The sequence below is a fragment of the Malurus melanocephalus genome, unplaced genomic scaffold (assembly GCF_030028575.1).
Source record: "Malurus melanocephalus ecotype Western Australia unplaced genomic scaffold, MMel_1.1 scaffold_20, whole genome shotgun sequence".
NCBI lineage: Eukaryota > Metazoa > Chordata > Aves > Passeriformes > Maluridae > Malurus > Malurus melanocephalus.
Window position 1 is genome coordinate 3,561,193 of NW_026623252.1, and position 119,089 is coordinate 3,680,281.

General features: G+C 45.7%; 5 protein-coding genes across 8 annotated transcripts; 3 read left to right on the forward strand and 2 right to left on the reverse strand.

Annotated features, from left to right (window-relative positions):
- Nucleotides 1-6,358: 6,358 nt before the first annotated feature.
- Nucleotides 6,359-21,753, reverse strand: MREG (melanoregulin). The gene is made up of 5 exons (XM_057389887.1): nucleotides 21,627-21,753; nucleotides 18,271-18,430; nucleotides 10,614-10,704; nucleotides 8,869-9,032; nucleotides 6,359-8,522 (listed from the first exon to the last, which is right to left on the reverse strand). The coding sequence occupies exons 1-5, from the start codon at nucleotides 21,716-21,718 to the stop codon at nucleotides 8,388-8,390; spliced, it is 642 nt and encodes a 213-aa protein (XP_057245870.1). The 5' UTR covers nucleotides 21,719-21,753; the 3' UTR covers nucleotides 6,359-8,387.
- LOC130588888 (putative methyltransferase DDB_G0268948) lies at nucleotides 21,166-29,533 on the forward strand. 4 transcript variants are annotated; one of them, XM_057389883.1, is made up of 11 exons: nucleotides 21,166-21,239; nucleotides 22,986-23,065; nucleotides 23,826-23,899; nucleotides 24,584-24,683; nucleotides 24,839-24,957; nucleotides 26,685-26,813; nucleotides 27,067-27,227; nucleotides 27,477-27,690; nucleotides 28,283-28,383; nucleotides 28,509-28,646; nucleotides 29,117-29,533. In XM_057389883.1, the coding sequence occupies exons 6-11, from the start codon at nucleotides 26,703-26,705 to the stop codon at nucleotides 29,205-29,207; spliced, it is 816 nt and encodes a 271-aa protein (XP_057245866.1). In that variant the 5' UTR covers nucleotides 21,166-21,239; nucleotides 22,986-23,065; nucleotides 23,826-23,899; nucleotides 24,584-24,683; nucleotides 24,839-24,957; nucleotides 26,685-26,702; the 3' UTR covers nucleotides 29,208-29,533. The 4 variants fall into 4 exon arrangements, with proteins under 4 accessions (XP_057245866.1, XP_057245867.1, XP_057245868.1 ...); XM_057389884.1 differs by lacking the exons at nucleotides 21,166-21,239; nucleotides 22,986-23,065; nucleotides 23,826-23,899; nucleotides 24,584-24,683; nucleotides 24,839-24,957 and adding an exon at nucleotides 25,010-25,280; XM_057389885.1 differs by lacking the exons at nucleotides 21,166-21,239; nucleotides 22,986-23,065; nucleotides 23,826-23,899; nucleotides 24,584-24,683; nucleotides 24,839-24,957 and adding an exon at nucleotides 25,533-25,693.
- Nucleotides 29,534-33,524: 3,991 nt separating this feature from the next.
- Nucleotides 33,525-34,668, forward strand: LOC130588848 (interferon lambda-3-like). Its single transcript, XM_057389802.1, has 5 exons — nucleotides 33,525-33,662; nucleotides 33,953-34,015; nucleotides 34,162-34,311; nucleotides 34,396-34,467; nucleotides 34,570-34,668. The coding sequence occupies exons 1-5, from the start codon at nucleotides 33,525-33,527 to the stop codon at nucleotides 34,666-34,668; spliced, it is 522 nt and encodes a 173-aa protein (XP_057245785.1).
- A 2,609-nt stretch (nucleotides 34,669-37,277) lies between these two features.
- UBE2F (ubiquitin conjugating enzyme E2 F (putative)) lies at nucleotides 37,278-91,664 on the forward strand. Its single transcript, XM_057389888.1, has 10 exons — nucleotides 37,278-37,421; nucleotides 39,183-39,316; nucleotides 47,447-47,476; nucleotides 48,718-48,783; nucleotides 53,889-53,956; nucleotides 57,488-57,558; nucleotides 61,415-61,472; nucleotides 70,025-70,057; nucleotides 72,187-72,249; nucleotides 89,594-91,664. The coding sequence occupies exons 2-10, from the start codon at nucleotides 39,199-39,201 to the stop codon at nucleotides 89,642-89,644; spliced, it is 558 nt and encodes a 185-aa protein (XP_057245871.1). The 5' UTR covers nucleotides 37,278-37,421; nucleotides 39,183-39,198; the 3' UTR covers nucleotides 89,645-91,664.
- A 128-nt stretch (nucleotides 91,665-91,792) lies between these two features.
- LOC130588849 (RNA-binding protein 44-like) lies at nucleotides 91,793-117,644 on the reverse strand. Its single transcript, XM_057389803.1, has 14 exons — nucleotides 116,809-117,644; nucleotides 116,643-116,698; nucleotides 115,932-116,108; nucleotides 115,393-115,567; nucleotides 115,282-115,307; nucleotides 114,362-114,434; nucleotides 113,968-114,058; nucleotides 113,480-113,611; nucleotides 112,733-112,806; nucleotides 111,787-111,929; nucleotides 111,528-111,665; nucleotides 109,427-109,713; nucleotides 99,107-99,245; nucleotides 91,793-93,070 (listed from the first exon to the last, which is right to left on the reverse strand). Exons 1-14 carry the CDS (start codon nucleotides 117,577-117,579, stop codon nucleotides 92,815-92,817), a joined length of 2,538 nt encoding a protein of 845 aa, XP_057245786.1. The 5' UTR covers nucleotides 117,580-117,644; the 3' UTR covers nucleotides 91,793-92,814.
- Between the last annotated feature and the right edge of the window lie 1,445 nt (nucleotides 117,645-119,089).

Here is a 119,089-nt window from a genome sequence, read left to right on the forward strand (position 1 = left end):
GTTTCCCCAAGCCACTGGGGGCTGTCCTGAGCAATGTCCATCTTCACTGCAGGCTAGGAAGGAGCTGGATGGGATGGCACCCTGGGAGCCCTGGCACACTAAGTGYCCTTACAGCTGCTGCTGCTCACCTACCTTTGGACCACAGGAACATCTCAAGGGTGCACTTCCCATGAGTGACAGTGCTCTGTTGGCCTGGGGGAGATGGGTTCACATCCTGCTGAACCAGAGAYGTGTTGGACAAAGGAATCCAAGTGAAAAATAGTGTTTGGGGCACTTAAAGCAAGAAGATAAACTGCCTCAATCAGGTTTGTTTACAGCTCAGTCACATCATCCATGCTGACCTCTTCCTTACCCACAATTATCCTCCCTGCATGTAAAACCCCTTTTGTGTAAGGTTGTAAAATTAAATGGGTGCATTATGGCCTTTTGTGTATTGGAGGGATTGCCCTGCAGCTCTGATTCTCCAAGTTTYAGATTAGCAAGGGAAAAACCAATGTCAAAATGTTCAGGACTTCAGGATCACGGCCATCCCTCTCATTGTTCATCTTCATTTTCCCCCTACCTTTGTATCCAATGCTAGTTCACCAAGTTCAGCTGCTCTCTAATCTAAAAGAAATGGAAAAAAACAAAGAATAGCATCTCCAAAAGAAGCTGCAGACACAGGAATGGAAAGCTGGATGGAGTGGGCCACTCACCTCTTCTGGAAGATCCTTCTTCTGTGTTGAGAAATGTGTTTATTTTTATCTAGAAACTGCACAGTGACTACCAGCCCTCCCAGATTTAAGCCTCGAGCTCTCTCCCCCCGAAGTCAGTGGTATTTGCATGAATCATTAAAAAAGGGAAGAGTTTTGCTGTCTCCAGCAAGTCCTCCTGATCAGGGCRGTGGGTGGGAGACTCAGTCACGGGCTGGTGTTTACGTCTGTGCCACATATTTCACAGAGAGCTGTAGGTTTGCTGACTGCCACCTCACATAGTTCCATGGTTACATCCTTTCCTAAATATAGGAAAAGCCTGGTAATCGCTGACATCAGGAGGTCCTGTTCCCATTCAGCCCCTACCACCTCATCAGCTTTTAAAAAGCACAGGTTTTAAACTAGGAAAGAGCTGGGGAAGAGAAGGCTCAAAAGTAGAAAACACAGAAACTGAATGTGTAATGAGAGTAATAAAGGTAAGGAAAGAACCTGGGTTGCAAAATGAGAAAACTAAAGATGTAAATTGTCATTGTTAAGAAAAGTTAAGGCTGGGGAGGACAGAAAGCAGTACTCTGGTCCTGCAGATGCTCTGCAGGGGTATGAAGCAAGGGCGTTGCTGTGAGACTCCTTGAAAATCCTGATAACACGTAACTCACAGAGAAATGAGCATTAGCAAGAGGCATTTATGAGCACAGGAGCAAAAACTGCACAGAGCGTACCTTGACACATCCTGCTTGTCTGGCAGCTCTGCCTGGAGGGGTTTGTGTTGGCTCACATCCAGGGGGCCAGATCCATGGGCTGGCTATTTGCCTCTGGAAATGGAGCTTTCTGTGCACTGCTGCTGCACCAGGAGCAAGGAATAGCGAGAGGAGTTGCATTTGTGACRGTGTTTGACCTCTGATGTGGGTTGGGGTCCAATTGGGTTTGTGGGTGACACCAGGGCTGCCAGGGAGTWGTTGGTGTGTTGCTGTCCCCAGGGACACCCATTCCATCCAAGCCACCGCCAGGGCAGCTTCACCAGGCACCTGACATGGGAATTGTGGTGTTCAGCTCCAGTGCAACTCCTTGGATGTTTGAGCAAGATTTCAGTACCTGCTGGGCTTTCTGAGCCATTCACCGGCATTCCCAGTGCGTTTCCACGTAGTCCAGGGAAGCTCCTTCTCATCTGCAAAGCAAAATTGGAGTATCATCCACTCTGTGCATCCTGTAATTCCCCTCTGGGAAGAAGTGACACAAACTGCAAACTGCGTGATTACCCTAACTTGGGTGATTTCTGCACCACATCTTGTCTGAGGAGATAGGAAGGAAAACTGAAAATACTCGTGCAGTTGGGCATGTTGGAGCCAAAGAGTGCTGTAAGAATGTGTGTGATTATATCAGGACCAGTTGCTGTGCGTTAGCACATCTGCCAGTTCATAAATGTCCATGGAAGCAAAAGCTGCATCTGCCTCTAATTGGGACAGATAAACTGCAGGCAAGCCAAATTCCTCGGCATGCCTGCACATGTCTGTGCAGAGCTATAGCCTCTCTTGGTGATCTCATTTAAACATAGTCAAAATTATTAAAAGATGCCCTTCCCTTTGGTTTTGAGATGTAATTTTCACTGGAAAAATAATTGGGATGCTCCTGACAGCTGCGCAGCACACTGTGTTAGTGCATCCCCAAGCAGATCACAAAAAGAATTATGTACTGGGCAGGGTTAGCACTTAAAACTAAACTTAAAACTAAACGAACTGATATCCTGTCTGGAAATTCTGATTTATCAGAATTGAAACTATTTGGGGGAATAGGTATTCCCCTGAATTTAGAAAGAACCCAACTGGTTCAGCACTGCTGTGAWCTAAATTTGAAATGTTATTTTCTGGATAGAAACAATGCTTTATTTGGCTTATATTAAAAAGCTGGAGAGCATTATAAAAAAAAAAAAAAGTCAAAGTTGAAGCAAAACATCTTGAAATTGTTATAGCAGAGTCTTTTGGATAATAGCATTGTGAACATTTTAGAGATACAAAGCTTTGCTTGAAGACACATGCAGGAATATCAAGACCTTGACAATACCTCCAGCACAGGGAGAGCATTTTACCAGTTCTAGGAGGCACCATGTCCCCATCCTGCTCTTGGGTGACCCGAGGGGTAGAGGCAGATGGGGAATGTCTGTGAATGGCAGCTGAGTTTCCAAATTCCAGGCCAATTCCCCATCACTGCAGTAACACCAATCCCTTCCCTTCCTCCCCCTTCATCCCCAAAAGCTCACGGAGCTCATGACCCTGTGKGTGCTGCTGTCTCCCTGCTGAGCAGATCACCCCTCTGGCCAGTGAATCCCATCCCAGGCTCCCTCACTCYTCCCTCCAGCTCCTTCACCTAAAGAGGATTGGGAAATGCATGTTCAAAGCAAACCTCATTTGAGCTAGAAATATCAAAGCAGTGTTTCGTGGAGGGATCAATTCATTCCAAACCTGCCCTCCAGATGGGTTTGACAGATCTTCTATTTCTCTTTTCTKAATTCAAACAAAATATAATTTTATTCTCTTTGTACCAACCAGCACTGCTTTGGACACATGAAACACTGCAGATGCCAACAATGTTTTCTATAGAAGTTGCTCCTGCCACTTTCAAAAGGGGAGAAAAGATGATTTCAARCAAGAAGGAGGTTGGCTGAGAGAACCTCCTGAGGTCTTCTCTGACCTGAATTTTCCTTGTGATCTCTTGGCTGTGAGAAATGGTTTGGGCTTTATCTTTGCTCTTTAGGGAAGTACAGGTAGATCCTCTCTCACTTATAAAATGCCTTCTCAGGAACCATATTTGTTATTTTTGCGACTTTGATGCAGAAGGGGAGTAGATGGGCAGCTGGCAGGAGGTTTGTTTATGACTCCACTGGTGTCTGGACTTGCTCTGGTGTTTGTGTCTCCAAAGTCTGACTCAAACCCAGTTCAAGCCAGTGGAAAGAATCCCAGCAGCTTTACAGATATAAAGCTGCCACTCTGGCAGGGATAAAGTTTTGGTAACACATCCTTTCATAAATCTCTCTTCTTCCTGACGTGCTGGTGGCTCTCCTCAGGCAGGGCTTTTGTAATGATTATTGGGGCACAGCCTCCATGGTGTCTCCCTTTCCTCATCTAAATATGACAAAATACTCAAATTTATTATCCCTTCAAAAAACTGCTGCTTTCCTTAGGTGTAAGGACAAGGCTTATGAAGAGAGGAGACACATTTAATTAGAACCAAACAAGACAGGCAAAACAGGCAAACTTTTGGCTATGCCAGTCTTTCATTAGGGCCTTTATTAAAAGAGAATTCTCCATTGTCTCCTCTGAGCAAGGACTGCTTCCCTATGGATCTGTCCGCAAGGTCTGCGATTTGTAAGGCAAAGAAACGGTTTTGATAATCCAGAATTTGCTTAACAAGGACTCCCCGCACAAAAAAAAATGGTTGCTTGTCTTCAAAGGAATGCTGGTGGAGAGCTATTTTGTGGCCAGTCACTCAACGTTACTGATCCTCATTAGACCAGAAAAGTACATGCTTTCCCTGCAGGAAGAGTATGTAAGTGTTGGAATTTCTAAAGTTGGAAATTATTGAAACCAAGCAGTTTGAAATGGTAATTTTTCCTACAGCTGAAATTTAAAAGATGACAGTTTTCTTTCCCGTGTCCGTTCTCATTATTTATCAGAACTTAGGCTGTGATTTACATCCATAACGAGTAAAASGGATAAGCCAGACTTCTTCCAGGCCACTGCATTCCGTCTCCTGTGCCTGCTGCTCCAGCCTTTACYAAACACCTGCACTGCCACCTTCTGCCTGTCTTGCATCTCACAGCTGACTTTGCACCACGATTYTTTTGCTCATCCTGCCAAATTCAGGATGTATGTCCTAGGAAAACTCGGAATGCAAAGAAGAAACCACATGTGCACATGCACAATTAACACGGTCTGTAAAACGATTTTTTTTTTCCAACTGATCTCTATTAATTGCACTATGCTTAATTGCTTAATTCTTTAATTTAGAGGAAGGGAACTCTCCATGCTGCTCTCCATGACTCAAAAATGTTAAAATACTTTGCCCAGAGAAGCTGTGGCTGCCCCATCCCTGGAAGTGTCCAAGGCCAGGTTGGACAGGGCTTGGAGCAACCTGGGATAGTGGAAGGTGTCTGTGCCCATGGCAGGGAGTGAAAAAACTTTGCCCTTAAGGTCTCTTCTAAACCAAACCATCCTGTGGTTCTATGAAAATAAACCCCAGCAGAGCATATCTATGGCTTATAAATGAGAAGAAAAAAAAGTCCCTTTTTTCTTTCTTTCTTTTCTGATGAAATATTGGCTAAATGCAATGTCAATTCGAGAGGGGAAAAGCTATCTGAAAGCCAAGTGAACCCAGATAGTTCATTTTAAAGAATTCTCGGTATTTTTCCTTTCCTGATTGAAAGAAGGGATACCAAAATCACCCTCTACTTAGAAAAATAAATGCTCTTAGCAAACATGCTAATCCCTGCAGCAGCCAGCCTCAGGCCAAGTGGCACTTCCAAGCAGGAGCAGAGACCCTGAAAGAGAGATGGGCTCMCCACTGTCTCCTGGAAAGCGCCAGAGTCATTATTGAATGTCTAAAGCCCAACCTTTAACAGAAAGCCAGTTCTTGCAGGCTTGAGAGACTCGATGCATGCAGGAAAAGGTTGGGAATATTTCCCCTGCATTGTAAACAGGGTTTTTCGCACACTGAGGGAACAGTGGCATCTGGTGTTCGCTGGGCTCTCCTACAGGCGTGGGCAGGRTTTGGCTCTCCGGCGGCACCCGGGACATACAGGATGCCCAGACATCTCCCCAAAAATCGTGGGGAGGCTCAAGCACATCTGAATGCCAGCAGGAGGCCCGGGTGGTGCATTAAACCCCGACTTACTCCTAGAGGAGAAGGGAATTGCTCTGTCGAGGCAGGAATTCCAGGAGCGCTGAGCATCTCCCTGGTATTTTCTGTGTAATTTAGAAAAGGTGAATTACCCTCTGCATTTTGCTAAGCGAAATCTGGTTTATTGGTCTGTCTTTAGTGCATGAAAGGACATTTCCTATGGAGTGACCAACTTGAACTTGGATCTATATGGAAACTATTTCTGCTCTTTCTGTAATTTTTCAAGTTGCAGATTTTCAAAAGCTCTGGGTGATTCTACTTCACCAAAGGCTGTTCTGCAATATTTTCAGGATACCCGTGATCAGTTTTACCCTGTGCTGAGACTGACAGACGTTTTTCTGTTCCTATCGTTATCGATCTATACACACGAGTTCCTGAGCCTGGTAACTCCTCMGTGAGTGTGGAAAGAAGCGGCTCTGCTCTGATCCGATGCTCCCGCAAATTTCTGCTCCTCCTTGTGGTTGCTCTCAGAAACTCAGAGCTTTCCCTGCACGGCACCTTATTTCCTTAGCTAAACTCATTCAGAGATACTGATTATTGCCCCTTTTGGGCAGTTTGCCCTATTAAATTACAACAAAATACACTTTGGTGAYATCAGAATGGTTTCTCAGCTGTGACAGCGAGGGGTGGCTCTGCTGCACGCCRATCTCTGTGGTCAAAACAAGCAGGACAGATGAAAGGATCTCTTCTTCTTGCCCCTGAGGTTTCCAAACTCATCAGGTGGTTTTAAATAACACACAGCACTGTCACAATGTGCCAAGGACTGGCTTCTGGGTGGTATCACCTTGGCACGGCGCTCCTCATTCTGTCGGATCTCCCTGTTCCGCAACAATTTGTTCAAATCAAACCCTGGATTTGTTGTGCACCACAGTTTATTTTCTATAAAAACAYGGGAGGTTTTCCAAGGGGCAGCTGAACTCCTGCTAGAAAAAAAATCAATCAGTAGGAAATGGGCACCTAATGCCAAATCCCACTGAAATTAAATTTGATCCCCATCATCTCCTACAAAGACTTTGGTCTCAGGCTGGCAAACGACCCAACTCTCGTAAGTCAACAGGCAATTTAAAGTGTGTGGACAACATGCTGCAGAGGCTCTACAAATATCYCAGCCCCTTTCCTAGCAGCAGTCAACACAAACGTTATTACCTGAACAGGTTTACAGAGAGAATAAGAAAGGCTGGTCTTGCAATGTTTTCTTTATTAAACTCAGCTTTCACTGCTGTTCTGAGTCGACAAAAATGTTTCCTAGGAAGACTGACAAACAGAAACAATTCATAAATATAATTTTTTATCAAACACTGTAGGTATCAACAAATAAAAGCTCTGATTTGCTACTTTGGGAGGTCCTTTGTAACCAGTATTTTCAACTGGCCAATTAGCAGCATGTGTGTTAATCAGTGAAGAACTTCCACTTTTTTTTTAAATTGTCAAATCCAGTGTTTTAAAAATTATTGCTCATTATCAGACAAAGCCCCAAGATAAATGGGATGTTCATTATATCATCCCTCCTGGTAATGAGGATTTTTATATTGACAGTATATGCAGCTTTGTGGTGGGTTTTCTTCAGGCAATTAAGACCAAAAYGTTTCAAAATTGATTGAGACACTGGCCAATCAATCTGAGCATGTTCCAGGAGCCAAATTCTCAGCAGCTCCAACCTTGGCACCTTCCTAAACTCCACATTCTTTTAAGATGTCCAGCTGAGCACCCCTGACAAAAACACCCCGAGCACTCATGGCTTGGGATGGAGCACCCAGCTGTGATATTGTTCCAAGGCTTTGCTGCCTGGAATTAAATCCTGTCCTGGCACTGCTCCTGCCTCTTTCCCAAATCCTCTGGGACCTGCCTGGAGGGCTGGGAATGAGGAAGAGCACCAGTGTGCAGAATCACGGAGTTGTAGATGCTGGAGGTGTTTTTCCTCTCTCGCTGCTCCTCCTGGCTGGCAGGCTCGAGGGAGGGGACAGTGGCAGGTACCAGTGGAAGGTGGAAACACGGATCTCCCTGCAGCCCTTGGAGCTGGAGGCACCTCAAGCTTTGSGGTTCTTGTGTGGCAGATCCTCCCTCCCCATGCCTGTGGCACATACTATTGGCCAGTGGTGGCCCACTGGGCTACTCTAGGGCAGTTCTCGCTGGGCATGGCTCGCTGGCCTCTCCGCCCTTTTCTGGCCGCCCGCTCGCTTCTCCACGGGGAAACAAGGAGGGTGCTGGGTGCTGACCCCCGGGCAGAGGAGCCTGTCCCAGGCACCGTCCGTGTCACCCTGGGCAGAGCAGCCTGTCCCGGGCACTGTCCATTGTCACCCCCGGGCAGAGCAGCCTGTCCCAGGCACCGTCCGTGTCACCCTGGGCAGAGCAGCCTGTCCCGGGCACTGTCCATTGTCACCCCCGGGCAGAGCAGCCTGTCCCAGGGCGCTGTCCATGTCACCCCCGGGCAGAGCAGCCTGTCCCAGGCGCTGTCCATGTCACCCCAGGCAGAGCAGCCTGTCCCAGGGCGCTGTCCATGTCACCCTGGGCAGAGCAGCCTGTCCCAGGCACTGTCCGTGTCACCCTGGGCAGAGCAGCCTGTCCCAGGCACTGTCCGTGTCACCCCGGGCAGAGCAGCCTGTCCCGGGTGCTGTCCGTGTCACCTCGGGCAGAGCAGCCTGTCCCAGGCGCTGTCCATGTCACCCCCGGGCAGAGCAGCCTGTCCCGGGCGCTGTCCATTGTCACCCAGGGCAGAGGAGCCTGTCCCGGGCACTGTCCGTGTCACCCCTGGGCAGAGGAGCCTGTCCTGGATACTGTCCGTGTCACACCGGCGAGGCAAGTTCCTCAGGGCACCGTGGCAGGGACACTGTGCAGAGCCCTGGGGCCCTCGTCCCCTCTGTCCCCGCCGGGCCGCTTGGGATACGCCGCGCTGGCCATCTTGAAGAACTCATCCGCGGCGTCCAGGGCGATGAGCCGGTCCTGCCAAACAACGGGAATTATGGTCACTGTGGATGTTCCAGGCACRTCCCTGCCCGGGCCCTCCCTCCACAGCTGCTCTCAGGCCAAGCAAGGCRTTACATCTCATCTTTTCCCGCTTTGTGTACGGGGTGCCAGAGCATCCAGTGGCACAGAACTTGCAGAGAGGTGTGGAATTCRTGGCACTGCAACACTGGCATTTCCACGGAAAATGAACAGCCAAGCTGCAACTGCAACATCTGACAGGATCAGCCCAGGTGTATCCGAGCATCCTGTGGTCACCTCCTCTCTCCCGGAGTTCCCTGCAGGGCTGGGATAACAGGAGGGGAGCTGTGCTCCGAGTACTCACCACCACRAAGAGGTAGCGCTCGGAAAGCTCCCAGCTGGTCGGGAAGATGTTTGTCTCTTCCGAGAGCTTTAACAGGATGTCTCGAGCTTTGCTCATGTTCTGAGAGTCACTGATGATGCTGAGTTTGGTCACTGACAAGAGGGAATCTGCTTCCTTCTGGAAACCTGGGAAAGAGATGTGTTACAGGAATAAGCCAAACGTGAGGGAAGGGTCATCCCTGAGCCCTTCAGGCCCTTGCAAGGTTCCTTATTCTCCCACTACCATGGGTAGCTGCATCCCTACTTCCTAAAGCAAACCAGCACTCCCTCAGGCAGCCTGTGGGACAGGTGTAGACTTGCTGGTGTGGAAAATAAATCACAAAAGTATTTACAGTGAGTTCGCTGTTGGTTTTCCTGAGAAAAGGTGTGTGAGCACGCACAACCCAGGGTGTTGATTCAGCTCTTCYATGTTCCTGATGCTGCCAGAGCTTTCAGGGCTGGTGGGGCTTCCTAAGCACCCCAGTGACTACCACTGTATGTTGTTGGGGAGTAATAGGGATAAAACCTGTRGCAGTAATGAATGCCAGGCTAATGGTTCCTATAGCAGTACACATCCATTACAAGAAGGGTATCCAGGGAAAGAAAGGGGGAGTAGAATTAAAGCAGGGGCCTTTATATTCAATGGCTACCATTAACTCTTGTTCAGCTCCAGGGGGCTGGTGGTGATGCATCTCACATGAAAACACTTGTGGGGTAAGAGCAGTGGGCTTCTGATTGAAGCAGAGGCTTGGATAACAGAAGATAGYAGGTTTCACATCTGGTTACTCATTTAACTTTGCTAAGGCCAAATGATCCCCGGCCTTGAGCTTCCCCTGCCTTTGCAAAACATCTCCAGAGTCATGGCTGATGTGAGGGGGATGTGGGAGAGCCTTTGTGAGCCGGCAGTAACAAATGGAAGGATGCCAAGTGATCCCTCCCATGCTTGGCCTGCACAGGCTGGGTGGAGATGAGGGCTGACACCTCATTATGGATTTATGTGTTCYTCCCACCCAGATACGAGAATAGCAGGTAGGGCAGGAGTGGCTGAGATACCATCTCTGGCTCCCAGCGAGGATAGCCTGGAATAGACTCACTCATCCTCCTCTACTGAGCCACCAACCACYTCCAGAGCACGATGGAAGTCACCCAGCTGATGTGCTGGCACATCCAGAGTGTCACAGGCTGTGTGCCAGGCAATTGGGAAAACCCCATCACACCCACCCACCACCACTTGGAAACAGCAGCAGGAACATTTCTGTAGAGCAATTGCACTCAGTGAAAGAATATTTCAAATCCACTTGGGAGCAAACAAGGTGAGTGGCTTAGTTCTGAACAGCTGCCATGGGCTAAGGAAGCAAAATAGATCTATCTGTGCTTCCATCTGAAAAGAATATTCATTCTTTCCTGCTTATCTTGTTTAGAAAAACCCAGGGTGAACTCCCACTGCAAGGTTTCCCCAAGGAAGYTCGAAATGAGTGGCTGTGCATGTTATTATGGGCTTGGAAAGTGATCGTGGCTCATGGGACTCTGACGTGCCTGCAAACACGGTGTCCCTGTCCCCWCCCCTCCATACCTGTCCCATGTGGAACACCCCAGGGCATCACTCAGTAACCTCCTTTTCCTTCCCTCCTCTCCAGCTTGGTTTTGTGGAGCCATTCCCACCCTCAGCCATGGTGGGATCTGTCACTCAGTATCRCTGCAATTGCATCCTTTTGGTCTCCAGCTTACCTAAATCCTCCAAAATGTGTTTCCACCTGCTCCTCACTTCTTTCCGGGTCTGCCGTAAGGTATAAATGTCATAGTTGAGCTTCTGCCACTCCTGCAAAGGGATAAGAGACACTCAGTSACTGAAATCTGCTGCTTTTCAAGGAATTTCAGTGGTGAGGATGGGAGCCAGAGGTGCAGAGCTGGTGCAGGCACTGAGCTATAGGGTGGTGGGTAGGAAGMTCCATGACCAGGCTGCTGTTTCCCCTGAAGAAATCACAATAACACAGAATATTCAGTTTGACACTTGGTTCAGCATCTCTGTATCTTCTCCATTCAAAACAACTTCCAGGTTCCCTGAAATTACAGAATTTAATTCAAGTATTGCTGACAACTGCTTTTCAGTCACACATGGAGCCCTCTGTTTGGCACTGAACTGGAGCTGGCAGGTGTTCAAAAGTACTGGAAAACAAGAAAAATAGACTATTTTGAAAATCAGGGTACTCTTTTTTGAAAGGACAGAGGTATCTGTGGGTGGATGAGGGCTGAACTGGAGTCATCTGACAAAATAACCCTCGGTGGCTGCCAGTGGCTGCAGTCAATGCCTCACTTCCCTGCACAGCTGAAATCCTTGCACTGGATCTCCAGCTTTAGGGCTGGATAATGGGATGCTGTGTATGAGGGAAAGGTTTGGGGTTATTTATTAAAGTCACACCACTGCATTTAAACCCAACTGCACAAGTGTTGTGGTGGGCTTGGCAGTGCTGGGTTAATGGCTGGACTTGATGATCTTAGATGACTTTTCCGACCCAAATGATTCCACGACTCACAAGCATAAATTCCCATGGAAATGTAYGTGCTCTGCAACACAACCACTTTTCCCAGCTGTTCCTAGCTGTGTTTAATCAATGCACATACTACAAAGGGTTCATTTTTAGAAGCAGCCCAACAGAAAGGTCACAACATCACCTAATAACTTCCTTGAAGTAATAACCTTAATTAATCTCATTTCTCAGCAAGAGATTACCTAGATGGGCTCCTGTAGAATAAACAGGTGTTAATCTGTGCCATCACCCTGAGATTTTCCTACAGGCCACGCTGGGTTCAGTCCAGACAAACAATACCCACAGAGGTCGGCTGCATGTTAGAAATCCCACTGTTCTCTGCTACTTGGTCAAAGAGCTGACTTGATCCCATAAAGATTTGAAGGTTCCTCAGTGTTTTTTTTCCTGAATGTGACTGACACACCATGACTGAAGAGATTTAAAGCCAAGCCTGTTTTCCTGCCGCTCAGCACTAGGAAGCCCTGGGAGATTACACTTTGGAAAAAGCAGCCAGCGGGGTTAAGGCAGTGGTGACTTCAGGTCAGGAGAGCAGCGGAACCGGCTCTGCCATGGCCGCTCACTCCCAGCAAACAAAATCCCCTTCCAGAGGCACATTTCCCTCTCTCCTCAAGTGGCACTTGAGAACAGCTTTGCTGTTTGCTTTGCACAGGAGGGCACCTGCCTGCCAGCACGGGGCAGCAGCTGAAAAAAGCCAGGGGCAAGACTCTCCCGTGACAGCGGCTCGGAGCWGGGAACTGAGCTCCTCTGGGTGGAAAGGGAAAGGGGGGTTATTGTGTTAAAGCTTTGTGGGAAGTTTATTGAAAACTTGAGCGGTTTTAGAAAGAGATTGAAAAAGTGCATGATGCCTTGGTCCCCTGTGGCAGGGATTCCTTGGAAACGCCCCAGGCCTTTCATGACCCCCTGGTACAGGCAGAAAAGAGAGGGAGCCAGTCTGGGCATGCTGGGGTGGGGGATTCTGCATGTCTCTGCCCTCCCACGGAGATAAACACGGCCTTCACTGCACACAATCGATCCAGACAGCCACTGCGATCCCGGGCGTGCTTCCCACTGCGGAGCCAGGGAGCTGGGACACTGGGAAAGATGCTCTTCTCCACAAAACATGGCATGCTGGCACYCAGCAACAGCTCTCAGGGCTGTGGGGATTTACCCCATGGCAGGAGCCAGACTCCCTGCTAAGCACGGTCAGCAGTGCTTAGCATGCAGAGAAGCTGCTCCTGATTTTCTCTGGATTAACAGCAGCGTGTTTTCCCTTGTCTATTTTTGTTTTAAGGGAATCTAGGTTATGGCTTTCTTGTACATTGTGGGGTCTGAGCTGTGTTATGGAAGTGAATATGGTGAATATTCAGTGCCAGGGGAGCTCTGACAGTGTCCTGTTGATGGAGAATTTGGGGACTGTGCAAAGGAACGGATTTRGTACAGAAAATTTGGTGCCTGGGTGGGGCCTCTTGTTCTGGTGGGATTTCTTTTGCCTGAGCCTGAAGCTGAACGTGTTTATATTTCTGTAGAAAGCTGGAAGGATGATGCTCTCAGCCATGGAAAAGCAGCCAGGGAAGCAGAGATTATCAGGATGAGATTGGGCTGAGCTCCCAAAGGAACTCGTGCCCTGCTCTCCATCAGTTCTCTCATCAGAAACCACTGGGTTTTCCCAGGAGATCCCTTGCAGCAGAGACATCCTAAATGCMGTGGGCTGTCCTCCCTGCAGCTTTAATGAGGGAATAAACTCAAGAGCATCTCTCCACACCCGAAATTATTCTAAAAAGCATCTCCTTTGAGCTACACAGCACAGGAAGAGCAAAGCTTGCCCTGCCCGTGCCCAGGCAAGGGCACATCAGAGGCTTTGGGCAGGGTGCTCCCATCACGCCCCTGAGTCACCAGCGAGCCTTTGGAGGGGCAGGCAGCATCACGAGGCTGCTCAGCCCCGCAGGGCAGGCGGCTCCACCCCAAACCCCTCTCCCTCGGCCTTCTGGGGGAGCCAGAGGGAACTGCTGGGGCTGGGACCKGGAAAGCACAGGGGGAGACTGAAACTCCAAACCTGCGGTGTTCCTGGGACATCCCAGCCACGCACTCAAACGCAGCCCTTTCAGAAATACTCCTCTGCCAAAATCTGAGTTAACCACAGGAAACCAAGGCAGGTTGCAGTTCCCAGCCCTGTTTTTTGCGCCAGTTTTGCCCTTTCACCCCACAGAGCAGGGCACAACAAACACCAGTGAGAGCTTGAGAAAACCCTGAGTGTGTGAGTCGAGAMCACCCCCAGAGCAGCAGGGAAACCCCCTGCCTCCCTTCTCTACATGCTCAGCCCTTCAAATATTTACCTGGGAAACTTCYCCAGACTCTCTAGTGAGAAACTAAATCTGCAAATGCCAAATGACATGGAATAAGCCAGGCTGGTGCATAACTCAGAGCTCTGGAAAAAAAAAACGTGCCAAGAGAACAGGCAACACTGTCCAACTTCTCATCCCCCATCATATGRAAGTTTCCTAATTACTCTGGAGCTTTCTTCAAGTTGCCAGATCAATCCTCTACCAAATCCATTGCCTTTATTCTCTTAAAAGCAATTGAGGTCACCATTCTGTTCAAGAATTGTTTTAGAAATGAGGTCAAAACAGAGTTATCAGGGAAAGAATGCAAAATATCAGTCCAGGCAGGTACCAGGGATGTTCTTGCTCTGGCTCCACTGGAAATAGTTGAGCAAATACAAACTGCAGATGCATTAACCAACATCTCATCGTAGAATAAGCTTAAATTGGATTCAATTTAAGAGAGACATGCAGACAGTAAGAGGGTTGTGTCTGGGCTCCCCAGCCCTGGATAAATCCCATCACCTCTCTATGGCCCAGCAACAGCTGGTCCAATACTGACCTTCTCTGTAACTTGTTTAAAAAAGAATAATCCGGCAGGAGAGCAGGAGGACGAAAAAAAAAAAAAATAGGCCTTGCCAGCTGATTAATGGGCTTTTCAGGAGGATCATGCCAGAGATGCTCTGCCAGCAGGGATGGAGGCTGAGGAACTGTCTTTGCTAGTGGGGTTTGTGATCCCACCTTTCCCTTTGCTAGTGGGGTTTGTGATCCCACCTTTCCCTAGGGAATCAGCCAAAAGGAGAGAAACTCTGCATTTACAGCAAGCCACAAAAACAGGGGGCTTTCCTCACTCATCATGCAAAATGTCACCTTTAGTTTCTGTTCCAGATCCGTGGCACAGCTGCCTCAGCCCTGGCTCCCTCTCTGAAGCCAGAACTGGTGCACAGCTCCCTGCCCATGGCTGGGAAACTCCACACACCCCACCACAGGACGTGGGCAAACCAGGACCAGCCCAGACTGGACCCTGKGGAGGGGACCTCTGCCACCTCACACTCATTAGCCCAAAAATGTGCAGCCCTTGCTGCTCATTTCACCACCAGATCTGACTTTACACCACAACAGGTTCAACGATGCTGCACAGCAGGAGTCAGAGAAAAAAACCCAAACATTTTTCCCATATTTGAGACATGACCCCAGCCTTCAAAAGCCTTGGTGACAGCTCTGATCTTCAAAGGCTGCATCTGCTTCACCAGCCCCTCAAGYCAGAATGGTTTTCCTGGTTTTCTCTATGCAAGCTGAGGACACACTRAGTTCGGGCTGGAGCTGTCAAATTTCCCAGAGCAGGGCAGCCAGCAGGGCCAGGGCAAAGACATCGCTCCACATGGATCCACTGTTGGGTCCAGCCCCATGGTGGGGGCCAGGAACTGACCCCAAGGAAGGACACCAACCCTGCCAAGAAGGTGCCACACAAAGAACACACGATGGAGAGTGGTCTGCACTTCGGGATCCTTCCAAAGACCTGTGCTGGGAAATCCCTGAGATAAAGGTGGAGAATGGCAAAACACACAGTGAGTGAGTGAACTGCACAYCAGAATTTCTTTGTTAAATGAAGGAGCAGAAATACAGCAAGTTCTCCTTTCAGTCAATTTTAACCACAGGAAGAAAAGTACCTATGATTTCACAACACTTGTGCATTGCACAAGGAAACCATTCCTCCATTCCCAGTCCTGYAGTACCCACAGGCTCTCCCTGGGGATTTCGGGAGCAGAGCAGCCCCCAAAGCAGATTATGGCTTTTGCAGTCCAGTGCTGTTCTGCAATTAGACTTTTTTCTCTCTCCGAGCTGAAGTCTTGTTAGGAGGGGAGGGCACTGCAGCCTGGCCTAGTTTTAAAATGCCTGCCAGAGTAAGGAGAGATTTTGGCACCCAGGGCCAAGCACAGGAATGTTGGCTTGGCCGTCCAAACCCCTCCCTGTCCTGCCACGCAGCAAGAGCTGCAGCTGGAGACTGCAGCAGCCTGCTGGGCCTCCCTGTGCTGCCTCAGTTTCCCAGCTGCAAGAGGKGACAGCAGAGCTGCTGCCAGTCCCGGGCTGCAAAGGGCATGGGGCTGCTTTCAAAGGCAGGGTAAAGTGCGTTGGCTTTCCTCAAAACTTTCCTCAAAACGTTCCTCACTGCTGTCCTGGTGTTGTGCCCCTAAGGCTTTCATCGATTGCATGGCATGAAAAAGCAGGGGGTGTGACCCCACCTTTGGTGTGGAGAGGAAGCCCCAGGAGCTTCAGGCTTTCCTAGCAAGCACAGGGGCTGCTCAGACCCCCTAAAAACCCCACAGATACATTGAAGGCAACAAAAAGGGCAGGATTTAGGGGAGGCAGGCACACTGGGTTTAGGGGCAGGAGCASTCTCCTGCTCACCCAGAACTGATGGTCTCCTCTCTCCCTGAACAAGGCTGACACACAACGCTCCTGTGCCCAATAAATGGAGCTCTCCTTGCTTCCTTCAGCCACTTTGGGATGGATGAAGCTCCCTGGCTTCTGTCAGACAAGCAATTGTAAGGTAGAGAGAGCAGCAGTGGGGAGGGAAGAGGAGATCTCTTAGAGCTGTAAAGATCACATGCCACMATGAAAATGTTGTTACAAAACCATCTATTGTAAATACCATGATGAAATCAAACTCACCCAAAAAAAAATCACATGAAATGGGGATTCTGGCCAACTGTATGCAAGGATTCCATTGCCTCATTTAGCTTATTACTAATTGTAAGTTTGATCTCTCTAGAGTTTAGGGCTCCTTGTAAAGCTGAGCTGGCTTTTGCTTTACYGAGGCTGTCACAGGAGGAACAGTTACCTTCTTGCACACTCTTAGATGAAGCAGGATCATGTTGAAGTTAAACACAAAGCCTCCAGGCTTTCCTGCAAACGTTCTGGAGTCATGAAAGCAATCAGAGAGGGGGAAAATGTGTCACTGTTTGCTACAGCCTGCTCCTAATCAGGGCACTGCAATCTCCTTTGCGCTGAAGTGCCTTAGGAAAGGAAATCAGGGCTGCAAAACAGCCTTTATGTAACAGCCATGGTTTCCCTTCCCACTAAGAGCTGTGCCAGTTCCCTGCTTCCCGATAATTGCCGTGCATCCCACTGGAGAAGGATTGAACTTGACACGTCCCTGGAGCGGCAGCAGAGCTCTGGGCACTGCCAGGGACAGGCAAATGTCAGCCTGGCCATGGAAAGGACAAACCACGGGAATATCGAAGCAGAACAGCAGCCTGGGAAGCCAGGACGTGGGGCTGAAGGCCCCAGTGCTCCCAGTACACATCTTTGGGTTGTGGTGGTTGCAGGGCATCATTGCCATGCATGCTCCAGCTGCAGTGAATGCCCAGGAAACCTCCCTGGAATCTCTCTGCTTCCTGATACTCATCGAACAAATCTGTAAAGCGTCTTCCTCATGTTCTTCCTACTCCCTATCACTTTCTTTTCCTTTTTGCCTCTTCTATTACTCCTCTCAGTTCCCTTCCACAAGAATTCCATCTCAAGCCTGCCTTAAGTCTTTTCCCACACCCCTGGATGTAGGTAGCTCATTTCTGACCTCCCRCCTTCCTTGGTTTTTATGTTTCAGCTGCTGTGTTCCCTCAACTCCTCCACAGCCCTTGGTTTTGGTACTGTGTACAAAGGTGTGCGGAAACAGAGATTTCTGCAGGGGATCTSGAATGGGGGCACAAAATATTCTGGAGGCAATTAATGCCCAGGGAGGGCATTGAAAGTATCCAAAGGAGAACACAGAGATTCTCCAGAGTGAGGGAGGTGAAGCCAAGGGTACGACAGAGATGAGGACACCTCAGGGAAGATCCTCCTGGCTCAGATGCTTCAGATGCCCCCAAGTTTCCCAGGGATGAGGCGGCCACAGAGACAATCACACAAGATACAGGATAAAATCTGGAGAGTGACAGAACAGGTGGGAGGAGCTGATGCCTACATGAGCCACACTGAAGGACTTTGAATCTTTACAGCAGCTCAGGTGAAGGGAGGACATGGAGCTGAGGAGGCCACTGAGATGATCAGGGGGATGGAATAGCTCTGCTGTGAGGGAAAGCTGAGAGAATTGGGATTGCTCAGCCTGGAGAAGGCTCCAGCGTGACCCAACTGCAGCCTTGCAGGGCCTGAAGGGAACCTAAGGGAAAGATAGGGCAAGACTATGTACAAGASCCTGGAGTAACAGGAAAAGGGGAAATGGGTTCAAATTGAAATAGAGTAAATTTAGATTGGATATTGGAGAGAAATTCTTCCCTGTGAGGGTGAGAAGGCCCTGGCACAGGCTGCCCAGATGGAGCTGTGGCTGCYCCTGGATCCCTGGAAGTGTCCAAGACTGGGTTGGAGAGGGCTTGGAGCAACCTGGGACAGTGAAAGGTGGTCCCTGGCAGGGGGTGGAACGGGATGAGCTTGAAGGTCTCTTCCATCCCAAACCATCCTGGGATTCTGTGATTAACCAGGCACTGCCAAAGCCTGTGGAGTGCCCAGAGCCCCAAGCCCCAGCCCTGGGCGCTGCCTCACCTCCGAGTCCTTGTCCAGCTGGTTCCTGACCACGATCATGTTGTAGAGCACGCGGTCGTCRTCGGCCTCGGTGTGGGTCACGTCGTGGGGGGTGCTCCACAGGTTCTGCTCCTCATCCCGCGCCAGCGTGGCTCCGAAGGACGCGTAGGGGTTGTTGTTACTGCAGGACAGAGGGGCAGGCAGAGTCAGCACCGAGCTGATTCCTGGTGCCTTTCYAGTGCCAGAGGGGAGGGGCAGGAGCAGCAGGGCATGGGGACACAGATGTTTTACCTTAGCAAACATCCTGAGCAGGCAGGCTCAAACCAAATCACACAGGCAGAGCCCACAGGGAACCCCAGCCCTCAGCTCCTACGTCAGAGCTGCAGGGATGGGCTGAGCTGTGCAACAACAGACAAGGCATGGAAAGGACATTGAGCCCCATCTTTTCTGGAAAAGAAAATGTCCTCAGCCTTCTAATGAACTCCAGGCTTCATTTGCTTAGCAAAGCTGAGCATCAGCTGCTGGGAAGGTTGTCCTCACGGAGGTGGGGAGCTTTTCTCTGCACTGGGGCAGTTGTGTGTTTCATGCCTTCATGTTGCTATTGGGATATGCACTTTTTTAACAGGGGCATTTCTGCATGGAGAACTTTTAGCAGGGGATTCCATAAAGTGTCCAATCAAGATGTCCAGGCACTTGGGCAGAACAATACAAGTGGAGAACTATTTTTGGCCTTACCACCCTGTGGCAACTCTTGCTAGAACAACCCACTGCTTATTGTGTTTGCTACCCAAACCCCATTCCTTTCCTRAGGAGCCCATCCAGAGAAACTTCAGATAAAACTGTGGGTGCCATGACACCAAGCCATAAAAAGATGCTAAGAGGAGCTCCAGCATATAGATGAAATGGAATGAAACTAATTTCCATCAGCATTCCAGCAGGAAGGTTAATTAGACTTTCAACAAACCRAAAACCTGAGCAACAGGTAATAAGGGGAAAGATAATCTCTTATAATCTCTCATTAAAGACAAGCAAAGGAAAGTAACTTGGAGGGTGTGGAGGGCACAGCCGTTTTTCCCTTGTGGAGTAGACAGAGGAGCCAGCWGTGCCACCAGCAGGAGATCACTCCCATCCCACCTTCCACAGGCTTCTTCCCACCCAGGCATTTACAGAACCCTTAACCTTTGAATTACTTAAAACAGCCRCATTTGGCAATATCACTGCCACACCTGAGCTTTTCTGAGCCGCTCCCTCCCTCCCAGCTCGCAAGACACTTCCCAGCGCATTCCCATTTCCAAATCACAGCACGGAGCATCCTGCAAGGCATGTGGGCACTGCCCAGGAGTCAGCAAATCCATACCAACATGGAGAGCTGCCAACAACTCCTCCAAGCAACATTGAGAAAAGGGAGAAATTGGAGGGGAAAAAAGGAGCACATGAACAGCAGTGGCTTTGCAGGTTAAGGAATCTCCGTGGGACCAGAAGGGACTCAGAGTATTTCACACCCTGGACTTCATCCAGGAAATGGTGAGCACCAGTGCTTCATCAACAGATTTCTGCTCCAGAGCGCTTTCARTTCACATTAAATTTTGGGATTTGGAGCCCAGATATTTAGTTTATTTTCATCCTGAGTACACCRTCCAAGCCAGAACCCACCATCACACATCAAAAGATAACCAGACAGTCTGGATGCTTTGCAACACCAGCTCCTACACCCAAAACTCAACTAAAAGATCTGAAATCTCAAACAATCCATTAATTTTAAACAACACTGCAGTAAAAACAGAAATATAGCCATCAAGCTCTTGCAAAATCCCCACAGCCCCCCGAGGAGGGGCAAGCCAGCGATTAGGCTGTTAGATTAATTATGCTGGCACAGTTGCACAAGAGCAGGTGCTTTTCGAATTCCCAGAATTTAGAGAAGCTTTCCTACTTAGGGCCAGCATTAACTGGATCGCCGGYGGAAGGCGTGTCACTAAAGCGAGGTGCCAGGTGAGGGACAACCACCGTGGCCACGGGGCAGCAGGAAGGRGCCTCTCCGCACGTGTGCTCGGCTCCCGGGAGGTTAATGCCAGGTTCCTGGGCTGGAGGCCCCGTGCCTGGGATTAACTGGTYATTATTTAGGTAACTGCTTTACCAGCTCGAGATCAGGACGTTTCAAGCCGCACGGCACCGGCTCTGCAGTCACCTGAAGCCGATGTAGGGCAGCATCCCACCCTCCTTCCCAAAACGGCTCTGTCGCAGGGAGAGCATGGTCCCTGCCCCAGCCAGGAGCTGGGACGCCCTCTGAGGTGCCAGGACCGCGGCTGGCACTGGCCAAGGAGGGAGAGCTGCCGCAACCCCCCGCACGGATGTTTTGCTGCATGCAAAACCCTCTCCACGAGCCAGGGAGAATCTGCTCGCACAACAGCCCCAGCCTCTCGTTCTGTGCACAAAGCAGATGTGACCGACAGCAGGAGAGCAGGAGCTGCTCCCCGGWGAGCAGCACACGCAGAAAGCCGGCTCTGGCTGCGCATCATCATCTCTGTTCCGGCATCCCTGAATGGAGCAGGGCTGCGAGAGACRGGGGTGTTCACCTGAGAAGAGAAGGCTCCAGGGACACCTCAGAGCCCCTTCCAGTGCCYGAAGGGGAGAGAGACTTTTTACAGGGGCAGATAGCAACAGAACAAAGGGGAATGGTTTCAAACCAGAAGAGAAGAGACCCAGATTAGATGTTAGGTAGAAATTCTTCCCTGTGAGGGTGGTGAGGCCCTGGCACAGGTTACCCAAAGAGGCTGTGGCTGTCCCATCCCTGGAAGAGTCCAAGGCCAGATTGGACAGGGCTTGGAGCAACCCGGGATAACAGAAGGTGTCCCTGCCCCTGGCAAGGGGTGGAACTTCATGGGGTTTAAGGTCTCTTCCAACCTAAACCATTCTGGGATTCTGTGATGCCAGCCTGAGAACAGAGCTCTGCTCAGCCCAGAGCTGCCCGACRGTGGGACCCGACTCCCTGGGTAGGAATGCAGGGCGCCCCGATTTGTTGAGTGCCTCAAYTGAAATCGCACCGTGGAGAGACAAGCGCTGGACCGTCCCTATGGACGCGAGCACGGGGAACACCGAGGGGATGCTKCGGGCATCGCGCCCGGCGCTGCCAGAAGGAACCCAGCCCCGGCAGCAGCCGACCCGGGCGGAAAGAGAACGGGAAGCGGCGCGTTCCCGCCGGGGAAAGATCCCTCCGGAGCTTCGAGCGCTCCGGCAGGGGATGCCGAGACAGCGCGGGAGCGGGGCTGGAGACAGCGGGGCTGGGGACAGCAGGGCTGGGGACAGCGGGGCGCAGAGGGGCTCGCACCTGGCCGGGGCCCGGGAGGGCGCATCCGCCGCGGAGGCCGGGCCGGTCTCACCTGAGCAGGGGCTCCTTCTCGGGCGCCGCCGCCTCCCCGCCGCAGCAGCCGCAGCAGCCGCCGAGCGATCGCAGCCAAGCCCGCAGCCCCATCGGCGCCGCCGGAGAGCCGGGCAGGGCAGGGCGGGCAGGGCCGGCCCCACGGCCGTCCCCTACCCCGCCCCAGCGGGGCCGGGCCGGGTTCTGCACCGCCCCCGCCGCCCTGCCCGGTTCTGCCCTGCCCGGCACGGCCCCGCAGGAGCGGCGGCTCAGGGATGTGGGCTGCTGCGTCCTCCTTGAAAGGCCCTCCTGCACCATCTTCCTGCGCTCTCCGACATCCTGCATCATTCCTCTGCATCCTCCCGCTTTCCTTTGCAACCCCCTGCACCTCTTCCTCCCTCCTGCATCCTCCTGCACCCGCTGCACTCTCCCACAACCTGATGTACATCTCWGCATCCTCCTGAACCCTTTTGTACCCTCCTTTTTTCTCCTGCATCTTCCCCTACCCTCTTGCATGCTCATGCACCCTCCTCCATCCCACTGCATCCTCCTGCACATCCTGCATTCTCCTGCAGCCTCCCACAACTTCTAAGAGGGTGATGAGGATCCTCATGCACTCTCTTGCATCCTCCTGCAGCCTTCTGCATGATCCCTCAGCCTCCTGCATCTTCCCACACCCTGCTGCATCCTCTTGCACCCCTCTGTAGTTCTCTCGATGCCACATTGTACAGCATCTGCTGTGCATTCTCCAGGTCTCGTGCCCCCACTGAAACAGACCATCACCGGCCATCATGGCATGGCTAGAATCAAAAATCCTCCCATTCCAACCCTCTGCACCACTACACTTCCAGGCCTGTTCCCACTTGGCTTTGGGGACACAGGGCTGTGATCCTGGGAACTCCAGTGGGAAATGGGCAGGGGGAGATGGACTCGGCTGTCTCCTRATGCAGGGGCTTTTGAGGAAGAAGAGCCTAAAATATTACTCCCTTCTCATTTCTTCCTCCCTGTCTTACATGCCTGGCTGGGACCCCAAGAAGGAAAAGCTTAAACTTTTGAATTAAGATTATTAAGATGATTTAACTAAGAATTGAGATGGTCCTAGGATCTCGTTTAATYGCCACAGATTTGTTTGCATTTCAGAACAGCCCGTCAGGTATCAGCCAATCCCAGAGCAATTGCTCTGAGTCTGGTTCRGCCACGCACATCCCCAAGCATTATTTAATTTTAGTGCAGCAGCTTCCTGATGCCACTGGACTTTCTGCTTATRCCAGCAGATGTAATCATATCAGCTACTACATCCTCGTGCCCAGCATGTGCGTGCAAGGGAAGGTTAAATGAGATCAGTCTGAGCTCACATTTCTCTCCCTCTTTTTAATTCCAGAATTGTTAATTCATCAGCAGTGGATCGAGCCCCCGTGTGGGGAATGGGACATCTCAGGTTGCTCTGGCACGGATTCTCAGGTGGCTTCTAAATTTCATTTAATGGACTGTCCCCGCAATCAGATTTCCCATCTCCCTTAATTAAAAGGTGAAACAATGGGAGAAGGACTTGCTGTCATTGTTTCTGGAAGCCCCCAGCGCTGGGCTTTGCTCTCAGCCSGCGCTGCTCATCAATCATTCCGTCAGGAAGGATTTATGGCCGGATGAGCCGAGGGGCGAGGGGCGAGGCAGGATTGCAAAGTCAAGGGCGCTCTCCTCTGCAGGCTTCGTCCTCTGCCCTTGAGCGTGTCCCTGCCTGCCTTTGTTCCCCTCCAGCCTTTTGTGTGCTGGAGCACGACAATCACCAGCGACTGCAAGGATCCGGCAATTGCACGGGCATGGACTCGATCCTCCAAAAGAGTCGCTGCTGCAGGGATTCCTTCCTCCCTCCCCTCTCTGGTTGATCTTCTATGTCTGTGTTTATCTGGGTTCTCTTTTGACACAAACACTGATTTTTCCTGGGTTGYAAATGCCAGGGAGCAGGCAGGGATAGCCCTGATTCCAGCTGAGATCTTGAGGCACAGCTSTAACACATCAACTGAGACATCCTTGATTTGTGGATAGCTCCCTTCCCTACACTGAGATTTACCCATACCCCACTGCTTTTAAGCCAGGAGAATTATGTTCTTCATTAATTTAGTCTGAGCCCTGTAGGTTTAAAAAGATCCTTGTAGAAATACCAACTATTTTCCAATCCGTTTATTCCTAGTTGTGGTGGTAAATCTTGCTCTTTTTCCATCAGAGGAATAAACGGGAGAATCTCCTGAGAGCCAAAGCCTTACACGGATCTTAAAATCAAATCAGGTTTTCCACAAGGTAAGAGAAATAGCACCGGCTCTTCAGGGGATCCTGGGGATGGGGAGGTGGCCCCCAGCCCACGCAGCCCTTTGGGTATCCTCCCTCCACTGTGGTCCCTCAAAGGGCTTCTGAGTCCATCAAAGCTGAAATGAAATTTAAAACAATTTGTAAATTAAGTGCAGCAGCATAGGGAAACCTGTTGGTGAAAAATACCAACAACTGACATARAAGGATTGACTGGAGTCCCCTTTGGGCTTTTTTTCCCTAAAATAGATTGATTCAGTTTTCATAAATTTTAGAGTGAGATGCATTGCCAGTGAAGGTCTATTAATCTAGGAGCCTGCTGTATTATTGAAAYCCACAGGGCCTGCAGGTTTGGCAAACAAACTGGGCAGACCCCAGGGCACTTTGGCCTATGGATTTAATGAGAGGGCCTGGCAGGGRTGATGGACAGTGTCTGATTCTCTGTGCCTGGTGTTCAAACCCACATTTGGCCCAAGGCTCAGCAACCCAAAGGTGGAGACCAATTTATTGCTGCGTGGTGCCGGGCCAGCAGAGAGTAGCTGTTYCTTGGGGAGCACAATGGAGTTGGAGTGGGGAGTCAAAGGCAGCTCAATCCGGTGTGCCAGAGGTTGGGAGAATTTAGGAGAGGCCCGGTGCCATCTGCAGCCTGTGCCTGGCTGGTGTTTTGTTTTCCTGCAGGTGTTTGGTGTCCGCTGAGGCTGGAAGATCCCCAGTTAAACATCAGCTCATGCATGGCCCATGGGAGCAGCCGGGGACCTCAGAGCTTGGAACAGGGCAGGTGACTGAAGCCTGGGACATCAGCCCTGTCTGCAGCCACACTCTCAGCAAAATACAGACAAAATGGGGGTGTCTAAAGCCCCCAGAGCCGGGTYATGAAAACACAGGAGGCTTTGGTAATTGTGCCCTCTTGTAAACTGCCCTCTCTTGATGCAGGTACCATCCCTACACAACGAAGCCACAGGGGGCCCAAACAAAACACTCAGGACACAAGCCCAGGAACTCCAACCCATGCTTTGATTTAGCAAACTGCTTCAAGCTGTCCTCCACCTTCAGTGATTAAGTTCACTGCTTTCTCTTAAAATTAGGAGTGGCATAAAGGCTGTGCTAATTAGCATGGACCCATGACTGCTGTGCAAAGTACAAACTGAAGGGACAGTCCTTCCAGCAAACCACGGCTCCTTTGGCCTCAGCTGCATGGAATTAACATTGCTCTCCTGAAGAAGRGGTAAAATCCTGCCCCAAATCAGGGCAAATTGTCTCCTTCCAAAATATCAGCACTCTGAGCTACTCAGGTTCTGTTGGTGGGGGTTCTTGCTGCATGATCTCTTTCTTCTGGACAACAGGAGGGGACTGCAGCACAGACAGAGCTCTCTAGGTATGGCTTTGGCTGCCTGCAGCATTTGAATCCTGTTCTCCTGCTACCTTGGAGCATCTTGTGGGCTCTGTAGCTGCTTTCTGAGATGTGCGGGGTGCTGAGCATTCGCAGGATCTGAGGGCATTTTAAAAGCTGTAGTTGTAACTCTGTAATTAGTAACCACAGAGCCGCGTAAAGGCCAAGGCTCGCCTCCCGGGGCTCTAGGATCTTGGTGGGACTGAGTCTCTGGAAACTGTCCTCTGGATTTTAGCCGCCTTCACCGCCCCGGCTGGGCAGGGGGAGCAGCGGGGCCGCGCTGCCGGGAAGGGCGGTCGGTGCTGGAGGCGGCGCCGGCCGTCCCTCGCCTTCCTCCGCCTTCCCGTTCGTCCCGGACTTCAAGGCGCTCGGAGCTGCTGGTGCGGGGGCTGCCGGCGGTAAGGAGCGGGGGTGGCTGCGGGGAGAAGGCTCCTCTGAGCGCACTGAAACACCGGGAGGATCCCCCGGAAAGGGCTTTGGCAGCGCTGCTGTTCCCGGCTGGAAACTCCAGCCCGGAGCTGGTTGAGCATCTTTTCCTGSATGAAGGCAGAATAAATGGTCGCCCGATGTGTTTGTGTACCGCTCGCTGCGGGCACACGGGCGGGTGTCCTTCCCAGGCAAAGGGGMAGGGAGCCCTCACAGCAGTGCCTGGGGTCGGTGCCGAGCCCCGGGAGCAGCCGCTGCMTCGGACAGCGCCTGCTCGGGCTCCGACACGAACAGGATACGGCCGGGAGTCTTCCGGGGCGGCGCGATGGGCGCTGGGCACCGCCCGGGGTGGGGGCACCAGGGTGATGCCGTGGGTGAGCGGGCAGCGCTGTGCCCGGGGAGCAGCCCAGGAGGCACAAGGGCTGCGCTCGCCTCCACGCGTGGCCATGGGCTCAGTGGGATAAGAGACTTCCAGTGGCTTCTGAGCGGGAAGGACCAAAAACCAGCGGATGGTTCAGAAAGCGCAAGGTGGAGTTGTGAATGTGTTGCTAAACTAAAGCACGTGTTTACTTAAAAAACAAAACCCTGTTCTACTGGTAGTTTCTCTTCTTCACTGCTCAGTCGCTGGCCAATTTACAGATATTCCAGCAATGGTTATTTATTTGAGAAAACACCCGGGTGGGTGGGGGAAGCAAAGGATTTAACCACTCCTTAATGGAGAGTGTAAAAACCTGGAAAGCTTTTCCTCCTCGGACACCGCTGGTTTACTTTTGTGATTAGCTTAGGGTTGTGGGAGGGATTCTTGGAGAGCAGGTTCAGGCTCCCTCGCTGGAGCCTCAYGGGCAAAGTCCTCCCCGTGGCCCCGCCGGGAACTGGAGGCTGCAGTGCCTGCGGTCACAGGAGAGTGAGGAAGCGGCAGAGTTTGATCCCGTGTGACATTCCCGGTTTGCTGCCTCCTTCCAGGTGCCAGGTCAGCCCAGCATGGCCACCCAGATGTTCGAGGGCAGAGGGCATGCGGCTATCTACCAGAAATACAGGTTTGCACCGGGCAAAGAGCTGCAGCAGACCATCCTCTCCTACCTGCGGGAAAAAGTGAGTGGGGTAGGGCCAGGCTGGAGGAAAAATCCAAGGAGTATTTAATTGTGGGTGGCAGTGTTTGCCTTGCTGGGAGTGTCACCTTGGTTGGTGCCTCAGGGGAAGATAAATCAGCCGGGCTCAAGGCAAGATGGGGGCACAGATTCTGCCAAGTCAAGGCTGTTCTTGAGTGGGTGCTGGGGAAAAGAATGGGGTAAAAGCACAGGAATTGGGTGGCAGCCCACTGAGACACATACATTCCTCCCCTCAGAAGGCAATCCCTGCAGAGCTGGCCGTGGATGTTGGCTGTGGGTCTGGACAAGGCACGCACTTCCTTGGGGAGCACTTCAAGAAGGTGGTGGGGACGGACATCAGTGAAGCRCAGATCCAGGAGGCCAAGGACACCCCCTGCATGCCCAACATCTCCTACCTGTGAGTGTCAGGAGAGCAAGCTCAGCCAAAGACAGAATTGGGGTCTGCACAGGCAGGTGGTGGTTTGTGAGTATGACATAGCTGGCACCAAAGAAAATCCCATTTGATGGAATTCCTGGTGTGGACAAGCRTTATCCTAGACTTCCAATAGCCATKGTCTTGCATCCCAAACTGTCAAAATAGACCCACTGACTTCATCCTCCTCTCTAATTCCCACATCACACGTGGCTTTTCCCTTGCCCCTTGCAGCGTGTGCCCTGCAGAGGAGCTGCCGTTCCAGRATGCCTCCGTGGACGTCCTCACCTCGTTCACAGCCGCGCACTGGTTTGACTTTGAGAAGTTCATGAAGGAAGTCGAGCGGGTGCTGAAGCCGGGCGGCTGCGTGGCCATCAGCACCTACACTGTGGACATGAGCCTGCGCTACGGAGACTGCTCCGAAAAGCTCACCAAAATCTTCAGGGAGGTGAGCTCCTCAAACCTCAGGGCAGGGGAAAAGGCGTAATGCTTGGATTCAGAGAGGAAGGCATTGGGATTGAGGGGGTATGACCAGAGGAATCCTAATGCCGGATGGGGACAGGCATGGGTAAATGCAGGGAGAAGGCTGAAACAGGATTTAGATAGGGCTGGCTGGATCATGAGGAATAATAGGGGTGGTGGGGTGAGAAGAATGCCAGGGCAGATTTGGGGGCTGGTATTGCCCCAGAGATTTCTCCTGTTGCCCTGATCACAGCAAAAATACTAGAAAGTTGGAACTATTGGGAAGAAGTCCTTTTTTTTAGTAATCTTTCTGGACAAAGGTTTTTTTAACAAGTGCATAAAAGGAGACTTTCCACTATGAATAAGAGCTGTTTAGGGAGGACAGGACCCTTATTTCTATAATAAAATAGGATCCTTGAATTCTTGACACTGAGTAAGATTTTGGTGTATTTTAATGCAACAAGTCTTCTAAAAAAAGGATACACATGAATATATCAGAKGTAGGTCCAAACCTGAGTTAGGTTGCAATTGAAAACTTCAAGTAGTTTTGTGCTTTTTTTAATTCACTGTCTTTACAGTGCTGGGACACAATTTTAAAATACTCACATAATAGATTAAAATATGTATTGGAAAACTACAAAGAGATCTTCGARGCCTTGCCATTCCCAGACAAGAAGAGGTGAGCAGAACCACCTTTGACTGTRTCAGGTATTTTATTCACCACCCTGTCAACCTGTTGTCTGTGTTCCACTGCTTTTGMGATTTAATTTGCCAATGCTTCTTTCTTCCCCCTGTCTCATGTAGAATCACTGATATCTATGACCAAATTCCCATGACTRTTGAGGGTGTAGTTGGTTACATGGAGTCTGCCTCTCCATATCAAACCTTTCTGAAGAATGACCCTAAAACTGCCAGAACCCTCCTCCAAGAGACTGAAAAGAGGTGAGAACTGCTTGGGAAAACAAGCAGGATGTGGAGGACGTGTCCTATGCACTGCACCCTGTGCAGACCCCTTCAAAGCTATGAGAGTGAAGGAATGTGCTCCCTCCTTCCTCCMGGGGTGGATRCTTGTCAGGGGTTAAACAGCAGATCCTGTGTAGCTGAATTCTGTGCTTGCATTGATGTGTCTGTGAAACCTCTGTGAGTTTCTTTGCCTTGCTTTTAACTAGCAAAGGGCATGAAAAATATTGGTGGTTGCATCTTCACCCATCTGTTTCATCCCCCAAGAAGGGTCTGCTGGGAAGGGGAGGCATCCCTGTGCCTGCTCATTTAYTCCCTGACCAGAACAACCCTCAAGCAGCAGCTGGAAGCATTTGCCATCACCATCCCCACTCCTGTGCTGTGGGTGGGCTGTCTATGGTTGTAGGTGGCAGCTGTCGGGGCAGGGCAAGACCTTTTCACTCTTCTTTCAGGATGCTGGAGACAATGGGAGTTTCTTCTCGTGAGACCCCAGTGGAGTTCTGGGTGAGGCAYGTCTGTGTGCTGGGCTGCAAGGGACGCTGAGAGAGCAAACCCTTCTGATCTGGTGCTGCAATGGCAGGAGAAAGTGGGTTATCTCCTGAAACTCTGCTTGTAACTGCTCTTACTCCTTGGGAAGATTGGTGCYGATTTCTGTGATTGAAATTTTGGTCTCCTGTGGAAAGCAGATGGGGTTTGATGCCCCTTGGGCTCCTGTGCACCTTGGTCCTGCAGTCTGCCCAGTGCTGCTCCTCGGCACTGGAAGGGTCCCGTTTTGGACTGCTGGTGGTTGGATAACATGGGAAGAGAATCACAGTAATCGCTGAGAAACTCATTGCATTTCTTACMCAATAAAAATTAAAAATCAAGCTGAGAAAATGTTTCCTGTGGTTCCTGTTTTACAAAGAGGCTGTGGAGCATTCACTGKCATGGGATTAACTGTGCAGCACTGACATTGAGTGTCCTGATGCCCTCAGTGCCCTTCTGCTCTGTGGGTGAGGGGGCTGTTGGGTTGGAAGAGCCATTGACCCCTCTCCCTGCCCTGGCTAAGCAAGAAGCTGTGTGCTCTCTTTGAAGACTGAGCGGGAAAGGGGCTGTTCTCACCCACCACATGCCCCCATCCCTGTTGCCTTGCTGGCTGGTGCAGCTCTGTCAGCACCTTAACCTGCCCCAGGAATGCTTGGGCCCTAGCGAGGCCCCTCAGCACAGCTCAGGAACCTTTCTGGGAATCACTGCTGAAGGAGAGCAGGGTCATGCCCCTGTCACCCACCCACACTGCAAAGGGAAGATTAGAGGCTGCATTGTGGGGAAGGGGAGACAAAGGGGCTCASAACTGGGCACACCCTGCACAGTTTATCACCTGTTTGCTTTCTGGGTATTTCAAGTCCAGGCCCAGTCTCTGCAGAGACCTTTCCCTTTCCTGTAATTCCTGTCCTTGGCAAGAAAGCCTTCCTGACACCATGGGAAGCACTGTGCCCTCACTCTGATCTATTATTAATAAAGGGAAAGTGCCACYTCTGCTCCCTGCCCCAGAGAGTGCCCCTGGAGGCGGCTGAGAGGGGCTGGAGGTACTTCTGCTGAAGTYGTGGGCTCTCAGGGCTGTGACTGAGCTCCCCTCAGCTTGCCCAGGGTGGGGAGCAAAGGCTTTGCCCCCAGTTGGTCCCCCATGAGGGTGATGGGAGGACAGCTATGGGGTGGGCAGCCCATCATGAATGGGAAGTTGCTCTCTGTGTGYGTGGCCGTGTGCTGGAGCAGCAATACTGGATCAGGCCCTGCTTTCACTGGCTGAGAGGCWGCTCCAGGTGCAGATTGGGTTTGGGCCAGCAGCAGCCATCAGGCCTCCCTTGATGGGTGACAGTGAGGGGTCTCTCCTGCCCAGGGAGACACTGGGTGAAACCCATCACTGTGCAGCTGATGGCTTGTCTGGCTTCCCAAGCCAGGGAAGCCCCAGCTCTGCTGGCAGAGCTGTCCCTGTGAGGTGCATCCCTGCAGACATTCCAGGGCAGGGAGGGGTCCCCTGGGAGGTGACATCCTCTGTCCCTACAGTGCTGGTACAAAGGCTCTGGGTAAAAAATGTTTGGCTTTTTYCCTCACTTTAAATTTAAAAGAAGTTTAAGTCAGCTCACTAATTATGTCTAATTTACAGCCCTTCCTTCCCACACTGGCCTGCAGTGGGTGCCCATCTGTGATGTAGCACCAGGGATTTTATCACCACCGTGCAYGGTGTCACAGCGGAGTGGCACCAGSTCTGGCAGTGGCAGCTGCAGTTCACATGTGCTGGGAGGTGCTGAAGGGTTCTGGGGGATGGAGTGGGGCCGGGGGCACTTTGGTGGCACYGACACTCCAGACTGGCAGGAACAGCTCTGGTGATGGCTGATGAGCAGAGCCCAGCTGATGCCCCCTGTCCTGGCATCRTCGGGCCATGGGTAGGGCTCCCACACATCACCTGGGGGGTTTATTTTTAAAGCTGGCTTTTTTGGGGCACACTTTCTGTTCTTTCTATCTTCTTTACCCAGACTAGTCAGTTTAGCAGGAGTCACTTCCTCCCAGACTAGCCCACTGGGGTCAGGAGCCATCTGGTCTTGTCCTTACCCAGCTGCAGTGGCATGGCTTGTGGCCACAGCTTTCCCACGCTTGTGCCATGCAAGAACCCATGAGTCACCACGGAGCGATTGCCTCACCCAGTGCTGATGCCAGCCCTGCCCACAGTCATGTTTCAGTTTCGTTCTCTCACCTGGAAATGCTTCATACCTGGAATTTCTTGCTCCAAGTTGGAGTGGCTCCAGCCTCCGTGCTGTGCGACTCCATGGAAGGAGCTCCATCATCACCATYTGTGCTGCTCTCCTGGCACAGTGCCATCAGCAGCTGGGACCGGAGTGATGATTGTGATGGATCCCCAGTGCCCTGTAGACTCTGTTGGGCACAGTGTGATGTCCCCAGCCTGTGCTGGCTTTGAGGGACACTGTGCTGCCAGAGCAGGAGCTGGCACTGGCACAGTTTGGAGGAGCTGTGGCAAATGCAGCCCTGCTTTGCTGGCTGGGCTGGGCTATGGTGGAGCATGACATCGCTGTGCAAGACACACGTCAAGTCTCAGGATGGCAAGATCCCATCCCAAAGGAAAAAGTCCTTGCTGCTCCTCAGCCAGGAGYGTGGGGCTTGGCTATGGCTGGGGATGGCACAAATACCTGAGCAAGGCCCCCAGGAGAGATCCTCATGYGTCCATTCCAGCTGCCACGTGTGCTGGGGGCTGTGCTCATGGCTTTGCCCCACAGCTTTCACTTTTCTTTGGTGCCTCTGAAATTCCTTCTGCGTGAGTGAAGAGATGAGCTTTCACTTTACTTCTCCAAACAGAAATGACACCTGGGAGAAAAAAGCCACAGCGATGAGAAACAGGAGCCAGAGCTGTCCCAYGAGGATGTGATGCTGCTCTGTGACCCGATGGGTGACCCGAAAGTGTCTCAGCAGAGATCGGTGGTGTGGGACAGTGGTTCATGATGGATCACCTCTCTCTCACTGGGGGCCACATTTATTYTACATCTGTTGGGATTTTTAAGGTGCCCTCTATTGCAGCTGAGCTGTGCCTGCTTTGGTGACAGAAGTGGAATTATTTATGCTGGTTTGGRCTTAGATTTCACAGCTATATTGATCATGAACTTTGTTGCATTGAATAAAAATTATTCTTCTAAATCTATGGGTTTCTTTAATGGGAGAGAAAGGAAAGGCAGAGCCTTTGTCCTGTTCATCAAGAGGGCAGACAAGGGACCCCAGCCCACACCAGGGCTCCAGCTTTTAATTACTGACCTCATCTAACCTGCTCTTGGCATGGAAGGCTGGGTGGCAGCCTGGTCCAGTGGCCACATCCATGGCTGGAAAACTCTGCCCACCACGCTCTGGGGCTTTAGCACTGTGTTTTGCTGTCCTGGCTCTTCTCCAAGCTTTGGACAAAGTTGGAAGAGCCGCTGTCCAATCCATGCTGCCCCCTCCTATTTTTCATCTCCACTGTGGTTTTCCAGGAAAGACCTGAGCCCTCTGGGATGCTGCTGGAGCAGGGGAAAGGCTGAAGCAGGGTTTGATGGACCCTTTSAGTCAACAGCTTTGAGTCATTAGACCTCTTCATTAATGATCTGGATGATGAGGACAGGGAACCCTCGCTGTAACAAGTTCAGTGGTGACATCAAACTGGGAGAAGTGGATGACCCAGCAGGAGATTGTGCTGCTGTCCACAGGGACCTCAGGAAGCTGGAGAAATGGGCTGGTGGGAATCTGCTGAAGCTCTACAAGGGGAAAGGCAAAGTCCTGCACCTGAGGAGGAAYAGCCCMAGGTGTCTCCCGCAGCTTTCAGTGTGGGGTGAGGCTGGGTCATGCCAGTGTCTCCACCACTTGCCAGCATCTCTGTGCCACTCAACCTGGCAGCAGCGTCCCCCAGCCCCAGCCCCCTCGGAGGGTGAGTGCTGGAGGCAGCCGGAGCATCCCCTGTGCTCCGGGCTGAGGCGGAGCAAACAGCAGGGCTGGAGGCGGCAGGGCAGGTAATGGAGGAGGSATTCCCTCCACCACTTTCATTTTCTTCTTTCCAATCTGCCCTGGATTTTCCAATGAACATGAAAGCACCRGGCAGAATAAAAAGCTGGAGATGGAGCAGCAAGGCAGCCACAGTGAGCAAAGCGACTCAGCTCCCTGTGTCAGCTACCAACCCAGCAGCTCTACACCTGAACGAGCCACCTGCGGCACCTGTCAGGCATCTCTGCATCAGAAATTGGGTGAATCCTGCCCGGAGTTCTCCTGTTCATCCTCTCTGGCATCCTGCACCGCAGCCTCCTCACCTCATCGTAATCCATTGCTGACCATCGATCACTTGTTGACAGAATGTTGTGCCTCAGCCTCACCCCACTGCTCGTGCTGGTGCTGGGGGTCAGCCTGGGGGCTACCTTTCCCCAYGACGCCCTGAGGAAGGGCTGCAGGCTTTCCAAGTACCAGAGCATTGCACATGAGGAGCAGAAGGCCGTAAGGAAGATGACAAAAGAGTTTGTGAGTACTGCTGCAAGAGGGGGTGGTGGGCTGGCGGGGGGCAAGACAGAGGGGATGCTGAATTCAAGATCTGAGTGACAAGGTGCATGTTTTCTGCAGCAGTTTGGGGATGAGGAGGATGTTTTCCAAGGGTGTTTGGGGATATGAAGGGTGCGGAGCCAAATTTCATCCTGGTTTCAAACCCCTCAAGGCTAGCCAGGGTTGTACAACATCGCCAGAAGTCACCATAAGAATTTTTCAGTCTCTCTCTCCGTTTATGCCTGCAGGTGAACAACCACAAATGCAATACCAGTCTCCTTCACAGGAAATGGAAAGCAGTAGACCTGCYGGTAAGAGCGAGGTGATGCTGTGTAAAGGAGCACACCTCTCCTGTCATCCAGTCCCACCCCTACCCACACCTCCAGGCAGGTCTTGGAGACCACCATCCTCCAGTCCCAGTGCTTCGGGTCCCTAACCAGGACACTCCCACCCACAGATGTCCGACCGAGTGGTGCTGGTGGCAGCTGAGCTCAACCTCACCACCGCCATGCTGGAGCTCCCCRCTGTCCCCAGCTTCGTCGAGGTGCGCCGGCGGCCCCTGGACTTCTTCACTCAGGCCCGGGAGGATGTGCGGGGTTGTGTGAGTGCCTCCCCCAAACCCCTGCTCTGGGCCAGCTCAGCGGCCCCGGTGCTGGTGGGGCTGTTCCTCACCCAGCCGCTGTCCTTGCAGGTGGATCCTTCACACCAGCCCTCGGGGAGATTGAGGCACTGGCTGCACAAGCTGCGGGTGGCCATGCAGACAGTAAGTCAGGCCGGCGGGATGATGGGTTTTGGGGTGTCAGCAACTGCATGGCTGCTGCACCCCACTTCAGTGCTGAGCCACTCCTTCTCCCCTTTGCAGGAGAACWCCGAGACCATGGCATGCCTGAGGGCCTCCACCATCTACAACGTTTTTCAAGTGCTGGACAACCTGCGGTGCGCTGCCCTCCAGGACAAGTGCTGAAGTGTCCTTAAGCCCCTGCCCAAGGAACGCCTCAAGGCTTGGGAAAAACAACTGTGTTGCGCTATACTTATTATTTAACTTTTTTTCTTACTTATGTGAGCTCAGGTTACAATTTTTTTTTTCACAGTTTTTTAAATTATTGGCTTGAGAGAAGGCAAAGTAATGCACTTCCTGAAAGAACATGAATATGTGTATTTATAGGATACCTTTGTTTTTCTGGTTCTCAAAATGTTTTTAAGGATMTCTATTTTTTTATTTTTTTAATCTATTTATATAAACCTGCTATTTATTAAGAAGGATATTATGCATACTTGTCTGTATAAATTATTTTCTTATGTGCTATTTAATATGAAAACTAAAGTAGCTACCATAAGCAGATAAGCTGCCATCCCGTGTTTTTACTATGCTTTGCTGTAATCCCATAGCACAGCTATCGCCTGCACAKTCTTATAACGATATTGTTCAAAAGGAACCTCATTGCGTTTAATCTGGGGACGGGGAGAGGAAAATGTTGGGGAAATTAAGCTCTTTGGAGAGCTTTAATAGCTGCTTGGCCATGCCCCAAGTGTTACCCATGTGCTGCCATCTAACGTCAGGAGCAGCACCCGAGGCAATAAAAACCCATCGAGAGGGAAACGCCCGTGTGCCAACACCTCCGAAGGGCAGGGAAAACCCCAAGGAGCGTCTGGAATTGCCCATGGACTCCGGGATTTGTTTATAACGAGGCACGGCTCATTCTCTCGAAAAAACAGGTTGCAGGAATGCTCTGCCTCTGTGACCTCGGSCTCCCAGGAACACACAGATGCCATCAGTGCCTGCTTTGGGATCCCACCTGGCCCTGCTCCCGATTTCACTGCTCTCTTTTGAAGGTTTGCAAGAAATCCCTCTCTCTGGAACCTACTGAAAGGAATGAGAAGGAGATGTCTTTACAAATAAGTTATGGGGTCTGCTGGTAGATAAGGCCAGATACTGGCAGGTCAAAGRAGCAATGAGAGGAACCATAAATTCCATAGGAATTCCACAGTTGATACAGACTGTTACTCACTCAAGCCGTGCTAAATCCCTGGACTTGGAGAAAAAGAACAGAGTCACAAAGAATAAAAAAAAGGATGGGATGCACATTAGAAGGGGGTCTGTATTAGGTGATTTGGACAGTCTGTAGCTCTCAAGTACYTCAGCCAGTGGGGAAAGAGAGAGGGAAATGTGGCTGGGAAATTAGGATAAAAAGGAGGCTGCGTCCTCCAGATATTTGAGAGACCCCATGGAAATGTCCCATGGCCTCTGCCTTTATTCGAATAAAGTTACGGGACTCCTCTGTCTCCTTTTTGAACAAAAACCTCTGGTGTTYGTGGATTAATTTTCCTCACACTACATACAGCCAACACCTGTGGGAGGAGGTTGTGTTTAGTTCTGTCCAAAGCTGCTGTATTGTGTTATCCAAGCAATACATGGATCTGGAGAGAAAATCCTAAGGARGGAAGAAAGGCCTGTAAGCAGCAGTTCTGTTCCAGTTTAACTATATTTGGGTAAGCTAAGTTCCAGTTTCTTTTTGGGGCAGGGGTATCATTGCAGTGAATGTTTAGGATGCAGAATTTCAGTAGCTGTCTGCCAAACTTTCCTTGTGTCCAGTCTCCAGCTTTGCCTCATCACATCTTCTAGCCTGGATGCTGCTTAAATGGCTAAGTTTTGGTTCCCTCATTTAGTGGTAGCTACCAAATGGAACAATTTAAGTTTATGCAGTTATTTTACAGATGGAAGGGCTGACACAACGCAACTGTGAAAATTTCTGAAGTTTTTGGTCAGTCTAGTCAGGACACCCAACTAATTCACCGTCCATTACTAAATGCACTCTTATGATAATTTTTAACACAGATTCCATCTGATGGACTTGTGCTTCCATATGATTGACTATTTAGCTCATCTGATTGATTATTGCTTTCATCTGATTCACTATTCTCCCATTAATCTGCTGCTGCAATGTACAATTAGTTGGTAAATTAAATAGGCACTAAGGCAAAGGCTGTGGCAAGCCCTGTTACGCTCTGCTTCTGAAATCACCCTGACAATTTTTCCACTCTGGGTGAGTTGCTATTTGCCATAGACTCAGCGTAATTTCTATTGCAGCTGAACCACCCCGATTTCCACAGCACTGTGAGGGGACAATAAAAGAATGGAATTTATTGGAAATGGTGGCCAGGAGGGTGGTGAGCTTACCATCCCTGGAGGTGTTTAAGGAACGACTGGACGGGGACTACTCGGTRCTGCGGTGTGGTTGATGTGGTGGGAATGGTCAAAGATTGGACTCGGTTATCTCAGAGGTCTTTTCTAACCTTAATGATTCTGACTCGCTTTACAAAAGGTGAGAAAATTCGGCCTGGGGACAGATAAGTCAGATGCACGTTGTAATTCCCCTCAGGCAGTGCGGAACCCCGCTGGCGCTGAGGGAGCGCCCCAATATGGCGGCGTTGCCTGAGGGAGCCCCTCAGGGGCAGCCCCAACATGGCGCCGCCCTCCCGGCGGCAAACGGCCTCCCCGCCGCCTCCGCCAAACTCTCGCGAGATCCCGGCGGGCTCAGTTCCCGGTCCCATCTGGGCTCTCGCGAGATCTCCGCTGAGGGAGGAGGAGGAGGAAGAGGAGGAAGSAGAGGAAGCAGAGGGAAGGAGGAGCCAGGAGGAGCCGCCACCGCCGCTCCCCCCCGGCCGGCGCCGGGGATGGTGTTGGCCGCGGCAGCTGGTCCCTGACGCCGCGCTCAGGTACGTGCGGGCTGTCCCCCGTCCCTCGGCTAAGGCCTGGCCGCTGCCGGTGTCCCCGTATCTGCCGGCCCGCCAGGCCTCGGCTCCCGGTTGGGTCCCCGGCCCAGCTCCCCCGCGACCCAGCGTTCCCCTGGCACTGCGGAGGGACTTCCCCGACCCCTGCTATCTCCCCTCCCGGAGCAGCTGGASAATTCCCTTGACTGTTGCTCTCTTCCTTAGAAATAAGCACAGCACTTCTCCCTTCCTCTCCTGTCTCCCCGGTAAAGCTTTCCTTGGAATTTGTGAGTCCTTTCTTGCCGTGCTCCATTAGAATTTGGGATATAGCCGAAGCCAATAATTTCATTTCCAGGCTGGGCACGCTTCTCTTGGGTTTCCTGGTTTCCTAGGGCAAGCTGTAAAGGTATTTAGGCCTTTAATGCTTATCGAAGTTGAATTTATTTGGAATTAGCACTTAAAAAGTGGGGTTTTTTTTGATGGAAGAGCTGGTCTACAGTTTAGTTTTCTTTTTCTCTTTTTTTTTTTTTTTTTTGTTTAAAGCAGCTGTTGTTTTTTCCTTCTCCAGGGAAAAATGGACTTTTTGTTCTGCTTATTCTTTCCTTCTCTGGGATAAAACCCACAGTACGTTTCAGTTGAGCCAGCTGGATTTTACATTTACCCTGAACTTGATTTTGGTTTTTAAACAAAATCTTGAAACTTACACACACAAACTTGTCAGCTTCAGGGAGCTTGACCTTCTTGTAGATCTGACCAGAGTTTCCTACTGTTCAGGTCTGTTGTGAAATACATGTTTTCCTTTTTTTTTTAAACCTTGTTGCTCGTTTTTCTATTATGTTCTTCTCAGCCTCGAAGTAGAGATTATTCCCTGGCTTTTTGCTTTTTTTTCCCCCCTTTATTTGGTTTGATTAATTCATATGACTTTTAAGAATAAGCATTTCTCCTGTGATATTAGTGATATTAGTGGTGGTGGGGGCTGAAGGGTTTGGATCTTGTCAGCATTGCTTTTAGCCAAAATGTTAAAGAAAGAGGAGTTGTCACAACATATTAAGCCACGATGGGCTGGATATTTTGGCTTCATGACTTTGGCATTCTGACCACCTTTTACTGTAATTAATTAAACAGTGCAGTTATCTTCTAGAGTGGATTGCTGGCACAGCAAAAGTATCTCTTCATTTCAGTTACTCGGTCTCTGTGCGTAAGGTTTTTGTCCTGTGAGGAATTGCTCTAGTGCAGCTGTGTTGATAATTGCACTGTTTGYAGCTTCAGTCCCTTTCCTGTGCTGTGGGAGCTGTCTCAAAGCCCACTTCCTAACRTTAGAGAATTGTTCCAGTAATCCCTTCCCTTTCTCCTTATAAGTTTTTTTTTTTTTCTTTTGACCAGCCAAAGGGCAGCTCTGGAGGTTGTCCTGGGAGGTGTGGAGGAGAGTAGGGGGCTGGCAGGGCTATTTTCACAGGAGCTCTTTCCAAGGAGCAATGTCAGGCAGTGAAAGTGGTGCTAACACAGATGTAAGCCTGACCTCTCTCCAGAAAACTGAATTTCCTGTTGGCCTAACGCACTGTGACTGCCTCAGTATTCACAGCTCAAACAAACTCATTCTTCAAGTGCTCTGGGCCATCCTTATCTTTAATCACAGCTCTGTTACCTGTATGCAGCAGTTCTGTGTTGATGGTAGTTTGCTCCTTATTCAAAAACTTGTTTTCCTCCTCCCCTGCTCGCCGCTGGCTGGTTTTTGGTGACTGTCCCTGCTGTCCCGTTGTGTTCCAGGTGGGAAGCAGCAGTAATGCTAACTCTGGCAAGCAAGCTGAAGCGGGATGATGGTGTCAGAGGCCCCCGTACGTCCAGCCCAGCATCTGACTCCACTCGGAGGGTGTCTGTCCGGGATAAATTACTCGTTAAAGGTGAAAGAATATATTGAAATATTTTGGGGTTTACTGTTTTCGAGTGTATTATTGGAAGTGGTGCAGTAAACAGCACTAAATTGCGTGTAAAATCCCACAGGTATTTTTAAAATGGCTTGTGACTTCCCTTGGGGTTACTGCTGTAGTGTATGCATTGACATGCATCTCATCTCCAGCAGCTTGTTGCTTCTACAACGCCTATTGTGYAATGAAAATCAAAGAGGTGTCCTCCTTCTGAAAGTTAGTCCATCATTGATTAAAACATGATGAAAAAATGCCACATAAGTGTCACAGAATGCATAGGAGGAGAGTATCGACACTAGTATATTTGCCTTGATAGGAAGATGGGTTTTGAGTAAAAACATAACTGCCTGTCACAGGAAAAAATATCATAAAAGAAACAGCAGTGTTTTGTTGGTCTTTAATGGCGCAGGTCAGAGGCAGCAAACTTTAAAAAGCTTAGAAAAGCAATGCAAAGAGAGATTTCTGTAGGCCTAGAGTCCTTAGAAGTTGAGTATGAATTTGTGAATAATAAACGGGTGATTGTATTGCAGTGTGGTGTGTTTTAGGAAGGCTACTGTAAGTTTTTACCAGCTGGTGGAAAAAAAAGCCCCAAACCTACTTAGTGGCAGTTGTGGGTTAATGAGACAATAATTAAACCATTTTATATTTAAACCTGGGACAGCTCTTTCCTGTGCTTCAGTTTTTTTTGGTAGCATAGATAATACATTTAAAAATACATTGGTGCTGACAGTTTGCAATTACTATGGACTTAAACTCAGGTTCACTCCTTCTRCTCAGATTTGAGTGTTAGTGGCAGGGAATGGGTTGTTCAGGTTGATGTTTCTGCTGAGAATGATCAGTAGCAGATGTACTGCTGTTGATACGTAAACTGCCACTATTGGGATTCATGCCAGTCAAAGGAAATTCACATTTCCTTTGTTTCAGAATGATTTTAGACCAGCACAGGTGGATTTGCCTGACTGATACYACCTAGCTAGTATTGCATGTGGGKTTTTTTTTTTTCAAATTAGGGTAAATTCTGTGGTGTGTTTAGGAAGGCTGCATTAGGTTTTTACTAGCTGGTGGGGAAAAAAGCCTAAACCTTGCTGGAGCAAAGTGTCACTGCAAATGCTGCTGATTCAGTGCACTGGGAAGTGCCTCAATTAGACTGCAGCAATATAATGTCCATAATTTTCTCTCTCTATTGTTTTAAGGACAGGGAATTTTTATATGTTTTAAATTGTGATTACTCTTAYACTTCCAGTTTGGAAATCCTCATTTAACTTCAGTTCTGAGAGGGAAGAGATGCAGGCAGGAGAAATAAGCTCTTTAACCAGGCTAAGCTACAAAGCCAAATTACTAAATATATATAATCTGAGATTTTCCCTAACCTACGGTATAGACAGGGGAAGATAGTGTAAAATAAACACACTTCATTTGAGGTGCCAAAGAAATTTTACTCTGCCCTTAGAGCAATCATGTTTTTCAAAACCATGCCCAAGTCYGCAGGGGAGGAAGACAGTGTAAGCTATAGAAAAATTAGTATTGACATTATAATTGTAATTGCTGTGGCTATTTTAGCAAACCTGCACAGAYGAAGTATTGAACAAGTCCCAGACTGACAAATGTTAAAAGCAGGTCAGTGCTCACATGCCTCTGACAAGCACTGAGTGCTGGATCCTGATGTGATTGTGCATGGAGGTGGTATCCCTGCTGTGAAATGAGTGGTTTAGGCCACTTAAAGAGTCACCATCAAAGATATTGGTGAAAAAGTGCCTAAATATAAAATTGCAAAAGTACAGCAAAGGTTGGTGGTAAGGTTTGTGTTGCTGCTTACTGCATGGATGTTACATGTAAAAGAGAATCAAATTCTAATCAATTTAGAGTGATATGTGCAGAGGCTGGAATGAAAAGAGGAAAGGGAAGAGGTAAAGGAGACTCTTAGTTGAGTCAGGGGGTTCAGAGTGAGCCCCTTTCCTTTCTAAACTCTTCAGGCAGGAGTCACTGCAGCTGGGCTCAGTCTTGGACTCAGTGAACACTGTCTAAAAGATTTAGCGGAACTTAATCACAAAAGCACTTAAATGTTACATTAATCATGAATCAACTATAAACATAGATGCAAGATGATAACGTATACTCTTTTATAGGGTGTTCAAGTCAATGCGCACACATACAGAATGATAGATATATATGTAGACAAATGTGCAAAGGTAACACACACATGTATGGATATGGATGTATACATGGGAATACATATTAAAAAATTTCCCCCCCAGAATCAATGAAATAATTCTGTGAATGCCTTCTTGGACATTATTGGAATTTTCTGAAATTCAAGTGAGGATGATTCCATTTCACTTAGGCTATAATTCCCATAAGGAATGTTCCAAAGCTGTCACGGAATGACTCATTATTCCTACTGCCATCTCCCACCTTATCCAGACAGCAGGAGTTCGTTCCTGGTGCAGTCAGTGCTACTCCCACCTKAGCCTTGCAAGAGATCTTGGTGCAAGTTCAGGAATGCTTCACCACTGAGCTCCAGTGCAAAGGCCAGGGCCTGACAGGAAATACTGAAGTTGTAATGCAGGCCAGAGACGTTGAGGGGAGGATGCGCCACCGCAGTCACAGCGCTCTCCCGAAAGAGCTGTAGGAGCAGCTGTCAGTCTGCATGTAATGGTTTCTGAATGAAATGGAAACTGACAGTGGAAGCAAATCATTCCAGTGTGACTACTGAGAGGGAAATCTAGTGGGAAAGATTCGTTAGGAATGTTCTGTTTTAAGCTTCTTAAGCTATACATAGGCTACTTGTTTGCAAAATTTTCTAGAACTTGCTCCARCACTTTAAGGTAGATCAGCTGCAGCAGCATCTATGATGTTGTGAGACTGAGTGAAGGTGAGCTGATGTTGCTAGTGTTCTTAGGTCACATAAAGAGCTGCAGGAATGAGTTTGAGTGGGAGTGCAGAGCTGCTTGCTAAAGGTGTGCACACAGCAATGATGTGCTGCAGCTGGCCCAGCACCAGTGCCTTTTATTGCTTGATGGTGTGGAACTGTAATAAACCTGTAATAAGCTGAACTTCAGGGTGTTGTATTGAGTCCCAAAGCTAGTAGGAGCCTGGCAGAATAGTTCTAAGTAGAAGTTACTGGTGTGTGTTTAGAGTGGAGTTTCCAAACATGTGAGAGTGGCAGAATGGGTGAAAGGCTCCGTCAGGTCAGTGTCCTGGCAACAAACTGAAAAATAATCCGTCCTACATAAAAGAAGGGGAATTCTGGCCATCAGCACAGGAGGAGGAGGAGATGAGAAAAGACCCAGAGTGGTCTGTCAGTGGTGAAGCACCACTGTCCTATTCCCTGATCCACAGTAAATTGGGCTTAGTCTAATAAATCCTGCAGACGGATGTCTGCCAGCTTTGCTCAGGGTATTGTCCAGACACAGACGGTGTCTGGTTTTTTTTCTGAAGGTAAATTAAAGACAGCCTTGTTTGTGTTGATAGAGAATCCAGTCCAGGAAGGCAGTAGAGGATCTGTGAGGGATGTGCTGTCACACTGATAACCCTCCAGTCCTCAGTTGTGTTGTGTACCCTGCCTGTTAAATAGATCAGTGCTGTTTTGATTAAGGTGATGACCATGACCCCAGCGACTGAGAAGTGTAGATGATGCCTACAAACTTAAAAAAACTTGGCATAGACCAGCTGCATGCTGCCTGAAAGTAGGAAAAATAAGTAATAATTTAGCTCTGATAGCTATTTGCACTGTGGTTGTGAAGAAGCTTCTCAGTTGGTGTTTGAAATAGTGGTGCCGGGCGCTGACTTTGGTTTTATGGATTGGTGCAGGTTAAGAAGACTTTGTTCCACGTTTGTRGAAAATCTACTCTTGAAATTCTGGTGCCCTCTGTTAGTTTTTCTAAGTTGTTCCTTTGATTGCTTACGTTCAGTATTCAGTCATCAGTCATGGCGAAGGACACTTGAGTTATTTTATGGACATACTATGAATGGAAATACCCCTGAAGTTTTATATTGGGAAGTAATTCTGAGTCATTTGGATATTCTCTTCCARCTATAGAGAGGGTCTAGTAAAGCACAGCTTTGTTAAAAGTTTATTATTACTTACTTGTGCATCTGTCTTCGCTGGATTTCCATCTAAGCTCAGTTGGTGAGTAAGGCCCTTATTCTGTAGGCCTAGTATCCACATTAAAGTAGAGCAAGCAGTACAATTGCTTTAGCAGGTTTCATTTTGTTCTGTGCTGCAGAGGCAATTTTTAATGTTCTGTTCATCGCTAAGGGGAGTTTCATTAAGCTGGGAGCAGAGGCCGCATGACTGCTTCTCCAGGATGCTGAGCATGCAGTGCTGAACTCGAAAGGCAGATCCTTTCTGAAATTTAAAAAGGGCTGAGGACAAGCCAGAGTGGATTTAAGATTAATATTGTATAATGAAGGTGACTGCAAAATTGAATTTAAGATAGAGAGCACACCTGAATGCCAGTAGTAGCTCATGCATCACAGAGGTTGTCCCTTAAACTGCGTTTTTTGCAGTGTGCCTAAAGTTCTTGATTCAGTTTTATATTGCACTACTGCTTCGTTTGATTGTGGCAGCTTGAAATAATATATATGAAAACAAGTTAACAAGGTTTATTCCTCGGTTATCTTCAAAATGTGTGACTTTTGCAATCGTATTTATGTAACCAGAAAATATTTTATGTGYGCTTCTGTGTAAGCCTGAGACAGTGGAAGTGAGAAAGTGAGATGAGAAAGTGAGGTGAATGTCCCTGGTAACTAAAAAAGAGGGAATCAATTTCTTAGCTTTCTTCAAGTCTTCAAAAACAGTAATATCCCTCCTCACAATATCAGGTGAGGAAAGTTGAGAGGGGAGAAAATACTTTTTTTCTAATACTGTCTGTATGTTCAGTGGAGTTAAGTAGGGAATGCCATAAAGATGGGTGGGTAAGAATGACAAGGCAGACAGCATCCTGGAATTAAGAGAACATGAGAACTGACATGTAGAAAACAAATTTTTATCAGAGAATCAAGGTATTTTATCTTCATCTCTGGAAGTCTTAAAGAAGTAAGTTAAAGAGGGAGTGGGGTTAAACAGGAGTGGAGTTTTTTCAACGAAATTAGAGAGAAGCAATGTTCATGTGGATGAGAATATTCAATTGATGAAATAATGCCTTTATTTGGTGTACTTAAAACCAAACTCCAGCAGGAAGCATGTAACCTGATTTTTGTGGAAGGCAGTAAATGAAGCACAGCTATAKTCTGATAGGGGGAGGTGAGGGAGCAGAGCAGTGGGATTGTGGTCTGTGCATTAAAGATTCTCAGGGGTGTCTCATAAACCTTGTACACACAGCAGGAGGGTGYAGTCTGGAGAACTGTAATGGGTAGGGGGAGTTACTGTTTGTGAWATAGTTTATAAATAGCTCTCATTGCTTGTGTTAGGCTTAGCTTTGTCTCTCTCCTGTACGGTTTCTGATCTGCTTTTGAGACATAATCTGTTTGCATTCAACTCACCCAGTGTTTGTGGTGGGTTTAAGTTTAAGCCTYACCTTTTTTATGGTTTCAAGTAGCATTTGGAACTGTTCAAGCAAGTGCACAGTGGGTCAAGAGCAGGATTTTGAAAATACACCACAGCTTGGGCTGCCTCTGCGTTAGATGCCACAATGTTTTGGGAACACCAGATGGGCTGTTTGGGAGTTGATGGTATTTCCTGAGATTTGGATTTTCTGGTTGTTTGTCTCATCACCTTAATGGTGTGAATTGAGAGACAGATGCTGATCCTCCMCAAAACGACCATGAAAAGTAATCAAATTGAATTTGCTTTATTGCTCAACTGTAGTGACAGTAATTTCTTGAAAGAGAAGCTCAAAAAAATTGTGAGCTTAAGTTTGTTCTTTAATTTACTGAAGCTCTTGGAGCTCTTGGAAGTTATGTGTATTGGAACTCTGATTGTCACTTCTGGGCTTTGCTTATTTACAAATCTCTGTTAAGTAAGTTGGCAGCCTGCACAAAGGGGCATTTTCTTTTTGAGAGTGCTCATGCCAGAGGTGTTGCTTTATGTAGAAAACGCATAACTTAACACATCAGAATCCTACTGGAACCTGAATGCTGTGGTCAAAATGTTTGCTTTCTGAGCAGCAACATACAAAAATAGTTCCAATATCAAGATTGTTGCTATCAAACAGTCACAGAATTTGGAAAACCCTCAAACCCAGAGCTTTGGCCTGTTAAATGTAGTTGTTAATTGGTTAATCACCAGTATTTGTTTATGTGGCACAATTAATAGTAACATCTGTTGTCTTACTTGATGCTGCTGTAAGCATTTAGATTATTGAAGCAGATCTTTGTCTGCTTTATTTTCATGAAATTGTTTCATTCTTCGTTGCAGTGGTTTGTTGCAGAGTTCATTAGAAACCTCAATTTTGGGGCACTTGCCTTTGTTCGCAAAGTTTTTGTGTGGATTTATTAGCCCAGCATTCCTGCTTGTTTGCACACCTTCAGAGAAGGAGCAGTGTTCCCTTCTCCTGGGTGTGAGCATTTTGTTTTCATGTTTTCACAAGAAAACCCTCTCATTCTTGTGCCGAGACAGAGAGAAACGCAGGATGTGAACACGTTACAGGAGCTTTTAACACTTCCAAGAGTTCTGGTGACTGTAAACTCCATTGAACCTTGCAGGAGGCAAAAGTAAGGCCCTTGCTCAGCAGAGCTGCTCAGCTCAGCCATTGCTGGGGCTGAACATGCTCTGCCCTTGGGTGTCTCCATTTTTCAGGATCAGGCAAAGGGCAGGCAGGATTCATTAAGCTGAACAACACACAAGTGCAGAAAGCAGTAAAGGAAAGCAGTCAACACTTTAAAATAAGAGCCAGATCCTAAACTTTGCCCTGTAGTGAAGATTGATGGGCCTCCCACTATGAAAGGGTGGTGAATTTGAAGAAAGGAGTGAGGGAGTAAGTAATATAAGGAAAATTTTTTGTAGCTGCAGCCTTCAGGGCTTGGTTGTATGTCTTTTTTTTATCGACCAGGAAGGGAAAATTGAAATGAAGTTCTTGATTACAGCTGAAATTACATTTTTGTGTGTGTATTATAAAGACTGTACTTTAGCAAAAATATGGCCCCAGTGTTGTCTTTCAATGCATGGCTTTGGTTAAATCAGCTCTGGCTGCTCGAATGTGGGATTTTAAAAGAGTGAAGTTGTGATTTTTTTAGGTAGGTGTGAAGCACGGTACTTCTGTTCTGGTGGGATTTTTTTCTCTTGGTGTAGTAGGCTGCAGATGCAGGATGTGCCAAGCGAAAGGGTGGTGGAAGTCAAATAAGCCTCATTCCCACTGCAGACACCTGCCAGGTTTGGTAAGCATGGATGCAGGAAATGCTCTGCAGAGTTACTGAGAGTTGTCATGAGATCCGTTTGGATTCAGTGTCAAGAATTCTGAATGACTGTTTTCTTTATGTGTGTTTTTGAGAGTTGATACTGAAATCTCTTGCATGTTGTCAGCTCAAATAAATGGGCTGTGTCTGTGGAGGCTTAAAAGCAGAGCCAGAAGTGGAGAATTAGACTACAGGAAATGCCAAAAATAGACTCGATTASTTTTCCTAGAACTTTAGAAGAGGAGTGATATCTTGATGCATCTCCTTCATACTTCTGTGAAATAGAGATAGTTGAAAGTAAGGGTTCAATAAAATACACAACAGCAGGGGCTCTTCCAGGGAAGGTGACTTGACAGCCTTCACTTCCGTGGGGCCATGGAGCAGAATCAGGGTGCTGCCTTTCTTTTGTGAATTACTTTTAAGCTCAGGAAATAAATAAAAGGAAATTTTWATTGTTTGTTATTGTTCCAGTACCAAACTGTGGTTTGGGAATGCCARTGCTCTGTGTGGTAGCAGCCCTGGTGCTTCAGTCTTGGCACTCCCCATCAAAGTAGGATACATTTGCCATGTCTGTAGGGCAGATGAGCATTTTTGGTAATGAATTGAGTGGCTTAAAGAGAAATTTCAAGGTAAACTTCCCCTGCAGCTTAATTGTATTTTTAAGTAAAATTTGATTTACACGGTGATTTAAATTAGCTCTGCCAATTTGGACTTCAAGAAGGGCTTTATGCTTCCACAAATAATGGTTTTGTTTTTTTTTTCTTTTAACAGAGGTTGCAGACCTTGAAGCTAATTTACCTTGTGAGTATACCATTTAATCGTATGCATTTTAAGGGGGAAAGGACCATTGAAGATTTTGACTGAAGTATGAATTCTGATGGTATTTGTTAACTCTGGGAAAGCTATGCAAAATTCCACCACTCTGGCTTGAACAGGTTTTCTTTATTGCTCCATCTTAAGGGACTGTGAAGAGGTGGACCCTCATTAGTGTCTTTTGGAAGGAGTGTTGATAATTTGCCTTCAGAATTTGATTTCTGGGAGGCCGGAGCTTAACTATGATAGTACACCCAAAAGGTTCCTGGGACTCAAGGGTSCAATTAGTGCCTCACTTCTATTTTTAATTCATTCTCTCATTTTCAAAGTAAGAAATTCTGGTTAAGGGACAGAACAAATAGCTCAGTTCTCTGGGAGCATGAAACCAACCTGCTATTACTTCATGGTCAAGATGTAACCTCATGTCTTTGTTAAGAGTGAAAATATTCATAAAAATTCATTTTTTTAAGAGTGATCCATACTACCTAAAAAAAARRAAAAAAAAAGACGAGAGAATGTGATTTTAGCCCTGATATCTTACTTGAGTTATAARCCTTCCTTTAAAGGCAATTCTGGAGAATTTACACAGGTAAACTTTTTTCAGTAGGTTTTGTTAATGATAATAAACACCTGAGAAATGTATATGTTTAGTTACTACAATATAGGTGCTTTACTAGGGKGTGTGTGCAGCTCTAGTTAGKTTTTTTTTCAGTCAAATAAGGTTTATAACTCTGATACTCTTTGTAGTCAACTCCTTGACTACAAAAAACAGCTTGATAGGTTAAGAATCTAMAGGCTACATAATATGGATAATAACATATCCATGGATAGACTCATCTTCTGCCAACTTGMCAGCTTGTCTCTGCCACAGTCAAGAAAGGCCACTTTTGTGCATGCGAAACCAATTTGGGTTGTGTCACCAAATGCAAACAAAGGGCTGTTATGCTGGGAGCTTGCAGCTGTTGAACTGAAACCCCTGTCAGTTCCAGCAGATTGTTCCCTTTTCCCTATACTTGTTCTTCATTGTCACTATTCTCATTAAATTCYTCTCTTCTGAGAGTGAAAACACTGTGTTTGGTTTGTGATGCTCCAGAACTTTAGGAAATTACTTAACTGAAAGGTTGGGGTTAATCAGGTTAATCAGTTTGAAGAGTTTAAAAGATGATATGTTTGCTTTTCCAACAGTGGAGAATTCGTTGTCTGATGTCAGTTATTCTTTTGCTTYACAGGTACATGTAAAGTGAATTTTCCTGATCCAAACAAGCTCCATTACTTTCAGCTGACGGTAACCCCAGGTAATTTTTAMAACTGTGAATTCTGTTTTTGTATATTGGTGTTTAGGAAACATAATTCCCAGAGGAATTCCAATAAAGCCTCTAGTCGAAAGGAAGTCTAGTTGTAATAGAATGATTATTTTGCTAATGGGGTGGAGAAACTGGGCTGGATTTTGACAACCAGATTCCAATAAATAGGCCTTCAAAATTGAGTAGGTTTAGGAAATATTCAGATCTTGTTTGCTTACTTTGATTGAGAACATTTTTCCCCTCTCAGCCAGTTTTAAACCACCTTGTTTTATTTGCTGAGAGGAATCTTGGACTGGATATTACTGTATTACAGCCCTGTTAGGTATTCTGTTCTGAGTGCTTAGTTCTGCAGAGGTAAAGAATAGGTTACCAATGTAACACTGCTGGAAAACTTCAAATCTAGGCATGCCTGAAATTGCTTAACTTAGAGGAGTCTCCAAGTCTGTGAATGTTCAAATATGTGGAAATCAGATCTTTTATTATAACGCAAGTATGCTGTGAAACTCTTGCTGGCAGGCTGGTCAGTAAAAACATTTTCATAAATTGTTRTTTCCATGTAAGTTTCCTAACAGCCACCTGAAATGACAGTTTGCTCTGCRTTTTAGAATAGGAAGTTGTGTTTTATGGTTGAATTTGTATGGAGGTTTATTTAAACTTCACACGCACTTCTTTTTGTTTGAGACTGTGCAACTGYGTAGATGAGAACAGTGCCTTGTGCAGGGCACCGAGTGGTTTGAGTTAGATGTGTTGGGATCAGTGTGCCCCTGCCAGCTCATTCTTGTAGATGCCCATTTCCTGTAGATGCTTTTGATAATAGAATTTGGTTGAGGTGTGTCAGCCTACCTGGAGAAATAGTGGTTTGTACTTAATGGAGTTGCAGGAATGTTTCTGCTAATCCAGTACTTCAAAGTCAGAGCAGCGCTAGGTGTCACTGTTGCTGCTTATTAATCCAAATCAGCTGGCCCTTCCTCCAGCAGAAGTTTTGTATGGTCTCTGTTCACATGTCCATTAATGTGGCTCCTTTTTGTGATGGAAAAACGAGTGAGGTTGCCCTCGTCAGTATAATCAAAACTAAATTCAAGAGCTAATCTAGAACTTTGGATCTGTCATTCTGTGTAGGAGCTGTGCTCATGTTTATTTGGTGGCTGTTAAGTCTGCTTGCAYCAAATGCCCTTCAGTTTATATGAAATCCCAGTTTATTTGGAAATCACTGTGCAAATGGGGGATGTATGAAAAAGCTGTCCTTACTCCAAGGTGTCTAAATCCTAGGAAGTGTTTTGTCTGTTCACTGCTGTGCAGCAAGATGCTGCAGGCAGAACCCAGCTGTTGAATGCAGAGCATGACTTTTRTGCCAGCTTCGTTGCTGAAATGATCTTGCCAATGAGATGATCTTAATTAACATTTTGTTACTCTAAATATAGCTGCACAGCTGAAGTCTCTGCAATTGCAGCTTGACCCGAGTAAACATCTATTTTCAGCTATGCATAATTCAGGTGTAGAGTCTTGTGATCAGCTATAGCTTAGCACTCTAAAGGCAGGACACAGTGCAGACCAAGRAAACCTTTGTAGTTTTCTGCCTCCCTTCAATATTGAAGTTTWCTCTAGTGCATGCTAAGTCTTAGTTTCCTCGAGGCAGAAAAGTGCTTGTCACAGAAGTTTTATGGCTCAAGTGGGCTTGAGCCAACTCTTTTTGTATTGTCTGAACAGTATTGCATGAATCTTGATTTTGTTCTATGCAGTCATTTTGAATGTGGCTGCTCTGGAAAGGACAGTAAAAGAAGCTTCCTTAGGCTCTCACAAAAAGACTAATTTGAATAAGAAAATAAACTTGACCACCAAGTAGAAATCCTTCCAACTCCCTTGCTCAGCACCTCTCACAATAACCTTTCTCAGCCAGTATTTAATGTTACAGAATTATCCAAGGGCAGAAAGTTTTTAATTTAAAATGATTTTGTAGGAAATCTTGATGMAAGTGGCTGCTTTCTTCACACAGTTCAAGAAATTCCAATCCCTGTATGTTGCAGCTTTCTGCAGTGCACCATCAGTGGATATTTAGCAGCAAATGCTGGAAAATGGCTTAGACTTGTATTTTTCTGCTGCAGTGGACAAAACTCTGTGTTCCAAAGACAGGCACTGCTGGTTTTCTCTGCTGTCTGAAGCTTCTCTTTCCTTTTGTTATCTGAAACAGTTGTTCTGTCTTTGAAAAATGCCCTTGTGCTACCACTTGCCTCTGTTATTATTTTTGCACCAGTATCATATTGGATTAAAATCTAGGGAGAATAAGGAAATAGATGCTTAGAATACAGGCAGAGTCCTGCCTGCTGCACTGGTATTTGGAGCACAAAATTGGAGGCTGAGACTAAAACACAGTAATGACTTGGGGAAAAAAAAAAAAGGGAGGTGAGTTTAGGTGGCTTATTCATTAAGAAAACCCAGAAGAGTATGTGTTGTTAATGCAATTTCCCTGCAGTTCCCAGGCAGTTGGATTAGTCTGGGGTTAGTGTGCATATTTGAGTCCCACTCTGGAGGGATTAATAAAGACTGTGTTTTCTGGATTGCATGATACAAAATGGCAAATATTGGTGAGCATGGCTGATTCAGGGAGTTACTATCCAAAGTGCATCCTTTGTGGCCTGCCCTAATTATCTTGCATTTTCTTCTAAAGTGAGGAAGTAATTTGGTGAAGTGTTTTCCAGAGCACTTTCAGGCATTAAAACACCCTACAAATGCAAGCTAAGATTAGTAAGGTTGTTGGTAATGAAACTCGAGACTGAAGTGGGAGRGATGCTTGCTCTGCTAATACAGCTTGAAGACATAAATTTAAGCAGTAGGAGGAAAACTGTGGCATACTCAGACATACTCCCTTTTTATCAAGAATCTCTGTGGCTAACTTCCCTAAGTTATGTGTTAAAGCTGTTTTATTTGATGATTTTATTTATAGTCCCTTCCTCACTGTTAGCTCTGCCAGAACTTCTTTTCCCACCACTTCTACATGCCTAAAAAATTGAGAATTTTTCTCCCAGTCTGAGAACTTACTTACTTGAGATGCTGAAAGATGAGAAGTCATCTTGCTAATGCAGTGCAAAATTTCTAGGTGGTACTGAGGCTTTCCAAATTTTTAATATACATTTCAGTGACTGCAAATGAGTGGCTTTATTATTGCTTTACAAACATAGAGGGAGAATTGTATAAAAGAKGGGAGATGCCTTGCTCTCCTAATTGGGTGAATATAATATGTCCTTGCTTATTTTATAGCAGAATCAGTAGTAGCTCAGTGTGGTTTTGTGTTAGTGCTACTGGATTGATGGCAAGGTAAAGTCAAAACATAAAATGAGTTGTAATGTGAGGCAGTGATGAATATTGAATTGTCTTGGAGAGAGACTTGATTTGAGAGTTCTTGAGAGTTTCTTTTGGACAACCATTGCAGTGAGTGTTCGTTAAACCTGAGGATTTTCTTTGACATAAGACACATGTGGATACATCCATCATCAGGCATTTATTTCATTTTAGCTGGGGTGGAATGTGAAGAGTTGCTGCATGCTTTGCTCCAAGTCCAGCAAATCAAAGAACTACTGAAATTAAGCCAAGGAAAATAACTTTTCTACTTGGAAATGTGATAATTTCTGACATTTGTTTAAAATGTATTCTAGTGCTAGATGGTGGATAAAGTGCAGTTTGCTATATTCTGTTGGATAAATGGTGGTATTTGARCTCCTGGGGGATATTGGACCATTTTCCCAATGATTTTTTTTTCTGGAATAGTGTCTTGCTCTGAGTGTTTGGCACATTTGACCAGGGACAGTTTTATCAAAGGGCATCAGTGTAACTCACCTCTTACTTCTCATTCTCCAGTAATGGCTTGCTTTACTGATTTTTATCTCTGTATATCTGAAAACAAAAGATAAATGCTTTTATCTTGCTTTTTCATATAAAAATCAGTGCATGTCCATTTACTTTCTGGTTAAGCACATTGTGCCTGTGATTGCTTAATAAATCCAGCATACTTCAGGATTGAATTGGAGTGGGAATAAAGATTGGATTTGAAAAGCAGATCAGGAGACAGTACCCTCAAAGAGGATTTTGATGACCTGCAGTGGAGAAACTAGATTTTTTTTTTTTGTGGTTTGGAACAAGCTAGATAATAACAAAATTCTTCTCAGCGTTTCTGTAAACTATGGATTGTTCCACAGAACGTTTCTTTACMTTGTTGACTTTAAAAAATATTAAAAACCTGCATCATCATATGCTAACCTTCTGGCCTTCACTGGGGCTGRAGTACTCAAGTTCCAGAGCATCCTGCACGTGTCCCAAATCTGCAGTGTGGGCTGGATACCCGTTTCCCCTTTTTAATTAAAAACCTCAGAAAATGGCAATGCCAGATACATTTCGGATCACTTGCAAACATTGCAGCTTCAAGCACAGCCATCTCAAGAGTTGCAGGCTGACTGTCATCCTKTTATATGGTTAAATATGGATATTTTAATATGCCATATTTGAACATTGAGCCTGTTTAATAATTCACTATTGAGTCTGAGGTTGGCAGAGAGGCAGACGTGTTTTCCTAGCTGATACATCATTGTAAGRTAATTGTAATAAAAGAGCCTGCTTGCTGTTATTGAAGTACACTGRAACATGTTCTTGCACACATCAGTTATACTGCTCATCATGCTTGCTAGCATAAGTTTGGGAAGATGTGCTCCATCCTGGAGCAGGATTTAGCAATGCATTAGCAAGAGAAGTATTTCTCCAGCTCATTCCAAGGGTTGGTGGTGTGGTACTGCCTGCCACAGGGGAGGATTTTCTTTGTACAACATGAGCGCCTCAGTCCAAGGTTCCTCTAGTATTCCCTGGTATTCTTTGGTATCCCCATYGCTGTGATCAGGATGGTGGATTTTTCTGGGACTCTTGACTCTTCTGACTTCAAATTTCTGCTGTRAACATTTTGAGAGTGCAGGAAGACACTGACCACACACTCTTTGGATTAGGTGGCACCTWGTGGTGCAGCCAGGTTAAGGTTTTGATTATAACCCTGTGCTAATGTGGTAATCTTTGTTGTTTTCTCTTATGTAACTATTTTCGTTGGTTTCCTTTTCTAGATGAGGGCTATTACCAAGGGGGAAAGTTTCAGTTTGAAATTGAAGTTCCCGATGCCTACAATATGGTGGTGAGTATTTTTCATTTGTCTAATAGTCRTCATTTTAGATTTTCTTTGCAGGTAACAGGACTTCAGAGGGAACTTGGCACTGAGACTAGGAAAGGGTCTTCTATCTGTTGGTAAAAYGAATCTCTGCAACTGTCAGGCAGAAGCTCTTGGAAGTGCTGATGAGTCAGACCTGAGTGTCCTCCCTTCAGGTTGAGGTTCTGCTCTCTCCTGTTAATTATTTATGAGACCAGCACTTAATGATCATTCTTATTAAAAAATTATATATCTGAGAATGAAATAAGTGAACCAAAAGGCAGAGGTTGATAGTTTTGTAATTTTGCCACCGTCACTCTGCTTTGTTGTCTTATTTTTGATGTTGTTAAGTTCAGAGTTCTTCCTAGAGAGGTTGAAGAATGTATAGGGGAGGATCCTAAAGAAATGTTTGAAGGAAGCACTTTGGCTCCTGTTCAGCTGCACTGAGCCTGAATTCAGCATTATCTCTATGTGGTAGTTGCAGTCACAGCTAGGTAATGTGTGAAGTTGTGTGGGTTTGGTTGTGGGATGCTTTAAGTTCCCCAATTCTTTACCAAAGAATTCCATACTAAAACAGAGGTCACCCTTACCAATTTTTGTGTACTCATTTTATTTCCTTCAATTTTTGTGTTCCAGTTGTTCACCTAAATAACGGTGCTGCTATGTGTTAACAGGAGCTGAAGTTCAATTTTGATCTGATTGTTTTGATTCTCAGTTCCTATAATTAAAAAGTCTGTGGTTTGTTATGGTTGCCTGCTCAGCACTGGCAGAAAAATCTGCAGCAAATGTTAATTAAATATTTTAAAATTCGAGCACCTCTCATCCAATACTAAAATAAAAAGTTTTTATTTGTGCAATTTAGGGAAAAATGCAGGAGGTTGAATTTTGGATTGTGGTCAGGTTATTAATGCTGGTTATTGTGGTGTGCTCACATTAATTATGCTGAGGCTGTGATTTGTTTCCTGCCAGGCAGAATGAGACTGAAACAAGTGATGCCTGTTTTCAGGAGAGCTCTGCAGACCTGCCAGGGCTCTCTCAGCCCACAGGCAAGGTTGGGATATCACACATCTCCCCTGGGAAAAGAAGTGGATATGTGAAATTGTGACATAGCTGAAGAGCATTAGTAGAGGAGCATGCAATATTTTAATAAAGAGGAAAAATTTGGAAGATTTTGTATTGTGGCCTGTAGCCAAACCACTCTGCTTAGCTCTGTTTCGTGTTTAGTGTCAGCCAGTCTCAAGAAGTTCTTCAGAAACTGGTGATGGAAGGTGACAAGAAATATCTCAGGGCCGGACTGTAGTTCAGTCCTGGGGTCCTGTATTTCCAAAGCCTCCTGGGGGAATTATGTTTTGTRGAAATTGTAGAGAAAAGAGCAGGGGTGCATTGTGGTTTAGCAAAATGCCCTGGGACTAGAYAGTGTTTAGAGAAAACATTTCAAATAACATTGATTCCAGACTTCTCTTAGGARCTATACCCCTTCTCTAGGTAAAGTTCTTCACTAGTGAAGAGCTACAGCTACAGCTGTAGCTATACTTCAGCTATACTTCTCAAATTAAATATGTAAATAATTAATAATTTTTAAAAACTACAAGACCTATTACTATACCTGTCTTTTTAGAGTGCCAAATAATCAAGAACTGAAACTGTTAATTTTAAATGAGGGATCCCAGAAGAGAAGACTTGTTGGAAACTGAGAAGGGAGTGAATGAGGTCACTGCTGTGCTCCCCAGCTGAGGTTGTATTTACCTGTGATGTCTAAGGGGAAGGAAGGGCTTGAGCAAGGAAATAAATGGATTTTGGGAGTTATGTTGTGTAGAGTGTCGCAGGTGTTCTAGTGAAACATCATCCTGAGGAAATCTCATTTGATTTGTTGGTCTGGGGAGRGTTCAAAGATGACTTGGAACAAACTYGAAGTTTTGTCTCAAGATGAATTTTATGGTAGTGCTGCAGTTTGTCTGTCTATCAGGGGAAAAGGAAAGAGAAAGAACCTTTGTTTTACTGTCAGGAGTGGGTTTTYCTGAGTTTCAGCAATGAAAATCATTTGAAAAGGATAAAGGAATTCTTTTGTTTGCACAGTACCAAAAATGAGACACCAGTTAATTCACTCTGACTGAAGATTTGGGGATTTTTTAAAAGGGTTTCTGTAAAGCTTTTTTTGGCTTATCGATACATTCCCTGTTTGAAGGTGCATATGAAATATGGTAGAAATTTACTCTTTTATCTTGGTCTTATGGCATGGAATGAATTCTACTGCTTTCCCTTGCTTGAGAACTTCATAATTTCAATTTTTCATCTTTCAAAACAGTGTGAAGATAGAAGCTGTGCTGTTAGAAGATTTCTAAGATGTTTTGAAGATTAAAAAGCTTGAGACTCTTTTTTCCATGCTTCTTAATTTTCAATAATGCCATGAGTGCTGTCCCTTGAGTTATTGCACAGGCATGAAGTTAGAGTGAAGGAAAGGCAAAATCTGCATTATCAATCCCAGATTTGTTTTGGTAATCAGTGTTCCTTCTTCTAGAACATCTCTCTTAGATATGTTTTTGGTATCTCAGTGCCATGCATATTGTCTTACCTTTTCCAAGTAGTCTTAAAAAAATTTCTTTAAAATTTAATTGTGAAGTTGAGAACAAAATGATGAGACAAAACACATGATGCTGCCATGCAAATACAGCTCTTTGAGCTGTTTTGACTGAAGACCTCATTGAAAAAAGTGGAGGGAGRTGGCTCCACATCTGTAATCTGTGGTTTAATTGTAGTTATGCAAGGTGCTGATRGATTCCAGGACACTTCCTATCAGAAATAATCTCCCTGATTGAAAGCTGCAGATCCTAATGGGGAGAGCAGGGATGGAACAACGTGCTGTTGCTAAGCTACTGAAATTTTTATGTCTCACTCTTTATTTACTCTGTATTTATTTTATTATTTCACAAAACTAGAGCAAATGAAACTGTACTCCAAAAATCAGTATTTCAAAACCCACTGTGAAATTCAGAAATTTGGTGATCTTACCTATGACTTTTGATTTTAGTGTCTCAAACTCAGCTCTGAAGCATTCCTGTTCAATTGTAAACAGGAGGTCTGTATTTAAAAGAAGTTATTTATTTGATGTAGTCCTTATCTTTGCATCCTCTGCTATTTTTTAACAAATTCCTGATTTGGACAAGCCTTGCTGTAAAACCCTTCATTTTTTTGGTTTAAGTTATTGTCTTAGTGATTAAGTGTGAAGAAACTGAATGACATAGAGGGTTTTCTTTCCCATGGAGGAGTAAATTTTCTTGGCTTTCTTAAAAGTTATGTTTTTCTACGGAAAAGCCTAATGCCAACCCAGTTTTTAGAAAGAGTTGAAAAAAGCTTAAAGGGCAGAGAAAYCTGGTTTAACGCCTGTAGATTATGTATTGTTGCCTTCAACATACAAACCTAGGCTGTGAATATCAAATATAATTGCCTTTTTCTGGTTTATGAGTTCTAACAAGGTTTTACTTTAAAGGATAACTCTGTAATTTGTTTTTCTCCTGACAGCCTCCAAAGGTGAGATGTTTGACAAGAATCTGGCACCCAAACATTACAGAGACAGGAGAAATCTGCCTAAGGTAGGAACAGCATTCTGTTGGGTTTTTTTAACTTTGAAGGTTTATCTGTTTGATTAAAATATTGTATATTGTAACTGTCAAATATTTTACAACTATATTGTAAAATATTGTAACTGTCGTCACAGCATTTTTTTCTGCTGATTCTGCATATAAATTTTAGGAATATGGAAACTGCTGGAAGTCTCATTCCTGCTGTGCTTTAGGGACTGTGCAGAGCCTGGCTTTTCAGGGTCAGACTTAGTATGTTGTTCTACTTGGGATAAAAATGTGAATTCCAACCTAAACAAAACATAGTTGGGTTTTTTTTCCCCTTTGCCTTATAACCGGATAGTCCTCAGGCCCTGAGGTGACTTTGAGGCTTTACCACTTAATGCCCAAGAGWGTTAAGTGCTTGAAAATCCTTTCTGTTTCAAAAAGGAAGGGAAAAAGTGTTCCTTAAACAGTAATTATTCTTTGTTTGCTATTTATTATAGTATTTAATATCCACATATGTGCCAGTTATAACAAAGCAGGGTTGGGCTCAAAATAAACCTGAAAGTTTTACTTTCCCTGAGTGAGAGGCTTCTGTTACTGTGTGGTTTTCCTTGATTGTAAATGTTTCCTCTTCRAAATAAGTTTATGAAACTTGGCAATTTCATCCCGTGTACCTGATGGTGAAATTGGCCAGAAACCAAACATAAACAGAAGTGAGAAGTCTGCCTGTCATTTTTCAAGTTAATGGCACAGAAAAGAAAARGCAGATGAAGCAGAAGCAAAGCTTYTGAGATTGAAAGCTGTCTGGAAAATCCAGCATGGTTGTCACCATGTGTAGCAAATCAGTGCTTAAAGAGAAGCTGAATTTTTCCTTTAGATTGAAAAATCATTTGAGTTGTTTTGAAGGCTCTGGTGAAAATTAAGTTTTTAATTGGCTTTCATAGGCATGTCAGGCTCATCAGCCTTGAGAAGACTTAGATGTTCTGAGTGCAAGTAAGGGAAATGAGCAAGTGAGCTGCTTGAACCAGGGACAACAAATACCAGACACCAAAGCAAAGCTGAAGTTCCAGCTACACTACAGCATTTTCTGTGATGAAATAAAGCCTCACATTCGTAAAATGCCAAAATGGATTGGGTTGGAAAAGAATCTTAAAACCGATCCCGCTGTCATGGGCAGGGGCACCTTCCACTAAACCCAGTTACTCCAAGCCCAGTTGCTCCAAGGCAACATATCCACTGGTCTTGAACACTTCCAGGGATAAGGCAGCCGTAACTTTTTCATCTCTCTAAACGGTTTTAATGATAAAAGATGAATGTGGTGTTTGGAGCATCGTAATTGTAATGAAGTGAAGGTGTTTTTTCAGCATCCCCACTGAAACATCAGCTTGGATTGTCAGATACCGTAACATATCCAACCTTTGAAATGTCTGGCATTAGATGGAAAAACTAAAACAGGCATTCTATGTATAGTACCTGCAATCAACTTACACAAGAATCTTCACATTAAAATAGCTTCCATTATTTTTAAAARCAGAAAAAACATCTTCATCAGTATTTCTTCTCCACATACTTCATGCTGTGGTATGTGTTGGTTTGATAATCATCCCTGAATTAAAACATACTAAATGGTTAAACYTGTGGTTGAGTATAACAGTTCTGGGGAGGAGAAGTGTTGTTTCCCTGTGCTTTATGATTGYAGTTACTCTGGACCATGTTATTAATGAATCCTGATAATTAGGACTGGCCCAAACTGGATATTGCCTCCACTGCATGTGGMTATTAAAAAATGGAAGTTTCTTCAGGACTCATCTTTCCCTGACAGTGAATTTTAGTCACTTAAACTGCAAATTGGGTCAGCTGGAGTGTCAGAAGCTTTCACACTTACTGGAACCATGCAGTTCCCACTTCAGTAGATGTGTTTGAAAGATCTCTGTATTTGAAAGGATGTGTGTATTTAAAAAGAAAAAATATCCTCAAAGCTTTTTTCCATGCAGGAATAACTCACAGAATGAGAAGATAGATATTTGTTGAAATTAAAGCTGAGCAGCTGACTGGTCACATCAGTGCTGTTTTGGTTATTATAACTTCCAGAACAGTGGTTTTTCAGACTGCCCATAGGAGCCCAGATACAAGGATTTGAAATCGTGGTCTGGGAGTCTCCATAGATATGGGAAAAAGTTCTGATTAGGAGCCTAATGGTCATTCCCAATCTSTAGGTAGAAGGATGCTGCTCTAAAATTCTCTCAGCAAATAAGGAATATTAAGCCAGGGGACACTTGCCTGTCTTCCCTGTTTTCCTGCTGGAGTGCTCTTTGAGCTACAAGTGTCTCCTCCAGTTCTGGCTGTGGTGTCCCCACTGCCAGAGATGTGCCAGGAGAGCTTGGCCCTTGAGAGGTTGCAGGGGAGTTCATGAGGCTTAGCTGATGCTCAAGTGCTCTGTGACTGAATATTTTTTTTAATTTTCTTTTGCGTGTTAACTTTCTCCTCACTTGAAATTTCACAGTGAGGTGTATGGAGAGGCAAAGGGGACTACTGCCATAGTTTTATAAGGAACAGACAAAAAGCAAGTTTATTTTGCTTCTACTTTTGTTATATTGACACAAACTGCAGCCACAAGACATTGTTTTTAATGTTAAAGGCACAGGAATGAGTTCAGTAGCACAGTTAAGGTGGAATGGGCTTGTCCAKGGTGATCATCCTGATCCTACGAATCTGTACACTGAACAAGGAGTATATTTTCTTGGATTAAAAATTCTGTATGTTCATTAAATAACTACATGGACAGCCTGTATGTTCTAGTCACCTATTGTAATTTAAAAATTATTTAATGCATGTCACCCTAAAAATTGCTAAAACCTAATAGTTTAAGACTATTTCACTTCAGCCCCTGACATTTCAGTAGCAGAAGCTGCTGCTGGAGGTGAATTTTTGTATTTTGCTACTTTGCTGTGTGYGTTGTCAGTTTTGATTACTACTTACAGAGGAAGAGGTGATTGTGAAATGATGCTTCAAGGARTTTCCTGGACTTTTTAATTCAGATTATTGCTTTCCTGCACAAGATTTCAGCTTATTTATCAATTATACTCTGATCCCCAGTATATCTCCTCATAACTGCTGATATTTGAATCTGAAAGGTCCAGAAATGCCTGAASAGCTGAATGCACTTCAATGGTTTCAACTTGCAAAGAGGTCAGCAGCTTCCCTGGGATTAATATGTAGTATAATATGCTGGTCATATAAAATTTCTGTACTCAATGTGTGCATATGGGAAAGTCTGTATTTTATATATTAATATTCCTATGTGCTTATATTAAAATTGAAGTTACAGTTTATAAGCAAGTTTTTCCTCCTGAGCAGACAGACTAAAACTGTTTCACTTTCATATCTTTGCCTGAAGAAGTTGAAATCCTTTCACAGAGGAGAGGATGATGATTCTCTCTTTGCTAATTAGATATCCCTCCCCAAACTATCCTTTCTTTGGATTGGTTTGTGTCTATTTTGGTGAGGGGTGGGTCACCTTGCAAGCCCGTCTCTTCACCAGAGATTACCACRTTCTAAAATGCATCAGGTGGTTAAAGAAAAAGGTTCAATGTTGAGACTGTCACAAGAGTTTCTGTCACTCTTGCTCTGCTTGAGAAAAATAATTCCGGTGTTTTGACAAAGGTTGAGCTCAGATGGGGAGTTCTGTAATGACGCCGTGTAGAAGGTAATTTTAGGCAGGCATCTCAGCTCCTGGGGTTTAAAATTCCATTACCTGGATATATATAGTGCAAGAATTAGATCATATCTTGCAATTACTTCCTAATGTTTTCTGAGCAGGTTTCTGACAGAGGCAGTTTAAGCACAAGTTGCTCTGTATAATATATGTGTCTTTCTTTTCCAGTTTATTGAGAGAACACTCAATTGATGGCACTGGCTGGGCTCCAACTAGAACRTTAAAGGTACTGTTTCCTCTTGGATTTGTAGATCAAACTAAATCTTCAAAAATCCTTTCATGGCCTTGAAAAGAAACAGCTAATGTGGGTTGCTCTAGGAACAGCTGAGTGTTTTTGTCTTTTCAGCAAGTGTTGGTGTCCAAAGTAGAACAAACATAATGCCGGTTGTTGAAATGTYTTGTAGAATGCAGTTTTGGTGTGACTGCACAAATCCTGCTCTGATGTAAGATTTTGTAGGTTGGTGTGGCTACGGATGGTTCTGAATCCACACTCAGTAAGGTGTGCTGGTTTGTACACAGGCAGCAAACACAAGRGTATCCTATGAGCAGCACCAACAGCAATCCATAACCCTGGTAATTTCCAAGGGATTGATATCACTGACAAATCAATGCAGAACACTGAGCAGGAATTAATCTTCCTATTGCTGTTCCCAGGAATGCTGCCAGAATTGTTTTTTCCAGAGCTTTTAATAACATTAGGTGGATAAAGGGTGCACACCAGGTGTTTGTCTCTTTCAAAAACCAAATTGAAAAAGACCTTTATCTGATACTTGGTTTGCTTTTTGGCACTATAAATGGGATCTATGATTTTCTTCATCTGTAAAATCTGTTCTGAAATGAACATCTGACTTTTTGTAAGTAGAATGAGTGTGTTTAGATTTTAGTAAACCATCTTTCCCTKTTGTTTTTCATCGACTGGTGTGATTTGGTTTTGCCCTCTGGGTTTCTGATTTCATCTTAGGTTAAATCAAGGCACTGAGTAATTTACTAAGTTAACTAACTCTGTTCCTGTCCCTGTATTTCGTTCCCAGAGAAAGTTTTTGGACAAATCTTAAACTTCAGCCATTAAAAWATTAGTACAAGTGGACAAGGAACCCAAAAGCTGGGAACTTTTTCTATGGTTCCATTCTGAGGGCATTAGAAAAACCATTCAAATAAGAATATGCATGAGAAGCCCCATACACAAACCAGCTCTGARTGCAGCTGCCATGCATAGAGCTTTTGTGTTAACCCTTCAGAAGGCTGAAGATTTGGATTGTGGCTCATTTTTGAATCCTTGTGGTGGCAGCAGAGCTCTTACGTGAAAAATCCTTCAAAATAAACTGCTGTGACCTTTAAATATTTTTTTTTATCAAATGGGTAGAAATATGAAGAAACTTTCTGAAATAATTTAGCRGACTTTCATTTTTATCTGTCAAAATTATCTGATTACATATACTTTTAGCAGTGCAGAGAATTCTTAAGGGGAGAAGAGCTAACTGTTTTGTTTTCTAACATTTTTGCACTTGGTGTCATCTCATCCATGATTGAATTCTCTTCAGGTTACCAAGTGTTGAGCTTTATCTTTTTTTCCCTCCTTTGTGTTTGGGAACACGTTTCCATGGACTGCTGTGGAGAGCAGCCTGTGTGTGAGTGAAGGCACTAAAGAATGTGCTATTTCTGAATTCCTGCATTAGGTGCTTCTTTGAAATCAGGTTCTGAGGAGAGTTGGGCTTTACCTGTTTTACCCTGAAACAGATTTAAAACATTAACCTGCAGACCTGTCTATATATACACTTTTAAAATCACTTTGCTTTTTATTCATAGAAACATTCCAGAATCCGAAACACTTAGAAAGCACTGCAGCTTTCACATAGCTCATAGCTTGGGGACCAAACCACTACCAGAAATTATCTGTTTYTTTCTGTCATCTTTTGCTCCATTAGAGCTAAATTTACTTTTCTGTCTCCAGTCTGTTATGTTCTGCATCATTTTATTGCATACTTTACTCTCTAAAACAGATTATTCATAAAGCTGGAGACTTCTGCAGTTACTTTGAGCCCCGTTCAGAGTGTCTGAACTAGATTTTCTCTTGGTTTTAGGTGTGATGGTCAAAATGGAAGTTTTTTTCAGGCTGAAAGCAAATAAATGGCTTTAATTCCTTCTGTTCTCAGTTTTTTCTGTCACTGGAAATAKCAGCTTTTAAATACCTCATCTGATTTAACGCTATTACTGTTACGCTGCTTCTTCCCCTTTAGTAATTTCAAACTCAAATGTGCTTTAGTAGCTCCTGTTAGTCCTCAACATGCACTTCCTTCTCCCTTATTTGCCAGGATTATCACCTGCCTAGCTAAATTAGGTTTCCTTAATATTCCTCAGCTTTGTCCTAAATGCTTGTTTGCATGCTGTAAAAACATCTCAGATGATTGAGTTTAAAAACTGCACAAGTGGATCTGTATTTTGATTGCCTCGTTGGTTCTGAAAGTCAGGCTCCGTCTGCAGTTACCTCTAACCAACTACAACTGGAAATTGGTTCATAAATCAGTGGCTGATTGATGAACCTTAAAAATAATCAAAGCACACTTGGGCAACTCTGTGGAGGGCTGAGCATAGGAGCTGTAAAACCAGTGCTTAAAAATGTATGATAAATGTTCACAGGGAATATTGGTGCATTTTCTTCTTTCTGTAGCTGTGGTCTGATAGAGATCCAGCTGGTTTCAGATAACTGGACTGTTTTCTGGAGGGTTTCCATGTTTTATTAYGTGTATATGCATTTCAATTTTTCACTGAGATAGTTTGAAGAGCTGGGTTTTGTCATTCTTGTGTTGGTGCTGTCAAGAGAGACAGGAACAGGAATGGGAAACATCAAGGTAGCCTTAAACTACAGATCTGGTGGTAACTTTTCATGCCCACATACAGGAAACCACTGTTTTTTTCATCAATTCCTCTTCCATAACTTCAGATACCAGCTTAATAAATATCTGTCTGTGCTATTAGATTATCTGATCTAAAAGGAATTAAGACTCGTTTCCAGTAAACTATTGCTATTTGGAGTTGGTCCCTAAGAGCCTTGCTTATTTAATTAGTGTTTTAATACTAAATGGCAAAATTTTGTCCTGTTTGGTGCACTAGTTCTGCTGTTGTCCTGAGGCAGTGGAATAACTTCATTTGAAATCATCCAAATGTCAAACTAATCTCTTGGAAACATAAATCAGAAACTTGTGACTTAATTTTTCCAGTTTACCTCAGTGTTTAAGCATCAACCTGAGGAGTTTTGAAAGTAAAAACTTTCATCCATCATCTTAAGGAAAATAGACGGTCTGCTGTCAAAATCATCTAATTAGTGTAGAGGAGTATTTTAAACAGACAATAAAATAACTGTCACTGTCTTGAGGATGAAGGAAAAAAAGAAACCTGTATGTTTTATGTTACATTAATTCTTGTTGCTCAGGCTGTTTTTCTCACCATTATGCCAACATTGTACAGCTGTTGATTTATTCAAATCATGTTCTGGAGTTGGTCTTTTTATCTGTCTTCCCCAGCTCTAAAAACTGAATAAGCCCTAGACAAAAAAAACTTCAGACCTKGTATTTGGAAAGAGAAGCTATAAACCACTGAAAACAATCTTGTGTGTAGATCTGACATTCAGTTTTTTCTTAAAATAAGCTTCATGGAATTTTTCTCCCAGGATGTATTGTGTTGTATTTTGACTTGATAAATTGGCGTTAGCAGTTTTGTAAGAAGTGATTCATTTTTGTCCCCTCCATACATGCCCAGGCTGGTGAAAATACACAACTCAATATCTTCTAATAGCTTTTGTTTCATAAAAGATTAGCAAAATTTTTTGTCTTCTCTCTATAATGTCCCCTGGCAAAGTCAAATCTTTGGTTTAGGCACAGTAGCTGCTATTATGAGCATGTGTGTCGGGAGAGCTGAGATACCTCAATAAGTCTAATTACACCATGCTTGCTCTCCCCAAATTGTTGTTTTCTGAATATGTAGTTTGTGTCAGCTTTAATCACTGCGCTGACTGGTCTCCAGAGGGTGATGGCTTTAGTGTTCTAATCTCTGCGGTGTAGTTCATTAAGATGCTATCAGAGAGCTCCCCAGGGAACAATTCGCACAGGATTATCCCCTTGCCCTGAAGGAACCACGGGGACAAACGTCAAGGAGTCAGTTAACAAGTTGCATACTTGGCAATTCATAGMTGGCATGGTCTGGGAGAGGAACAGACTGGAATTGTTCCTGTTTTCTTCCTTCTCCTATGTTTAAGTACAAAAGAAATGGTTTTCCAGCCTTCCTCCTTGTTTTGTGTTTGCTAACTGGAGCAGTTTATCCCTTTTAAGTTACCCAAAGCCCTGTAGGAGGCTGCTGTTGTGTTTGGGTGGGAAGCATGGGCAGGGATGRCAGGCACATGACAATTGAGATGGCCTTAGTGGGTGACTAAAGAAAGGTGATGTTCCCTTCATCTCCTCATTCTAGGTGGAAATGGTGTTTTTCAAGTTTGCAAGATTAGAGGGGAGCAGGAGAGGAAATGCGAAAGGAAATTTTATTTGGGAGAAGACAGTTTAGGGGGAAGAAGCTTTTTCATAAGCTAAAAATCTGGCATCTCTGGAAGGGAAACATTTTTTCGTTTAACTCCAGGATTAATGATAAATTTAGTGGGGTGGGATGAAGAGTGCTTGACTTTTTAGGCTGCAGAGAGGAAAAAGCTGGGCATGTTTTTAAGAGATGATGGAGGAAGGTAAATGGAAGAGGAAAAACACCTTGAGGTTGTGTCAGGACAGCAGAGAACTGCTCCAAGGCACAGCCATGCATGGCCTGACTTAGAGCAAGCTGAGCTTTGGAGTGTCATTTCAAGCCCATTTCCAAACAAATAAAAAAAATTTGCTTCAGACATGCTTGTATAAATGGTTGCTGCTCCTTTTGTTCACCTGACTGGGTTAAATTGTTTATAAAAAATGGTTTAGCAATGAGCTTTGATTGAATCAGTCTGTCAGATCAGAAATGCTCCTTGGATCTCTTAAAGGAACTTCTTTGATTGGAAGTTTGCTTTGTGTTTTTGTCTGCTATGCTCTCTTCTTAAATTAACGTATTAAATATACTTTGCCTGTTAAAGGCAAATCTTAATTTGCAATTTCTGTGTTTGCCCTTTCTTTGGAAGCACTTGTGGTTGTGTTTCTGAACCCCTTGTCTGTGACATGGTTTCAGTGGCATTATTTGGGAAGTGGTGGTGAGAACTGTCACTAGGCAAGATCAGTGACTGAGTGAGGACCTCCTACAAAGCTTTGAGACTCCCTGACCTTAGGAGAGGCTGTTTCAAAAGCCGCATTGAGGATTTTGAGTCACTGCTCTTGAACTTTAAACACTGCAGCAGCAGCAGGTTTTTTCTCCTCATTTGGCATGCCATAAATAAATCTGTGGGCAGGGGTTTAGTGTAACTTTTCACTCAGATGCAGCACAGAAATAGTCCAGAATGAAAAGGGACGATTATAAAGGGGTTGTTTACAACAGTCTGTTGATCTTCTGACTTGCCTGTGTTGACTTCCCCTTGCTCGAGCCCGAAATGGTGACAATGCCATGGAGCAGTGCTTCCCTCAGTATTCCCTCTTCCCCTTAGCCACTGTGGATTTAGCCAGGTACTGCTCTGCTTGAGAACCCTGGCTCTTGATTTCCAGTACCATCATTACATACTCTGAACTAAAAAGTAGGTGTGAATTAAACCCGCTTTCTTATCCAAGAGCTGCCTTRGACTCCCAAAGGCATCTGACCCATGGGTGACATCTGAACCGATGGGAAACCTCTGGGATACCACACAGGGAGCAGCTGGGCATGGCTGCAGCGGGAGCCAGATAAAGCAGCTCGAGGAATTTGGCAGCTCCAGCTGCAGGTCCAGTCTGGGCAGGTACAAAAAGCAGGTTTGGTACAAAAGCAGAGGTTTTCAGCTTTGCTCTCTTGCTTCCCCTCAGCAGTGGTGCACTTGTCCTCTGTAACTTTGATGTTAAACAGGGAAGAAAGTCCATAAAAAGCAGCTTTGTAAAGGAAACAGCCTTGCCAGGTGTTACCTTGTCAGGCGTAAATGTCTGATCTTGTACAAGGAGGTTCTTACTGAAGTGCAGCACCATCAAGGTGTGCACTGTTAACATTTTAAGTTGCCACCTGCTCCTACCTAGGAAGATAACCTGTAAAATTCCTATACATAGGCTTGACTTTATTTTCAGAGTATTTAAGCCACAAGTTCAGTAAATGTTTGAAGCYAAACCTGATGCTTTATTACACTGAAGGAGAATAGAAGTTTCTGGGCTGTTAAATATGACACGATCCTCAGTGCCTTGCACATTCTTTTAGTTCCCCAGGAAAACCCAAAACAAGCACCCAGGCCAGTACTTATCTGCATGCAGCCAGCAGCTCTGCTGAAGCCAGTAATGCAAAGTATTAYTTCTGCAATTCAACAGTGTCGTGTTTTCCAAGTATCAGATACTTGCTTTCTCATCTGTTCCGTCCCACTTCCCTTTCTCAATATCCTGGATTTAAATCCAAGCTAACCTCAAGCTCATTACAAAAAGTGTTACCCTCTGGTAGTAATGTAACATTATTTTTTATGGACCTATGCAAGGGTGTAAAATGAATCCAGCAAATCATAAAACTTGAAAAGATGGAAACATCAGAAACGGAATTAAGAACTTCAAAGGTAAATTATTTAGTAATAATAATAATAATGATCCTGTTATGCTTCTTGGTGTCTGGAATGGCAGTGAAAATGTACAGCATCCTGATAACTTGTGCCTTTACAGAGGTTTTTCTTGGCTTTTTTTATTTGGTRTCTTTTTTTTTTTTAATAGAACTCTGTATAACCAGCCTGAATGAGCCAAGCACGCCAAAGCCTTAAAGCCTTAGGGTTTTACAGATAAGAATTTGTGAGCAATTTATTATGTAATGGGAAAATATGACATCACATCTCTGCTTTGAGCTGCAGCATTTACTTTTATGAGGAGTTGGAGCAGGAGTTTTGTCTGGAGAGAACTCTGCAGGTGTCTGTGGGGAGATTCTGGAAGACCAGGGGTTCTGCACTGCTCAGTGCAAGGGGAAGCTGAGCTCTTGAYGATTTCAGAATCATCTCAGTGACTGAGTTGCTCCTGGTTTGTTCCTTTTTAGCCATAGGGGTGCTTGAACAGCTGTGGGCAGTTTGTAACCCTGGGAATGGTGGTTTGGCATTCAGGGTTTAGAAATGGCTAGATCCCAGAGTACTCCTGTGACCTTGCACCTTTTCAGGATGGCCTTAATGCTCAGTGTTGTGGTTCTGCATGACATTACCTGCTGCAGCCTGCTGGCTCATGGTGTAGATGGAAGGCAACTTCTGAAACTCATTTATTCCTGTAATTCTGCCTCCCTGAAGGACAATACAGCCTTGAGGGCAGCAGGGGAAGGGGCTCCTGATCTTTGGGGGCTGAGCATCTGGTGGGGCAGAGGGGGTGCCCAGAGCTGCTGAGCCTGGACATGGGAGAATGAAGTGGAAACTGAGACCTTCCTGCCTTTTGCTACTCTCCAGGCTCCCCATGCCATTAAGTCTTCCTTTAATCTGTGACTCTGGCACATCACTACATTGTACTACTCATTTAGCCTAGGATTAATACACGTTTCCTCTATACCATGCTCTGCTAACCTCTGCTAATGCCTGGTTTCTGTGCCAGCAGTTGAACAAGCACAGAGCTTAAATAAAGGATAAAATAATGATTTCCATCCATTATTTGAAATAGTCTCCTCCAAAATTTCTCCTACTTGCCAGGGAACTGACAGAGTGGTTGTTTGGGAGTGAGGAGGACTGCTCAGCACTAGAGTCTTAAAATTCACAGATAACTGTAATTAAATGTCTGGGTCATCCCTTTTGTGCAGTTCTTGTGTCTGGGCTGCCCCTGAAAGTGATGAGTTCATTTGAAAGTTGCTGTCTTTGCCACACTTGAGGAGGTGCTGAGGCTGGAAACACTGACAGTGCCAGCCCTGCTGGGCAGACTCATGTTTTCAATGCAGATAAACTGAGTGGGTTGTTTCTGCAGGATCAAAGGGAAATTGGATCGTGAGAGGCTGTTGGCTGCATAGTGCTGACATCGTGTCTTGTTCATTAGGGCATAATTGGACAGTGTCCTTAAGGGATATGGATTTCTGTGGTCCACACTGTCAGCACAGGGCCCAGAACAGGAAACAAGCTCAAATACACTCATTTATTGAAGGTATTTGCTATGCATTGGAACTTTCTATTCTGAGGCTTTAACTTTATTGTCAAAGGTGTATTTTAGCCATGGAATGACTTGAGACATATGCTTATATAAGAACAGTATTTCTCTGTACTCATTCTACACCTCATTCTCTTTTCTCTGATATTTTGACAGTCTCAAGTATTTGTCTGATCCCTTTTTAATTTTAAGAATAGATTGCTGAATTAAGTTCTATACCCACCCTTCAAATTAAGTAGTGGAGTTTTCAGTTGGTGGCATATCCTAAGGTATCATTCCTGTCYTTGAGGAGGAGTGGAGAAGCCACAGGAATAAGGTTCTTGTGCACACAGAAAGATCTGCTCTTCTRTTTTGAATATGTAGTATTGCGTTTTTTGCTGACTTCTAAATATCAAGTGGCCGTGAAATGGGAAAGCCTTTTCAACATTTTGATTTAAGTCAGTACATCACTCTTAATCTAGATTTTTTTGCCAGTTCTTTCATGGATTATAGAAAAATAAAATTTGTGATCATGTTCAAAACTCCTGAAATGCATGTTTAATAACTAACTGTGTTCTTCCTTTTGCAGGATATTGTCTGGGGGTTAAACTCTTTATTTACTGTAAGTAAAGGAATATTTTTCATGTCCACTTTCCTTTTTCTTGMGTGGTTTAGTTTCAGCATCACCTAATGTCTATTTTGTGTGTTGCCTCTAAAATTTTAGGTCATTATTTCCTTTGGCTTCAGTGGGTGTTAGATAAATATGGTATCAGTTTGTGCTTTTGTTTSTGTAACTCATCCAGACTGTCTGAAATGACAGCTTTTGTACATGGATTTTACTTTGGTTAGAAATATTAGAAGATATTTTGATAACAAATTGTTTGGGATCTTCCACACAGTATGAAATTCCTGCTGCTAATTTGCATGAAATGGAAATTCATACTGCACTGACAAGGATAAGTGTTGGTGTTGGTCTTTTAAAAAATGCTATTTAGGAATTGATGACTGCCCTGCAGTCTCATTCCCATTTTGATCACTTCCATTGCTATTCAGGAGCCTTGGTGCCCATCCACAGAGTTTACATAAAACCTGACTTRTCATGGAAATTATGTTATTTGTATTATTTTATTATTATTATTATATATTATTTTGTTATTTTTAGGCATCCCATCTCCTCCCCTTTTTTAATATTGATGGGAGCAAGGAACCTGTAATTGCGAAGCCCCTTGGAAATGGAGGAGAGGGCAGGAAGCTGCAAGAGGCAGGCAGGATGCAACAGCTGCTTTTGCCCTGAAAGTGGAGAGAGGCGAAGTCTTTACAAAAATTACCTTTTTTAGGGACTTCTTTCCACAGCCGTTGCTGCTGGGTAGGAAGATCAAGAGAAAGCAAAAAGCAGCACTTGTTGGCCACATTTATGGTCCCCTCTGGAGAGAGCTCCCCCAGCCACTCCAGGGTGTAGGAGGAGGCTTGGATTTCCTGGCATCCAGAGGCTTGATTTGTTTTCTCAACAACTCTTTTGACAAATCGGTTAAAAAGTGGAGAGCATTTGCTTTTCCAAGACAAGACAATTGCATTTTGCAGTCAGTCTCCCAGTGCATGTCAGGTAACTGGAAGGAAGTAAAACCCTCTGGGGGTACAAAGAGGGGCCTTCRGGGGCAGAGCTGCACCTAAAAATATTGGGCAAAGAGGTGTGGAGAGGGGTGGTCTTTCATAGGAGGCCACAGGGATTTATCATGGCTGGTAAGAGCTGTGCTTCCTTCCTGAATTTTCCCCACACCCACCTTCTTACTATTAATTAGGCTTTGAAAAGCCGCACTGGGATCACACTGGTCTGGCAGATTCATAAGGGGTTTTATTGAAGAAAGTGAGTGAAAATGAGGTGGGTTGGGGTCCTGATTCAAGTGAAATGTTGATTGTTTGAAGATGAGKGAGGGATTGCCAGGAGCCTTTCACACTTGTGGGACAGTGCTATTTCATTTTGTCACAGGCTGATCCTAGACTGGGGAAAGGATCTGGGCTGCAGCCAGAACAGGGGCCTTGTGCTTCAGTGTTATTTTTAATGATGATTCTCATTCTTCATTGTTTTTAACCCTAGTCCTTTTCTGCTTCCAAAGGTAATATTTGAGATTAAACTGAGAGACCTGAGGTTTGTTTTGACTATTTCTGTTCCCTGACCACACATGTCCTTAGTTCTTGGTGTTGTTGCACTCCTTTTCTTCTAGGCCCTGTTTTTCCCAGGGCACTGAAACTTCCCTGCCASGCTCCAGGTTTACATGGCTCCTTCACAGGGCAAAAATAAATTGCTTTGCTATGGAGGTGGCATTAAGGAAACTCCCACTTCATTACCACATTGTTGGCAGTGAAGGCTTTTTAAAGGTTTACTTTGCCCTTGAACAAAAATCAACAGGAATTGGGCCTCCTGAAAGCTTGAATGCTCCTCCAGAATTTAGTTTAAAACTTTTCCAGTAGAAAAGCATCATCTTCAGGGAGAAATGTCATGGGGCCATGTATGGCCTGCACCAGAAGGGCTTAAATGCCCTGGTGCTGTTGTCATTTAATTGTCCTGTAATTTGGATTCCAATTATCAAACCCATTTACCTTTGGCAGGGACAGCACTGAGGTAGTGAGGGAACAGCAGTGCCCTTGCTGCCCTGTTTGCTTTGTTCCATTGTCTCCTTCAGGAGGGCTTTGGGCTCCTTGTGTGATGCAGTCAGTGGGAGCCCTGCAATGTTCTCTCTGTTTTTTCTCCAGGATCTTTTGAATTTTGACGATCCTTTGAATATTGAGGCTGCAGAGCATCATTTGCGTGACAAGGTGAGTCAGTGGTTTATTTAAGGCAGGTTGTTCCTAAACAAATACACATTCTGTACTCAGCAGTTCCCAGCCAGTCCTTTTWGAGTGTTGGAGCTGCTACTTGAGGCAGTCGAGTGACTCATTGTAGCAGCAACCAGTTATTCAAACAAAAAGTGCTTTCTCTGGGAAAGTAAACTCCACATGGTAGTGTTAGTCACTGTATGTTGGGATTGTTGACCATAATGCAGTCACAGCCCCAAAATAGATGATCTTTTCCTTCTTGTGTCTGAGATTTCCCCTCAAGTTGTGCATGTTCTGTGCAGCGAGTTGATGGTGAGCTGGTTTGACACGGTGACATGAGTGACCTTTACCTCAGAAGACCTGTGAAAAGATCTCATCTTTCTCAGTCYTTTTCCATGCTCTTTCTTATTGCATGTTTTTATAAATCAGGAGAAATCTGGGCAAATTTAAAGGACAGGAGTGGAAACTTTTGTTTTCTTTTTACTGATCCCAATTTTGATGTGTGTATTGTGGGCTGGGCAAAGCAAAAAGTGGTCTGGATTTGTGGCTTGGTGAAACATCTCTGAGATGTGCTGCTTACCTGTGAGTGAAAGTGCCAATTTCTTCTTTGTGTCTGTCTCCAAAATTCCATCATGTTACATTATACAGATGCAATCCTCAGGCACATGGAGCTCACACTTAGTATGTTCAAGATCTCTTGTTCTAATTAAACTCTTCCGACACTTCTGTCCAAGTTAACCTTTAAGGTTGAAGAAAGCTTSCAGGTAAGTGAGTGTTGATTTGAAGAGTTCATTAAAAATACAGTCAGGTAGTGCAACTCATTTGTCTCATTTTTTCAAGAGGAAATATCAGGATTGCAAGTTCATCTTTCCAGCTATTTTTTGATTAATGAGATCTTGTAGCTATTTTGGTATTCGTCAGTGTTTGCAGGGCTGAGATGAGACCACAAGCTGGATTTGGAAAAAAATATTTAGAAACCTACTCTGGAAGAGAGGAGTTTTTGTGGTTTTGTTGTATCATGGAATCACAGAATGATTTGGGTTAGAAGGGACCTTAAAACCCATCCYGTTCTACCCCCCGGCCCTGGGTGGTTAAAATTGCTATCCTGCACCTCTCAGCCTCATTGAGAAACTGGAAATCTTGGGAATCCACTGCAAGGAAAATGTTCCCTGATTTAAAAGACASAGCTCCCTCAAAACCAGAGGTGAGCACTCAAAATAGGTACAAATATTTTTGGAACAAACATTTTTTATTTATTAAACTCTTAGCAGGCTCATAGGCATCTGTAAAATTTGTATTATGTCATTTTAATTTTTTTGAGCTTATCTCAGCTTAGTGTAGGTGTTTCATTGATAATAACAGCACCAGGTAGGGCTGGGTTTTCTGTTGTGCATCTTGTGACATTAAAAAAATCCAGTGATTCCTTTGTGGAGAGAATAAATAATGCAAGGAGAGAAAAAGCTGCAAATGCAGCCTAAGTTGGGTTTTTTTGCCTCCCTCTGGCATAGATGTCTTGTATATAAACATTTTGCTATGGAGTGAGATTGCTGTGGGCCCACCCTGGCTCTTAAAAATATTTGCAATACCCAATAGGATTAATGTGGGARTGCTAATTAGTTTTCTTTCCTCTGAGATTCATTTCCATGTGTAATAGAATTATACCAACAGTGTATATGTAATAGATCTGCTTGCCTGTACATTGTCTATATGAACAGATGTGCAGAAATAGTTCTGTACACAAACATCTGTGTCCAGCAGATCCTGCAGGGGAATCCAGGGAGTGTGGGAGTGTGTGATGACAGCCAAACCGCMGGACCTTGGGCTGTCTCCTGTGCTTCTCCTAGGGGAGATGACTCAGGATTTCACTGCTGTCCCTTCAGATCTGAAATCCTGGCATTCCTTYGCTGACATTCCAGGCTGAGCCTGGCTGCCTGAGAGGGTAACAGCTAATCCCAGGCCTTGCCTGTGGTTATTGGGAGCTGAGGCTGGGGTTTGGTCAGTTCCAGGTCAYCACAAATGATTCCTGCCTCGCAGATCCTGGAAAAAGTCACATCAGAGTTAGCAAATCCTTATTGCTGATTGTTGGGAAGCAGCTGTGCTGGGAATGTTCATGTTCGATCAAGCTGGAAGGGGCAGTTATGATCCCTTCCTGTGCAAGGTGCCACTATTTTTGCATTAAATCTGTGGTTTATAACTGAGCATGTAGTTGTAGCTTGGGGGAAAGCTGCCTTTTTCCAGGATGTAAAATGGTAGAAAATTCAGAGCTCAAGTTTTATAATTAATAGCTTTATTAATCTGTCTTAGTGTAGTTTCAGCTTCCAGCCCTTCAGGAYCTCCTGTAGCTCCAGGAAAGAGCTGTGAATTACTGAATTCCTTCTTTCCAACTTCCAAGTCATTTTTACAGATTTTTTTTTTAAGTAAATATGATTCTTTATGTAGCTTTAGTCATTCTCACAGTTCTCCCACACACACTTTGCCAGGTGCTAGTAACTTTTTGGAAGGCTGTATAAAAAATCCGGGCAGACAGAGTCATCAGCATCATCACAAATGCTGGTCATTCCTGGTGCTCACATCACTCTGCACTTGGGTCACGGTCACTGGAAGATAAGCAATCATCCTCTTTTGATACAGAGCTCAATAAATCAGAATAAAAACATGATTGATGTCTCTGTGTAAACTAAGTGAGRAGTTTCCCAATATTCAGTCTTGTCTCACTGATACAATCTCAGCAGTTTGGTGCTGTGAGTTTTCTTGCTGAATTTAAAGGAGTTCTCACTAATTAATGAGCTAAGACCACTCTGCATTTCGCACAGAAGTTTGGTCTGTCAGTAATTATGTGGATGGCCAGAGCCATTAATTGTCAATCAGGTAAATTCCATGAATTCTAAAGCAGTGAGCWAGTTTAAATGACTACTCACTTAACAATCGTGCTAAAATTTGTAGGATTTGCTGGTTTTTATACAGCAAAGAAATAGAGCTTTACTGATTTGCTCTGTGGCAGCCAGGTGGGCTGAATCAACAGGGGTAGAACTTGGCAGTAGAAAACCAAGTGAGCTCAGTGCTTCAGGACTTGTATATTCCTCATCCAGAGGTGCTGTGGGCACTGTSTCTGTGATTTGTTAGCTGAAATCCAGGAAATACTTTCCATCTGTCATGGTTGCTTTGGGATGCTACCTCAGGACATCGCAGTTCGCTGGGATCCTTAAGAGCCCTTACATTTTTTTGTAAGTGGTGTTTACTTTTTGCTGAAAAACATTTCAAAGCCACATGTACAACACAGAACAGAAGATTTATTGCACGCTTCATGTGGCTTAAAGGAGAAATGGTTTTCCAGAGTATTCCTTAGCCCTATTCCTCACCTAAGCCTGCTGTGTCAAGAACCATAATGCTGAGTCCTGTTTTAATTGTATTTACCCTGTATTTGGTGYAGTTTAAAAGACTAAAGCAAACTTTTGTCATCCTGCGGATTACAAGCACTCAATTTACTTTTTCATCCATGTGATCTGGAGTTGTTTCWGTGGTAGGAGAAACTGAGTAACATCTCCCTGTGTTGTTTCCCTGCACAATCTTTCCATCTTAGTGTAACCCATCTATCAGCATTCAGTGCTTTATGCTGTGCCCTTGTGCAAGTCTGAGGTAAAAATACAGTTAATCATATTTACCTGCAGCTCTGAAGTACCAGAGCTGAGAAATCTAACGGGAATAGRTGTGTTTGGCAAGGATCCACGTTAAACACAAGCTTTTTTTACTTAATTCAGTGAGCCTTGATTTTATTTGCATCCTCCTTGGAAAGCAATATTTAATGCTGAATTTATTTTGCATAGGTTTGTGTGGAGGGGTTTGGTTCTGGCTTGACTTTTGCAATTCTTGTTCTTAATTTTAATTAAAGGTTTCTTTGGGTGGTGAAATAAGGGTTTTATTTCAAGGTTGTTTCTGTGGAGATGGATTTATGAAATTCATGGTGTTGCAGAATCCRAAGCTGCCTCTTAAGGTTTCCTCTTAGGATTGTAATTGCCCTACATAACCTCATTTCTTTGGGAAACTGGGCTTAAAAAACCCGGTCCCTCCTCTCATGCTTGTTGTCTTTGGAGGTTGTTCTGATGAGTCTTGTGGGATGAATGCTTTCCTAGAACTGCTTGAGGACTGTCGCCTTGTCTTCACCAGTGAGAGCTCTAATCTAATTCCATTAGAAATTCCATTGATAATTAGGAACAGTTGCTGAGTACGTATTTCRCTGAAGAGTTTTTATAACCTTTCATAATTGTAGGCAGTTTCTTAGAGTCCTTAAACAGCAAACAGTTCAGGATTTTAAGAAAAGRGYYCTAATTTCTCRAGYRTTGCCCAGAGCAGCTGTGGCTGYCCYTTCCCTGGAAGTGTCCAAGGCCAGGGCTTGRASCAAAYTGGAATAGTGAAAGGTGTCCCTGCCCATGGCAGGGRGTGGAACTGGAGGARCTTCCAACCCAAACCAGTGTGRARTTCTATGAASCCCTTGYRCAACTGGGCAAGAAGCAGCAGCACCTGACCAAAGTGTCAGTGCCTGGGCCAGGTAACTCCTGAGAACAGGTGAGCTATGGAATGAGAAGGTTGTCAGCTAGTAAGTAATGAAAGTGAGAAACAAATACAGCTTTTCTGTAGAAGATCTTTAGGCATTCCTTTGGGAACACACTGAGTTTAATTTCCCCCCAGTGTCCCTTTGCATCAAAACCTGAAACTGCCCAGCACAGCCTCTTCAGTTCTGGAGCTACCAAAACCCAGCAACCAGCTGAGATTGCAAAACTTAACTTCACCAAGAGTGATTTCCCCCTTGCTGGGTGTTTTTTGCTTCTGGGTTTAGTTGTTTTTTTGGTTTTTTTTTTAATATCAGACACTTAAGTGTGGCCTGGGAAGCACATCTCAAAATGGAAGGGGGTTCCTGTCCTTGTGCCTCACTTCAGCTCTTACCAAACACTAATCTGGGAGCYTGGTGCTTTTATTTCTGAGTTATTCGGCAGGGTGCTAAATACAGGAGCTGGCAGATGTGGCATCTTTTATCTCTGCTGAAGTTTGGAGTAATTTTGTCCTTGAWCTGCTGGTGCCTTTAGACAGCTGAAAAGTCCCAGAGCTCGCTGCCTCTGTGTCATTTCAGATCTGATCCTTCTAAAGACTCTTCCAAAATAATGTCATGGCCAGCTGTACTTTTATCCTCCTGGYTTTTTATTTCTGTGCTTATACATAATAAGGGCATAATTGCATTTAGATTGAAGCCTTCCTTCAAAATCCGTTTTTCGGTGTAGCTGAAGAAAAGCATTTGAAACTAAATAATGCCTTTAAATTTGGATTCTACTTTATCTCTTGTCATTGATCATGTTGAAGTTAGTTTTCTTCTGTTAATGTAATTTCCGGTCTCAGTAGATCAGTCTGTTTGAAATGCTCTTTGATACAKCTGAATGAAAAGCATGATATAAATGCCAGTGTGCCACAGGTGTGTTGGAGCCTCTAAGCTGGCAAACTAACACAAAATAAAAATAAACTTGAAAGTTTGGGGGGAAGAAATTCATTATCTATGTTACTTCCTCAGATCTTCTGGTTTAAAATAATTCATTTAAGTGATAYTACAGTAGTTTCTTTGTTTCTCTGCTGTACCTGCTCTGCCTTTGTTTTCATTTTTATGTCAAAGGCATATTTGAATATTTAGCTCCTGCAGGGATTCTTTCTGTTCAGAAGACATCAGGTCTTTTCCTTGCCACTTCCTTACCTCCAAACTGCTCAGATTCTGCTTTTTTTTCAGTTTACTTTTGGGTTAATTCCTTGAGGATTAAATCTGCCTGGAAATTAGAAATATTATCCACTGATCTGTAGTGATTGTTGGCCAATTTGGGTGCAAAACAGCTTGTTTGGATAGCAATTACCAAAATTGTCCAAGATTCTGTAAAGGACATTTGTATATAAAATACAAAAAAATGGCATGGTTTGTGGATGCTGCATTCTGTCACTTTACATTTCAGAGAAGATACTATTTGTGGTGAAAAGCATTAGACATAGCTCTAAACAAGCATTTTATTTTCYAGAAAATTGTGAATTATGTGCAATAGCTATGCCCCTATGATGGGTCGTGGTCCTTGAAGAAACAGAACAGTTGAAACGGTTTTCTTTTGCAGAGTGTTCCAAAGCACTTGGGTGGGTCAAAAGTCAAATAGCAAATACTACCCAAGTTTATATCATGTTTCTATCTGAATGTTTCTTTGTTGGATTGGATCCAGGGAATGCAGTCCAAGGGCTTTTGATTGCAAACTACTTTCTCYAATGCCTTCCCTAAGGAATTTTTAAGAAATAATGCTCATTTAATTCATTCACGCATTATTTTTGTCAGACTTTTCACCCTTCCAAATGGTTTCCCATCACAGCCAGCTGGAAGTTTTTCCAAACATAGCCCTATAAAAATTGTGTATTCAAGCAATGACAGTGATCTATGAAGAATTCTGATAATTACTATTATCATTTTTTAAGCTCAAATGTCAAAAGTTTAGTGATGAYTCAAGGCAGCTGGAAGACTTGCCTTGGAACAGAGAAACTATTTCAAAAACACCTACTTGAATTTAATTTCATGTAGTCTTAAAAAGTATTGTGTTGGAGGAGCAGTTGTGCTGAGGTTGGGTATGCAAGGTGCTCGTAAGGCACAAACACTTTGAGCTGAATTATTTTTAAGGGGTTAAAAATCAAAGTATCAAAGTTTGACCTTTTGAACGTGGCAGAAAGGAGTGGTAGATCAGCAACAAAATTTTCTGGAATTTTTTTCCAGCACCTTGCTGGTGCCTGACTTCAAATACTGCCTTGGTTAGCCCTGCTTTCATTTTGGCAGAGTAACTGGAGAAAAGGGGATTGGCTRCAGCTGCCAAGTGAAGTGTTGTCAGGGAGTGGGGCTTTTCCATGGACTCCAGCCCTGTGCTGATAGACTTGAAAGGAACTTATCTCAAAACTTGAACCTGTCATCATGTCCTGCCTGCCTTGTCAGGAGTGTGAATAATTCAGTAACAAAAGCTACCGAGCCAGAAAATTTTTTCCTGCTGTCTTGAGAGATCTTTATTTCTGTAGTAAAACATTTATCATGTAACCTCCAAATTACTTTCCTTGTGATATCACATAATCACAGAGTGGTTTGGTAGCATAGAGCCTGTGAACCCCTGGGCTGAAATCCCTCTGGAAAAAAAAAATGGGGATTACATTTAATAGAGGGAACAGTAAATCAAGTCTGGGCATATTTGGAATATTCTGTTTATTTCATATTCGCTGTAAACTCACAGATGTCTGCTAGCAAAGTTTAACCAGGTAGATAACTCTGAAAGATTTAACAGGTGGCAACGGAGATGATCCTTTGGTTTAAGGCTTTTACTTTCTTCATCAGGAATGAAAATTGATGTTTTACCACTAGCAGTTTGGTGTTTTCCTCYATTGGCTACATGCAAGCTGAGCTTTTCACCTTGTCTTGATATTCCTCATAATGTTTAATAGTAATTGTAAGTGATTTCATTTTGGTATTTTTTGTCATAAACTGAAGAACAAGTTTGGTGTCTTTTATTGTAAACTGAAAAACGGGTTTAAACTAAAATAGGTGGGTTTTGTATTTTCAGTATCATGAAGTGGTTAATRTTGGTTTACTCTAGAATTTGTGGGTTTGACACTTATGTTTGTGTGAATAGAATAGGGTCTGATGCCCACAATTGCACTGCTGGCTGACCAAACTAAATTTAAATGATGGAGAACTGTTGTGGTACTTGGTGCTTTGCTGATGAGAATTGGAGTGCTGTGGAGAGGGAAATGATTCACCCCGGGTAGGACAATAGAGCAGTGGGAGGCTGGGCATTCATTTGGATCATCTCAGTCCTGGATTCATACYCTGACATTTAAATTGCATTCTGTTTCTTATCCTTTCCTTGCATGTCTCAGTCTTGCTGTAATGTTCCTACACAGACAGCCCTTCTCACCTGTTTTATCTCTGCTCTGACGAGTTCGCTTTTGAAGGAGTAAATATRGACCACTTTTCTCTGCTGTGCTGCCCTTTGTACTTACAGGTGCCAAAGGTTCCCATTCCACAGATAAGCTAAAATACACAAGGGAAGAAGCAACCAGTTTTTTAATCTTGACATTCTGCTTTTTTTTTTTTTTTTTTTTTTCCTTTATCTGCCTGCACAATAAATCCTTTTTCTGGTTGTCAGAACGGAGGTTGGCCTGTGGTTTAAATCAGCACTGGGCTGCACCGGCTGCAATCACAGCTGAGACTCTTATCCTGGGGGTTTTCTCTCTTACATCTTGGAAACTTCAGCCCTACAGGCTTGTGATAAAGAGAGTAAAGAATGTTTGGCAAGGAGCTCAGTGCAGGACTGAGGTCTGAGTCGATGACAGTGTCAGAATTGAGTGGATAAGCCACCCTCCCCTGAGGAGCGTCTGGCACTGCCTGAGACTGACAAAAAGAGTCTCCACCACGTTTTGAAACCTTTCTTCTTGTGCTGCTCAGGGGTGAGCTGCTCTTCATGGTTGGCAGTGGCTTAGGATGAGTGGCCACTCATTCATGGTACATTTCCTGTATTCCACAGGCAATCCCAGCTATAATTCCTGGGCTGAAAGGAATTTTTCTCTTGTGTGACTGAAGTCTATGGCCATGTTTTTAAAAATAGAAACAAAGGCTGTCATCAGGAGGATTATAACTTGAACAAGGCATTACAGTACAGATTGCTGCTAAAATAGGTGAAAAGAAAGTTTTTGCCTTATCCTTAGGAGCAGTCAATTTAATGTGATTAATGTAAATTATTGTAAGCGGGGAGAGATTCAGAACTGTGGAGCACTTGAGGTTCAAGGTAATTTTTTGATTAAAGTTTCTTTGACTGTAAAAGTGTAATTGGATAGGGAAAGGAGGGGAATCCCTGCATGTATTATAAACGAAAYGATGTGGTCTTGAATATACTTAAATACAAGATAATAGCAATTAGATGTAGAACAAAAGAGTTTCTGTGGAGCTGAGGGTGAAGGAAATACTGAGTTGACAAGCCTGATGTTTTCCTCCTCCATACCCCAAGACTAAAAATTATCCTTTTAACAAAATGTTCTTGTGTTTGGTGCGTCACTGGTGGTGTGGAAAGATTTGTCACCCTCAGTGCCACCATCGCTTTTAAAATATTTCTGTTTTCTATCCTTTCACTTCTCTGATGAAAGTTGCATATCATTTTGGAGTCTTCTGTCAGTCTGATAGTCTYGTAACAGCAGCAGAATAATTTGAAGAAATATAAAATTATGGATAATGATGAAAGTAAGGAGCTTCTGGAAAACTTGGCAAGGCAGCTGTCAGGTTTGTGTTTTTAATGCAACTGCAAGTTAAAGGACGTGATAGAAACATTTCTCTGTTCCTTCTTGCTCGTGGCCAGCGTGACCAAGTGAAATGGTTCTGAATCACATTAGAGGGGGTGTTTGTTCTGTAGCTTCAGGTTTTTCAGCACTTCATCCTTGAGACGTTTCCAAGAGGTATTTTATAGAATCACTGACGTTAGCAGGGATCTCTGGGGATTGTAGTGATGTTGTGCCACTGATCACGGTCTGCTGAGCCCAGCCTTTCAGCAGGTTTAGTGCCCCTCACTGCCCATTTACCTGGTCTGTCCTGATTCACTTTTTCCTGGAGCTTCACTGAAGTGAACATTTAGCAATTGTTTCGCTTCTTTTAGTCTTGGTTTTTGGCAAAGGAATGAAGCTTATGTAGTGATGCCATCCATCTGTCCCCTCGTGCCAGCTTCCATCTCAGTCCCCATAGCTTTTAAACACACACATGGATTTCCATCAGATTTGACGGAGCAGCAGGGACTTTACATCCAGTTGCTGTAGCTGTCACCAAAACTGTCAGCAGCAGCAGCAGAGGGAGGCTGGGCTGCAGGAAGCTCCAGGCAAGCTCCAGGTGGGCTCCCTGGGCACAAGCAGCTTAGAGCAGACCCCGAGCTTTACCCTACCCTCAGCTGCCAGCCAGGCTGAGGTGGTGAAAAGTGCCAAGGAAAAGCTGTGTGGGTGTGGGGAGTCATGATGAGAGTCTACAAATCTGTGGGCAGTCAGGTTTTGCTGTCTTTGCTTGCTAAATGTGTTTTTTAAAGCCTTTTCTTGCCTGTGCTAGGCATTCCCTGTCTGGGGGCTCCAGGCTCTTGCACGCTAAGTGAGGCTTTATTTTGGTAAAGGGAACTACCCACCAACTATTCAAACACCACAGGGTGTTCCATTCCTTCCTACTGATCATGAGATCTGCATATTTTTACTTGCGTTTTTTCTCTTCCCTATTTAGCCACATTTGAAGTAATTAGTAGGCACACTGCTGCATACATGAATTTTTTGGGGATTTTGTGCAACTCTGATTTTTTCATTTTCAGTGCTGCTGGCTCCTAGTCCCAACAGTGGAAAGATACATGCTGTTAAAATTGCTGAAGAAGTAATCGAGGTCAAGGCTTTGAAGCTACTGCTTCTTCATYGTGAATTATTAATTCTCAAGGTTTACAGAAAGAGTGACATTGTAAAATTCATTGTAAGATTGTGTACTTTGTCACACTAGCTGCTCTGCTTGCATGCATTCTGCTCTCCTTTTCATAACGTCTCCTTGGATTACCTCTTACTATTTTTAGTTGTTTTCAGTTCATCTGCAGACTGGCTTTCTCTATTTTCARCTCTTCCACACGATTTTGGAATTATTCTGATGTGAAGGTTGTGAGGTTGCAGTCTTTTGTAGTGAGAAATTAGAGTGAAAAAAAAAAGGTTCCCAAGAGTTTACTGTGTGATCCAGTAAAGAGTTCCCAAGGGTTTACTGTGTGCTCCTGTGTTAGAAAACAGTTTGAGGTGATGCAGCTACTTCTATACCCATGGAAACAGTAAAAAAATGCTGTTTTAAAAGCAGGAGCTTCTCAGGCTCTTGATTTCTGGTCAGGGTCCAAGAATGTAGGATGCAAATGAATAATTTTTATTTTCAACTTGTTTGGAATTTGTCAAAAATTTGGTTGATGGCTCTTAGCTCAGGGAAGGGTAGAGAGCGGAAGGGCTGTTTAGTACTGGTCAAGACAGGGACAGCAGTGGAGCTGACCCAGAGCTGCCTCTCACTATGTTTGCTTCAAGCTGACATTGCGAGGACCTCATTTTTTATGTTGTTTGCATTGTAGAATATTTGAGTCAGTGTTGTTTAATTTCAAGTGGTCTCATCTTTGCTGTGCCAGTTGAGTTTCCTCTGCTCTGGGATCTGTCTCTGTTCTTGTCTAGTACGAGGTTTAACCCCGTYCCCCTATTTAAATTGACAACCCTGCACCAGCCCTTGGCATCCTGAAATGTCCTGATGGAAAGTAGCTGTTTCCAAATGCTTGTGAGAACACTGCTTTTTATTTATAACAGCACAAAACTGGAGTGATGGATGTGTGACACTGCTTTTAACCTTCTTCAGGTAAAATAAGAAACTCCCATTTATTCCTGGCTACTGAATCAAGTATCTCTTCCCTGATTTCTTCTGAAGAGGTTATGAAACACTGAAGAACTGTTTTAATTAAATGCAGCCACAAGGTGTATCGGAAGAACTGAAGTAGATTTTCACCTTTGGCTAACCTCAGTTTTCCAAGCTTTTACCACACTGGAAAAGAATGTAGCCCCAAAAGGCTTTCAAGCTTGATGTGGTTTTTTTGGAAGCCATTTAATTTTTGTTGTGGGGTTTTTATTACTCTCTGATTACATCTTAATGGCTTATTAAGAACAACAGTTCCATCCCAGTCCAAAACCATCTTTTCAGAACAATTCTCCCTGTGAGTCATTGCATTTATTTATCTCCATATTTATTGCAGTAAATCCTTCGCTTCCTCTGCACCCCCAACCAGCTTGTTTGGTGTTTGTTGTTCTCGCTGAAACCGTGGCAGCCGTGGTAGAATACATCTTTGTTTTTCTGCAGCATTCCTGCATGTACAGAGCTGCACTGGGGTTTTTCTTGGATTGCCTCCCCATTTTATATTCTGTGTCCTCGTTACAGCCTTTGAAGGCTTTTCCCAGYGAGCACAAAGTACATTAAATGGCATGTGCAAATGAGCAACAGCACAGCTGCTAATTGTGCTAACAGATGTAAATAGGAAAAACATTACTTTTCTAATGCTGCAAGTATTTATAGAAACCATTACCCATCTTCCATAACACTTTGATTATGGATGGAGCCTCTCTCAGGTTCAGCAAAGTTGATTAAGCTTTTGCAGATGGTTTGATTTGCTGAGGTAATGTGGAAGAAATGCAGATGTTTTAAAGCTTTTGTTTTAGATGCTTTAGGCAACTGAGTGGCTTAAAAGGAAAGTTTGTGCTTTGCATCCTTTGGAAACATCGATTGCTTTGGAAAGGGAACACATGGCAGGGTTTTCAGTGCCAACAGGGAGGCTGAGCTCTTGGAGCTGCGTTCCTCACGTGCCTCACCTACCCGGTCAGGTTGATTTGAACATCATTTGCCTTGAGCAGAGCACGATTTGCACAACCCTCTGGCCAGACCCAGGCAGCTCCCATTTCCTCTGTGCTTGTCATTTATCCATTAGGATCTCGCATCCCAAGGACAGAACCTCCCTTGGGAGTGAGTGGCGTCCCATGGGTGGAAGTGTSTTTGCAGCTCAGAGGAGGTCAGCCTCAGTGTAATTGGGATAATTCAGGTAATTTTCCTGAAAGSCTATTGTGTGACCTTTCCCACAGCTGGCCAGGTGGGCAGTGTGCCTAGGCCAGCCTCAGGAGCTTTGGAGGAGCAGAGGAGACCAGCTCCTGAGCTCAGGGACTGAGGTCGCCAGCAGTCTCTGCTCCCTGGGTTAACTCCCAGGAGGATTTCTGTGTTTTCAGCAACCGGGGTGAAATCAGAAATGTCARTAAGAGATCTGTGACAGTCTGGGCAAATCCCAAGTCCTGTGGCACCAGAGGACTCGCCAGCCTCCACTACCTCCCTCCAGCCCATGGGTGAATTTGGCAAAAGAGTCAGGACCCACATTACCTTTGATCCAGGGAACATTTTCTTTTGGAAAGTGCTTTGCCCTCTTCGTCTGGCTCATTCTCTTGCATTTTCACAACCAGGATTTAGGTGTATTTATCCCTGCCCTCTAATCCATTGCCCCTTCCTCTCTGAGGAACTTCAGAGAGTGTTTCTCTTCCTTTATCTTTGTTCCACTGGCAGACAGCAGAAAATTTGTGGAAGCTTGAGGGAAATGGTTCCTGCTTAAGATGTGAAATCTCAAATAATCTCAAATAAATGGCTGTGCAAATGTGTTCAGCATGTTAATAAGTCTTTGTGTCTCTTCAGCTTCTCTCTRTCCTGACAGACAGGTCACTGCATCCCACACCAATTCTGTAACCTAGCTCTGTGTAGAGATATTTTTTTTTTTTAAAAGGTCCAAACCATAGTGTTTCTCTTCTTCCCCACAATGCTGCTTTTTCCCAAATAGCTGCTGTGGTGTAGTTTGGGTTTGGTTGGTTTTTTTTCCCTGCAATAAATATGTCACTTTTTTTTTCTCCTTAGAACTTAGCTACTGAGAAATCTGCTAAAGCATTTTCTCATAATTTTGTAAAATCACAATTGCTTGGTGTCTAGAAGAATTTTAAAATCAGAAATAGGGGTCGCAGGCCCTGAAAATCCATGTGGCTTTGACTGCACCTGCTAGGCACAGAGCTCGTGGGAGATACCTTTGTATAGGTTTTTTATCCTCCAGTCTTCTCTTTCTTCAGAGAACTAAAATTTAATTACAGAGCTTGGAAAACTCTTCACATCGTGTAGAGACTGAGCTAAATAAAACAATGATGGGAATGAGAGCAAGGCAGGAGCACAAATTGAAAAAAAACACCTCATACTTGAGAATTGTGTACTACTCAAAGGTTTCATTCAGCTGCTTTCTAAATGGGAGGGGATGTGTGGGGGTTGATGGGTGTGAATACTTATTATTTTCTGCRAGGGAGAAAAGAAAGAAAAGGTGGYTTTCAATATATTTCATAGGGYTAATGGGTAAATCTACCTGGTTATTATATTCCTAAAGCTTTGGCTGAGCTCAGTAATGAATGTTGTTTTACTGGTGCTCAGGAGTCCCCTTTTCTAATCACTTTAAAAACACAGGTCCTAGCAGAGGTTGTTTGGATTTTCACCTTGGTGATAAATGGTGAATTCAGATAGTCTTCTGTTAAAATAGAGATGCTTTAAAAAAATTAGCACAAAAGAAGGAAGGGCAGGAGGAGCTATTGATCTGTGATCCTTTTCTGTCTCCATTTGAATTTTACAAAATTGTAGATGTGAAGGTGGATCAGAGTTTGTCACAATATCTGGGTGCTTGTAGTCAGAGCCAAGGGACAGATGTGGTAAACTGCACATTTTCCTGCAGGAACTGGCCAAATAGTGCAGTGCGTGAAATACCAGTAGTGGTTATATTAAGGATGATAAACAAGCTGAATCTGCTTTGTTGTTTTTTCTTGGTTTTGTGGGTTTTTTTGTTGGGTTTTTTTTTGTTTGTTTTGTTTTTTTAAATTTTTGGGTAATTCTTACACATCATTTGTTTTAAATAGATAGAAAAAATTCCCAAGAGAAAGCTTCCATCAGTATTTTTTGAAACTTCTCTGGTAGCTGTCACCAAAGTCTTGTGTTTGCTTTGCATAACTGAGCAGATCTTCTTGGGATTACAAATTAAAAGCTTATTAAAAGACAAGCAGTTAATGAGCATCACTTGGTTCAGTATAAACAGCTGAAAAACTAAAGTCTCCTTTCCCAGAGTTGCCAGATCAGGTCAAACCCCAGTTTCTGAAACAGTGCCTAGTTCTGGAATGTGTGTCCACGTGCTTTTAGAAAGGGTAGAAATAAATTCTCTTCGGGGTTAAGGCTCTGGAGATCCTCTCCCAAGTGCTCTTCAGTATCATCACAGAATCCCRGACTGGTTTGGGTTRGAAGAAACCTTCAAGCTCATCCAGTTCCACCCCSTGCCATGGACAGGGACACCTTTCACTATCCCAGGTTGCTCCAAGCCCTGTCCACCCTGGCCTTGGACACTTCCAGGGATGGGGCAGCCACAGCTTCTCTGGGCARACTGTGYGAGGGCCTCCCCMTCTTCACAGGGAAAAATTTCTTCCCATCTCACCCTGCCCTCTGTTAATTTAAAATCATTGCCCCTTGTCCTGTTTATCTTACAGAAATGTTTATTTGTGCAAAGGTTATTTATTAAACCTCTTTGTACAAACAAAGCATCTTTGTTTAAACACCGAGGATGWTTTCTGTGGGTGATGTCCTTGCAGGGATGTTAGGAATCCTTCTTCTTTCCCTTAGCATTCCTAGCAGGATTTTATCTGTGCCTCTTTATAATGCAGAGTACGTCCTTCTCTGCTTAATTTTTTTGCTTCTGATTATTCAGTGTTGCACACAAGCAGCTGTGCCCAGAGAGAAGTGCCCCCCGTTAATCAGGAAGTGCTGAGCCATATGGCATGTGAGGATGGAATGATTGCAGCTCTGGGATGAGCCCCTCCTGTTCACAGCCAGCTCCACATGCAGTGASTACCCTGTGAAAGTGCTCCTGCCAACACCATCAGGTCCTTCAGCCCAGCCTGCTGAGTGGCTTTCTGGAGCCTTCCTTCTTTACTGAGGCTTTTACTTCTCTTCAGTCATTGCAGAGAGCCCAGCTTCCTGTTCAATAACTCATAAAGGGACAGAGGCAAGAGCTGAGGGTGCACTGAGCTGTCTGCACTGCCCTGCTCTTGGGTCTTGTGTGTCCAGTGGTGTTTTTAGCCTTGTGCTCAGTTTCTTTTAGCGGAAAATAATGTGCAACAAGCCCTCAGTGAGTTCAGTTTGCACCATAGCTATCATAACCTGCATCTATGGATTGAATTTGCCTGGGTCTGGAAATTTTATTTCAGCTGAATATGGCATTAGCTCTGTAGTGGCAGTTTTTTAACGCACTGAACACACAGTTGGATGAGGGAGAAATGGGTGTGCTTGCAGCAGAGTGAGAAAGTCACTACACACAATATTACCTTTAGCTGGTGCCATACTGGACCTAAAAAAGCTGCTCCTTTCACCTAAGAAGAGCAGGCAGCCTGTCCCTAAGGAGTAATGGGATTTCTGCAGCCGTATTTTTAATAGGATATTTTTTGCCTTGAACTCCATCTTAAACATCGAGATTCCAAGCATGTTGCACATAATTATGGACATCTGTGATGCACTTTATCAGCTGCAAAGGGAAATCACACAGTGTTTTTGATGGATCATGGGTTGTCTTTGATCCTTTTGGATTTTAAACTTGGGACAACCAAACCATCATAAAGGGGACTGATGTGAAGTGTTTGAATTTGATGKTGGAGACAGGGAAATACTGATGAGTACAGATGTTGAATAATGCAGAAAGGTCATATTCRTGCTCCTTCCTGGTGTGATATGATGTCCAGCTCTGTACCAAAACACATGGGATGTGTTTGAAAGGCTTCATTTATGTATTGGCAAACCTGGAGCTGACAAGTGACATTGTTTCAAGCAGGACTATGCCTTGTTGTGATCCCACAGGTCATGGCAAGTGGGATTTTGTGCCCTTTCTAGTGAAAGCAGAGGGTTTCAGTGCTTCCATGGCCTTTGCTCTCCAGGCAGCAYCAGTGTACCAGGACAGTGTTCAAAACCTCCTCATCTATTGCGTGCATTGGTTTTTTTGGTTGTGTTTTATGTGAGGTTTTCTTTGTTTTTTGTTTCATTTTGCGTTTGTGGATTTTTTGGTTTTGTTGTCTATTTTGTGGGGTTTGGGGTTTTTTTGGTTGGTTTTTTTTTTTGTTAAAAAACAGATGTAAGTACATAAATTTCCCAGGTTTTCCTGCTTTATATTCCAGCAACTTAACACAAAAGTGAGAGCTGGAAATCCAGCAGAATGCACTCTGGAGCACGGGCCTCTCGGTGTGTTTGGGTGGAACATACTTAATTCAAYACCAGGCTGTCAGGTTCAGGCTCAGAATAACATGCCAGGAATGTGGTGTCTGCCCAACAGCCCRGCTTGCACAGGGATCACACAATGTCTGAATTTCTCTTGCTCGGCATCTCTGTGCTTTATAAGCACAACCTGCCAGAACTGTATGCTCTTCCCTGGACACAGAGGTTACGGAATATCAGGCAGTCTGTGGGTACCTAAGTTCATAGCTGGGCATGGCAAACTCTTTTCCTGCTTCATTCCACTGTGGAGATTTGTGTGGAGCACAGACTGCTCTGTGTAAGGATTCAAGGCTCAGGGAGAAGCACAGCCCTTTCCCTGGCTGGGAGTTTCACCTGCCAGGCCAACGTGGGGATCCAGCAGCCCAGGTGAGTCCATCCCTGCCATGCCCGGGTAACCCTGCCTGTGCTTCCCTCTAGGAGGACTTTCGGAATAAAGTTGAAGATTACATTAAGCGCTACGCAAGATGATGAAGGGGGATGGATGGCAGGACCGTGGCTCCACTCTAGAGTTGTCCTTAAGTTCAACAGCAGCCAAACCAGCCCGGATTGTACCAGTCCTGTGTCCATGTTGTACTGAAGAAGAAAACTAACTTCATAACTTGTCCATGTTCAAAGGAGAGTTCAGCATAAATACAGCAAGAAATTGTGTCTGTTGGTTGAAAAAGTTGTCTGCTTCCTTTTACAAATGTTTACTCTTCTGAACTGTACTGTATATCCTGTTGATGAGATATGCTTGAGAAGTTAAATCACTATTCAAATTGTAATTACACTTTTTTTTAAACTCTTGCCTAATCTGGAGGGGGGAAGGCAAAAAACAAACCCAAACAGAAAAGGTGGTGTGTTTTTGGAACACTTCGAGTTGGCAATAAATGGTCTCCTGTGAACCAAATCACAAAACTGTTGCCTTTGATGAGCAGAAACAATATGAGCTTTTTCCAAGAGTCACTCAGCTGAGGCTTAGAGCTTGCCAGAGTGGAAGTGCAAAATGAGATTCTACTTCTGGTATTGAAATTCTCGATGCTATTTAATGTAAGTATGTTTTTGTCGCAGTTTGGAATTTTTACATTGTTAATTTCAGGCCCTGTTTGGGCTGCAGTACTTTTTTTTTCTCGTTTCTGTTCATGGTGTGAAGTAGTTAAAAGAAATACAGGCTAATACGTAACTTAAGTAAATGTTTAGTATTAGTAAAATTTATATATATATATTATATATATTATATATTTCTGTGAAAAAATTAATGAAAGGGAGATTTTTTTTAAGAAATCTGCCTTTGGCTTTCCAMTCGGGATGTGGTGAGGGAGCATCAGATGCTGTTTGATCTGATGAGAGTAACCTTAGGCACCATTCCCTGGAGAACACCTAATTGTGTTCTCCACATTCCTGCACTGAAAGGGAGTGACACAGATGGGAACCACAGTGCATCTCCCCCCACTGGTGCACACTTGGCTTTGTTGATTTGGAAGGATGTGATGCTGCAGTTGCCTTTTCTGTGAGGAGGTGGATGGCACTGTGTGAGCAGAGAGCCTGCAGAGGAGAGTAGCACGTACCTCAGGAGTGGCTTCAGTCCATGTGCCAGAGCTGCCTGGGCATCCCCTGGGATTGGGATCACACAGAGGAGCTGATGGAACCMGCCCGAGCTTTTATAAACCAGAGAAATGAACGTTTGTGTGATTTCTGCAGAGCATGTGTGTGACACTTGGGCATCGACTGTTGGGATTTTATCCCCTCCTTCATTCTTTCCTGCTGTTCCTCTGTACACACGGGAGGAAATCAAAAATCTCTATCATGAGCATGGCAGAGCTGGGGTGCAGACTGTAAGCATGGAACTTGTGCGCTGAGTWTCCCTGTGCCTTTCCTTTACAGCTGCACAAGCTCCTGCAGCTGCTGTGGAGGTCTGAGGAAGCAGGGATTGGAATATCTCCAAGGAGGAGAGCTTCACCTCTCTTCTACTATTCACGATGAAGTGTGGATCAGCCCAGTGTTTTAGGTAGGCCAGTGCAGTGAGGGATCTTTGCTGCCAAAACATGTCAGCAAAGGTAAGGAGTAGAACACAAAAATAGCAAGGTTGGGAAATAGATTTTATGGCATCAGAMTGAATCTCTTGTGTTGAAAACTCAACCAGGTTGCAGTAATAACAAAGTGYTCCTTGCCATAGGGGCACCCTGGTACTGTTACCATGCTCCATCCTTCAGGAGAAGGGGTCACAGTCCCCATTTCTTGGGCTATCACCGTGGGTGGCTCCCCACTCATGCTGGGAAGCTGCTGTTGATGTGCCCAGGGCAGAGCAAATCCAGGGTGCTGCCCAGGGCACCCAAGCAAAGCTGTGTCAGGATACCAGCAGCCCCCTGAGCACAGAGCTGCAGCCATCAAAGCCATCCCTGCCTCCCAGAATAATCCTGTTTAACCCCTTCCCTGTATTGTTGCTTGCCTGGAGGAGATGAGCAGAATAATAAAGTTTSGATACTGTTAAATATTGTACAAGAAAGCCTGAGCATTGGTTTGTTCTCATCCAGAGATGGGGGGGGGGGGCGAATCTGAGAAACTTAYCAGTTCACAKTCCAGGAAAATAAACTGAATTTTTCCTGAATAAGAGGAGCTGGGGAATTTATATATTTATATAAACAGATATGTATATTTATTTATATGTATTTCCATGTATATAGTTGTATAGATGTAACTAATCCATGCTCCTGCCAGAATTACAGACTGGTTTGGATTAGAAGGAACCTGGGCACRGTGGGTCAGGCAGGGGGCTGGGTGTCCCCCTACGTTTTGGGGTTTTTTTGGGAAATGTGATTCAGGAATAAACAGAAGCTGGGCATCCCCAGGGATCCCCTTCCTGAGCCAGCAAGGCACTGAAGGGGTTTGGAGTGGGCCAGAGCTGTCAGGGATGGCAGAGAGTAGTGTAAGGTTGGGGATCCCCATCCCAGGTATTTCCCAGTCTCCCTGCAGTGGAGCTGACCCCACTCCTGGCCCCCTGACCAACCCACCCACACCCAGGGACCTYCCCTAGGGATCCCATAGCCTCACCCAGGGGGGAAACAGCACTACTGGGGGGCTCTGGCATCACAAAGTGAGGGCAGGGAGGGGGAGCTTCACCTCAGCCTTCACACAGACAGGCACCTGGTTTATTCTTTCTTTATTTAGGAAAAGCACCTTAYTCCCGTTCCTTGTCAGCCCCAAGGCACCACCAGTGCCCTCCACTCCCACCTCCCACTCTGACCCGCTGTTCGCCACTCCCCGGCCAAACCCAGCCCGTGCAAGCCTTGTCCTCGTRCCGGGGGCTGGGGGAGAAGATGCCTTTCCAGGTGTGGGGGAAAACCATAAAACGACAGGAAGAGGAAGCTGAGGATGTTTTACCTCACCCCGACACGCTGGTCTGACGCGTGTTGATGCCGGGCTGGCAGGATTTCAACTCCCTACATCCCCTTGGGATTTTTTCTTTAAAATTTTCCTGCTTGGCACATGATGCCAGGGGTGCCRGGAGGGAAGCGGCGGAGGAGTCCCCATCGCTTAAATTACATTAATTTGGAAACGGTGCGGTGGTGATGCTGTCCCTGTCTYCGTGGTTCTTCCCCAACACCAGGCACGTTCGAGAGGAGAATCCCCCCGTCCCCCCTTTGCCGGCCGCACTGTCCCTACACGATGCCCTCGCTGCGTTTGCTCCTCCACACCACGAGCGCGGTCATCAGCAGGGTGACGAGGACGGGCAGCACGATGAAGGGACACAGCACTCCGTTCGGGGGGTCGTGCAGCGCCCGGCCCGACGGGGAGCAGTTCCTGAAGTACTGTTTGTGCACGGCCACGAAGAACTCGTCCACCAGCCGGTTGGGCCAGTAGCAGTCGAGCCTCTCGGCGATCAGCGCCGTGCAGTTCGTCAGCTCCCCGTAAGTGCTGCAACACACACAGGGACACCGTGGGCATCACGGCCACGCCGCCTTCCCCTCGCAAAATACAAAATGCTCCACTCTTATACACTCGTTCAGATTCTGTCATAGCTGTTATATGACGTACTGAAATTTTTAGCTATTTTTTTTGAGTTTATACACACTATTCATCTCGTTGAGATCCTACCATAGCTGTTATTCGACGTACTAAAATTTTTTAGCCATTTTTTTTTGAGTTTACAGCTACCTTGATATATCTAGCCCTATAAAAATATATAGTGGGTTTTTGAAAATTTATATAGAACTATAAAAATATATGGGGTTTTGGAGTTTGCACCTATCTAGCTATAAAGATACAGGGTGTTTTRAATTCCCACCAGGTGTTGCCACTTTGATGGCAACTTCCAAGTGCTCACCCACAGCCAAAAGCGATTTTCATTTATGGAATGACATGCAGGTGGTATTTTCATTTACAGAAGGAAATTAAAACAGAAATAATATTTACAGGAATAACAAGAAGCACGTTTGGAGGGTTTTTTTTTTTGTTTGTGTTAATTTTTGCAGGATTTCCTAGCTGAACTGTGCTATTATAAAATACAGGTTGGACCCACATTTTCAGCAAAGACCTTCATGAAACCCAAGCCAGCCTTTGGAGCATCATCCTCCAGCTTGTGTGAGTTCAGCCCAAGGGGGACAGAAATAAGCACATGGAATCTACTTAAAATTCTCCTTTAGATTGCCTAAAAACTGGGAGGTTACAGCTGTGCAGGACCACAACCCATCCCACCCCTCCATTTTTCCATTAAAAAAAAAAACCAACTTGGAAAACCAGGAGCAGCCCTGAGCCAGAGACATTCTCCCTGTGCCAGGCCATCCAGCCGTCCTCTGGAATGACAGGAATTACTGTGACAGATAAACCCTTTCTGCTTTAAAACCGGCTATGAATACAAAAATATCGTAGATACGATTTTCTCCCCCATCCCAATTAGTCACGTCTAATCCTAGAGAAGCAAAGCAAAGCAAAGCCCAGCTCTCCAATTAAAAACCCGCCTGAGGGAAGAAATATTTTAGAAGCAGCTTCCCAAGCACTCTCCACAGCCCCTGTGCAGCTCCTCGGCTGAGGTTTGGGGTTTTGGGGCAGGCTGTGCCCACACGGCCAGAGATTTAATTAATGAGGCCTGCAGCTGCTAAAAGCAGCTTCTGCTCAGCATCCCAGTGTGCAAAATTATCATTTCCCGTTCATCAGCATCCTTAGATCTCAGGAGCTGCAGCATCTACAGGAACCAGAGGAAAGTGTTAACAGGGAAAAAAAARCTATTTTTAAAGCTGAAGGGCCACAGAGCAGCCTGGCTCAGCCCTTCCCTGTGCTTCCATGGGGACAAATCACTGCTCCCATCACTRGATGTGAAGACATGCAGGAACCAAAGCCCAGCGGTGCCAGCAAATGGAAGGAAAAACTCACTGCCCTTTGCAGGGAGGCAGGAGCCGTATTCAGCACTCAGCCAGCTCCAGGGCAGTGCTGGGGGACAAGGAGGTGGCCATGGGGCAATGACTGGAGGGGGTCCCTCCAGGGGTGGCTTAAGACACCCTCAGTCTCTTGTCCCTTTTCTTTTCGCTTTCTTCATTAAAGCCTCCCCACTGCACACCCCCAGAGCCCAGAACAGACTGAGTGGGAGGGTCCCAGATGGAAAAAGAAACTTTTCTCAGGAACAGCTCCAAGTGCAGAGGTGACAGCGAAGGCTGCTGAGCTCTTAGCCAAAGGGAGAACAAATCTGAGTGCTCTTCAAGAGTTGATTTCTGCCCTTTGCTTACACAGAGAACACTTGACCAGAGTTTTATGAGCGGCCAACTAAAAGCAAAGCTGAGCTCTCCACTCCGGCCTAGTGCTTTCATTTCTTCCCCTTTATCTCACAGACCCTTGGCCCCACCAGCTGAGCCCATCCCTGCAGGGTCCTGAGCTGCCCCACATCCCAACCAGCCCTAAGACCATCACCTCCTGTCCACCCCAAATGCAGCCAGAGGCACTGGGGACCTTCTCCCAACATCTCCAGCTGCCACAGCGGGATCTGTTTGCYGGGGAGGGATAACCAGACCCATCGGATCCAGGCTGCTCCCGATGCCACTCTGGACAGGATCAGGATCCCTCTGAGAGCTGCAGTGTTGATGCCCGGGGCTGAGTGTGCTCCTCCCTGCCCCAGCCACGGTGAACATTCATCCCACTGCATCTCAGCACAGCATCTGGTTCTCTCTCTCCTCACGAGCAGAGCCACGTTATTGTGTTAGCACCACGCCAGCCTGGTCCCACGGGGAATTCAGCCTGGGAATTCAGCCYGGCTGGTGCTGAAATACCTCGGGGAAGGCGGGGTTGGGTTGTTTTCCTGTCCAGCCCTTCCCTTGGCACCGCACAGCCCAACCCAGAGGCTGCAAGGATGAGCCTCGGTCACTGAGTTAAAACACCCTGGAGAGAAGGATGCTCTGCCTCAGTGGGGGTAAACCAGCTTGAACTTCATCCTATTTGTGCAAGTTCTCAGGGATGGATGGAGAAGGAGAGTCAGGGTTTGCCCATGTGGAAAAAAACATCAATCTCTGCTCTGTAATTTTGTTCATTTTAACAGCATTGCTTCAGTATTGTTTCAATAAACAGATTCCAATATAACTACCTACACTATGTAGTAAATACATGGATCCAGACACACCCAGACCCCGTCCAAGAAATTCAGGAAGCAAGAGGGTCCTTTCTGCACCCCTGAGGGTCCTTTCTGCACCCCTTGACTCAACGGGAGGCCTTCCTTAATAAACTTTATCCCAAGCCTCCATTCTGCCTGTAGCTTTTTTTTTTTAGAGTCAGGCTTTTGGTCTTCAGACAAGCCCACAGCTCATTTGCAAGCCTCCAACTCCCAAACAACATCTCCTCCACAAAAATATTAAGAAGCTGCACTGAGAGAAGGCAGGTTTTCCCAAACAATCCCACCACTGCCAGGAGACAGGCAGCTGGCCCTCAAAAGCTCAGTTTTACTTTGAAATTTTTTTTCCCTACCCAATGTGAACTGCAATTAAAACTGTTTTCCCTGTCACCATGGAAATGGTTTAAAGGATGCTGTGGATAAAGGGCCACAGGCAGGATAGGGACAGGGCTGGACCACTGGTGGGGAGCAGTCAAAGAATGATTTAGGGTTGGATGGGATCCGAATGCTTACGCTGCTATAAATCCTAAGGAATTCCTCTGGGTTTTTTTTACCACTGCAACCAAGACTGGAATTGGCTCTGGCATTTATTCCTTGACAGCCCTTGGATGTGGATGGTGCTGCACTAGGATTGGGGCTCACAGGATTGACAGCTTTTCACCACGATATCCAGGTATTTCCTATTTTCCCTGAATTCCTTCCCTCAGAAAGGAAAAAAAGGAAACACCACAAGGCTCCACTTTTGCTTTGCAAATTAAAAGGAAACACTGATTTCCTCCTCTGCGAGGCTGCAGGGTGAGCTAAAGGGGAATCCAGAAGGGACCTGGCAAGCTGAAGATAAATAAGTAGATAATAAGATAATGAGAGAATGGATCAATCTGTTTTCTGTAAATAATGGACAAACAACCTGAAGACAGAGCGTGAGCGTGCTGAGAGCCGGGAGAGCAGCACCATCCCCCGGGTAGCGCCTTCCCACAGGAAGGGGCAAAGCATTCCACGGGGATTTTCAGGCGTGGACATATTTGGGATGAAGATGCCTGGCTGGGATCTGGAGTGACACCCACAGCTGTGGTGCTCCCTGCACCGACCCCGTGCACAAACCCATTCCCTGGCCACGGCCCCCCGGCCAMAACGGAGCAGGAAAGAGATCCACGAGTCCCAGTGGCAGCCCGAGCCCTGCACATCCCCGAAATAGCTGCCTCGAGGGAGCCCACAGCTCATCCCCCTGRCTCGGAGGAGCTGGAATCAAACAGCCACGCTGATCTTTGGGATCATTCACCCAGCACAGCTGAGCTCCTGGCCCAAGCAGCTCGAGTGGAGGAGCCCAAGATGCAGCTCCAGGGTGGCTCTGGAATCCCAGGGCAGCCGAGGTGGGGCACAGCTCATACAGGCTCCMCTGGTCCATGATATCAAAACCCACAATTTCCCCCAAATAACCCCAATAAGAAAGCCAGCAGAGCTCCAAGGGGGTTGGATAARCCTTTCTCTTTGTTTCAGCATCAAAATTCCTTGGTTTGGGGGAAGATCTGGCATGAACAGGCTCCAGGCAGGTGGTTATTTCCATTTCTTTGTCTCACGTGTGGTGGAAGTCAAATCCTTCCCCTAAAGCCAGAGGGGTGACCCCCCCAGAGCTATGCCACCCCTTTCCCACATCTTCCCTTTCCCCACAAAGGGGATGGGGATTCCCACACCTATCCAGGGAGCCCATCCAAACCCCATATTCTTGCAGCTGGTTTACCACAGTAGCTGAGCTATTTCCACCAAATACTTCCCAGTGTCCTGCAGGCACGGAAAGATCAGGGGAACGTCAMCTCTCAAATAACCCCAAGCCATGTGTTTGCACGGAGCAAATGGACCCAGGCACTCAAATTAAACCCTGCAAGCCTGTCAACATTTCCCCAAAGTGCCTCAAGGGCAGCGAGCTTAGCTGAAGCTACTCAGGGCAAAAACAGGACGTGTGAAATGAAGAACAAGATGGTGAGGGCTGGAGCAACATCAGCAGCCCTGGGCATTCCTGAGGTTTCTCAGAACCAGAAACCTCCCACCATCTTTCAGTTCTCTTCTCCTCCCCTCCTTGTGGCCACGGATCGAGGGGAAGGAAAACCCAACAGTAATTTTAGAAACACTGAATCATCACGGCTGGAAAAGATCATCAAGTCCAACCTTTGACCAAAAGATACACACACACGTGCAGCTTTTAATTTGGCACAGAAGAAAGGAAATCACCAAAATCTTTCAAAACCTCTTCATTTTTGTGCAGAATAGCCCATGGCACACAGCACCATCTGCTCCCTGTTTCCAGCTGACCCCCAGCCCCACTGGTGTCACATGTGAGCTCATTTTTGTTCTGCTGCTTCATTTTCCCAGGGAAAGGCCATGGAAAAGTCAGCTGAAGGGGAAAAGGGGGGTATTTTCTCAAGCCCTCACACACAGCCACCCCTGACCACTCTTTCAGCTTCAATCAAAATCATCTCAGCGGATTTACACCATGGCAGCACCAAAAATCTCAGCTCTGTTGATCATAAATAGGAAAGAGCTGATCCAAAGAAAGCACCGCTTGCAATAAAAATAAAACCAAACCTGAAAGAAATKCCCCAAAAAAACCCAACAACCTGCACGGAGCAGGGCTCCCTTTCCATCCTCCTCATCCTCTGGAGATGCTCCCAAACATTCCCCCAGGGAAGCTGGGTTCCATCCCTGCTGCTCCCCAGCCATAAATCAGAGCTGACTCCCCGACACTGATCACAAACACCACTGCAGCCCCTCCCTCCAGCTGCTTGGAAAAATCAACACATGGCTCCTGGAAGCAGGGGCTGAGCCAGTGGGACAGCCTGGGATTTTCTCACAGTGGGTTCTGGGGTTTTCAAGCCGAGTTAAAGAGCAYTTGGGGCTGTCTGGAGAACCAGAGTGCTGGGAAAAAATCTCATGGAAAATACATCCATGGAGCTGTGAGGCACCAGAAGCTCACGTGAGGGGGATCCCAGGCTGCTGCTTCATTAACCCATCAATTCCCAGCACRCAACAGAGCCTGGGCTTCTCCTCCTGAACCCCTGCTGTTGTGTGCTGGGGCATTCCCACCATCCTGACTTCCAAACCCTGCTTTGGCAGGGTCACAGACCCGCTGAGGCTGGAGATGACCTCTAAAAATCACCTCACCCCATCCAAATGCTCACACCACTCACCAGGGGGTGAAGCAGGACAGCRCTGACCCCTGGGATGCACCAGGGCAGGATCAGCAGCAGAGCAGAGCAAAATCAGAGTGTTGGCCCCACAAAAWAAACCCCAGTGGCAACACCCTCCCAGCCCAGGATCCAAGATGGGATCAGGAGCACAGGGAGAGGCGGGGGCCCCTCACTTACCCCACAGTCTCGTCCCAGTCGCACCAGAGGCGCTGGCCGATGCCCTCCATGCTGAGCTGGAAYTGTTTGAGGCAGTAGTGCCGGATCATCCAGCCATAGTCGGCCTCCTGGCACGCCGTGGCTGCGATCAGGTGCTGGGCTGCAAGACAGGCAGGGCAGGGGTCAGGCTGTGCTGGGTGTCACAGCACCCCACAGCACCCCACAGCCCCCTGGCCCCACACTGAGCCACCCCAGCTCTCCAAAACCCCCTCCTGATGGGTGTATTTCCCTCCCCACAGCCCCAGGACTCCACACCCTCTCAAGAGCCCGGCTGATAAATCAGTTTTTCAAGGCATGCCAGGCAGCTCGTAAGTTATGAGGATGTGGATTTATTCCCTSCTGGACACTCGAAACTCTTTTGGGCTTCAAATGTCCAAGTTTTGGGCTTGAAAAACAGGCAGGGGTGTGGAGGAAGCTGAGGAATGACCCCAAGAGATCCCTGCTGCTGACCCCCGAAAAATGACCCGCATGGCGCCACGCTCGGGAACAAACATCTGCCTCTGATGGAGAGCAGGGAAATGCACCAGATCCATCCCTGGATRCACAGTGCTGACCAAATTCCCTCCTGGGAATGTGTCCCTGCTCCTGGTTTGGAAGCAGGGATGGAAAAGGTGCTGCTCACAGCTTTGTGCTCACGAGGGGAAAGGGAAAAGGATGATGATAGCACAAAGAGAAGGGAAAGAAAAATGCCTTAGGGGGAATGATTTAGTGAGCCTGGCTATAAATAACAGCTTTCCCTTGGTCCCAAAGTGCCAGTGAGTGCCCTTGCAGCTCCTGGAGCGCACTGCAGGCAGGCACCACATACCAGCTCTATTTTTTCCCACGTGTGAATAACTCTCTGCTTTATTTTTATCTGATTTTTTCAACACAACAGAACTGAGCTACTTATTTAGTGGCCAAGGGACACCACCAYGGGACACCAACACTCTGCAGCCTCCGAAATCCTCGGAGCACTGAGGCACCAGCATCCTATGGCAATGGGTGGGAAGGAGCTGCTGGGAATTTGGGTGGGAAGGGCTGATGTTCCTGGGTGGGTGCAGGGATAAGCAATGGGAGTTACTGAGCTGAGAGAATTTAAAGACCATTAAACTGTCATTGCTGCAATAATAAAACCAAATTTATCAAAATTTCCAGCCTGATACCAGCCAGGGGCACAACCTCAGCCAGTGACAAATCCTGCTCCCAAATGCAGATGGATGAGCAGCACARGGGATTGAGGAGCAGAGGARGAAACAGAGCCGGGGAGAAACGAGKGAGACAYRCAAAGCACGGAGAGAAACYGAGGAAGGCAAAACCACTTGGGGAAATTGGGCAGCGATGCAAAACAGGAAGGAGAAGCAGAAGTTCACCAAGYCTGGCTCCACTCCTCCCCAATCCCATTTAGGATAAACTTAAACACAAGTCACTGGGGCCACAATGATCCTTAGGGATGCCCAAAGGTTTCCTGATCACCACAGAGTTTATGCAGGACAAACCTGAAGGAAAACACCTTCACAGGCAGCTCCACCTCGGGTGGAGAGAGGGGAAACACCGAATAAAGCACGGGGAGGAAGCACCAGAACCACAAACTGGCTGCAGACCACGACAGTATGAACGTGAGCCTTACTACTGAAAGAAAAAAACAAGTGAAAACCAAATTCTGGGGAGATTTAATCCTTGCAGCTCAGAAGATGCAGCTCTGGAGGACCTTGAGAGGCAGGTGAGCACCCTGCCTGCCCCATCAGGACACGTGGGGTCTGACTAAAAATCCCTCTCCCCTGGAGTAACCAGAGCCATCAGCCTGTGACCTTTGCCAAGGACATTTGATTTTGGCCATGGTGAAGGGCTCTTTTGTTCCGCACCCCACAGGAGCGAGGCCCAGCAGGGCGCGTTGTGTCAGTGCTGGGAGGACGGAGCTGGGCACGGAGATGCAAAAAAAAAAAAGCTCTTTTGTTTCCAGCTGACTGGGAGAGCTGACTTTAGCTGTAATGGCACATTTTAAGGTCAAAGTGAGAAGACCCTGCCACGTTTCCACRTGTTCCCCACCTCTCAACCCACAGATCCCGCCGCTCCACAGATTTCCCCCCATCCCATGTCAGGCTCAGGGTTTGTAACAACAAGGGGGGAAAAAAGCAGGGAAGGGATTTTCGCATCCCCTGGCTGTCATTCCAGAAGGTTTTCCTTCTGCCCTCAGCCCTGCTGATGGAGATGGTGTAAGTCAGCTGCAGTGAGCTGTAAATAACCRAGCAGGGGAGCGGTCACGGCTCTCRACTCAGCAGCATCCATTTGTGAAGGCTGCAAGAAGCTGCTGAATAAATGAGCTCAAAAACCCGACCGTACCGAGGCTGAGCGGCCTCCAAAGAGCTCCCTCCCCTCTCACGGGCCCCTGTGGCTCCCATTCCCTCAGGAAAAACRGCACTGGGAGTGCAGGAATGCTGTGGTGCATCCACTGGAGCCGTGCAGGAGGTGCTTTTCAGGAGCCACAGACACGGAGGATCACAGAATCCCAGAATGGTTTGGGKTGGAAAGGATCTTGAAGTTTATTCCATTCCACCAGACCAGGTCCAACCTGGCCTTGAACACTTCCAGGGATGGGRCAGCCACACTTCYCTGGGCCTCCCCACCCTCACAGCCAGTGATTTATTCCCAAAATCCCAATAACCCCACCCTCTGCCAGCAGAAAGCCATTCCCCCTTCTCCCTTCCTGATGAACAACCTCCCCTGCTGAGAGAATCCCTGATTGCCCATTAAACGATGCAGTTTCAAGGATCCCTCGTTTGCTTCCTCACAGGAGAGCAGCAGTGAGGGGGTGATTGCAGGGATGGCTTCTGCAGCCATCCCAGATCCTCCTGATTGCCCTGGGATTGCTGTCCTGGAGAGTCCCCAGCAAGCATCCATCCATCCACCAGGGCTCAGCTCACTCAGGGTGAGCTGCAAAAACCTGCCACACGTTTATTCCGGCAGGAAAACGGCGCTGAATTGTCACAAAAATCTCAAGGAAGCAACTGGAGCTTCTCACACTGCGCATCTCAGAGCTGGAGCCTCACCAAGAGCTCGGGGCCACCCCTCCCRAAACAGCTTTGGGGACAGCACCCTCCTCCCGTCACTGCTATGAGCCCACATTTGTCACAGYGACGCTCCACCAGCAGAAATCTCTGAGTTTTCTCCCAAAAAAACATCCCGCGTTTCACATCAGGATCCCTCTGCACAATTCCTTGCTCTCTGGCCCYTTTCTCCTCTGTTTTTTAGGAACTCTTGGGCTTGCCCTACTGGGGAGAGGCAGAGCCTGAGAAGAGATTTGGGAATTTGGCACAGCACTGGATGCTCCCATCTCCCAGGCATTCCTGCAAGCAGCCCTGACGGTGCTGGGTGAAGGATGACCCCATTTCACCACAAATCCAGAGAATTCACCAGACCATCCTGACTACAGCTGAACCATCAGGGATTTTTTTTGGGGGGGGGAAACTGTTGAGGGCTTCATTGCAATTATTATTATTTAATTTTTTTTTATCCAAATATAAATACAGATCCAAATATATATTATTATTTATCCAAATATATTTATAGATTTATTTACTCAAAAATTTACTCAAAATATTTATCCAAAAGCTGAACCCTAAATACTGCAGGTAATTTCCAGGGACCTGGCACTGGACAAGACATCAGCACAGCTCYGGGCTCTGAGAACAAACATCCCAGAATCTTACGCTGGACTTCTCCCACATTCCCTGACCTCCCCTGTGAAATGATCAGCGCTCTCAAAAAGCCCAAGATGGGAACAGGCTGTTTTTCCCTCCTCCTCAAGGTGGTGGCTTTGCTGTTTTTTTTTAACAATCTCCATGGTTTGGACTTGGCTGCAGAATAAAACACTTGTGGGAGGGTGGGAGAGGACATGAGGCAGGAGATGAGCATGAAAAAGTCCCAGTTTGCAGGCACAAAAATGGGAAAATTGGCCCTTCCAGCAGCTGCAGAAGCCTGGGAAGGGTCTGGCACCCTCTGCTTAAAAGCAAACCTTCCCCAGCTCAGCAGAAGGGTCAGAGCCCTTGGTTCACCAGGAAAAAACAGAACTGGGACACTTTTTTTTGCCAGAAAACTGCAGATGCTGGGCTGGGGACAGCGGGGTGGCTGCCCCAGTGTTGTGCCTTCCTCAGGAGCCACCTGCTCCCAGCCYCCCTCGCTGACAGCCCCCGCAGACAGACAAACCCCGACCCTGGCACGGCTATTTCTGGCTGGGATTTGCACAGGGAATGTTTTTAAAGCCTCTCCTCACTGCCTGGCTGGGTCAGGACAGGGGCTGGGATCCAGCAGCACCTCCAGAACGGAGAGGATGGAGGGGTCCAAGCCCTGCAGCTGATCCTGGGGCAGACAGAGACCTGTATGGAATCAYCCCACCCCAAATCTGCTCATGGATGCTCCGGGAGCATCCTCAGCTCCCCAAACCAGGCACCTTCTGCCTCCCCTGCCCGTTTGTTCTGTGGTGGCACTGTCCCTTAACCTGCAGGACTTTCTCTCCCAACACAGCCACAGCAAAATTCAAACGGAATTGGTGGGATTTGGGGGCTTTTATGTGCTGAAAGGGGATTTCACAASACGCACAGTGAGGATTTTGGCAGTGCCCATCTCCTAGCACCAGGAGGGACAATCCCTGGATGTTTTGGACAGGCTGTCAACACTCACTTGGGAAAAGGAAGCTCTGCCCATCCCTGCCTGCCCTCTGCTCCAGGGGGCTGCAGATGGAGCAGCAGAAGGAAATTGCTGCTCGAACAGAGCACAGCACAGACACGGAGCCCTGCAGATGGAAAACCCATCCCAAAAACTGCCTGTCCAACAGCTCCACTGCCACCAAAGCACASAGGGACTGGAGGAAACTCAGATGGGGGAGAAGTGACACAAGCTGAGAGGGGAAAGGAGCCTCATGGCAGGGGAAAGAGCTAAAATGAGAAGAAGTGAGGCCAGGACATGCACTATGATGGCAGGGGTCACAGCTCAGGGGTTGGGTAAGATCCTGCTGGGAACCTGAACCAGSAAAAGTCAGTCCCTGCTCAGCCAGGTTGGGGACAGGCCCTGTTAGGGACCTGGCTGTGTGGAAAGCTTCCAATGGGGCCACAGGTTTCTACCTCCTAGGGAATGCCCAAGATGTGGTGACCCCAAAGAGCACTCTGGGCTCCATCCCCAAAAGCCACTTTCCATATTAAACACAAGTGCACCCCGAACCTAAAGAACACAGAACCCCTAAATCTAATTTATTAACTCAGTGTAGCAAAGGGGGACTTCATCCCTGCTCCTKGAATGGTCATTCCCTTCATTTTATTGCACCAAGCAAAATAAAAAGCTGCTGCTTTTTTTTTYCCCAGCCAGCACTAATGAGGTCTTTTGCATACAGCTGTACATCATTATGAAACCCAAAAGGAGCTCCAAGGTTTTAAAGTTGGCATCCTGTTGTGCCTACAAAGGCAGGAAGTGATTTATCCCTCAAGCAGATACTTTGATTACTTGCAGGCATTTGCTTTTTGCTGGGACRGGGATACTTGAGTTTTTGTTGTCATTTGATAGCTATTCCAAGCATCACAAGAGGGCACAAAATAAACTGCCTAAAAATAACTGCCAGGGAATTATTAGCTGGAAGCTGAGGTGGGAGCCAGCTGCCTGAATGCAAAGCCTGTTTGGGGGCTTTTGGGGGGGCTCAGGAGATGCCAGGGGGGCAGAGGTACCACTGCACTGTGTTCCTCCTCTTTCAGTGTTTTATGAAGCACCTGCAACAGCCAATCCAACCCCAAAGGAAGGATATTTAACAYCATTCTGATGCAATAAAATTCCACCTAACAGCTCCTGTACGATGAAGAATGGGATGAAAATGAAAATGCAGAATAAAGACTTGTACTGTGCAGCCCAGCACCGGACAATCCTGCTTAGCCGGGCCATGGGGAGTTGACTTTACACCATAAAGGATTGCTGTTAAATAACATTAACTRCTAAATACCCTGAAATAGGGTCTTCCTTTCCTTGCCTCAGTTTCCCACCTGTCTTAGCACAAGTTGTGGTTTGTCCCTGTCACCCATCAGGGGCTGCCAAGAACATTTCCAGCAGTGGGACTTCTCTTACATGTCCCTGGCCTTGATTTTGCAGAAGACAGAATGCTAAATACTTTTATTTCCCCACCAAAATTCACTCCCTTGGTAAACAAAAATCAAAAGCAGCCGAGGAGGGAGGAAGGAAATCAAAAGCCAGGCGTGCTGAAATCCAACTGCACATCAGGGGAGGGAAAAACCTGCCATGAGCTGTTAGTTCTAAAGATAATTATATCCTTGATGAATAGCGGGGTCTTTTGGAAAATAGTTCTCCTTGATTGAATTAATGGAGGAAAACCACGGGCTTTAGACAGGCACTGGCAATGTCTGAACTGCCCTGACTTCATCCAAACCGAGCTCAAATCATGTCTGGTGGCCACCATCGAAGGCTGGAAGAAAGGARGGATCCCTCCTGCCTTCCTGGGGAGGATTCTGGCTTCCAACATCCCCATCCCAATATTTTAACCYAGTGCTAGACCCGGGTTTAGAATTATTTTTAAAACATCAACAAAGCACTGGATGCCGCAGATGTCGGCTCAGTGTCCAAGCCACGGGGAAAGCAGCAGCCACCACACTCCAGATCTCRGGAATGTGCTAAAGGCAAATGTACTCTCCTTCCACCCCTGGGATTATTTCTTCCTTCGGCTATTTYGGTTGATTGAGGCTAAAATAAGAAGAGGGAAAAGTAACACCAAGGTTAGAAGTGCCTGGCATTGGTTTGGAGGCAACACACTGTGATCCTGCTGGGTCAGGTTTCAACGTGTGTTAAACACAGATTTGCTGCTACATGGGCCCATCAAACACTTTACTGAATTACTTTCAAATCAAAAAAGTCACTGCCTGGGCAATCTAAYACATTAGCCACGAAGAAGCACATAATGAGTAAAAATAAAAATTAGCTAGGGAGAAAACCAAAATAAATACCCATCACAGGCTGCACACAATGGCAGCTTGACTGAACACTTCCACCATCAAGGTTCCAGACTAAAATCTGCTGCTGAGCCACGTGAGCAGCCCGGGAATCACTGGAATAATTTCTTTTCCTTTTCAGCAGAGACTTCCCTACGTGGTTTTCCTTCCTTCCAGCTGAAGAGCACGGAGAGATTTTGCACCTCTCTGCAATGCACCCACGCACTGCCCTGAAGGACACAGGGAAGCCCAGAGGGACCACCCTTGGCTGAAATCGGGAGGTTTTCACCCAGGCTGCTGCCTGCCTCCCCACTGGGGTGCTTCCCTGAGGTGTCAGGCTGTGTTTTCAAATCCCCAAAAGCTCACGCTGTAGAAGGGCAGAGACAAGGGAGTGAAACCACAAAGCAGCTTCCTTAGTGGATTTGATTATTAAAAGCAGCTCCATGGGCAGCACCACAGCAGAAAGGGACCAAGATTCCCTGGTGCTCACCCTGCCACAGCAGGCACTGACCTGCCAACCCCAGCCACAGCCAGATTTTAGAGGAGAAAAAGGCTTTTAGCTATCAGAGAGAGCTGAAACGCTGCATTTCCCCTCTAATGGGTTTTTAATGTTCCCCTCTCTCCAGCACAGCAGTGTTTTCGGTCCTGGCTCGGTGCAGGGTCTGTGCTGGGAAGGGCTGTGACCCAAACCATGGTTTTGGGGCCCAAACATACYCCAAACAACAACAGAGCCAGACTTTGCATCCAGTGGGGAGGCAGAAGGAACTTGCCAGCGCAGAGCAGTAACTCCAGATTCCCACCCGCGCCTTCCCGAGACCTCCCTCAACCCTGCCACAACCAAATAYTGAATTCCAGCCTTGTGGAAATGTGAAGGAAGCCAACCCCATCTTCAGCCATGAAGAGGTCTCTAATTTCATTACAGCCAGGTCGTGGCATTTGTGTTTTCATTACCCACAGCCTCTCGGGTCACTGCGAACGGGAGGTCACGGCGCCGATGCTTCACRGCGCTTTAATTCAGCATCATTTCAGAGTTAGTAAATGCAATCTTATTTCTCAAAGCCCAGAGGCTTCCTGACCACAGCACACACCCTTCAGCCAGCTCACCAAATCCAAAACCACCCTGGTTTCTGTAGGAACAGAGCTGGCATGTAKGGGAGCACTACAAGAAATTACAGGGTGGAGACAATTTTGTTGTCCCTACCCAAATGCTTTTCCTTTAATGCACAGGAAGTTTCGAGTTCTCTTCATCTCAGAGATGCTCTGAAGGGAAGGAGGAGTGTTTTACTTTATTGTCAGGGATTTCTAACAGGGCACTCTCTAAATATTGAGGAGGATTTTCCCAGCTTTAATTTGACTTTAAAGGAAGTTTTAACTCTTTATAAAGGAGGCACTTAAACTGAAATCACTGGCAGGCATTACCAAGTGTGCTTTGGGCTGAGAGAAGACACAAAGAACTCAATTCCTGTTTTCCAAGAGAGGTCACAACCGGTGCCCCAAAGTTTTGTTTTTAAGAAAGCATTGTTTTCTGTAGAGTCTCCAAACACAATATTGTACAGCACCTGCAGAAGATGCAGGCAATCAAGGAGATATTAATGTTTTACTGGCCTTATTTGAAATWGCCTCTTATCTCTTGCAGTAACACAGTTATTTAAACCCGAGAGAAACCCAAGCAGCCCAGCACTGCCCTTCTACACCAAAATACAGAGCTGTGTGTGGGCAAATTATCACTGCCCCAGTAGCAAYCTCTGCAGAGAGCTGCAGCCAAAATTCAGAAAAGCTTCATTTTACCTTAATGGARGTGGTTACCTTGGGGTACAGCTGGATCCCTGGCCTGCTGATTGACACTGGGCTGATTCCCTGACCCTCACTGCTTCTTAAAGACTGCAGCCAGTTGTGAAGTTACTTAAAGCTTGGGCTTTAAGAGAAAGGTATAAAAGAAAAGCCCTTTTTACAATAAATCTGACTGTGTAAAACACCTGCTTCCYCAGAGGCATCGGTGACCTCAAAATTCAAGAATCCACCATGATTTCTGGGCACTCAGMTGCCGCTTGCAGTTTCAGTGCAGCCCTGACTGTGAGCAGGGCTGYAAAAGCAGAAAGGCATTAAAAGGTTTGGGTTTGTTTTTTTGTGAAATGTGCTCAAAAAAAAATCCCAGGAGGAGAATGTAATGAAAAACACATCCACAGCACGATGATGAGCTGACATGGGGCACACAAGAGGCAGCATGGCTGCTGCTTCCAAGCCCACTGGAGATGGAAAGGAGCAGCCTGGAGCACTTTGAAAAGTTTGCAGCTCCCAAACCAAGAGAAGGGAGGGTCAGGAAAAAGAGGCAGGGGCTGGGAAAACAGAGCAGAGAGAAATCCGAGCTAGCAGGAGTTTGTGCAGCCGGGACGGGCAGCCTTTCCCTGCAAGGCAGCAGGGGAATGCGCCTGGTCCAAGGGCACAGCCCGCGCCTGCCCCTGCACAGCCGAGGAGCAGTAAATAGTTAATTCATGGTACAGATAAGCACATTATGCAGCACGGCTCAATGCATTATTCACCAGGGCTTGCGGGAGAAACCCAGCACAGGGGAAGGAAGGGAAAGGAGGAGAAATTTGTGCTTCCTCAAAGAGCGCTTTGATTTTGTGGAAGATTAGGATGACGGTGTGCGGTTTCCCTTCAGAGTACCTTAAATAAACACACTTCCACCCAGCAMCAACATCCCTCAGAGCTTTTGCTGGGCACACAGGTGAGAAGCTCGGCACCTGTTGMACGGAAATGCCAGAAGAATGCAGCGGAGAAACCGAGGCACGCTGCATCCCTTGGAAACAACCTCACAACGCCAGCATTTCCAACCGCACCGCCCGCAAACCCCAGCACATCCAACCGCGGCTCCGAAGGAGCACTCCTGGCTGCCTCCTCTTCCCTGCGGCTCGGAATGGGAARAGAGAGATGCAAAGGCAGCAATTAAACATTTGCAACAAAAGGCACGGACGGCAGGCAGCACGAACGCGTCCCGGTACATCTCACCTAGCAAGCAGAGAATCCCGCACAAAGCAAAGGCTGCGTCCCACAGCATCACCACCTCACTGCTCCCGAGACCAAGCGCCTTGTTTTACCAAGTCCCAGCGCCCTGGAATCATTCCTCCTTTTAATTCCCTACCGCTGCGTGGCCAGCGAAGCCAGGCTGGAGCCCCGCCGGGTTCCAGGGCCAGCGGTGAAGCCGCGGAGGAGGCGGCGGGGCTRCGCGCCCGCTCGCAGCGCGGAGGGGAACATCCCGGGGAGCCTCTCCCGCCGCCCCGTCCCGCCGGCTCCGGGGAAGTTGTGCCGCGGCCGCCGCACTTACCCAGGACGAAGCAGAGGAAGCGCCGCGGGAGCAGGGCCATGGCCCCGCGGCAGGAGCGGCTCCGCTCCCGGGGCCGGGCGGGCTCCGCGCCCGCGGCGCTGCGGGAGGGGCGGRCCCGGGGCGGGCGCGGCTCCGCCCGGCTCCAGCGCCGCTCCCACCCCGCAGAGCAGGGGGAACCGCCGGGATGAAGCCCAGGCAGGCTCTCGTTATCGCCGTCTCGTCCCCGCAGCCCAGAGCCGCGGCAAAGGGAACGAACAGTTGCGAAGGACAGCACAGGCAAGTCCTTCCTTCGGTTTGCTTAGCCCCGCTTTCATCTCCACTGCGGGAATTTCGGCCTAACTAAAAAATCCTACCTTCCCCCCTTTTCTAGTGTTGAATATACACATGCAACGCAATTTTAGGGAGAAATGTTTGGTGGTTTCTTCTGTTTATTTCAGCGAGTGTAACATCGTTCCTGAGCTCCGACAGCTCCACCTGCAGCTCGTTACCGAGTTGTGCCTGAGCAGCAGAGCCTGCCTGGGCTCCTCCGGTGCTCTGGATCAGGATACGCCCTTGGGAGCAGGCGAGGGCTCTGCCTGCAGGCGAGGTCACTGCCCCACAAACTCGGTTCTCTCACATTTGAAGCCAGCTCTCCCTTTCAAAGAGAGAACAATAAGGGGAATGTGAAGAACACCACAGTGTGGTAACTGGAGTCTTTCACATCATGCTTTCCCAGAGGGAACACAACAGCTTCACAGGCCAGACAGGCAGTTCTTCCCAAACTATTAACACCTGCCTAATTACAGAGTCAAGGCGGGGAACAGAAACAGCAACAGCCGTTGCTAATGATGCGGCAGAGCAAAGCCTGCGGCTGCTTTCATCTTCACAGACCAGGAAGACACCAAAGCTGATGCCTCACCTGCTCTGACAGCAGCTCTGCTACGAGGAAAGGGAGTAGAAGAGATATGAAAACAGAACAACATTGGCCCAAACTTCTGAAGAACAAATTTTAACCTTTATTGACAGTAAACAGTAAACAAGGCTGCTCATTCCAGCAGCAACTGCAGCAGAATCTAGAACAAAGTACAACGAAGAGACCAAGTCAGTATAGAGGAATTTGGACCAGAATCACCTTTTTTTAAATATGTTACATACTTGTTTCTTACTATGGAAAGATGGGGATTCTTTTTCTCCACAATTTACTAATGATTTGGTTACTTCACACCTCACTCATGATGAAAATAAAAGTTATTGTAAGTCATCATCTCCCTCACAAAGCAAAGTACCATAATAAGAACAATTATGACCGCAGAGCCCACACACCACTTAACCAAATAATCACTCCACAAGGAAAGCACAACGCATTTCGAGGCTGTTAAAACCTTACTGACTGAAAATGCTTCCAAGCGTACAATTTTATTTTTGGGGGGATGAGTTTTTGTCTCTATCTGCAGCCCTTTCACTCATCTGCAGTGAAAGTCAGATTTAATACAATGCCTTTTCTTTTTTTTTGGAGAAAACCTGGTAGTGGCACTGGCAGCAAGTAACTGTAGGTACTAAAAGCAAGCAGAGTATCAAGATCAGCAGGAGAGCAAAAGAAGGATGGATAGACATATYCTGGAATTCTGAGCTGTGGTTTCAGCTCATTCAGCTTGCTGCAGATTCCCACAGTACCACATGATCGTTCAAAGGCATCAGTGTGAAAAAACTACAGGACACACAATCTGATTCTGTCAGATTTCTAGTGTGGAGCTGGACCTCAGACACCAGAGAGAAATCATCCATTTTTTGAATCAAAACTGAGCCAGTGCTGGGATTCCTTTATGAAAGGCTGCACAAGGCCTGGCCATTAGGTGTCAGCTTTGTACAGAACATGTGTGACAACGCCCTCCACGAAGTTTATTAGTAAAGCAGTTCAATAATTAACCACCACATCAAGTTTTATAGAGCACACAGAGCCAACCTTTTTACAGCTCCCGGTCCTTACAAACCAGTGCTCCAGTGGATTCACTCTGGTACCTCCTGCAGAGCTTTAGGCTAAATTAATCTAGTCAGGCTGTAGAGCTACACAAACTCAARTGGGTTTATTCCCCCTGAAGACTGAAATACTCACCTTTCTCACTGCTTTTCCTGCCTAGAACAGCGCATTGATTTTCTCAGAATGGCAGAAGCCTTTTCCTCAATAGAACTGATGGCCAAGCCACTCAGGACACCTTTGTTGATTTTCCTCACCTCCTGCACAGCRTTCACAATTTCATCTCTGTGGGATTAAAGAAAGAACTGTTTACACACTGCATTTTGTGCAACACATTTAGCACTTGGTTACCATGGATATTGGCTCCATTACAAATCAGAGCTGGAGAGAAATCCCAATATCTCACCTGCTAAACTCTGGATGCCTTTCTTGAAGTCTCTTTATTAACTTGGTAAAGCTGCTCAAGTTCAGTGCATAAGGAGAAACAAAGACACCAGTTGAATTTATGGAAGGAGTGGGTGTTTTCTGCAAAGACTTTTCTCCAGGATCCTAGAATTGCATCAAAATAAGGAAAAAATGAATGGGTTAAGTGTTGTGAAGGTAATACAACATCTCTTTCCTACCAATAAATAYAAACCCACAGAATGGTTTGGGATAAGGCACCTCAAAGCTCATCTTATTCCTGCTACTTAAATTAGATCCAATTACCAATTCCCAAAGGGTGAGCATGTTCAAAGTGAAATCCCCAAAGACAGAATATCTATATGGTTTATGAGAGSAACATCAGCAGTTACTGATTTGCCCATTACTCTCCAAGGATCAAGCTAAGCCAATAACAAAACACTCTATTAGTATGTAGAGGTTTCTTAAATCTATGCTAAAAAATTCAAGAGTTTCTTTCCCATCCAGCATCCCAAAATCTTTCCTGTATAAAATCACATGACGTTTACATTTTTTAAAAAGGTTGTACAAGATGGAAAATCTAGTGCAAATGGGTAAATTCCAAACTGTTTAGGATTAAGAAAAAACAGCTGGAGTATCAGAGTTTGATGCAGGTGAAAAAGAATGGCGCTCTCACTTTCCTGCCACGTGCCAGAAATTAATTACCAATATGCAACTATCCAATATCTTAACATAATTTTCTATGTATTAAATGTTATGAGACAAGAAGTTTTAAGGCTCTTAGTCTGCCATACGAAGGAGTGTTAGTCATAATTACTTATCTTTTGATTATCTCCAAGCAAAGACTGTCCCAACTCTTGAATAGGTGATTTCAGATCAGGGCACTTGGTAGTAAATGCAGAATATGAAAGAACCCATTCCTACTACAAAATAAGTAAGACCAGACTTACCGGAGGTACTGAGGGTTTTGGGCCACCAGMATGAACAGAAGGATCTTTCTTCCTGATCTCCACTGTCCTCACTTCTAATAAATGTAAGAAAGCAAAGAGTTACTACCTCTTCTCAAGCCAACACTTTCTCAGTAGATTTTGGAAAGCCTAGAGAGAAAATCTTCAAAGAAACTCAGAGGAAGAAGAGGCTCTTCTAACAGAAAATGACTGTCCTGAGAACCACAACAGTTCAGTTTGTGGAATATCATTTCCCTGAGTATTTCCTCAGATTTGGAGAGGCAGAAGAGGCTGAGGAAACACTGCTCTGAACTAACAGGTACCASTGGTGAGGGCTGGAAAAGAGCCCCCCAAGATCTCTGCCTTCAACACCCTGCAACTTCTCATCATGCCCATCGCTATGRCCCAGGTCTACAAACACAAAACATTTGCATCTAACTCTCGAGAGTCCAGCATGGGAAGGAAGSAGAAAAAGAAGGAAGAGAAGAAAACAAGGAACATTTCCAGATATGTGACTGGCTGGGCATTTACTGATTTGAGTTTGAGCACTGTAGGTGAAGTTTTCAAGGAAAAACATGGATGAAAACAGCTGAGTATCTACAAGGATTTGCTGCAAGTCAATGCAAAAACAAGTCAGAAAACCCAGCTGGCATTTCTTCCAAGCCTACTTATGCTTGTAAAAGGAAAAGACTAAATAATAAACAAGCCCCCTTATTTGTTATTTTTTCAGCTAAAAGCACACGACTTTACCTCTTGAATCAATCTTGTCTTGTTTTTCTTGTTGCTTTTTTGTTTCTTTGCACATTACTGAAAAATCTGCCATTGACAAGTCTTCCTTAGCATCAAACCAATACTCACTCCCTTCCTCACTTTTCGCACAGCCTTGACAGTTGGGATAAAATTCAGTGTGTTAAAATTCAAACTGTGGTATGCCATATGAATGAGTATCAAATTCCTGTATTTAAGAGGATTCCAGCTACCCACATCACTTGGTAACACATTTCAAAGAGGTGACACTAGTTTTGAATTCTAATTCAAGTAGATTTTTTTWAAAAGATATAATAATATAGAGCTCTCGAYTATTATGTACAAATAAATTTTGATWGCTGATAGATAAGCATTCCATCAGGGAAAGGACAGCTGTGTTACCATACATATGTTTTACATAGGGTTATTTTCTCCCCCAAAAGCTTAGCTCACAAATAAGGGATGATTTTTACTGAAAGTAGATCACTCACCACGTTCCAGAGCCTGATCTTTAGGTTGTTCTTCCCATGTCTCAGGGRAAGCAGAGTCATTTCGCAGATCACCATCAGTCTGTGACTTGTTCTACAAAATTTTTCAGTTATAATCAAGTGGAAGTGCTTTGATATAAATTATTCCTCAGAGTATCAGTCCATAAAACAGGTGAATTTTAGAAAGTTAACCTGCTGATCAACTTCAAGAACCCCCAAGTTATTTTATTTTGAAAGGGCAGTCAAAACTGTAAACACATGAGTTGGATTTGTGATTAGTGGCAGAGGATCCCAGGCTGAGGCCTAAAAGACTCTGATTACATTTGCAGGTGCTTAAAAGGAGACAATTCTCCTCAACATTAACATCTACAAAACCCAGCAGTGAAGAATTCCCTACCATATTGACAGAAATCCCCTTATCTTGCACTTTTGGTTCTTCAAAGTCAGCTTTCCCTTCACCTGAAAGATCACTAAAACACATCCAAGAATTTCATACAAAATATGGCACAGCAACTTTAAATTCTACAATGATGCCAAATACTCTGACACATTAAATATTTCCAAAAGCTTACAGTAAAATAAACGCAGTAACTCTTGGCTTTTTTTTATTGTATCTAAATAGCCTTCTGTGTCATGTTCTGATGTATTCCTTACAATTCAAAGTATGTGTGTAACTTTTACTAATTATCTACAAAACAAACTAATTCCACTTCTTCTTGATTAATTTTACTCATGCTTAACCAGGAATTTCAAACAATCTCTAGCAGTTTAYCCAATTCAGTAAAACTTACTGCCAAATTTGTTTTTATCTCCACTTACACAAMGTCACTGAATGTGGTTCCTGAAGACATGGTATCATGTACTGGCCTGAAATACAGTTGGTTTTCAATCATTCTTCATATCTGTATGATAATTCTAGCAGAACAGCTTAATATTATCTCTGCCGGCACGGAAGTTTTTTTGAGTTTTTGTGGTTTGCAATTTTTTTTTGGTTGCTTGGTTTTTAAGACAGATGCCATTATAACCAGAGACAAAGATTTTTAGCAGTGAAAGCAGGGAACCAGGAAAAACACATTTAATTTGAAAACTTTTACYATAAAGACAGTGAAGATACTCCCTAGTTTGCATACTAGAACACTACAGAGTAAAAATGCCCTTCAAATAAAATCTTTGAGCCCACAAGGGAATGCTAATCTTTCAACTAAACAGTCTGAAACAAGATAAACCTATAACTTATTTCAGGATGTAACATCTTAAAAACTCATTTCTCATTTATTTTTAACTTAGTAAGTACAACAACAAATGAAAGCTACTTACTCAGAGTAAAGATTCTTTCTGAGAAACTGTCAAAAAAAAAGGAGAAAGATTTATCCATAATTATCTTAATTAGAAAGCAATTTACATTAAAACCAAAAAACAAGAAATTACCTTGGAAGGGGTGTAAAAGGAAGAGACTGTGGAAAACTTCAGCTCAACTGACAGTGGTGGAAGTTCATTTAAAGGTACGCCCATGTTTATTCCCATTATCATATTGCTGTAATTATTGTCTAGCTCGTCCAAAACCAACAGGAGAGATGAATACAACTCACTCTTTTCCTCACATCTGTTGAAATAAGGGTAAGAAAATAACATCAACTCAGACAGACATTTCACTGATTTTACTGTTTCTGGAAATGCCCCAAGATTGTGCAGGGTTTAAAGACTCGCTTACATTTTACTAGAACATGAATTAACAACTATATGGTGCATCACTTGGGTTTTATTCCTAGCAAAAAAAGGTAGATTTTGGGACTGTGAATGCTACAAAAAAAAATGAGGTTGGAAATAAGACTTGGGGGGTCCTCTGGACAACAACACTAACTATAAATACTCCTGGAAGATATGCACAGAATATATCAGTATCACTCAGCAATTTTTGACTGATAACCAGTTATTCATTTTATTTAAAAGCACATTAAAGTACATGCCTCCCAAAACAGGTGTTTTCCTCCAAAGCCAGCTCATAAACCTTCAAGCAGTGCTGGTAGCACATCTCGTAATGGATGGTCAGGAGCTGCAGTTCCGCTTCAGTTGCTCTCTGCAGGATGTTTTGACAGCAGCTTGATGCAGAATTCTTCCCAGTTTGCTTGTTGGGACGTTCTGACCTTTAAAATCACAGTAACAGAATATTGATTCCAGGGCTTCAAAATTTTGTTTACATTTATTGTGTTTTATTTTGAAGCAAGGAGCTTGCCAGAAGCTATTTCTGATACAAATAAAGGAAAATCCTATTTAGACCACAATAATGATTTACAGTAGCATTAGTGTCAGTTTTAACTGAGAGGTGGGAACTGCACAGGCACCATAACAATTTCTATCCAAAAAGTGAAGTCTTAGTAACCAAAAGGAACTTAGCAATGCTGTGGATCTGCACACACACTTATTTTGTTTTCGCAGCCAGGGAATCATYWAGGTTGGAAAGGATCWCTAGAGGTCTGCAAYRGCAGAACAAGGCTGCTGTGGTCTTTGTTCAACTTCAGGAGATTTGCAGCYCACTCTTCTCATCTGTCCAGAGAAAGTGCTGCCCAGAAAGCTTTTGACACCATCATTTTCACTAAGCCACAGACAACCTTTTAATCATGGACAAAACCTCCTATCCAGATTCTCAAATTCCAAACCGAAAACAACTCCTGACCTACCTGTTGGTGCCTGTCTTCCAATCACAGCAACACAGATGATCTTTTAATTCCTGCTTCTCAAAAAAAAAAAAAATAAAATTACAGATTAGCGCCCATTCAGACAAACTGAAGTCAAAAATGTTCTATAAAAATGATTTGGTGGTCCTTCTTGTTTTGTTTCAATTACCTGAAAGCGTAAGTTCCGGGCTCTGAATGACCATTCTGTGTTGGAAGCAGCATCCGTGAAGCTTTGACCCAGCCATCCCATGGGTCGAGTTTTGTTCATCATCGTTATTTCTGTATTAATTGCCCTGGAGCAGAAGCAAACCTGGGCACTGCTGCATCTGCTCGCTGGGAAGCAAACTCTGAGATCAGAGCTGGCATCCGTAGGATGCACAGTTGCACAGGCACTGGGAGCACTCTTCAGGGCTTCACCACGCTCCAACTTCACTGCGCTGGGGCTTCCACCAGTGGATTTATCCRCAGCTTCCACGCCAGCACCAGGATTCTTGCTAGGGAGCGTTTCAGAGACTGGGAATTGGGTTTCAGCACCTTCTGCAGTGCTGTCACTACCACGTGTGCACAGCGGAGGTTTTTCACAGCTGCTGAAACTGGAGGACTCCACACGTTTGCAAAGTGGAGCCCTTTCCTTGGGTGACAGGAAWGGAGTGTCTGGCTCCACTGCCACGCTGTGGGTGTGTCTGTCGCTCTTTCCAGACTCTTCTTCCCCTGCAGTGATTTGAGGTGGCACCTTGTCACCAATCAGCAGCATGTCCTTCACCTCTCCAGTCTGCCTCTGCTCAGAAAACTCATCTGAGTTATCCTTATCCTCCTCATACTCCTCGTGAGCACTCAGATACTGCAGCTGGGATTCATCACCTAAATCTTCACCCATAAAGGAGGTCTGAGTGAAGCAACTCCTTTTGCTGTTCATATGGCTGATCTTTTCCACTTCCATGGCGCCAACACGCTCTCCTCCTCCTCAGGAATCCACCCAACTCACTTCCACTCCAACCCCTTAAAGTCACTGCTTTGGCTCTTCCTACCTTAATAAAAATCAAGAAAAATTCAAGATGGCTCCATGGTAGACACAAAAAGACAAAAAGCCACATTAAACCACGCTCTCTTTAACCCTACTGTATGCTATTAGAGCTGTTGGGAATTCTGAAGTGCATTCCTGAAGAAATCCCAAGAGCTGATTTCTGAATTGGTGGCATCCCTGTTGATACACAGAGAGCTATTCACATCATACAGCAAAGTGTTCAAATAAAAGTTACTTATATTAAGGAAGAGGTGAACTTGGAGCTCTGTGTCTCCCAAAAACTAATAACTCCTTCGATGCTGGACAAGGGGGAAATTAAAAATTATTCCTCTTAATTCTGGGAAGGCAAGAAGGAATAGTTACCAAGGACAAAATCATAAGAAAACCTGAGAATCTTTATAACCAGAAAGTCATGAAGGAACACAGGAAGATCATTTAGCAACAGAAGGAAGCTGGAAAATTCATCAGACCAAAGCAATACACCTRCTCTGAACTTCCAGCAAACCCAGTTTTGTTAACAAACACAAACAAAAAGCGTGCAGGGGTGGAAGATGCTCTTTGTGAAGCTTGTTTCTTAKGAATATTGTCAACTGTTCTCTGCCTTCCTCTCAGAAGCTTCTAACAAAGAAAAGAATGCATAAAAACATTCGACATAGTTCTTAATTATGTCTGCTTTCCAAACTACTTAAATGACACATCTCCATTTTAGTCAGTCTCTGACAGTTTCCCAGGGGGAAACACTAAGGATTGATACAGAAATGTTCAAATATTCAAACCTCCCACTACCTCARGTTGCTCCAAGCGCCATCCAATGTCATCTTGAACATTTCCATGGTTTAATTATACATTTCTACAGTTATTATTTTGCTTCAGAAACGTCGTCTTTTTAAAATTACATTACCTTCACCCCCTAYTTGAAACTTCGAGCAGGTCCGTGGAATTAAAAAGCCAAACGCTGCCAAGGCATGTCCCAGATGCCTGTGTAGAAATCACATTATTATCACAGAGAAGCGACTTTCCCCCCTCACTTTTCCCTTAAGAACCAAAACACCTCCACGTCCCAGAAAAGTTACAATAACCTTCCTTCGCTGCAAGTGACACAACCAAAAGCTGAACCACAGCCGAGCCCGTCCCCGCCGCAGCGCCGGCTGAGGGCGGGAGAGCCCTCGGGGCAGGCCGGTGCTCCCGCTCACCCACGAGCAACCCCCAGGGGGGAGAACGGCGTCTCACCGCAGCTCCAGGGCAGGCTGAGGCGCGGTTCCGCTGCCCGGACGAAGCCCCCCGGTCCGGTCCGGTCCCGCACCGCGGCCGCTCCCGTTCCGGCTCCCCGCGCCTCAGCGCCGCCACAGCCCCGACCGCCCGCCACAGCCCCGCCGCACACGCGCCCGGCGCCTGGCGCTGCGCCCCGCGCTCATTGGCTGCGGCG